Source organism: Hyperolius riggenbachi, chromosome 9, assembly GCF_040937935.1.
Source record: "Hyperolius riggenbachi isolate aHypRig1 chromosome 9, aHypRig1.pri, whole genome shotgun sequence".
Classification (NCBI taxonomy): Eukaryota; Metazoa; Chordata; class Amphibia; order Anura; family Hyperoliidae; genus Hyperolius; species Hyperolius riggenbachi.
The window spans coordinates 120,987,345-121,108,532 of record NC_090654.1 but is presented as its reverse complement, the minus strand read 5'-3'; the positions used below and the strand labels follow the sequence as shown (position 1 = coordinate 121,108,532).

Below are 121,188 nucleotides of genomic sequence, written 5' to 3'. Positions count from 1 at the left end.
CAGACCTTATTTGCAGTAATGCGGGTGGTGACCGCAGGGAGGATTAACCATTTCTCTCTTTTTTTTTTTAAAGCAGTAAATTAACATCCTTGCACTCTTAGTGCCCCGAGCTGCAGGAACATTAATGTACAGGCACTTATCTCCCTCGCCACAGCCACAGACCTCCACATTGTCCCGCTGGCTGCCGGTAAAGATCGCGACCCTTCCAGTGAGTGCCCGCATGTGCATGACATTTGGCGTGCACTGCGCCAGTGCAGCAGTTGTACGCAGGGACAGTATGTGCCAGATGACGTGGACGCGAGGGCACGAATGCCCGTTCAGGCACAGAAGAGCTGACCCGTCAGCAGGGTCACTATTTTTACCATTGCTCGGCGTGGAGAACCACCATGCACTTCTGCTGAATGTGCAAATCCTCTCTTTATGCCTCTGGAGCCATATCCATGAATAAGTGACGGTGCACAGCTGCTTTTGTCAGTCAGAGTAGAATAATGTGCTCATAACAAATGTGCACTATTAACCCTGTGCTTTCAGTTCCTCTTTAAAGGGAATCTGATGTGAAAAGTTTGATATAATGAATTATATGTGTAGTACAGCTAAAATAGAACATTAGCATAAAGATATGAGCCTCATATAGTTTCCAGTACAGGAAGAGTTAAGAAACTTCAATTATTTATGCAAAAGAGCTTCTGAGCTCTTCAACCCAACTTGAGTTGTAAACAGCACTGCTCTGAAGCAACACATCAAGTACACAGTGAAAGACAACTTCAGATAAGGTTTTACTACAGGGAAGGGTCATTATTACTAGAAGATTAGCAGCAAATAATATATTCTCATTTTTATTTCAGGTATCTAGTGTTTTTTCTAACATTGCATCATTCTCTAATACGTGCAGATTACACAACACTCAGCATTCAAAATGATTCTTTCAGAGCAGTCTGAACTAATGACCTCTCCTCTGGCAGAGAAAAAGAAAATTGTTCACTTACAGTTGAGATAAAAGTCAGAAGACAGCCCTCTCCACGACTTTGAAAGTCGTAGAGCTTAATGGCTTTCTTGCATGGAGATAACTGGAGTATAACTCTTCCTGTACTGGAAACAATTACACTGATGTATCTGATCTTAATGTTTTATTTCTTAGCTGTACTACACATACAAATCATAAAATCATAATTTTTTTTTTCACTTCAGTGTCTCGTTAAGTCCTTTGCCCACTTTGTCAGTTTCCTTGTTGCCAGTCACCAATTTGGTGCAGGTGTGAAAAATAATTAGAAATCCTGCTTTGTTCAGCTGTTTTTTTTTACTCATGCAGGAGAGGAAATAACTGAGTTGTCACACAATGGCCTCAATTCACTAAGCAGTTTTGACTAGTCTACTGATGGTTTTTAGTCTACATGGAGTGCAGAATTATTAGGCAAATGAGTATTTTGACCACATCATCCTCTTTATGCATGTTGTCTTACTCCAAGCTGTATAGGCTCGAAAGCCTACTACCAATTAAGCATATTAAGTGATGTGCATCTCTGCAATGAGAAGGGGTGTGGTCTAATGACATCAACACTGTAATATCAGGTGTGCATAATTTTTAGGCAACTTCCTTTCCTTTGGCAAAATGGGTCAAAAGAAGGACTTGACAGGCTCAGAAAAGTCAAAAATAGTGAGATATCTTGCAGAGGGATGCAGCACTCTTAAAATTGCAAAGCTTCTGAAGCGTGATCATCGAACAATCAAGCGTTTTATTCAAAATAGTCAACAGGGTCGCAAGAAGCGTGTGGAAAAACCAGGGTGCAAAACAACTGCCCATGAACTGAGAAAAGTCAAGTGTGCAGCTGCCAAGATGCCACTTGCCACCAGTTTGGCCATATTTCAGAGCTGCAACATCACTGGAGTGCCCAAAAGCACAAGGTGTGCAATACTCAGAGACATGGCCAAGGTAAGAAAGGCTGAAAGACTACCACCACTGAACAAGACACACAAGCTGAAACGTCAAGACTGGGCCAAGAAATATCTCAAGACTGATTTTTCTAAGGTTTTATGGACTGATGAAATGAGAGTGAGTCTTGATGGGCCAGATGGATGGGCCCGTGGCTGGATTGGTAAAGGGCAGAGAGCTCCAGTCCGACTTAGACGCCAGCAAGGTGGAGGTGGAGTACTAGTTTGGGCTGGTATCATCAAAGATGAGCTTGTGGGGCCTTTTCAGGTTGAGGATGGAGTCGAGCTCAACTCCCAGTTCTACTGCCAGTTTCTGGAAGACACCTTCTTTAACCTCCTGAGCGATAATCCCGAGCTGAGCTCGGGGTATATCGCGCAGGAGGATTTCTCAGGCCCTGGTGGGCCGATTTGCATAATTTTTTTGTTTTGTTACACGCAGCTAGCATTTTGCTAGCTGCGTGTAACTTCCGATCCGCCGCCGCCCCCCCCCCCCGACCCCTTGCGCAGCCTGGCCAATCAGGCCAGGCAGCGCTGAGGGGTGGATCGGGACTCCCTCTGACGTCACGACGTCGGTGACGGCATCCCGCCCCGTCGCCATGGCGACCGGGGAAGCCCAGCAGGAAATCCCGTTCTGAACGGGATTTCCTGCTTACTCTGATCGCCGAAGGCGATCGGAGTGGGTGGGGGGATGCAGCTGCGCTGCGGCTATCATGTAGCGAGCCCTGGGCTCGCTACATGATTTAAAAAAAGTGCTGCGCCACCTCCTGGGCGATATAATTGTATCGCCCAGAGGGTTAAGCAGTGGTACAGGAAGTCGTCTGCATCCTTCAAGAAAAACATGATTTTCATGCAGGACAATGCTCCATCACACGCGTCCAAGTACTCCACAGCGTGGCTGGCAAGAAAGGGTATAAAAGAAGAAAAACTAATGACATGGCCTCCTTGTTCACCAGATCTGAACCCCATTGAGAACCTGTGGTCCATCATAAAATGTGAGATTTACAAGGAGGGAAAACAGTACACCTCTCTGAACAGTGTCTGGGAGGCTGTGGTTGCTGCTGCACGCAATGTTGATGGTGAACAGATCAAAACACTGACAGAATCCATGGATGGCAGGCTTTTGAGTGTCCTTGCAAAGAAAGGTGGCTATATTGGTCACTGATTTGTTTTTTTAATGTCAGAAATGTATATTTGTGAATGTTGAGATGTTATATTGGTTTCACTGGTAAAAATAAATAATTGAAATGGGTATATATTTGTTTTTTTGTTAAGTTGCCTAATTATGCACAGTAATAGTCACCTGCACACACAGATATCCCTCTAAAATAGCTAAAACTAAAAACTACTTTCAAAAATATTCAGCTTTGATATTGAGTTTTTTGGGTTCATTGAGAACATTGTTGTTCAATAATAAAATTATTCCTCAAAAATACAACTTGCCTAATAATTCTACACTCCCTGTACTGATGGTTTGGTGTAGTGTTTTAGACCTGGTCTAAAACATTCGGTAATTAGGTCGGTAAAGCAGGGGAAATGATGAAAAGATGCAATTCAAAGGCATTGCCGATCTGACTTACGGTGCTGCTGCGCAGCAGCGCCGTATGATGTAAACAGCGGGGATTTCTTCCCCGCGTGTTTGTTACGTTTGCGAGCCGCGATTGGTGGCTCGCACACTGTTCACAGAGACACCCTCCGTGAACTGGCATGGAGGCTATACCACTAACGACCTGGCGCCGCCCATGGGCGTTAGCTGGTCGTTAAGTGGTTAGTGTAAACTGCTTAGTGAATTGAGGCCAATAAAGCAGAGTTAAGAATATTTCAGAATAGATGACAAGTGCATTTTGTGCTTAGCTGGTTTCACACATTTACCTCTGGCTGCAGATTTCATTGAGAACTTTTTTTTTTTTCCAAAAATATTTTATTTTAATTTTCAACATACAAAATTAGTGTGCACTGCAGTCAACAGAATTATGCATTTCACCAGTAAAGAAGCTATTTTTAATTAAGTTAGATTGCAAAAACATTTGTGCTGCATGAATCAATTATTGTAACCATTTTTTGCCAGAGCGGAATTTTAAGTGAGAGGAATACAGAAAGTCATTCCTTTCTTAGAAGGAAACCCGAAATGACGTGATTATAGAAGATAAATAACCTCTTTAGTTTATGCATTTAGTGACGCCCAGTGAACAAGATCATTCTGAACACCTGATCTGCATTTTTATTCTGGATGGGTATTTAGAGGGCATTATAGGCAAAGGATCTGCACAACAGCCGCAATCGTGGCTAGCAGGATGATCATGGAGCTCTGCCAAATTACAGCTCTAGGACGGCGTTAGGCGATCCTGGGGCTGCCACCTTGCGACCACCAATTGGCTTTAGGAGGTCGTAAGGTGGTTAAAGAGAACCTGTAACAAAAAAAACCCTCTGTGTCCCAATGAGGTTTTGCCAACCTCTGAAGCTTGGAGGAATCCAGCGCTGGCTCCCCCGAAACATCCCTTGACAAGCGATGATATATTTACTTCACAGCGATCCTGCACAGGCGCACTAGCGGCTCTTCGTTTGGGCTAGGCAGAAATAGCCGAGCACAATCGTATCCGCTCCACTGCGCAGGCACAAATGACTCGCGTCTGCGCAGTAGAGCGGATACGATCGGGTTCAGCTATTTCCACCTTACCTGAATTAAGAGCCGCTAGTGCGCCTGCGCAGGATTGCGGTAGGTAAATATTTACCTTGCTGCACTTCGGGGGTCCAGTCGCTTGAACGGAAGGATAGAGGAGGATGGGGGATGCCTCATTAGGATCCAGAGGCTTCCCCCTCCCATGGTAAGTATCCCCCACAGGTTTTTTTTTTTTTTTTTTTTTTACATTAGTGACTTTTTAAAGCTTTTATTTTCAAAATGTATACTAGACCTTTGCTTGACACATTTTGGTAACTTTAAGTTCATTTTCATAACCTTTTTTCCTGTAACACTTTTTGCACAGAAATGCAGGAAAAACTGAACTCCGAGGAGGTTAAAGTGAACCTGAGGTGAGAGGGATTTGGTCGCTACTATATAAATGGTTATAAATAAAATAAAACATGATTCTGATATTTCCTTTGAAGAAATACCAGTTGATTGGCTGTCTGCCTCTAATACTTTCAGCTATAGACACTGAATAAGCATGCAGCAGATGTTTCTGACAATATTGTCAGAACTGACAAGATTAGCTGCATGCTTGTTTTTGGTGTGATTCAGACACCAAATAGATCAGAAGGGCTACATGCTACTGGCATTGTTATAAAGGACATTAATATGGCAGCCTCCATATTACTTTCACCTGGGGTTTACTTAAAGAAGCCAGTTTTTGAGGCCACAGCTAAGATAAGGTGTTAGCATTTCCTGAGGGTAGAGTATTCCCAGTACATCTGTCCCTTAGGAATATAATTAAATTAATGAGCAAATAGCATCATTGTGAATGTAGACTGATTGTACCTAAATCTGACAGGAGTAAATATCCATTTGCACAACTGATTATGATGCATGGTTTAAGTGTCCAAAATTGGAAGCCTCTTTCTAAGTACTCAAAAGATTCGAGTCTATCTTTCAAAGATACGGATATCCTTAAAGGACTTACAAGCCCAAATAGGTAAAAAAAGAGAAGTACCTTGATCACTTTTAAATGCACGGAGGACGCCATCCGCACCCTCCGTGCAGTTCTGCCGGGTCCCCGCAGAGTGATAGCTCCCCCGTGCCGCTCCCGACCCCACAGACTGGGTTGGGCTCCCCTTCCTCTCCTAAGATGGCCGCCGGAGCTGGCCGCGGCTGCACAGTCTGCATACATGTTAGTGCGGCTGTGCAGCTCTAGGGCCCTCCCCCCGATCCACGCACAGTAGCGTGGATCAAGAGGGGAGGCCCTAGAGCTGCGCAGCCGCACTAACGTGTAAGCGGACTGCGCAGCCGCGGCCAGCTCCGGCGGCCATCTTAGGAGAGGAAGGGGAGCCTGACCCCGTCTGTGGGGTCGGGAGCGGCACGGGGGGCTATTACACCGCGGGGACCCGGCGGAACGGCGCGGATGGCGTCCTCCGTGCATTTAAAAGTGATCAAGGTACATCTCTTTTTTTTTTTCTTTTCTTTTACCTATTTGGGCTCGTAAGTCCTTTAAAGCTCTAATGGAAAAAAACGGTACAGGTATTATTGAAAAAGGCCTGGGGTTTGTTTTTTAGTGCCCCCTTTCACTATATTAGTTGCTGTCAGTTAAAACTGAAAGGACAACTGATGTGCAAAGTAATGTTCATGATTCCCGATGGCACAAGCGATATTACTGGTTAACGGAGTGCTGACCCGAAGCTGTTGCACGCGGTCATTGCCATTTTAAAAATGGAAGACAGAGAATGCCATTGATCCCAGTGGACAAACAGGACACGGGAGAGGAGAAAGATTGGTGAGTAGACTATGTGAGAAGTATGACGTGTGTATGTTTATTTCAATTTAGGTTTGCGTTCGTTTTTTTTTTGTAAAATTACCTGGTGCGGTGGCTCACAATTGCTGATCTCTCTGCTGACTTACATGCTGCACTGGACTTCTACCGCAGTTAGAATGACTGCCACACTCCTGTCACTTAGGAACTGCTGTAACCTAGCCATGTACTGGGTAGAAGGTGTGCACTACTACCGTGGTTAACCACACCTGCCCACTGACTGTATGTTATGGCAGTCAGTCTCTGATAGGGTGGCATTCCTGCAAAACCCACATCACCTAAGGGTGTGTGGTAAGGAGGCGCCAGTGAGCAGCAATTTACTAAATACTTTTATGGTTTAGGTTTTTTTTTAAACTTGCCTAAATGGAGATTATAAAATCTGCTTCATGCCTGGCTGCTGTGCTGCTCCTCTGCCCATTTACATTCTCAGTCACTAACCTCGAACAAGTTTGGAGATTGGACAATCTGATTGCACTGGATGTATACTTGTCCCAGATAAATGACTCAACCAAATGAAGCCAAAACATCAACATGACAACCAGGAAAATGCCATGTTTTAAAGCGATTAACCACCCTGGCGTTCTATTGAGATCGCCAGGGCGGCTGCGGGAGGTTTTTAATTAAAAAAAAAAAAAAAAAACTATTTCATGCAGCCAACAAAGTTGGCTGCATGAAAGCCCACTAGAGGGCGCTCCGGAGGAATTCTTCTGATCGCCTCCGGCAAGCATAAGTAACGAGGAAGGCTGCAATGAGCAGCCTTCCTTGTTTGGCTTTCCTCGTCGCCATGGCGACGAGCGGAGTGACGTCATGGATGTCAGCCAACATCCTGACGTCAGCTGCCTCCGATCCAGCCCTTAGCGCTGGCCGGAACTATTTGTTCCAGCTGCGCAGGGCTCGGGCGGCTGGGGGGACCCTCTTTCGCCGCTGCTCGCGGCGGATCGGCGATCAGGCAGCACACGCGGCTGGCAAAGTGCCGGCTGCGTGTGCTGCTTTTTATTTTATCAAAATCGGCCCAGCAGGGCCTGAGCGGCACCCTCTGGCGGTAATGGACGAGCTGAGCTCGTCCATACCGCTAAGGTGGTTAAAAAGGGCTACCTCCATATCTCTTTCACTTCAGGCTTCTAAGTAAAATGGCAGGAGTGTCAAAACTCATAAAATAGACTGGAAAATAAAAGCAGCCAACAATTGGGGTAAACCTCCTCACCAGGGTCACACAGACAGCAGTGAATCTAGGGGACCACTGTTTAACACTGTAAAGGCTAGCATATAGTGCCTGTCCTAAAGATGGTCCTCTCGCCAGTGGCGTAGCTAGAGATCACAGGGCCCAATAGCAAAACTTTCATGGGGACCTCAGATGTAGGCACTCATAAGCAATGCAACCTGCCCCTGCCCTGTGGAGAGGGGTTTATTGGGCAGTTAACATTATCATGCAATCAACCCTGCCATAGTTCATGGGCACTGAGAAAGTCAGAGGGTGAAGAAACTCAACAAAGTTAACCACTTCGGGACCAGCACCCTCTGCCCCCTTAAGGACCAGAGGGTGCTAGTTCAGTAAACCACCTCTTCCCGACGAATCGCAGCTAAAATCCGCCGGTCACGTCGCTCTGTCCCCGCCGCAGGCTGCTCTCTCTGCCGTCGCTATGACGGCAGAGCGCTGTGTGCCGGTCAGGAGCCGCTTTCATTGGCTCCTGACCCTGTCACTCCATGTAAGCCAATGGGAATGGCTTAAATGAATGACAGGGCCAGGAGCCAATGAAAACGGCTTCTGCCCGGCTCACAGTGCTCTGCCGTCATAGAGGCGGCGGCGACGACAGCGGCGGGGGCACGCGGTGAATGGGACGTAGAGTTTACGTCCGATCAGAACCGCAGCGCCCCCTGCCCGCCATAGATTTATACTGCGGCGGTCCGCAGGTAATTAATGGCGAATACATTAAGTATCCACTGGGCCCCCTCTGCTCCAGGGTCCCATAGCAGAAGCTATGGCTGCTATGGCTATTGCTACGCCTCTGCCTCTCACACATTGCCTGGCAGCACTTTATATGGAAGTATTGGCAGTCCATAATGGTTATTCTGTTCCTTACGTATTTGATCTTAGAAGAAAAGTCTGTACAGATGCTAGATTTAAATTTCTGGAGATGATCCTTCATACTTCATAGTAGTCCCGTACAAGTGTAGCTACTGTATAAAAGTCCCATACTCTATGATAGATCATGACAGATTGCTAAATGACAATACTGTGGTTTTAATTATTCTCCCTGCCACAATGCATTAATACAATGTTTGCCAATGAGGCCCCTTACACACTGAATGCGTCACGTTACAGTAGTGGTAAAAAAAAGTTGCATGCTGTACAACGCAAAGCTGATCAATTGTGGATGGCAACTGTGCGTTGGGAGGCAAAACGGCGTTTTGTTGCTGCTCCTGTGGCCTGAAATAATGGAGTGTCATTTTCATGACTCCTGGGTTACGACGTTTGAAGCGGTGCTCTGTGTGTCTCACACATAGCAGCGTGCAGGGAGGCGGGGAAGCCTTCCAGGAACACCCAAGTGGACATTTAGCAGGGAGTGCTTCCCCACCCCCTCCGGATGTCAACATGCTGTATTTTGGCAATTTCGGGGGGTGACAGCATGGTGGTGGGGTGTGGGGGCTGACGACACAGAACCAAGACATGCAGCAAGGGAACATGCCTCTGTGTCCCATCTGCCCCTCCAACGCTGCCCCGGGTACTCTTTAAGTGTCCATTGACACTGAACCAGTTGCTGTCAGTTATAACTGAACAGACAATTGAAGTGCAGTCCAGTGTCCATGTTTTCCCTATGGTCAGTTTACATTATATGCGTTTTAACTAAAAGCTTTTCGAAATGCACTGCTATGAAACAAATCAGTTAAAACACATCCATTTTTCAGCGTTCAGTGTGAATGAGGCCTTAGGGCCCTTCCACACTGAACATCATGATCGCAGTGTGCTGCAGTTGGCAGGTGCGATGGCATTTTCCAATGAGATAAGAAAAAGCAGGACTTTTTTTCCAAATGGGAGAATGCATAGCACCGCATTTTCTAGGCCGTTTGCATGCACACCAATTTAACCCAACTGCAAACGCACGCAAACTGTAGCATGCACTGCATTTGCAATTTGGTTAAAAAGGAATTGAGCCACTCTATACAGGGCAGCATGATTACTATGTTAATTATGGTGCCCTTGCGATATATAAATAGCATGACCTTTGAAAATCAGACGTAAGCGCATGCAGAGTGGAAGGGCCCTTAGGGCCACTGAAATTGAGCATCTGTATGGGACTGTAGAACCTCTTAGCAGATATTGCCAGAATAATTTGAATAGGTAAGATCTCAGGATCTGCACCGTCTAAAATTAATATTTATTTAAAGCTCTTTAAAATCCATAGCAAGCATCATTCAGGGTGGCCGGGTCACCATGACGCACGGCGTTTCAGAGATACAGCTCTTTCCTCAGATAGTACTGGCACACACTCTACCATTCATCCATTCAACTTGCTATTTAACATCAAACTGCAGACTTGATGGAAAACTGTTAATCCAAAGTGCATTAGCATGTATACATATTCATATTGGGAGTGATCTTTCATTGCTGCTCACATCTTATTACTATTCATATATAACATAATCACTGCGGAGTAGTGTCACAAAGAGCAGGCATAAAAATCATGTTTGCACTCAGACTCACCTCGCTATGAAACCACAGCGCTGTATCGTCTCTCACCGTGCAAATCATTTTACGGGGTCAGCCAATCAACAATATGCCGACAACTTGGTCATTTTACGGGGTCAGCCAATCAACAATATGCCGACAACTTGGTTGTCGGCATATTGTTGATTGGCTGACCCCGTAAAATGATTTGCACGGTGAGAGACGATACAGCGCTGTGGTTTCATAGCGAGGTGAGTCTGAGTGCAAACATGATTTTTATGCCTGCTCTTTGTGACACTACTCCGCAGTGATTATGTTATATATGAATAGTAATAAGATGTGAGCAGCAATGAAAGATCACCCCCAATATGAATATGTATACATGCTAATGCACTTTGGATTAACAGTTTTCCATCAAGTCCGCAGTTTGATGTTAAATAGCAAGTTGAATGGATGAATGGTAGAGTGTGTGCCAGTACTATCTGAGGAAAGAGCTGTATCTCTGAAACGCCGTGCGTCATGGTGACCCGGCCACCCTGAATGATGCTTGCTATGGATTTTAAAGAGCTTTAAATAAATATTGATTTTAGACGGTGCAGATCCTGAGATCTTATCTGATTTAGTTACCCTGTGCACTCCAGGGTCGATCATTGCACGTCTTATTCCACTGGTGCTGTTGCTTTTGGAGAATATACAGAATAATTTGAATATGCAATGTAACAAAACCTATTAAACCAAATGCCTGTGTGCACAAAGCCAATAAGGTGCAGTGTTGTGTCGCTGGCTCTAGTCTTCCCATAAATACTAATTGCTGCTCTAATAAGGTGCCTTCTCCACAATGCTGATTGTCCTACAGAAGAGTCTGATCAGCAAGCAGCGCCCTGCAGTCCCCATTTATTTCTTCTTCATTTGTGACCTGTTGGCTCTGCGCCTCCTGCGTTCCATTGCCGCTCTCAGTGCTGACGTCATCTTTTCTCTGTTGTTTAGCACATTGTGCCGATTCACTTCCAACAAGCGGTCAAAATCATAGGATTCATAAGTGAAGTTCTTTGTCCGGTAAGGAGAGTCTTTATCTGACAGCATAAAATCTCCAAATGCCTTCTCCTTTTCTGTTTCCCGTGTTACACCTGTGAAGTATGAAGACCCCATTGAGAGATGTAATATAACTGCAGTCTGTTCACAACCATTACAATCAACATACAAAAGGTCTGGCCTAGTTGAGTGGTGTTTCTTGTGTAGTGTCACAATGCAGTCATGTGCCAGAAAGCTTGGATGATCAATTTCTCTTTTGTTTTACCATAAACCTGAATGGAGAAGTGGTCTAAATGCTCAGCAAATGGTAATTTGGGGAGATTTATTCCCTATTCTATGTGCTTGAAAGAACAAGGCTGGATTTACACTACTCGCTGCATAATGCACTAGTTATGTGTGTGAGCTGCATACTGACTAGATATACATTGCATCGCAACAAAGGACCAAAAAGTTGCATGTGGTGTAAGAGTAGGTTCACGCTAGGTCTGGGAACGTATCCGTGGCTCTGTTTTTAAAACCTGATGAAAACCGGAGCCACCGATAGCAATGTTAAAAATAGAAGCCGTCTTGACCCAAACAAAAAAGGGATCTTTCTGCATTTGCAGGGACCCGGTTTCAAAACCTGAATGGAAGGTCCGGCTCTGCAGCATTTTCACGCAATACATATGGATCCTGATACACGCAGGGGTAGTGGCAGGCAATAGGAAAAAAGATCCCACTCTACACAGGCAGATTTGGACACAAGAGACGGATCCATTTCTGAGTCACAGCCTGGGGGGGGGGGGAAGAGAAGGGTCCGCCCTGCTGGAGGGGAAAGCAGCCAGGACGGGTGTGGCATCGGTCGGAGGGGAGTCGCCCCCCCCCCCCCCCCCCCACCTGGGTCCCCCTCCCTGCTACCCCTCGAGCTAATTGCGCAAATTATTAAAATATGTCCGCAGTGAGCGGGGAAGATTACCTTCTCTCTTCTTCCTCCGCTCGCCGCGTCACTTCCTGCAATGCCGCCCTCCGAAGTATAGTGGGGGGCGACATTGCAGGAAGTCTAGCGGCGACCGGGGGAAGTGGAGAGAAGTTAATCTTCCTCGCTCGCTGTGGACATTATAATTTAATAATTTGTGCAAATAGCTGGAGGGGTAGCGGGGACAGGGGAACGCCCCCCCCCCCCCCCCCCCCCGATGCAACCCCATGTCCTGGCTACTTCCCCCTTCACTTCAGCGCCACCACCCTCCCCCCGGGCATAGAATTTCACGGACTGGAAACGTATGCTCCAAATACATTGCTTATTAAAAATGGTAGGGGGAAATACCTAACCAGATCTGTTTCAAACGGATCCGATCTGTCACGGACCTAGTGTGGACCTAGTCTAACGCACAGCTGATCAATTTTGGGTGGCAAACAAAAGGCGTTGCAATTTGTTAACACTAGTGTGTCATAACACGCGTTGATGCAAAACGCACGGTAACTGTGAGTTGGGTCGCAATGCACAATTTTGTCACATCGCAACGCAGTAGGTGCGGGCTGTAAACAGTGAAAAAGTCACATTGCTATGGAAAAAAAGTTGCATTGTGGTAGGGCTTCAGTTTCAATGCGATTTAACTTTACTTGACACATTTGGGGTGTGTAAGGGCTCTAAAGGTGGAATTCCAGGTGAGAAAGCAGAAAATCCAGACACTGACTCAAGAAATCTTCCTCGTTGGACCCTGATTGTATTCTTTGATCAGCAGGTTTCTTCACCACCAACACCACAGTGAAAGTAGGGAAGCTTTTCCAGAACATTTAAGACTCTTTGTCACCTCCAGCCCCTTCAAGTAATATTACTATGGGAAAGAAAGAGAAGTGACTGACAGGGTCACTATCCTCTAACCCATGGCTTTTCAATCTTTTCACTAATTGTACCACTTTTATCACCTGAAAATGTTTAAGTACCACCAGTGTAGGGCTGCACGATTTTCCGTTTTTAAACCGAAACCGCGGTTCCTGAGAAGACGATCTTGGGATCGTGAGTATCCAGCGTTTTTTGATTTAGGGCCCCCTGTGCCCCTGCTTGGCCGCATGGTCCGCCTACTGCTATGGGCTGAGGGGAGGTGCCGTAGTACATATTCCATAGGTTAATAAGCCCGGGGGGGGGGGGGGTCCAGTCCAGAGCAGCACAGAGCTTCTCCAATCCCTGGAAAGCAATGGAATGACGGAGGCAGTAGGCGGAGCTGTACGCTCTGTACAGCTCTGCCTACCGCTGCCGTCATACCATCGCTATCCAGTGATTGGTGAAGCTGTGTGTGCCGCTCCGGACTGGACTCGCCCCCCCCCCGCCGCCCGGCTCATTAGCAACATGAATATGCACTGCTTCTGTCAGTGGATCCGCCCCCCCGCTGCCTGGCTCATAAGAGTCCCGTACGCCGCACAAAGTAGTACCGCACGCACATTGTTAAGCCGAGGGGTCATCATAGAGGGCTTCAGACTTTATAAATGTGCATTGCCTGAAATGCAATGCGAATGCACAGCAACATTTTCTGACACAGAGCCCGCCATAGCTAGGCTCCTGACCCTGCCCCGCTAAAGCTTGTTTTGAAAAAAAAAAAATAATCGTGAATAAATCGAAATCTCAATTTCGAACAGAAAAATCGCAATTTCCGATTTTTACCCAAAATCGTGCAGCCCTACACCAGTGTGCCTGTACAGTAGGAATGCTGACATGGGGATCTTTGGGGGTCCTATTGCTGGATCCCCTCAAAAAGGGGGAAGTCTCTAACATTCAGGGGCTCCCCCCCCCCCCACGTCCTCGCAGAATAGTTCAGAATCAGGCCTCAGATCAGCGGTAACACGACCGCAGTGAAGAGACAAAACAGGCGAAAGGTGCACAGTGACAGCACGTATACCTCAAATACAGGAAGTGAGCAGTGATGTCATTGTCACTGTGCACCGTTCGTCTGGTTGTCTCTTCACCACTAATCTAAGGTCTGAAGTATGCCGCAGGGCAGCACAGCGAGGAGCGAGTGAGGGGGAGCTAAACTTTGTGGACGCAAGATGGGACCAGGAAAAGTTCCAGGCAAACCTGGTGTGTACCACCTGGCCAACAGCAAAGTACCACTGGCGGTACGCGTACCACAGGTTAAAAAGCCCTGCTCTAACCTTTTTGTGCACATTGTAAGAGTGACTGAATCACTTCTGCTGACAACTCTTATAGCCACAAGCTCGTTTTTTAACTCTTTAATCCGGACTGCAGGACATTTTTTATTTCTGAAGAATTTGGATATGGCTTACAGTTTAAAAGACACAAAGTAAAATTGCAGATTGCGATGATAAAGAATAGGGGCCCATATGCAATTAACTTTTTCTTCTGCGCTATCTCCTAGGAAATAATTTTCATCTTCTATTTAACCCTCCTGGAGGTTTGCTAAAAATCCGCCAGGGAGCAGCAAATCTTTTTTTTTGTTTTTTCATGTAGCGAGACAAAGTCTCGCTACATGATAGCCGCTGCTCAGCAGCATGCATACCAGCCCCTCCGATCGCCGGAGTTAAAAGAACGGGATCTCCTGGAGGGCTTCCCCGGGATGACGTCATCGACGTCGAAGGGGATTCCGATCCACCTCATAGCGCTGCCTGGCACTGATTGGCCAGGCAGCGCACGGTGTCTGGGGGGGGGGGGGCGGCTGCGGCGCGACGTAGCGGCGGCAATCGGGCACTGCACGCAGCTAGCAAAGTACTAGCTGCGTGCAGCAAAAAAAAATTATGCAAATCGGCCCAGCGGGGCCTGAGCGGTGCCTTCCGGCGGCATAGCGGCTGAGCTCGGGCTTACCGCCAGGAAGGTTAAAATAACTTTCAGTATTTTACAACTGAAAATGTACTCAAAGTTCGTTAAAAAGTACTATTAAAATTATTTTGAGTATTTTCTTATTTGCTGGTGCCTTAAAAAGCATTTTATGGCAAGGTGTGCATATGGTTCCAATTAACTTTTTCTCCTAAGATTTCTCCTAGACCTAGAAGATTTTTCATCTTGTATTTAAATTAACCTTTCAGCATTTTGCAATTCAAAAAGAGTAGTTGAAATACTATCGAAATTATTTTGAGTATTTTCTTGCTTGCTGGTAATTTAAAATGCATTTTATTTAGAAGATGTGAAAATATTACCTAGTAGAAAACTTGGGGAAAATGGTGAATTGCCTATGGCCCCTGGGTCCATATGCAATTCACTTTTTCTCCTGACTTTTTATCTAAGTGATATTTTCACACCTTGTGATAAAATGCATTTTATCAAAGTAAGAAAATACTTAAAATAATTTTGTAGTACTTTTGGGTACATTTTTAATTGTAACATGCTGAAAAGTTATTTTAAAGAGAAGATGAAAATTATCTCCTAGGAGATAACTCAGGAGAAAAGGGTAATTGCATATGGGCCCTCCCAGCCACTAGAGAGAAAGACGGAGGAGCGCACTGCGCATGCGCAGACTTGCTGCGACTGACTGAAGTTACGGGACCCGGTACCGAAGAGAGAGAAGACTGAGGACGGCGGCGTAGGAGTGATCTGTGCCAATGGGACTGGAAGAAGCCCCAGGTATGTATAAAACTGGGGCAAATACTCAGCTCCTGCTGTGAGTGTGAGCATGTCACTGCAACGGCTATAATTCACCAACCTTTTAGCAATCCTTACTATGATATGATCTAGTTAGTATAAGGTTGCAAACTGTTTGCCACTAATAGAAGTGACTTTCTAAACCCTTCCCATATAATAGTAAACTGACTTTAAAATCCCTTTACCATTATATTCCTATAAAGTAGCAGAAGAAGTAGTGAGGCGTTACCTGGAGCTTTATGTGTGCGGAATGTGTTATTCACCAGAGGAAAGTGAATCACGATGGGACATCGCGGGTTATCATGGTCTATGAACACATAGCATTCCTTGGGGTGTAGCTCATCCTCTTCGCTCACAGTGGTGCAGGGGAATGGGATGCCTCTCTCCTTGCAGTATTTGGTGGTTAGCTCTAGAACCTAGAAATGGAAAACAACCATGTATCACTCAACCAAAGACCCTAAATGGAAACATGAGCCTGCCCACTACATGAAAACAATATTTGTATAAAGAAGTTCCAGGCATTTGGATTGGTTTCAGGGGTGTATTTGCGACCATAACCACTACTTGACAATACCATCTTCATCCACATTGCAGAAGAGGCTGATATATAGCTTGGGAAATAACTACGCCCTGGGAAACCACACCCTTTCCAGCTATTTGAATGCAAATGGATGATCAGATGGGTGGCCATAACTCCAGCACATCCACCTGACCATGTCAAGCTCTGCTGCAATGCAGAGGCTGGTGTATGGTCAGACAAGGGTGGAGGCTGTGCTTTGTGTCAATGAACCATGAAGTAGAACAACCAACAAGAAAAGTGACACCTTTTTACAGGCTCATTTTTTAAATATGTAAACTGTGGTAAAAATGGTGAGGCCGCATAAAGCTAAAGGGAACCCGAGGTGACAGCGATATGGAGGCTGCCATATTTATTTCCTTGTAAACAATGCCAGTTGCCTGGCAGCCCTGCTGATCTTCTGGCATAAGTAGTGTCTGAGTCAAAACCCTGGAACAAGCATATGGCTTATCCAGTAAAACCTGAGTCAGGGTCCATGGCTAAAAGTATTATAGACATAGGATCAGGAATTCTGCCAAGCAACTGGTATTGTTTAAAAGAAAATATATATGGCAGCCTCCATACCCCTCTCACCTCGGGATCCCTTTAAAGCCAAAATGGCTGACTGGATAGTGTACTGGTTAAGGTCTCTGACACTGAAGACCTAGGTACAAATCTCGGCTCTTCGTGTTCAGTAAGCCAGCACCTATTCAGTGAGGAGACCTTGGGCAAGACTCCTTAACACTGCTACTGACTATAGAGCGCACCCTGGTGGCTGCAGCTGTGGTGCTTTGAGTCCGCCAGGAGAAAAGTGCGATATAAATGTTCTGTGTCTTGTCAAAACAATATTTCCCCCAAGGCACGAGATTGGTTTTATCTTTTGCTTTGTAAGAAGCTCCACTTTCCAAATACATAGACATGGCAACAATTTCAGGTCTGTTGATGCAGCGGAGAACCACCTACAGCAGCATAACTATAGAGGAGCAGAGCTGTGGGGACCCCCCAACTACTTACCCTCTCTCCAATACAGGGGTCTGTTCTCCAGACAAGGTTATGTTGTGGCCACACTTGCTATGGGTTGGGGGGAATCACACTTATATGGTCACTGGCAGATGTGCCCCTGGGCTGTGAGGGTCATGGAAGGTAGATGGGGAAACATGCTTGAAGGCTGGGCAGGCCCATGATTTGTAGTTACATCCCTGCCAGCCAACCTTTCTTGGAGGGAAAGAAATTACCTGTTGTAACGACTATGGTTCCCTTCACAATTCAACTGGACTGGAAGCCAATGTTGCCCAGTTGCTGCTCCTGTCTCTTCCCTCTCCATACACATAAATACTGTGTTCAGCTAAGCACCATTATTTATGGTCCAGTCTGCCTTGAAAGCAGCAACAAAGGATAAAATAAGAAAAATGTAACTACACTGATGAAAGTTGGACTGTTTCATTCTGCATTCATCACTGAATACAATGGTGGAGTCACATATGAACGTGAAATATAGCATAAAAAAAAGCCCAGGCCAGCAATCATCTACTAGCTTTTGGCAGCTCATGCAAACTTGCCTGACTGAGCTGCATGTACTGCCCTATGGAGGGGGAAGAAGCAGGAGGCTGTGCAGGGACAAACCAATCTGCTATGACTGATGATCAATGAGATGCAAATATTTCCACATTCATACAAAATTATGCATGCAAATGTATGCAGCTTGAAAATGGACCAATAAAGTCCCACCTTGGTTTAAATTGATTGATCCGATTTCAAGCTGCATACATATGCATATACATTTACATAATCCTGCATGAACTGTGGAAAAGATGGGAATAACCGTTGGTAAACCAGATGTTTGGCCAAAACAATCATAAATAATGTTTCAGTATGAGACTGTACTCACCTCAAATGGAGCCTTCCAAGAGTAATTGAAGGACAAGATAACATCTACACCCCTCTCTGGCTGTAAAACCAATGGAAAGGGAGAATTGATTGAGAATCCTCCATCTACAAGGTACAGATTCTCCTCCATTGGAGTTAATTGATTAGGAAAGGCATCCAAATGATTCCCTGCAAGAGGGAGGATAAAATGTAAATAAAATGAAGCATTACTGCTAATCTCCATAGAATTCAGGAGTTTAATATGTTCTAGAGAAATTAAAATGAGAGACACAAAGATTTAGTTGTTAAGGCATTGCCAGAGCCAGTGTTTATAAGTTATCACAACCTGGATTAAAATAATGAAAAATTGTCTGCTGTTGTACAGAAAAATCACTTTTAGGGCTTTTGAGCTTTTTTTTAAAGGAATACTGTAGGGGGTCGGGGGAAAATGAGTTGAACTTACCCGGGGCTTCTAATGGTCCCCCGCAGACATCCTGTGCCTGCGCAGCCGCTCACTGATGCTCCGGCCCCGCCTCACTTCTGTAATTTCAGACTTTAAAGTCTGAAAACCACTGTGCCAGCGTTGCCGATGTTTTCGCTCCCGCTGATGTCACCAGGAGCATGCTACGCAGGCACAGACCATACTGGGCCTGCGCAGTATGCTCCTGGTGACAGCCTCGGACTGACCCACCGAACTGCCGACGTAAAATTCGGTGGGCCTCCTTTAAGAGTTGTGACGTCACAGTCACATGACCAAGAGGGCCCCCTCTCCACTGGCGCAGGCCCCTTCTGTGCGCGTGTGCCTGTGCATGGCAGCGGTGAGGCTGTCTCCCGTGCTGGGCCAGAGCTGAAAGTACTTTTTTTTTTTTTATTAATTCCCCGTGTGAGGCTGTCTCCCGTGCTGGTGGCCACTGGCCACTAAAATGTTCATATTTGCAGCCCCGCCCCTTCTCCCCCATGCTTCAGCTGCTAAACACACACCTCAGATCACGGCGAGCAGAAGCCAGTCCAGTGCATAGCAACCGCGCGGTGGACTTTAAATGCTGGATGTGACCGATGACGTCACTTCCTGCATTTGAATTCACCGCGCGGCTATGTGCCGGACTGGCTCCTGCTCGCCGTGATCTGAGCCTGAGGTGTGTGTTTAGCAGCTGAAGCATGGGGGAGAAGGAGGGGGGCTGCCTGCAAATATTAACATTTTAGTGGCCACCAGCACAGGAGACAGCCTCACACGGGGGATTAATAAAAAAAAAAAAAGTACTTTCAGCTCTGGCCCAGCACGGGAGACAGCCTCACCGCTGCCATGCACAGGCACACGCGCACAGAAGGGGCCTGCGCCAGTGGAGAGGGGGCCCTCTTGGTCATGTGACTGTGACGTCACAACTCTTAAAGGAGGCCCACCGAATTTTACGTCGGCAGTTCGGTGGTGACACGAGAGGATCCTTGGCCGTCTGACATATCTCCTTCCTCTGGAGTTCCTCTGTATAAACACGCTCAGCTTGTAGCAAACATCCCAGCACAAGACAAGAGAGGAGTCACTACTCCTGGCTGACCAGTCTCTGGATAATTAGTAGTTAGTGTATTTGGGAGAGGCAAAACATACCAAAAAAAAAAAAAAAATACAAAAAAATCCCTGCAGGTGCACCACAAACACAAAGCTCAAAGTCTAAATAATTAATCAGGGATATACCAAAGACACGGAAGATCAAAAATTGAAAAATACTTTCTTTTTTATTTGCAAAAAGGTGCAGAAATATGTACACAAAATCTTTAATCACGTAAAAAGTGCTTATAATTGATTGAAAAAAAGGCAACAACATCGATTTGTTTCGGATTAATAACCCTTCTTCAGGCCTTTAAATATAGTGAACTATAGAGATACGCCTGTCGATCACCCTATCTCTATACCCTATATAGCCTTCTGTATTGGGTATAGAGGTTACGGATTTCTGTCAGGATTAGGTCAGACGTATGTTAATAGATACTTTCCGCGCTGTTGCGGAGTTTACGCATGTCCAATGATGCATGTGTTGCAGCATTGACCTGTTTCTATAATACATGCTCATTGGATGGTGTGTTAGTTACATCATGTCCCCTTCTCTGCATTAGTTCAGATTAAGTTCAGGTGTGCTCTCTATGGAGCATGCCCAGTTCCAGCTTTGCAGGTATTTAAGCCCCATTCATTTGTTGAATAGTCACCACCCTGTTTGGATGTCCGGTCTCCATGCGGCTCTTTGTTTGATCTTGTGGTAATTATCAAATATCTATTTACTGGTGTCTTTTAAGGAGATAAATTGACTTTGACTGCTTAGGTTATTTAGTTAGCGTTTTGTTGTTAATGGATTTATTTTTGCTTATTTGGATCCTGCATTGATCTATAGGTGGTCTGCCCTGGCTTTATATTTGACCAGATGAGTTTCTACCTTGTATTCCAACTGTGCAGGTATAGGTTATTTCTTGTAATATTGTATTGTTCTTTACTTCATCTTCTTAAACAATTTTTTCTTGAAGTGCACTTTCATGTTCATCATGTTTCACTCCCTCACTTTTTCACGTCAATTGGTGTTCTTTTGTCCGCTGTATGCTACTATGAGTTACTCTATTTTTCACACTTGTTCTTAAAGGGGAAGTGTCCCCCTTTCTCTTACGGGGAATTGTCCTTTTAGATTGTACTACAGTTCTTTTGATTGTATTACAGGTTTTAATTGTGGTGTTTTTATATTTTGTAGATGTTCACTATATTTAAAGGCCTGAAGAAGGGTTATTAACCCGAAACAAATCGATGTTGTTGCCTTTTTTTTTAATCAATTATAAGCACTTTTTACGTGATTAAAGATTTTGTGTACATATTTCTACACCTTTTTGCAAATAAAAAAGAAAAAGTATTTTTCAATTTTTGATCTTCTGTGTCTTTGGTATATCCCTGATTAATTATTCAGTCTCTGGATAATGACACGGCTGCAGCTGCCTGCCTGGCTTTTGGGATAGAGTGTATGGAAAGCATAGCTCTGTCCAGGGGTTTGGAAAATAGCCGGGCAGAGCGTAAGGGAGACAAGTTCACAGGAGTTGTACTCTGATTTATTCACTGCAGATCTTATCAGCACCTGCAGCGAGAAGGAACTTTCTAACAGCAGAGACACAGAGCTTCTGCATGGCGATGTCTGGCTGACAGTGCACTGCAGTCTGCTCCTCACAGTCCTCAGTTCCACACCTGGAAGGAAGGTGGATTACTCTCCAAGAAAGTGAAAGGTGTCTACCTGAATGCAGACTTTTATGAACTCCTCGCTTTGATTACCCTTTCCATTGTTTGGCAAGCATCATGTGGCTACAGCACGTTATCACTTTAGCTTTTACCCTGCTCCAAGGATTCCCATATATCTCAGGTGAGAGGCAGTGACCATGTGATGTGCTGCTGACATTGCTTGTGGCTCTGAAAAGGTGTGGATTGCCTAGGTGCTTCTGTGTGATTGGCTAGTGTACATGACATGCACCAGCTGCTAATGTACCTTCTCAGACCAGCATGGTGTCATTTTGTCACCGTTTAGTGGATGTAATGCTGGGTACACATGTTGCGATTTGCGGGATCGATTGTATCTATTCGATTATTTCCAACATGTTCGATCGGATGCAGCTGTCGATTTTGCATATTAAGTGTGCAAAATCGACGGCTGTATCCATTGAAACCCGATCGAACATGTTGGAAATAATCGAATCGAGCGGGAAATCACAACGTGTGTACCCAGCATGCTTTACATCACATGAGGGAGCTTGGATGCACACCTGTCTATTAGCTCCTGACACTCTTCACATGCTTTGATTGCATTTTGTGGGGATATCTGCCGCCAATATATTTGAATTTTGTGGGGATATCTGCCACCAATCTGATTGTATTTTGTTGAGAAATCTGCCGCCAATCTAATTGCATTTTGTGGAGATATCTGCCGCCAATCTATTTGCATTTTGTGGGGATATCTGCCACCAATTTGATTGTATTTTGTTGAGAAATCCCGCCTCAATTTGATTGCATTTTGTGGAGATATCTGCCGCCAAGCTAATTGCATTTTGTGGGGATATCTGCCGCCAATCTAATTGCATTTTGTGGAGATATCTGCCGCCAATTTGATTGCATTTTGTTGGAAAATCTGCTGCCATTTGACTACTTGATGAATTATCATGAGGCATGTAACTACTTGATTATTATATCTAAAATGTATCTGGTCAGACCTAATCTCTGTGAATAACACCTCTACTTATTTTATTTTTTTAAAGTCTGCCCATGACTCATCTTGACCACGCCGATGTTCCAGTGCATGGTGACAATCGCTTATTTTTGCTGCGGCGTGCTGCGTGCGCCGCATGTGGACATATCCCTATTGGAGACTGTCCTCAGAAGTGCTCACAATCTATTCCCTACCATAAAATCATGCAAAATTTCTAGAGTACATGTGTATGTGAGGGGAGGGGGGGGGGGGGGGGGGCAGGCTGAAACTTCCTCGGTGGGCCCTTAGTGTCCCAGTCCGACCCTGCCTGGTGACATCAGCGGGAGCGAGGACACAGCAATGCAGGTGCAGTGGTTTTCTGACTTTAAAGTCTGAAATTCTAGAAGTGAACCGGAGGCGGGGCCGGAGCATCAGTGAGTGGCTACGTGGGCACAGGATGTCTGCGGGGGACCATTAGAAGCCCCGGGTAAGTTCAACTCACTTTCTACCGACCCCACTACAGTATTCCTTTAAGCATTGGCGATTTTAAAAAGTGCTTTAAAGGGGAATTTCAGCTTAAACAAACATACTGTCATTAAGTTACATTAGTTATGTTAATTAGAATAGATAGGTAATATAATCTCTTACCCACCCCGTTTTAAAAGAACAGGCAAATGTTTGTGATTCATGGGGGCTGCCATCTTTGTCATGGGGGCAGCCATCTTTTTGGTTGAAAGGAGGTGAAAGGGAGCATGAGACACAGTTCCAACTGTCCTGTGTCCTGATAACCCCTCCCAGCTACATGTGCTAGGCTTCAAATGTGAAATTCAAAATGTAAAAAAAAATAAATTGCACCAAAACAGCAGAACGAGAACAACAACATCAAAAATCCCATCATGCTTTGCACAGCATTAGGGGAAAAATGCCCGGGCAGTTTTTTTCTGTGCAGCTAAAAATGAGGCTTGTATAAGAGAAAAAAAAGTTCTGATGCCGTGAAACAGTTAAAGAAACACCAGGCCTTTCCAGTGCTGCTGAGTCAATTTTTAGTCTGGAGCTTCACTTTAAAAGCACTTGTGCAATGAATTTCAAAGTGAGTGTTCTCACGTGAGCGATGAGCTTTCGTTCCAATCGCGGGTCCTGCACCATTTTCAGAGCGTTTATGCTTCAATGAAAGGTATAGGAAAATCGCTAAGCGCTTTAAAAATCATTAACCCCAAGTATAATGCATAATATAGACAATAATATATCAGATAGATGTTACAGAAACTGCGGAGATAAAGGAGATCTACTCCATATTAGGTGGATGTGTCCAGTAGTGCAAGATATTGGAATACCATAATAAAAAAAAGTTAATAAAACATTAAAGACTTATATTATTATTATTTATTGTATTTATAAAGCGCCAACATATTACGCAGCGCTGAACATTAATTTAGGTTACAGACAATATTTAGGGGGTTATATAACTAAAGACCCTGTTGTATGTCTTTTAGGAGTCGGGGTCCCACGCCTTTCGAACGCTGAACAAAAATTAACACAACATATTTTTATGGCTACAAAAAAATGTATTGCCAGAAGATGGCTATCACCATCTCTTTTTGTTACAGAAACCTATACCATGATCTCTAACATCATAATTGGCGAAAAAAATTACTGCCACCCTTAATGATAATATGAGCGGCTTTCGGAAGGTCTGGACTCCCTGGATCGAAGAACTCTCAGCAACTGGTCTACACTACTCAATTACAAAACTATAACATATTAAGGATAAATGAACCAACCACTAATGTGAAAAGCATCTACATTATATAAATTACTATAGTATACCATGGAAAAACATGATATGACATGTCGATCACTGTTTAATATGGTTGTCTAGCTGTTACCGTATGTCAACCATAATATGTTTTGTATGAAACATTTTGCATACTATTATGCTTGTATTTTGCATATAATTTTGATATGTGCCAATAAAAATATTTGAAATTAAAAAGCATTAAAGTGATTCAGTTCCAGGTCAAAGAGTTCACTTCCTAATTGTCCGGAAAAAAAACCCAGCTAATCGTCAAACGAAAGCACTAACAAAAGTGCTTTGAAAAATCTCAAGTTTCTAAAACAAAAACAAACAAAAAAAAAACGCTCACAAAAGTGCTCAGCGCTTGCGGTTACGCTTGATAATGTGAACTAAGCCTTATTGAGGAAAAACTCAATGCTTTCAGCTCTATTCTGTATATAGCAAGTGTACAGGCTAGTTCACAGTGCTCAGTTGCGTTGCAGGATAGTTCTGCATTACAACTCACTGCCCACACAATTCTATGGGGCTGTTCACAGTACTGCATAACTAATCACCTTATTCTAACTCGCTGTATGCAGGCTGCGTATTAAAGTCTATGTCCAGTCTCCATTGCAGTTCACACTCATTATAAGGCCTGTATTATGCAACTGACCACTGTGGCCCCTGCCTTAAAGTGTAACTGTCAGGCATAAAATAAAAAATCGATTCTTTATTTGTATCTGGTAAACAAGTAATGCTAACCAGGCAATCCAAAAGTTAAAATCACTATTACTTTTCTTGTTGATAAATGATCATTCCCCAGTTTACCTGGCTCTTATGTGGTACACACAAAATTTGGTACACAAAAAGGAAGTTACAGGTCATGCTGGGTTGTCCTTTTTTGCTTCATCTACTTCCCCTCAGACTTAACTAATGAAGCCTGATTGGCTAAAGCGTCTTTCCCTCCTGTTTTCCCTCCCACACCTCTGTTCCTCTCTGATTGGCCAATATTTCTCATGCTGAGACAATGCATTTTCTATAGTGAAGGGCGGGCAAATCAGGCAGAGGCGAGTAATGCCTGGCATACATGGGTCGTTTTTTTTTATCAATCGAGCCGCTGATGGGCTGATTGATAATATCCGACAGGTCGGATGACCTGCCGGGTTAGATTCCCCGCTGGCAGACAATAGCGGTGAATAGAGCGGCTGATAAGGAGCGCTGGCGGGGACGAGCGGGAATCGATCTGCGCGGACGAGCGGGGACGCGGCGGGAGTCAATCCGGCGGCTAATCGGCCGCCGGATCGACCCGTGTATGCCGGGCATAAGAAAATCAGGATTGGCTTCAAAATAGTCACACTTAAAATGGGAAATGCTAAGAAGGATTTTCTCTTTTTTTTTTGTTTTTACTGCAGTAAAATCACTAAAATCAAAACTTGGACAGTGCAATACATATGTTATGCAAGTAGAGCAAGTATTTATCTACTTATTTTTGAGTTTTGTTTTTTTTCTGAGATAGTATGGCTGACAGCTCCTCTTTAATGTCAAACTTTTTGCCAAATGCAGCGATAATAGACAATGAAACATTAGGACTGCAAGGTGCAGGATTTGTATCAAATCCAGACCTTTTGTCCGAGATTAAAGGCAACAGACTGAGGATGAGGGCTGCTAGGAATTTTTTTTTTTTAAGAAAAACCAGGAGGATGACATTTGAGATGAAGGGAAAGGATATGGTGGTTTAGTGGTGTTGAGGAGGATCTGCAGTAGATGGGAGTTAGAAGATGGAAATATTAAGCAGTTGACAGAGAATTGTTCAGGAGGCCAAAGCCCTTCATGCAGAGGCGTATCTAGAGGGGTGCAGGCATGGCTCCTGCCATGGGCGTCACAGCACCATGGGCGCCATATCTGCCCCTGTGCTACGCCCCATGCCTTCCTGTCACTCAGAACTCACATCAATTCTGTTATCTGGAGAACATGGCTACTTCATTTATGTATGTAGGGCTCACTTGGCTTAGTGTAAAAAGGACAGAGAGGAAATAAGAGATTTCTAAAAAAGTAACTTCAGCAATATCCAGAGCCAAAAAACAGGCAACCATAACACATGGACACGAGAGAGGATGCAGTTTTTAGAGGGAAAAGGGGCTCCGACCAGGGGTGGGGGCGCAATTTCAGTGTTTGCCATAGGCTCTATATTACCCAGATACGCCCCTGCCTTCATGAGCTGCAGTGCCAAGGAGTAAGTATAACTATGAAGTGTCTCACTCCAAAATGTAGATGTCCAACAGAAGGGGAGAGTAACTCAAACAATACAGATCTTACATATATGTACACATTGCAGTTGCTCTGTCAGAGCCTTTTATTTCTGGAGCTTCTGGTATGACCCTTTCTGCTAAATTTTACTGCTCATATAATTCAGTACATCTATAAAAAGGCAGATGGCGGGGAGCAGCCTTGACAGTATATATGTTTACTATAGATACATACTGGGACTTTAGACTTTGATCCGATATGCTGTTATTTACTTTGCATGATCTTACTGAGTTGTGCTTTTTTGGCATACTGACTGAATGTGTACAAAAAACGTAAAGCTTCTCAGGGAAATACCTTTCCAAGCCAGGAATTCTCGTACGCCTTTATAGTCCTTGTAGAGATACAGGCCCCGGGTGAAGTTGTACCGTTCTCCTGCAGTAAAGCGAGACTTGAAGAAGTCTTGGAAGATGTTGGACACCATTCCTCCTGGCATCACCAAACGGGTCTGCAGGTGGGATTTGTCCCAGGTGTGCAATTTCCGGCAGTCGTCTGTAGAGATTTTTTTTAATGCATGTTAAAGTTAAACTCGCATCAAATTGAAGAATGCAGTTCAAATAAACAAAGCCAATCTGGCTCCAGGTAACGCAAATGCAATCAGTCCACACATATCTAATAATTTCAAGTGGAACTGTAGTCAAAATAACATAATGAATAAAATTGCTTTTACAATATTAATGTAGTATTTAGTCAGTGTTGTAAAATCTTTCCTCTCCCTGGTTTACTTTCTGAAATTTATCACAGGTGGCAACATCTTTAGCACTGGCAGGTGATCTCTACAGAATGCTCATTTATTGAGAGTTCAAAAGCCAATAGAAAACATCTCTGGTCTCCCAGAATGCACTGGGGGGGGGGGGGGGTAGAGGAGAATACCACATAATAAACAGCCTAGGCTAAGCCTCATTGGTAGGGCGGGCCACATACCAATATACTGCAATATATAGCTATAGGAAGAGTTCCTGATGCTAAAACCAGGATATTTAATGTAAACGTGGGTATCCTGAATTATTTCCTGCATTCTACTATATATAGATATGGTTCCTATTTAAGGTTTATGCATACCTTCAACTTAGGATGCCTGAACTGGTCATTTTGGGTGTCTTTCCAGATTGTGTAGAGGCATTCTTCAGTTTTCACAAACAGGTTGTTAGTGATCGGACAATTAAGAAGGACCATGCTTGACCACTATTGTTATCTCCCATTGGGGTTGATGCACTAGCAGTCAGTAGTATTGCCGTGTCCGGACATTAGTACAGTAATATGCATTATGCTACTTCCGTAACACGTGTTACTATAGTAACGCTCACAGTAATCATGTACCATGGGTTGTGCTAATTGAGTAATGTGCAGTACACTGCTGTTAGTAGTAATGGTAATATTGCCGTTTACTACTTGCGCTCTGCAATATTACCGACGGTTTGTGTATCAACCCAATGTATGAGGATCTGTCATCGGAAACCATCTTGAAGGATCATTTTGAGTGACCTTACATACAAGTGTGTTCAGGGACTTAGAAAAGAATATAAACAATAACCTTGGGTCTAGAGTGAGCTTATTCAGAGAAATGTGTAGCATTCAATAAGACATACGGCTTGAGTGAAATAAACAACTATTTTATTGATAAAGTTAGGATTAAAACAAGGCAAAGAAAACAGCAAATAGGCAATACATTTTAAATCTATCCAGCAAAGTCCCGCACCATGTACAGCTGTATGCATAGAGTATTTTAATCTATGATAATCTAGTTATAGCCAGTATGCTTGAATTTCTCCAATTCAAAATATGAAAAATATGGCTTGCAATCTAAAGTATATTCCTTAAAGAGACACTGAAGCGAGAAAAAAAAATTCTGATATAATGATTTGTATGTGTAGTACAGCTAAGAAATAAAACATTAGGAGCAGAGACATAAGTCTAATATTGTTTCCAGTACAGGAAGAGTTAAGAAACTCCAGTTATCTATGCAAAAAAGCCATTGAGCTCCACCACTTTCAAAGTTGCAGATACTCTGTCTTCTGAAGCTTGTTATCTCAACTGTCATTGTAATTTATTTTTCTCTGCAGAGAAGGGGTTCAAAAGTTCACTGCTGCTCTGCAACATCATTTAAAATGCTGAATAGGGTGTAAACTTCAAATATTAGAGAATTATGCAAAGTGATAAACACTATATAACTGAAAATAAAAATAGAAGAATATTTTCTTTGCTACTAATATTCTAGTAATTATCCATACTACACAACCAATTCATTATCATGAGTTTTTTTTTTCTGCTTAAGTGTCTCTTTAAACTAATCCTGTAGTGAGCAAAATCTGAAGGCTGCCATTTTTATTTTCTTTCATACAACACCAATTGCTTGACTTTTGCTCATCTTTTGGCTTCAATGGTAACTGTGGCATAGTGTGGTCAACTTTAGCCAGAGCATCTGATCTACACACTTGCCCTGGCTCAGTGGCTTAAAGTATTGGAGGCAGAGGATCAGCACGACAGCCAGGTAATATGCATTTCTTAAAAGAATATAATATGGCAGTCTCCATATTCCTCTACTCCAGCTACTGTGTTGTCTGATGGTTTTTTGTAACAAAGTTTTTCAAGCACATGCAGGGCTATCCAGTGTCATAATTCCTCTTACCGTAGGGTCACTTTAATGTAAACTATCAGTAGATTAATGATTGAAATAGTAATTTAACAGACAAAGGTAGATCAGGCAGCTAAAGGTCGAGCAGCTCCATTTAGGGCACAGTTGCATATTCCTACAATACTGTTGGAGAGTCAGTAAAGTGTGAGGACTGTACATATGACTGCAGAGCTGGTAACCTGGAGGCTTGCTCAGGTAGGTGCCAGGTATTAGCAGTCAAGCTTGGAGTCTCCCAACCAACCCACTACCTTAACTCTAATGCTGCCCCCTGTGCTTTTCATAACCCTTCATTCCTCATACTCATTCGAAGAAAACCTGAAATCCATGTGTTGGTCAATGAGCCAATAGAGAGTATTAACAGGGAGTATTTACCTCAGAAGAGAGGATTACTTATTCACAGTAAAATCTTACTTTTTCTTATACATGGGGAGATTTAGAAATGGTGTGTTCACTTCAAACATCCATTCATGCTGATTTTATAAAATAGTAATTTCTGTGCATTAGTGGATGTTAGAAGAAGACAAATTAATTTATCAAGTGAGAGTCTAGACTATTTATAGCTGTAAGGCCTGGTGCACACCAGAGGAGTTTTTCTGAGCGTTTTGAGTTTTTAAATCTGCTGCTAATGTTATCCTATGTGTCTGTGCACACTGGAGCAATGAGGTTTTGTAAAAAACCCCATAGCATTACATTGGGAAGAGCTTTTAGAGGTTTCAAAAACTCTTCCCAATGTAATGCTATGGGTTTTTTTTACAAAACCTCATTGCTCCAGTGTGCACAGACACATAGGATAACATTAGCAGCAGATTTAAAAACTCAAAACGCTCAGAAAAACTCCTCTGGTGTGCACCAGGCCTAAAAGACTGTATAGCTGCTACAGTTCTGAAGCATAGGGGCCAGCAGGAAGCAACAGGACAACAATGAATGAAGCTAAAAAGGAACATTATTACAAAAAAATTTAAATGTACATTTCTCACGGAGTAAATTGTACTATAAATTACTTTTCGTTTCACCTATGTTGCTGAAACTTACAACAGGTAATAAAAAACTGACAGATCTGACAGATTTTGGACTAGTCCATCTCGGGGATTCCCAGCATTAAGGATCTATATATAGATGCCAGCCTCCCTACTTATTTGCACACCATTTTGGCAGATTGTCACGCAAGTGACAGCTACATAGGAAAAATGTAATTTATAGTACATTACTCTGTGAGAAATGTACATTTATATCTATGTATTTTACATTTTACAATTTTTCGTGATAGATGTCCTTAACCACTTAAGGACTGCAGTCATAAAACCCCTTAAGGACCAGAGCCTTTTTTTCCATTCGGACCACTGCAGCTTTCACGGTTTATTGCTCAGTCATACAACCTACCACCTAAATGAATTTTACCTCCTTTTCTTGTCACTAATACAGCTTTCTTTCGGTGCTATTTGATTGCTGCTGCGAGTTTTACTTTTTATTATATTCATCAAAAAAGACATGAATTTTGTCAAAAAAATGACTTTTTTTAACTTTCTGTGCTGACATTTTTCAAATAAAGTAAAATTTCCTATACATTTGAGCGCGAAAGTTATTCTGCTACATGTCTTTGATAAAAAAAAACCATTCAGTGTATATTTATTGGATTGGGTAAAAGTTATAGCGTTTACAAACTATGGTGCCAAAAGTGAATTTTCCCATTTTCAAGCATCTCTGACTTTTCTGCGCACCTGTCAGGTTTCATGAGGGGCTAAAATTCCAGGATAGTACAAATCCCCCCCAAATGACCCCATTTTGGAAAGAAGACATCCCAAAGTATTCAGTGAGAGGCATGGTGAGTTCATAGAAGATTTTATTTTTTGTCACAAGTTAGCGGAAAATGACACTTTGTAACAAAAAAAAAAAAAAAGTTTCCATTTCTTCTAACTTGCGACAAAAAAAAAATGAAATCTGCCACGGACTCACTATGCTACTCTCTGAATACCTTGAAGTGTCTACTTTCCAAAATGGGGTCATTTGTGGGGTGTGTTCACTGTCCTGGCATTTTGGGGGGTGCCTAATTGTAAGCACCCCTGTAAAGCCTAAAGGTGCTCATTGGACTTTGGGCCCCTTAGCGCAGTTAGGCTGCAAAAAAGTGCCACACATGTGGTATTGCCGTACTCAGGAGAAGTAGTATAATGTGTTTTGGGGTGAATTTTTACACACACCCATGCTGGGTGGGAGAAATATCTCCGTAAATGACAATTGTTTTATTTTTTTTACACACAACTGTCAATTTATAGAGATATTTCTCCCACTCAGCATGGGTATGTGGAAAAATACACCCCAAAACACATTATACTACTTCTCCTGAGTACGGCGATACCACATGTGTGGCACTTTTTTGCACCCTAACTGCGCTAAGGGGCCCAAAGTCCAATGAGTACCTTTAGGATTTCACAGGTCATTTTGAGAAATTTTGTTTCAAGACTGCTCCTCACGGTTTAGGGCCCCTAAAATGCCAGGACAGTATAGGAATCCCACAAATTACCCCATTTTAGAAAGAAGACACCCCAAGGTATTCCATTAGGAGGATGGTGAGTTCATAGAATTTTTTTTTTTGTCACAAGTTAGCGGAAATTGATTTGAATTGTTTTTTTTTCACAAAGTGTCATTTTCTGCTAACTTGTGACAAAAATAAAATCTTCTATGAACTCACCATACTCCTAACGGAATACCTTGGGGTGTCTTCTTTCTAAAATGGGGTCATTTGTGGGGTTCCTATACTGCCCTGGCATTTTAGGGGCCCTAAACCGTGAGGAGTAGTCTTGAAACCAAATGTCGCAAAATGACCTGTGAAATCCTAAAGGTACTCATTGGACTTTGGGCCCCTTAGCGCACTTAGGGTGCAAAAAAGTGCCACACATGTGGTACCGCCGTACTCTGGAGAAGTAGTATAATGTGTTTTGGGGTGTATTTTTACACATACAGATGCTAGGTGGGAGAAATATCTCTGTAAATGACAATTATTTGATTTTTTTTACACACAATTGTCCATTTACAGAGAGATTTCTCCCACCCAGTATGGGTATGTATAAAAATACACCTCAAAACACATTATACTACTTCTTCTGAGTACGGCGATACCACATGTGTGACACTTTTTTGCAACCTAGGTGCGCTAAGGGGCCTAACGTCCTATTCACAGGTCATTTTGAGGCATTTGGATTCTAGACTACTCCTCACGGTTTAGGGCCCCTAAAATGCCAGGGCAGTATAGGAACCCCACAAGTGACCCCATTTTAGAAAGAAGACACCCCAAGGTATTCCGTTAGGGGTATGGTGAGTTCATAGAAGATTTTTTTTTTGTCACAAGTTAGCGGAAAATGACACTTTGTGAAAAAAAAAAAACAATACATATCAATTTCCGCTAACTTGTGACAAAAAATAAAATGTTCTATGAACTCACCATACTCCTAACGGAATACCTTGGGGTGTCTTCTTTCTAGAATGGGGTCATTTGTGGGGTTCCAATACTGCCCTGGCATTTTAGGGGCCCTAAACCGTGAGGAGTAGTCTTGAACCCAAATGTCTCAAAATGACCTGTGAAATCCTAAAGGTACTCATTGGACTTTGGGCCCTTAGCACAGTTAGGCTGCAAAAAAGTGTCACACATGTGGTATCGCCGTACTCAGAAGAAGTAGTATAATGTGTTTTGTGGTGTATTTTTACATATAACCATGCTGGGTGGGAGAAATATCTCTGTAAATGACACATTTTTGATTTTTTTTACACACAATTGTCCATTTACAGAGAGATTTCTCCCACCCAGCATGGGTATGTGTAAAAATACACCACAAAACACATTATACTACTTTTGAGTATGGCGATACTACATGTGTGACACTTTTTTGCAGCCTAGGTGCGCTAAGGGGCCCAACGTCCTATTCACAGGTCATTTTGAGGCATTTGTTTTCTAGACTACTCCCTACGGTTTAGGGCCCCTAAAATGCCAGGGCAGTATAGGAACCCCACAAGTGACCCCATTTTAGAAAGACTACACCCCAAGGTATTCCGTTAGGGGTATGGTGAGTTCATAGAAGATTTTATTTTTTGTCACAAGTTAGTGAAAAATGACACTTTGTGAAAAAAACAATAAAAATCCAATTTCCGCTAACTTTTGACAAAAAATAAAATCTTCTATGAACTCATCATACACCTAACAGAATACCTTGGGGTGTCTTCTTTCTAAAATGGGGTCACTTGTGGGGTTCCTATACTGCCCTGGCATTTTACGGGCCCAAAACTGTGAGTAGTCTGGAAACCAAATTTCTCAAAATGACTGTTCAGGGGTATAAGCATCTGCAAATTTTGATGACAGGTGGTCTATGAGGGGGCAAATTTTGTGGAAACGGTCATAAGCAGAGTGGCCTCTTAGATGACAGGATGTATTGGGCCTGATCTGATGGATAGGAGTGCTAGGGGGGTGACAGGAGGTGATTGATGGGTGTCTCAGGGGGCGGTTAGAGGGGAAAATAGATGCAATCAATGCACTGGGGAGGTGATCGGAAGGGGGTCTGAGGGGGATCTGAGGGTTTGGCCGAGTGATCAGGAGCCCACACGGGGCAAATTAGGGCCTGATCTGATGGGTAGGTGTGCTAGGGGGTGACAGGAGGTGATTTATGGGTGTCTCAAGGTGTGATTAGAGGGGGGAAATAGATGCAAGCAATGCACTAGCGAGGTGATCAGGGCTGGGGTCTGAGGGCGTTCTGAGGTGTGGGCGGGTGATTGGGTGCCCGCAAGGGGCAGATTAGGGTCTAATCTGATGGGTAACAGTGACAGGTGGTGATAGGGGGTGATTGATGGGTAATTAGTGGGTGTTTAGAGGAGAGAAGAGATGTAAACACTGCACTTGGGAGGTGATCTGATGTCGGATCTGCGGGCGATCTATTGGTGTGGGTGGGTGATCAGATTGCCCGCAAGGGGCAGGTTAGGGGCTGATTGATGGGTGGCAGTGACAGGGGGTGATTGATGGGTGGCAGTGACAGGGGGTGATTGACAGGTGATCAGTGGGTTATTACAGGGAAGAACGGATGTAAATAATGCACTGGCGAATCGATAAGGGGGGGGGGTTGAGGGCAATCTGAGCGTGTGGGCGGGCGATTGGGTGCCCGCAAGGGTCTAATCTGATGGGTAACAGTGACAGGTGGTGATAGGGGGTGATTGATGGGTGATTGATGGGTAATTAGTGGGTGTTTAGAGGAGAGAATAGATGTAAACGATGGATTTGGGAGGTGATCTGATGTCGGATCTGCGGGCGATCTATTGGTGTGGGTGGGTGATCAGATTGCCCGCAAGGGGCAGGTTAGGGGCTGATTGATGGGTGGCAGTGACAGGGGGTGATTGACGGGTGATTGACGGGTGATTGACAGGTGATCAGGGGGGATAGATGCATACAGTACACAGGGGGGGGGAGGGTCTGGGGGGGTCTGGGGAGAATCTTAGGGGTGGGGGGTGATCAGGAGGGAGCAGGGGGCAGTTTAGGGACTAAAAAAAAAAATAGCGTTGACAGATAGTGACAGGGAGTGATTGATGGGTGATTAGGGGGGTGATTGTGTGCAAATGGTGGTCTGGGGGGTGGGCAGGGGGGGGTCTGAGGGGTACTGTGGGCGATCAGGGGGCAGGGGGGGGCAGATCAGTGTGTTTGGGTGCAGACTAGGGTGGCTGCAGCCTGCCCTGGTGGTCCCTCGGACACTGGGACCACCAGGGCAGGAGGCAGCCTGTATAATACACTTTGTAAACATTACAAAGCGTATTATACGCTTCCTATCCGGGGATCGTCGGGTTAACAACCCGCCGGCGCTTCCGATTGGCCGGCGGGTTGACGTCGCGGGTGGGCGGAGCCTATTGCCGGTGGATGCGCGCGCATCCCAGCGCGCGATCCCCGGCTAGAGAGCGCCCCAGGACCTGACGCCAATCTGCGTTACATGGTCCTGGGGCTGCCACTTTGCCGCCGCCAATATGAAGTAGGCGGTCGGCAAGTGGTTAAAGTGACAGCACAATTTTTCTGAAGTGTGTGTTTAAAGACTGCGTTTCATTTTTGACTATTGGGGTGTATATTATGTGTCTGTAAACTCTTACCTATGACTTTGATGACATCAGTTAGAGAGTTAAGCCAAAGGATCCCAGTTCCTGCAGCATGAGCCCAGATTTCATCAAGATTTGCAGCAAAAGCACTACCCCAGACTCCTGCAAAGAGAATATGGAGATGAAAAGGATATAAAAAAAACAGCTGCATAATTGATGGTGCAGCAACAACAGTAATATTTACAGGTCTGGATTTCTGGAAAGACCACAAAAGCCCAAGCCTTGGGCTGCTGACAAGGAAGGAAGAGGGATTTCTGCATACAGAAGGGGAGGCTGAAAATGCAAGAGGAGAGCTGCAGCAGCCCAAGTAAGCTGTGCATGAAAGAGGGGCACTGCTGGACATGGGTGTTACACATGGAAGAGGAGGCTGCACACGGAATAAGAGAGGGGCTGATGGACACAAATGGGGAGCCAAAAGAAACACAGAAACAAGAAAGCTGGTCCAGGGGTGGAAAATGTAGCAAAATGCCCTTGGATATCATTTACCTGTAGAGTAGCACACATTAAAACAGATATCTTGAGCTGGAGGAAGACAAATCCCCTACTAAGATGTGGCTAGTTCTGTCCCACAAAGTAACTGGATGAACTCCCTAGGTTTTACCACACTGTCCTTCTGTGATTATAAATGTAGATATCAGTACTAAATTTTATATTAGGAAGTGTCTCTCAGTAGAACATTTCTTGTTCCTGTGTACTGTGCTGTTACTGGATCTGAAGGTATGCTACTGTACTGATCAGACACCCGCCCTCTCATCCCTGCTCACAACTGATAACCTTGCTGTGTGCTGGGATGACAGGACTGGTGCCCAATCGGGACTGTACTGCGGTGTCCCAACTTGCTGGCCACCTCTACCTCCTCTTAAACTTCCTCTAGGGCTTATTTTCGGGGTAGGGCTTATATTTCAAGCATGCACAAAATTCCAGCTAGGGCTTATTTTCAGGGTAGGTCTTATTCTCAAGGAAAGAGGGTAGATGTAAAACGAAAATATCCAGTTACATTTTTCATCATTTCTAGCTTGATATCACTATTTCCTGCGGGAAGTGCATTTCAGATACAGTTTCAGTGGGATTCTGGGATTTTGTCTGAAGATCTACAGGAATTTCTAGTAAACAATGGTTTTAGCCCACCGTCAGATACTTACTGGAGGCGTTCAAGATCAGCGGAGACATTTTTAGGTGTATGCATAGCTTCAAGGGTTTTTATACATGTCAGACCTTCCACCTACATAAGTTAAAAGCTCACATTTGCAGAAATAAATAATGGCCAGTTGATTTTCCACAGACCACATGGATCCTGGTCAAGTGGCCTGTGTGCTTGTTTGCAAATGCTTTCAGTTTATCCTTGTGGGTTGCTTTCTTTCCTTATCTATATGTATGCAACAGCAGTTAAATCCATTGCTCTTCTGAGAGGCCCATGCTATCCAGGTACAACAGAGAGCAGAAAGGTTTTCTGACCTGCTGTTTCAGCAATTGCGGAAGCTGTAGATTGGTGTCAGAGAGCCTAACTATGCAAACAGCTGCAGCATGAAAAGGATTTAATAAAAAAAAACAAAAAACAAAATGTAGTAAAGGGCTACTGGATGTCAGCCCATTCATATCAAGGCTGAACAGTCTTAATCCTACTGACCGAAGAAACATTACCCAGTCCAAATACAGAATTTCACACTACTGACCACTGGTCCATTTCTGGTACTCCTACACTGAAAGCAGTAATCTGTGTGAACAGATACTGTTGTGTAAACTAGCCCTAGCAGGGAGCTAAGACAGTACAACATACTTAAATACTAGCTAACTAACTTATTTCCAGATACTATCCTACACGCAATTTCCGCTCTACTAACAATATTCTCCAGTCTTCCTCTCTGGTCACGTCTTCTCACTCCCGCTTACAAGACTTCTCTCCTTCCTCCTCTGGAACACTCTCCCTCAACACATCTGCCACTCACCCACACTTACTCTTTTTAGGCACAATCTGAAAACTCAACTCTTCAGGCAAGTATACTCTCCTACCTAGGACACTTAGCCCACTGACCACCACTTCTACCACTCCATACACAGCTTCCCTTTACCTACTGTCCTATACCTTAAATCTTTAGACTGTAAGGCCTTTTGGCCAGGGCTCTCTTCCCCTTTTTGTCTCTCAATGCTGTGTAATGTGTGTGCAAACCTCCCTTCCCTGTGTAAAAATCTATAGTTGGTTTGTTCACTGCATCAGCGGTAATCCACCCTTGTCTTGTATTAACTGTTGTATTGTTTATTTTTTATTGTTATACCCTGTATGCTTTCGTACAGCACCATGAAAGATGCTGGCACTATATAAATCAGTAATAATAATTCTAGCAATGAGTTTCAACTGGAAGAATGGAAAAGGTCATGAATTGTGTCCAAGTATTAAACTTTCTCTAGACACAAGCATAAGGCTTTATACAGTCTGTGAAACAGAGTAATGCAGAGTATACACTCATAACACCCCATATGGGCAGGATAAGGGACCCAGAATCTCGCATTTTAGTCAGTTGCTGGCTACCAACCACAGAACTTTAGAACAAATCTGTGAAGCAGTACTGCTACATGCTCTATCTTTCCCACATATACAGTATGAATCCATGTAGATTTACAGTCCTTACCCTGCAGGAAAGAAATTTTAGGTTCTGTTCTCCTGGTAATTAAATGCCCCATAAAGAACTCACTGCCAAAATCTTCAGTGCGAATGAATGCTCCATATTTACGAATTCCAATTTCATGTGGTGTAAATTCACACCATTCTGGAAAAAAAAAACAACAGATCAAAATGACTAAAATATATCACCAGGCATAGGGTCTAACAATACCACCTAAAACAGCCTCTCCTTTTCACCCCAGAGGTGTCCCTATTTAATGTGGGGAGGATTACAACTGCTTTGAGAAGCTTAAAGAGGAACTTCAGCCTAAGCAAACAAAGTCATTAAGTTACATTACTTATGTTAATTAAAATAGATAGGTACCGGTAATATAATCTCTTACCCACCCTGTTTTAAAAGAACAGGCAAATGTTTGAATTCATGAGGGCAGCCATCTTTTTGGTTGAAAGGAGGGGACAGGGAGCATGAGACACAGTTCCAACTGTCCTGTGTGCTGATCACCCCTCCAAGTTGCTAGGCAACGTGAATAACATCATAGGAAATCCCATCATGCTTTGCACAGCATCAGGGGAAAAAAGCCCAGGCAGTTTTCTTTGATGGGTGGAGCTTAACTAAAAATGCAGCTAAAAATTATGCTTTGGTAAAAAAAACAAAGTTCTGATGCTCTGAAACTGTTAAAGAAACACCAAGCCCATTCAGTTCTGCTGAGTAGAGTTTTAGTCCGGAGGTTCACTTTAAGTGAGGAAACTAAAGTGAACACTAAAGTGGTTAATAAGCACTATTTGCACAGTTAGAAGTCACATCTGGACATGTATAAATGGCCATACCTGAATGACCTGCACCTAACCAACCACTGAACCAAGCAGTGAACAAGCAACATTTCACAGGTATTAACGTCTTGGTAGTAACATCTCAAGTTGTTTCTGTATTTTACCCCTAGTATTTCCTTGTCTCACCTGCAAAGTCTCCTCCACTGATGTTAAGTCGAACATTGACTCCTGCATAGATGGGATACGGATTCTGACCCCTTTCCACACACTCCTGCTGTTGTGAAAGTCTGGCTGGATTATCCTAGAATATGATGAAGAAATTAAATGCTTATTGCCATACCTTTCTCCACTGGGGAGAGTTCCTCTGGCTTCCTGTTTAGGTCACTAGGTTTATTTTGACAGAAAGTGAGTAAAAACATTGTCAATGAGCAGTTCCGCATGCCAAGAAAGTGAGAGCATAAATAGATTACTTCCATGGCCCTTCTTACTTTCTTTTACAATAGTTGTGATGAGTGCTGGAAAGGAGGACCTGTAATATTCTATATTAAAGCGAACCTTAGATGAAAATAAACTGATGCGATAAACAATTGTATTTATCCTCCTACTCCTAAAAATGCTATCCCATGGTTTTATTTTATATTTAAACATTAACAAAGTAGATTGAATGTTTTGTTGTCTCTGCTCAGTGGCAGCCTATTAAGTGTCTCTAGATGAAAATACATGAGCTATTGACCTTTTTCTATCTCCCTGTGCTCGCAGAAGTTGTATTCTGCCAGGAAAACTTTTGTGGCTGTAATTTGCGTAACAGAGATGTTTACTATATTTCCAACAAGCTACCGAGAAGACAGAAGCTGTCACTTCCATTCCTAAAAATTAACTCTTTCAGGCAGCAAAATAAAACAAATAAGGGCTGGTTTACATTTGAAGCACAAACCGGGAATTTAAACTTAGCATTTTTACCATGATTTGCGATTCCCGTTCAATAGAACGAGAATCACAATGCAATCGCCCCCAAAGAGCTGCATGCAGCGCATTTGCAGTGAGAATGCATCAGTAGGGATACATTAGCAGCAGCGTTTTGCTGATCATCAGCCATCAGCAAAATGCTACCAAAACGCCCAGGGTGAACCAGCCTTAAAATAGCCTGGTTATAAACCATATTTACAGCTTTAGCTACCTCCTCCATTAATACAGCTACCAAAGAGAGAGGTTACAGGATTACTAATGACTAGTTTAGGACTCCTATGCGGTTGTTCAGTTGTGGCCTTGTGTCCTCTGGCCTTTGTTTTCATGGATGAGGTGCCCCAGCTGACCAGCTACACTGTTGGTGGAGCTGCCCTGTTGTCTCTGATTTTTGGTCCCTCTCCGTTACTCTTGCCTCAGATGTGTTAGGGATACATGTTCCACCAGATCCCTGGGCTGCATTATTCCATAGACCCCTTCCTAATCTGACTAAGTATCAGAAGAAGTTACTGGCAGATTTCCATAAGTAACTGGAGGCATGTTCAGCAGAGCCATTTTTTACCATAACTTGTGCCAATGAAGACCAAGCATAGAGCAGGTGTGTACAAGCTGGAGTATATTGCTAAACACCTGTTATTTGGAATGCATGATTAACTAGAGACATCTAGTAAAATAACTGGCCAAATTCTGTGAAGTACTGCCAATTTATAACACAATCCAGGAGCTTGCCAGCAGGGGAATTCACCACTCCCTATGGCATAGGCAATCCAACAGATGGAAGCTAAACCAGATTTTGCCTAATTATAATAGCTTTATTGCATACATAGGTTAAACAAAGAATGACATTTCAGGCCCTCAGCCATTCCTCAAATGCATGAAACACAACAATTAGGCACACAAAAAATGCACACCCTACAAAGTAGGAAACGTTCCACACTTGATTTGCATACATAGTAAGAGCAGCAATTAATACTCCATTGTTCAAAACACAGCACATCAAAATCAATCTTTCTATGTAAAATATAGAAAGATTTATCAATCTTTCTTTGTAAAATATAGACTTTTTTGGGCCCTATGCAATTGAAAAACCATGGCAAGTTCTAAAACCAGATGCAATTCTCCGTTACCACTCTACACAATTGCAGGTCTCACCAGTTGTTTCAGCTTTGCCAAGTGTATCATTATTGGGCATGCCTAGGCCCACTTCCGCCTGACATATCTCTCACTTATTTCAAGCGGTGGTGTAAGGATTCATCATTGCAGGAAGGTATAATCTCATTTTAAATGGCCTTATTGTGGCTTGTCCTTAGCAAAACATGAACCTAATCTTGGAAAAATGGAACGGTGCACAACTCGGCTCGCATCTACCTGGATTCCAAGTGAAAAGACTCAAAGTTAGAGCTTGCACCCAAACTTGCACGTGTTCACTGTTTCATGATATATAAGCTCTTACTAGCTATGGTAGAGGATCATAAGCCTCAATTTACCAGAAAAAAAACAAACAAAAAAAAACACACATATCCAGGCACAACGCCTCTATTTAGGACATTAAATAAGTTATTAAGGAAAGGGAGGTGCTGAAGGGGGTGTGGCCAGAAAATTAGCAAAAATCAGTAATCCTTCACACACTCGTGTGCAAATCTTCAAACACATGCATTCACAGATTCACTCATCCAGGCACCACTGTTATCCCTACAGCTAAGTTAAAAGTCGGAGTCTTAATTTACCAGAACTTGAACCCCCTAGGTTGAACTTGCAGGGCTTATTCTACCCTATGTTTTTGTACATTTTTGAAAGGTTATTTCTTATGATGCCAAGTCCTTTTGTACTTCTTACTCTGCTACATAGAATATCTGTTGGGTGCTATTCTTTGAGATGTGTACTTGTCCTGTGATGGTTATTTTCGCTTGTATGTGAATTTTAATGTGCCTTGTGTTCTGAACTCAAATTCAGCCCCCTGCGTGGGAATTCTAGTTGCACATTTTGTGTTGTGCATTTTTATGTGTTATCAATAATAATCTTTTGAAACTAAAATTAGATGCAATAAAGTTTTCACTTGGCAGGATGGAACAAACTTGCTTGGAGATAAAATCGTTCTCTCACTATGCAACTGCAGTTTACATGCCTCTGAGGAGCATTCTCATTTTCTAGTTTTGAGGATTAAGTGGGGAGCCCTAGCAGGAAGATTGAAGTTGCTTTTTGCCTCGGTTCCTGTTTCATACTGTAGTGAAAGTGGCAGGCTGAGGCAGGCAATAACGACGATACAATGGCCCCCAACTGGCAAGTGATCCGTCAGATGGTTCAACTTGATTAAGCGAAGGCCGATACCTGTGTGCATACCACGTGCCCCTTGCGCCACATGATGTCACGTCTGCACCACTCCACCTACCCGTATAGCAATAGAACCCATTGTCATCTGTACAGCTGACTGTGTTTGTATAGCCCCGGCTCAGCAATGTCACACAAGGGGTCAGATCCCGTTCCCCTGTGGGTGACACCAGTCACGCATGTGTATGGCCTTTAGAGTGATCCAAAGACCTCCTGGAATACATTCTACTTTTAAATATCTAGTAGGCAGGGCTAACTACTGTATATTCCTGCGTATAAGACTACTTTTTAACCCTTGAAAATCTTCTGAAAAGTTGGGGGTCGTCTTATACGCTGGGTGTCATTGATGCCGGGTGGTACGCCCTATCCTGTTCCCGCCTCTCAGATCTCGCTGCTGAGGGAGCGCAATCTATTCTTCCATACCGCTCTTAAGGAGAGTTGACCAAAGCAACAAGTCAATTGACTATATACTGTTATATACTGGGTAACCCATACAGTACAGCACCAGTATCTGTTCATACACAGCACCAGTACATGATTTTTGTATTTTTATTTTAATTTGGTGTGCGTTGGAAGAGGGATAGTCTTATACGGCGAGTATATCCTAAACTCTATATTTTAACTGGAAAAGTTGGGGGGTCATCTTATACGCCCAGTCGTCTTATACGCCGGAATATACGGTATCTATCCATGAAGGGCTGTTTCTGGCCATTCAGGCCAGAAACCTATTCGGGCAAGGCACTTGTGAATAGGCAGATTGAAGCCTACAATACAGTAATTCGTTTTGTAGGCCCCAATAACAAATTGTTACGGTATGTTATATGTTATAAGCAGAAATTATGTGTTCCGTTTCCCAAAAAGTAGTCTATAAAGGATGCGCAAATTATCACCAAGTTAGATGCACCTCACCAGGGCCGGATTACCGACCAGGCAACAAAAGCAGTTGCTTGGGGCCCCATTCAGAGTCAAAGGGGCCCCATCAGCACATAAACCAGCCCTCGCCATCCTGTCAGCGGTGGCTGGATGGTATAATGGTTAAAGGGACTCTGAGCAGTGCAGTAACTATGGAAACATGCATATCATTTGAAAGCTCTCTTTCTCCTCTTTCCAATGATATATAAACGGCTGCCCTATGCCTTTTAGTTTTTGCTATTTTCGCGATCGAAATCGCGGCCACAGGACGACTTTTCTCCAAAGTCGGCAGCTCGATTCAGCACAATGCAACGAAATATAAGGAACCCAGGGGGATATAATTACAAACATCATGCTGGTAGGTGTGAGGATGTAATTAATTAGTTGTGGGTATGCTTAAAGGCATACCCACAGACACTGCTCGGAGTCCCTTTAAGGGCTCTGCCTCTGACACAGGAGACCAGGGTTCGAATCTCGGCTCTGCCTGTTCAGTAAGCCAGCACCTATTCAGTAGGAGACCTTAGGCAAGTCTCTCTAACACTGCTACTGCCTATAGGGCGCGTCCTAATGGCTGCAGCTCTGGCGCTTTGAGTCCGCCAGGAGAAAAGCGGGATATAATGTTATTTGTCTTGTCTAATGATGCTGTGCGCTGCTGATTGTCTTCAGATCCAGACTCTCCTCCTAGGTCCCCCTCCTGCTACTGTGCGCTCTGCCGCTGCCCACTCCACCCTCCCTTCCCACAGAGAACCACAGCTGCAGCAAGAATGATAGCAGCAGATGGCAAACGCTCACTCACCTATCCATGATCCAAGCGATAGAGATCCCGTCTCATCTGTCTCTCCTACAGTGCAGCCGCTCACGATGAACTTCCTGATTCTCAGATCAGACAGGAAGTAGGAAGTAGTAATAGTAGTAGTAACAGAGCGGCAGCACTCTAGAGTAGACAGATGGGCCCCGGATGACGGGACCTCTATTGCTTGGATCGCAATAGGTGAATGTGAGTCATCTGGTGCGGTCATTCTCCCCTGCTGCGGCTGCCTTCTCTGCTGGACTATCATATTCACTGGGATGGAGGCTGCATGGTGGCTGTCTAGTTTGGGAGGAAATCGGTTGTTCAGTGGTGGGGGTGGTTATGTAATTCTGTCTGGGGAACGGCTTCCGGTTTGGCGGTGTCCAGAGCTTTCTGCTAGTGCCAGGCTGGAGATGCAGGAGGAAAGTGCTGCTGCTGTGATATCTGGCGCCCTCTTCACAAGGGTGCCCCAGCCCCTGAGTGCAAATGTCCCAGCCATTCATCTCTCACTCTGCAGTTTGCCGCTGCTATTCCCTGCATTGTGCACCCACAGAGGAAAGCGGGCTGTTGCCCATTGCAACCAGTAGCTCGGCTGCCCCGGTGTGTGCGGCATGTTGCTGTGCAGCTGCATCTTCTGATTCTATTAAGACATGATGGGGGGCCCAAATCAGTTACTTTGCTTAGGGCCCCATTTAGCCTTAATCCGGCTCTGCACCTCACCAGCCCAAACTTACTGTACCCACATAACAAATCCTCCCTATAAAAGATAATTACACTGGCTTTGTACCGCCTGGATCTTTAGAAGAAAGAGTTGCAACTATTAGTACAGACCAAATCAAAACAATTTTTAACTAGCATAAGAATTGCATAATACTATCACAGATAAAAACATTTTATTTCGTAAGCTGGAAAGAGGATGATCTTTACTCAAAATAAAGTGTTTTGCAATACTATGCGGATCTGCAGAAATTATTTTAAACATAGGACCTTTTCAAAGGGGATTTCTATTCCATTCTGTCACTATAACAAAAAAAGAGCTGTGACCTAAATACCTTTGCTCCAATCCGATGATGATCATTACTGGTCCAATCAGTCTTGTGATAAAACTACTCATTTCTACAGATCAGTTAAGAGAATATCACATTTCATACCTTTTGATGAAGAAAATATTCTAAAACAAGACCCCACAAATCGCTGAAGTTGACTTTATGTCCATCCTTCTCCATGGCCACCAATTCCTTTGTGCAGTGCTTGATACGCTCAGCTGAAAATGCTCCAGATTTGCTTGTTGTAACACACCCTCTTGCCTTGCTAACTGGACGTCGGAGATCCGTCTGCGACCAATCAGGATTTTCATAAAGTGTGGACATGCACCTGGAGAAACATATGATCTACTTAGAACTGTACTACATGTGAAAAACTATTTCACAAGCTTGAGGCAGCCTTCCACACACAAGGCAACACAATGTTTATAAGATCATACCACGTTGATCCAGACACTCCAGAAAGGTAAGTGATGCAGTCCAGAAGTTTCAGATCTTGTAGACCTAACAGACTACCATAGAATGAGACCATTGCTCGAGTTCCACCCCCAGAGCCCAGGACTGCAACTACGGGGACCTAGGAATCAAAATGTTTTGTTAGCACAATAAGATTGAGTATATAACATTATATGGAATAAAATCTTGACAATGTATCTACAGCACTTGGGTCAGTCATTAAGCTGGCTGCAATATCAAAACAGGAAGCCAGCTAGTGCAGGGGTCTTGCATCTGCATGTATAGGTGTATTGTATTGTATTGTTGTAGGCGTATTGTATTATATTGTTGTAGGCATATTGAATTGTATTGTTGCAGACAAATACAGCTATAAAACGTTTAAAATGCAGCACCAAAATGAACACTTATAATTTACACTAAAATACATATATAAACCCCCCAAACTTCAAGCTGTTTCATGAATGACTGAATTTGTGCCATCTTTTTGACGTTGTGCATGGTCCGATGGTAACGTATTGCTAGATAGAGGGTGTGCGCAAATGGACCGATTTGCTGGACGTGTGATGGAAGCAGGCACTTGCCAATCCAGGCTAGGTAAAAGGGCCCACCTCAAACAATGTGGCTAGTTTTCTCCATGTTCTGGAGCCCTGTAAACAGCCTCAAATGATGTGATAACTAGCACAAAACAATCTTGTTGCCGGCAGATGTCTTGCCCCTGTCAACGGGTGGTGAAATAATGTACAGCAAGCTCAATTAAATGTCATGTGAAATCGTTCACTTGTGCCCACGACTATTTTTTTTTTGCAATTGATTGTTGAACTTTGAATACGTGGCGGCACAGTGTTATGGCTGCAGCTGATGGTACTCAATACATGCTTCCCTTGCAGTGTGTGCTGGGACTTATCTATCTTATCTAAATCTGTTTAACCACTTCAAATCCAAACTTATGGAAAGGCGCACTTTTGATGCTTTAGATATCAGCCATAACTTTATCCCTACTCACAACACTTGAATGATTTAGATATCGGTTTTTCAAGACAAACTGGGCTTTCATTGGGGGTATTTTGTCCCAAGAATAAATGTTTGAGGACGCCATCAAGCCAGGACCCAGATTTTCGGCATAGCAGGGCTGTCTGCAGAGTGGTAATTGGAGGCTCGGGCTGCAGGAAGGTCGCAGGAACCAGGCGAGGTGAGACAGGCTGCTCTTTTTGCCAGCAATCTGGCCACGGAGGGGGAGAGATGAAGGATCGCTGCAGATAGATACTGCAGTGATCGTTCATCCGAGAGAGGCTAATTTGGCTGAAAGGGAACATGTTCCCTTTTACCAATTAGTACTACAGCTGAATGTGCCGGTGGGCGCGCACAGGAGTGCGCCTGATCGTGCACAGCTGTGAAAAAGCACAAAATTGTATATCTACGTCCTACTGAATAGGTCCTGGCTTACTGAATAGGAAGAGCCGAGCCTGGAACCCTGGTCTTGTATGTAGAAGTTTCTATGTCTATGTTCCTCACACTTGTCCCCGCAACTCCCCACGGTGCATGTTTTGCAGGCAACCTCACCAATGCCCAAGTGTGGTAATTAGTGTCTAATGTCTCATCTAGGTGGATTCCAAGTAGCTGAGATACTAATTACCCCACCTCTACATAGGTGAGGTTGCCTGCAAAACATGCAACGTGGGGAGTCACAGGGACAGGTTTGAGAAATACTGCCTTAACCATTACACTATCCAGCCACATAGTTAAGCTGAATTGACATGTAAAAAAAAATGATTATTTCACTCAACCTCCTGAACACTGGGGTCTTCATTGAGCTTCAGGACTTCTTTAAGGGACTTTAACACAACTTTCTTCCTTTTCTCTAGAAAACTTCTTTCTCCATTTGAAAGGTCAAAGCCAAGACGGATGTCAAGTTCCTCTGGATTGCTAGAAGATATGAGGCAAATTATGCTTCAGTTGCACATAATGAGATGGTAACAAATATAACTATATTATTATAACTACTATTTTATATTAACAGGTGCTCATAATAATGTGAATCTGAAGTGTTTGAGGCCATTTGCTTGAAAGCAGGACACAGCAGGCTGTTACTTACACAGCTACTTTGTATGTTTTCTATTGATTAATAAACTTTGGACAGTAAAACCTTGGATTGAGAGTAACTTTATTTAAGAGCGCTTTGCAAGAGAAGAAAAATGTTACCACAATTTAGACTCAATAAGCAAGCAACATTTTGCCCAGAAAGTAAATATGCGTCACTTCATCACAACTGAGCCAATGGTTCTTATCCTTTTAAAGCTGCAGGATTGTACCTAATCTGAGTGTATGGACTATATAATGTCACATTTCCGTGAAAAAAATCTTCGAAAGTGAGCAAACGCAAACTACACAAGAAAAGGTCAGGGTGAGCCAACAGATAGCAATGATTCTGTTAGTTATAGTGAAAGTATTTTTTACTTTATACAATACAGTACTTTGTTTTTTCTATAAAGGTTTTTTAGACTGTATCATCTGTGTTTCCATTAACCACCCTGGCGTTCTATTAAGATCGCCAGGGCGGCTGCATGAGGGTTTTTTTTAAATAAAAAAAAAACTATTTCATGCAGCCAACTGAAAGTTGGCTGCATGAAAGCCCACTAGATAGCGCTCCGGAGGCGTTCTTCTGATCGCCTCCAGCGGCCAAAAGTAACACGGAAGGCCGCAATGAGCAGCCTTCCGTGTTTGGCTTCTCCTGTCGCCATGGCGACGAGCGGAGTGACGTCATGGACGTCAGCCGACGTCCTGACGTCAGCCGCCTCCGATCCAGTAGAGATGGGAAGTTCGGATCTTTTCAATGATCCGGATGATTCGAATCGGATCATTGAAGAGATCCGGATCTTTGATCCGAATCTCGGATCATTTTACTACCGGGGGTGAAATGAACAGCAGGACAGGTCTTTCCCTGCTGTGGACAGGAGAAGGGGAGGTGGGTGGACACACAGAGAAGGGGAGAAGATGGACAGAGGGCAGGGAGTGGACAGAGGAGGGACGAGCAGAGAGCAGAAATGTTTGTTTGCACACAATACCCACATGCTGCAATCATGCTTTACATGTATTTCACCTATATGTTCATCTGTGTACTTTGAAAGCAAACGTCGCAGTGAAAGAAAGCATTCCCAGAAGTGAAGTGCAGCTGTTTAGTGCCGAGTGCAGGAGGATCATATTGCCTTTCAATCACAGTGCCTGCAAAGTTACTGAGCTGTGCTGAGCTGAGCCAAAAGCTTCCAATGTGTTCACTGTGCACAACTACGGAACAGACAGCCTGTAATGAGCAGCACGTTATGGCCAGTATGTGTGCTCTACACATATCTGGCTGTGGCACCCATGTCCCCTCTCTCTCCTCTACCTGTGGCTGCAAAGCTGGCTCCCCTCCAACTCAGCGATCCATCCCTGCTCTGCTTCCAGGACCCCGCTGCCCGCTGAGAGGGGGCGTGTCGCTCCTTGCCCCGCCCCTTTTTCGATCCGAATCACTCATTTTGATGATTCGGATGATTCGACTCACAAAATAGATTCGGATCAAAGATCCGAATCGTTCATGATCCGGACAACACTACGATCCAGCCCTTAGCGCTGGCCTGCGCAGGGCTCAGGCGGCTGGGGGGACCTCGGCGATCGGGCAGCACACGCGGCTGGCAAAGTGCCGGCTGCGTGTGCTGCTCTTTATTTCATCAAAATCGGCCCAGCAGGGCCTGAGCGGCACCCTCTGGCGGTAATGGACGAGCTGAGCTCGTCCATACCGCTAAGGTGGTTAATCCTTATGGGGACATTTGCTTTGATATAAGAGTGCTTTGGATTACAAGCCACTGTACTTGATAAGTGTGGCGCCGACCATCTGAAACTGCTCCATATTCATGTGAATCAACTGTGCAATGTACCCACTGCACACTGGGACCAGTTTTGAGGGATGACAATATCCTTCCAGTGTGTTTTGTTTTTTTTGAAGGAACTGTAACATTTTGAGGAAACCAAGACAAACAAGGGGAAATACAGAATGGTGACAGTGTCCTTAATGGAAACTGAATCCAGGATTCTTGATTTGCAAAGCAAGAGCGCTAACCACCTAGCCACACCACGCTGTCCTTACGACAATACAATAAACAACAGATAAATGTATCTCCTTTCACCAATTTATGTTCAACTTACAGATCCCTCTTGGGGAGGCCTTTCACTATTGCCAAATTCAACCTTTTTTTGTGTCTCAATTTGCCTCCCCACCAACTAGTGATCCTACCGACTATGAAAATGTATATTTTGGTTTTACTAGAAGAAAGATAATCATCTCTGTTTAATATCATTTGCTGGTGAATATACATTGTGAGGAGAAGTTGCCTTAAATAAGAGCCTGGGAACAGGAGTTTGGCCTGCAACTTGCTATAAAGTAGTGTAGTCCTGTTGGAAGTCTGCTGCAGGGGTTGTTAAATGTAATATTCTTAAATACTCCCCTGTCAAATTACTGTTCTGTTGGTACTATACCCCAGCTAGACTGCACAAATTTTACCCTGCAGTTTCTCCAAATTGCTATAGGGGTTGTGGCGACATGGGTTCCCTTGTCCATATATTCTGGGAATGTCCAGTGACGTCAACATTCTGGGCCTCTTGGTGTGCTTTGTTTGAAGAAGTTTTTAAAGGGATACTTAAGTCAAAAATAATGATTTTTACTCACCTGGGGCATCCCTCAGCCCCCTGAAGCTGTATGGTGCCCTCGCAGCCTCGCTCTGATCCCCCTGTCCCCCCCCGGCGGCTACTTCCGGGTTCAGCGACAGCCGCTGACAGGCTGGGAACGCGAGTGGTTCTCCGTGTTCCCAGCCACTATATCACCCTCTATGCTGCTATAGCGTATAACATATACGCTATAGTAGCATAGACGGTGATATAGTGGCTGGGAACGCGGAGAATCACTCGCGTTCCCAGCCTGTCAGCGGCTGTCGCCGAACCCGGAAGTAGCCGCCGGCAGGGAGAGGAGGATCGAGTCGAGGCTGCGAGGGCACCATACAGCTTCAGGGGGCTGAGGGATGCCCCAGTTGAGTAAAAATCATTTTTTATTTTTGACTTAATTATCCAGTTAAGGTCCCAATTCCTTTAACTGCCTCCCAGGCCCTCCTTTACCTCCCTAATGATGCTGTGCCAGGTGTTTTCCAAATTATGTATAAGTACTTACTGTTACTGGTGTATTGCCTTTGAATGGAAAGCGGCTAACCAATATATCTGTCTTATTAAGAACATGAAGGATCTAATTATGTTACCCCTATTCAATTCACTTTTTCTCCATATTTTCTCCTAAGTGATATTTTCACACTTTACCAATAAAATGCCTTTCAAGCCACCAGAAAGCAAGAAAATAATTATTAATAATAATAATAATGTTGTCAGCACTAGGAGAAAATGTGACTGGCATATGGGTTATATATGCTATAATTGAAAACCTTGGTGCATATGCAATTACATTTTTCTCCTAAGTTAACTCCTAGGTGATATTTTCACACCTTAATAATAAAATGCCAAAAATAATTTTGGCAATGCCTTTTCACCTACTTTTTGTTACTTTTTCAATTGCAGAGTACTGTAAAATTATTTTAAATAAAAGAGGAAAAATGAATTAAGGATCTTGGCTCCTTATTTGATTAACTTTTTCTCCTGAGTTTTGTGCTATGATATCATTTTTCATCTTTTGTTTACAATTACTCTTCAACACTTTGCATTGGAAAAAGTACTATCGAAATTATTTTGAGAATCTTCTTGCTTGCTGGTGGCTTAAAAAGCATTTTACTGACAATGTGTAAAAATATCACCTAGGAGAAAACTCAGGAGGAAAAGTGAATTGAATAAATTCCCTGGACCGTCATAATGCTATCTGGGAAGAGTGGATTGCCCATAAGGGTTTGTGACCCTTCCGTGTTGAGTTTCTCTTGCCTGGATCACGAACTACGTACTGAGTACTGTTCAACACTACGCAATCTTGTTTCATATGTGGATTATGTGTTATGTATATGATGACATGGCTGCATGCTTTGTTCTTATGCTGTATGTTTTTGAGTTGTATTTTAATTTCTTGTGAAAGCAAGGGGAATTCCGCTTCTACCTCGGCCGATAGGACAGTGCTAGAATCAGTCGACTGGAACCCAGGAAGACAGAAAAAAAAAGAAATAAGTTCAACACAATGTCTTTAGCAACAATGAATTCCAACGTAACCACTTGAGGACTGTAGGCTTACACCCCCTAGTGACCAGGCTATTTTTTACAATTTAGGCCACTGCAGCTTTAAGGGCTCGCTGCAGGGCCGTACAACTCAGCACACAAGCAATCCCCCCCCCCCCCCCCCTTTTCTGCCTACCAACAGAGCTTTCTGTTGGTCAGCTCTGATCGCTGCAGGGATGTTTATTTGTATTTATTTGGGTTTTTTTTAACAATAAATGTATGTTTTTTTTTACATTTCCAGCCCTCCCTCCCTCTGCCAGCCAATTACCGTGATTGGCTGTCACAGGCATCATATGGCCAGGTAGCTGACATGATTCGGACACAAAGGTCCTTAATCGTAGGACCTGTGTTTTCTAAACATGTCAGCTACCTGGCTGTACGGCTTTTACCTGATTTATTAAAGTTGCAATTGATCATTGCTACAGACATTGTGCTGAACTTCATTCTTTCTTCTTTTATTTTCTTGTTGGCTCTGTGCTGTAATGTTGTAATATTTGTATATACCATTAGTTTTGACTCAATAAACTTTTGGCTAATAAAAAAAACACAATAGGTAAGCTGACAGACCAAATATTCAGTGCTAGTAGTGGTGCTGAGTGCATGTGCAGTGCATTTAGCCAAACAAATATATGTGGTGTCTTTATTAAAACGTTATCACATATCACAACACATAATTTCCATCGCTACACAGGTTGCACTTGCTTTCTCATGGAGAACATTCTTGGAGCTTAAAGTGGATCCGAGATAAACTTTTACTCATTGCATCATTGTGTTCCTTTCCTATTGTTTATAGGGCATTTCTCAAGCCAAATACTTTTTGTTTTAATACTCTAATTCCCTATAAACTAAACAAGCCACGCCCACAGGTTTTCAGAGAGCCAAGGCATTTTCAGACAGTAGCAAGGGCTCATGGGAGCTCAGTCTGGGCAGGAGGAGGGGGAGGTATTACTAGTCAGAGATTTCAGAGGCAAAGGGGAGGAGGGATTAGGTTTTTTCACAGGCCGAGTGCTCAAGATGCAGATAAGCCTGCCTCTGTGTAATGTTTACAAACAACATGGCTGCTGTCGTATCACAGGAAGAAATAATCATATTCTATTAAAGCTGTTTGCAGCTAGATTTGCTGTGTAAACTATCTAAACTTTAGATAAGATATATAGACAAGTTACTTGTTATAGTTAGTTTTTCATCTGGGGTCCGCTTTAAACTCCGCACAACACAATTTCACTGTTACTTTCTCAGTGATACAGTGGGTCTGCTTCTTGTATTTAGCAGATTACCTGTTATTTGTTAATAAAGTTTTTAAATAATTGCAAAAATTAAACTAACCTTACTTCTTTTCTCATGCTCACATGAACAACTTGATCCTAGAAAAACAAAATGTACATATTTATACGTGTTAAATGGAATCTGAAGTGAAAATAAACTTATGATATAATGATTTGTGTGTGTAGTACAGCTAAGTAATCAAACATTAGGAGCAGAGACAAAAGTCTAATATTGTTTCCAGTACAGGAACAGTTAAAGAGAACCCAAGGTGGGTTCTGACAATGCTATGCGCATACAGAGGCTGGGTCTGCTTATATTGCCCAGCCTCTGTTGCTATCTCAATCCCCCCTAAGTTCCCCCTGCACTCTGCTATGCCCTCATAAATCACAGTCGCGCTGCCGACACGCAGCGTGTCGCAGCGGGCTGTGTTTACCTATGTAGTGTCACTCTCGCCGCTCCCCCCGCCTTCTGCATAGCTCCGGTCCCCGCCCGCGTCCCTTTCCTCCCCGCTGATTGGAAGGCAGGACGCAGGCGGGGACCGGAGCTATGCAGGAGGCGGGGGGAGCGGCGAGAGTGACACTACATAGGTAAACACAGCCCGCTGCGTGTCGACGACGCAGCTGTGATTTATAAGGGCATAGCAGAGCGCAGGGGGAACTTAGGGGGGATTGAGATAGCAACAGAGGCTGGGCAATATAAGCAGACCCAGCCTCTGTATGCGGATATCATTCTTAGAAACCACCCCGGGTTCTCTTTAAGAAACACCAGTTGTTATCTATGCAAAAGAGCCACTGATCTCTACGACTTTCAAAGTCGCAGAGAGATCTGTCTTCTGAAACTTGTTATCTCAACTGTCAGTCATTGTATTTTCTTTTTCTCTCCAGAGCACAGTTCAAAAGTTCACTAGCCTGCTCTGTGAAATCATTTAGAATAGAGTAGTGTGTAAATTGCAAATATTAGAGAATGATGCAATGTTATAAAAAACACTATATAACTGAAAATAAAAATATGAGAATATTTTCTTTGCTACTAATGTTCTAGTAATTATCCGTACTACACAACCAATTCATTATATCATATTTTTTTTTTTTTTGCTTCAGTGTCTCTTTAAGGCTGAAGCCAAATACAGTACGTAATACCACTCAGAGACCCCAAATTGATAGCAATGCTCTCTCACCTTAGACAGAGGGACATCAAGATTTACTACTTCTTCATCTGGAAGTGGTGGAATAGCTACAGACCCCTTACCCATGAATATTGTTTTCTTGTCAAGTTCAGGAGCCAGATCATTCTAAAAAGAGATAAACAAAGAAAAAGATATACAATGGCCCTCAGGCATAAAAATGTTTCTTCAGTAATTTTCTAAAAGGGTGCAACACCAAGTAAAAGAAAAAAAACACCCGTTAACCTTCCTTGTAGGATAAGTGCAGCTACCCACGGGTAAATGGCAATGAATGAAACAGTACACAGCAAAACAACATGCGTTTGACACATCCTATTATGTGTTGTGAGGTTCCTCCACCCCCTCCCTGACCACATTGCATACTTAAGCCATTCAGAGGAAAGAGAAAACATTGGGTTTAGTTCTGAAACATTATCCCGTCTTTCCAAATACTAGTATGCTAATAGACATCCCAGAATCCATTGCAGCCATCAAATGACTTGCTTTCCCCTTTAATATCTTAAATTTAGCCCTTACAATAAACCCATTTAGAATATATGTTAAAGTGCTAGTGTACCTAAGTGTGCTTACAATAGGATCCAAGTGAAGAAAGCAATATGCTTGGATTATTGGTTTTACTCCTTTTTAAAAAGGTAAATTTTTAAAAAGTGTATTTTTTTTGCAGAGAGATAATTGCAAACAATTTGCAAACATGATTCCAAGCAAGGAAATATCATTGTAGAACAGTAATCAAACAGCATCACAACATAATGTAAAAATTGGAAGATTCCTCAATAAGGACAGGTAAAAGATTAGTGGCTGGATAGTGTAATGGTTAAAGGCAGGGCTGCCATCAGAATTTCCTGGGCCCCATACTTGGCAAATCTACAGGCCCCCCCTCATTCCAAATAACAATCTGATAGGTAGATTATTACTTGCAGATGAAGTGATAGGCAGATTGTGTGGGGGTGGAGCCACTGTATGTGGGGTAAAGTCAAAGTAGCTTGCCTGTCGCCCATAAATCCCTCCCCCCTGCATTGATTATTGTTCACCAATCACGCAGCAGGGAAGAGGGAGATGACCACACAACTCCTGTTATGCCACGGTAGAATAATTACCAGCAGAGACTCGAGTGGCACTGCCACTAGAGATGGCCCGAACCTCCGATTTTCGGTTCGCGAACCTATCGCGAAAGTTTGGTTCGCGCAAACTTTCGCGAACCACAACAGACTTCAATGGGGAGGCGAACTTTGAAAACTAGAAACATTTATGCTGGCCACAAAAGTGATGGAAAAGATGTTTCAAGGGGTCTAACACCTGGAGGGGGGCATGGCGGAGTGGGATAGACGCCAAAAGTCCCCACGAAAAATCCAGATTGGATGCAAAGCAGCGTTTTAAGGGCAGAAATCACATTGAATGCTAAATTGCAGGCTTAAAGTGCTTTAAAACATCTTGCATGTGTATACATCAATCAGGGAGTGTAATTGGAGTACTGCTTCACACTGACACACCAAACTCACTGTGTAACGCACCGCAAACAGCTGTTTGCGTAGTGACGGCCGTGCTGGACTGGTGCACACCATGGCCAGATTGCTCTTCCTCACTCAGTGAGGTCAGGTAATGTCTGGCTGCCTTATCAACTTTCAATGGTTCTTTCTCTAACATAGTTAAAGCTTACATCTATTTTTTTTAAATTACTTTTTCTGCTGGCTGTTCACTGCCTGTAACGAGAATCTGTTATGGAGGGCAAGTCTGCCATTGGGAGTGACCACGGGTAATTGCCAGGGAATCCTGGTTCGATTCCGGTCCGGAGTGGGAGCCTAAGAAAACGGCTACCACCACCACACATCTAAGGAAGGCAGCAGGCACGCTGTGGGCAAAGGAGCAGGAACGGCTAACACACACATCCAAGGAAGGCAGCAGGCATGGCATGCACGTCCCGACTCAGGGAGGTAGTGACCAAAAAAAACAATACAGGAGGACTTTCGAGGCCCTGCTGTATATGAGATGAATCAACTTGAAATCCTTTAACGAGAATGTGTTATGGAGGGCAAGTCTGCCATCCATTCAAGTGAAAAGGTATGCAGTGACTGTCAGGTATAATACAATGTGCAAAGATGCAGTGAAAGGTATGCAGTGACTGCAAACAGCTGTTTGTGTAATTGACGGTCGTGCTGGACTGGTGCGCACCATGACAGAGAGTGCAGGTGATGGTGGCTTTCCAGCCCATATGGTCGCCGGGCTGAGGTAGCTGAATGACAGAACAGTGACTGTCCAGTTGACCAAGTTTGGTCTGTCCACAATGAAGCAACGACCTTATTACCTTCGGTGTGCCACCCTCCGAGACACTCATATAGCCGGCAGTCATTGCTTCATTGTGATATGCAAGCCCCTTCACCGCACCGTGACACTGCGTGCGCTCACGTAGGTGGGTGGGTGCACAGTGAACAACAGGTAGGTATATGCAGTGGGTATTATGTACAATGTGCACCTGTCACACACAGACAGGTAGCGGACAGGCACAGTGACACTGCGTGCGCTCATGTAGGTAGGTGGGTGCACAGTGAACAACAGGTAGGTAGGTAGGTAGGTAGGAAGGTAGGTAGGTATATGCAGTACTGGGTATTACAATGTGCACCTGTCACACACAGACAGGTAGCGGACAGGCACAGTGACACTGCGTGCGCTCACGTAGGTGGGTGGGTGCAAAGTGAACAACAGGTAGGTATATACAGTGGTGGGTAATGTGCACCTGTCACACACACAGGTAGTCACTGAATGTGCTTGGCCTGGCAGTGGCACTGGCACACACACAGTATGAATTATCAAGGGTGTCTATGCAACACAAGTGTCAGTGGGACACACACAGAAAAAAAAATAGATCACAAGAACAAGATTAGCTCTTAAAAGAGCTGTTGTGGGGTGCTATTTTAGCAATAAGAATCAGCAAGGAGCAAGCTAACAAGCCTACAAGAGCCTAACTAATCTTTCCTTATGAGAGAGTCTACAGCAGCTGTCCCTTCTCTATTTACTGCAGGCACACGAGTGAGTATAACGGCCAGCATTGGCTGCCTTTTATAAGGGGGGGGGGGGGGGAGTGGCTCCAGAATCAGAATCATTTATTTCGCCAAGTACAACGGGTGTTGTACCCGGAATTATTTTTGGCACATACAGGGTCAGTGATGGTACGGTAACAGCAGAATCATAGAAATACAAAAGGTAGTTTCAGAGATATAAAAGCAGACATGTTAAAAAATTTACACATTGCACATTACACAAAACTTAAGCTAGAGTGCTATGTCGAGCGGAGCTGCCTACTACACTCTGTGCGGCGCTCACTGCTCTGCAGCAATAACAGACACCCCACCGCATGTCTTGGAAAATACAGGTGGTGAGAGAGAAGGAGAAAAAGAAAAAAAAGGAGCGATAGTAGACAGTGAGAAAGAAAGCAGTAGAAAGCAGGACCCCCCCCCAAGATAGCAGCGCAACCCAGTCCATTCAAATGTCATACCTGGGAGGCCGCGACGGATCTGCAGCTGCTGCTCAGGCACTGTGCGGCAAGGTGCCAGTAGGTGCCAGTTCGGTGGGCCCCTGCCAGATGCTGGATTACTTAAGCCTGGCAGACCCCGTGGGGGAAGGTGGCAGCACTCGGTTGTTGGAGCAGGGCCCGGTAGCCAGGATGGCCTCAGCAATGTTCCTCTGTGGAGGGCCAGGATGCTTCCTGTGGAGGGCCCACAGAGCAGTGCCTGCATCAGGTGAAGCAGCTCCTGGGCCCATGGTCGCAGCTCCTGGGCCCATGGTCGCAGCTCCTGGGCCCATGGTCGCAGCTCCTGGGCCCATGGTCGCAGCTCCTGAGCCCATGGTCGCAGCTCCTGAGCCCATGGTCGCAGCTCCTGAGCCCATGGTCGCAGCTCCTGGGCCTATGGTCGCAGATCCTGGGCCTATGGTCGCAGCTCCTGGGCCTATGTTGTGCCTGTGGAGGCTCTGGCAGCGGTGGAGGCGAGACCCAGATGGAGAAGCTCTGGCAGCAGTGGGGGAGAGCACAATTGCCGGCGGCCATGCTAGGCTGCTTAAAGTTTTGGGGACCAGGGCTGTGCGTGGATCAGCAGCCTACCGTGCCTATTGCTAGGGCAGATGCCGATCCTGGTCTCGGCAGCGGTGGTGAAGAGCTCCCCATGTGCTGGTCCCAGACTTGGTCGTAGGCAGTACACTGGAGCAGCGGCTCGGCTGAGGGCCGGTGTGGTTGCTGCAGGGGCCGGGGACACCTTCCCACGTGGTGTGATGTGCGTCGGAGTCCAGGGAGCCGGAGTGGTGCAGATGTCTCCAGGCTGTGCGGTGGCTCAGGCAGCGGAGGAGACTCGGACAGTGGCGGTGGAGAGGCAGCGGTGGGGAGCCACGGAGGGCAGTGCTGCGCAGTGGTGGCAGATGAGATGCTGCCGGTTAGCAGATGCGGTCCAGTTCCTGGAGGAAACCGACATCCAGGTCCTCAGCAGCTGGGGAGCTTGGGATCCCAGCGGAGAGCAGGCACAGCGAAGTCCAGATCCACCATGGGGGCCGGCGTCACATGGGCCATCAGCTGCGACGTCCCACGTGATGAGCCGGTCCTCACAACGAGCGCTGGGGAGTAGGAGCCCGGAGAGCCAGGGCACCGGTCGCCGATCCGATGGTGTGGGGAGGCTGGCAGGAGCTCCTGCAGCGATCCATGGCCCGGGGCCCCACGGAGAAAAGCCAAAAAAGAGAAGTTACAGCCGGAGCCCTGTGGCCGTGGCTACCCACTCAGGCGCCATCTTGTTTCAAGGAGGGAGTGTAGCCTGATTGGTTACAATGTGCCTGCTGACTGTGTTGTAGAGGGTCAAAGTTGACCCTAATGGTGCATTATGGGGGCGAACTGAACTTCCGAAAAAGTTTGCGGTTCTCTGCAATCGCGAACCACGGAAGTTCGCTGGGAACCGTTCGCTGGCGAACCGTTCGGCCATCTCTAACTGCCACTGTTTGGGCCCCAGACCATTTCTGGGCCCCATACTACTGTCCCTCTTGTACCCCCCTGATGGCTGCCCTGGTTAAAGGTAACCTGAACTGAAAATAAAAAAAGTCGTCTACTCCTCAGTCTCTTTCTCCTCTCCTGTGTCCCATTTGTCTACTGTGATCGATGGAATTCTCTGTCCTCCATTTAAAAAAAAGGCCATTACCCCATAACAGCTTTCTGGTCAGCACACTGTTAAACTGTAATATCACCCATTTGAGCCAAAGGGAAACATGGACATTACCTTGCACATTCAGTTGTAACTCACAGTTGCTGATATATAACTGACAGCAACTGGTATATTTCAGTTCTGAGAAAATATCGTCGCTTCAGGTTCCCTTTAAGGAGACCAGGGTTCGAAACCTGGCTAGGGGCAGTACCTATTCAGGAAGAAGTCCTATGGCATGACTACGTAACACTGTAAGGTGGCCTCTTGAGTGCTTCCTTAGTGGTTGCAGCTATTGAGCGCTTTAGGTCCGACAGGAGAAAAGCGCTATACAAATGTTTGGATTATTATTATCATCATTATAATACATAAACCTGCAAATATATCAGCACTCTGTGCTTTACATGTAAAGATGAACGGGATGGATGGAGGACATTTTAGAAAGTATGGAGGGCAAAGTTTGTGCCATTATTTTCAAGCCATAAGATCCGAGGAATTCCAAGTATTGAAAAAGCCCTGAAGGTTATCCTGAAGTTTAGTGGTCAGATGGTCTGCTAGCATGATATCCATTTATAAGTTAAGAACTTGTTTAGAGAGAGAAGGTTTGGGGTATGCCAGTTTCTTGCCAGAACACGTTTAGCAGTAGAAGCAACATGCTGGATAAACTTGAGGATAGGATATTTAGCCTTTTTAGGGTTATTAACAAGTAAAAAGACACAAGTGAAATGGGAATGTGAATGTTGTGACCAAGCTGACCTTGGACCAAATGCTGCACCAATATGATTGGCTCTAGGGCGCGACCACCATATGTGCCATAAAGAGCCGCTGCTGACACCTCTAAAACAAGTGGACAAAATTTTGATTTATTCATTTTACTAATTCTTGCAGGAGTGAAATAGGTTTGATGAAGCAGTTTGATAGATGACAGAAGGATGGAATAATAAATGTTATTTTTTGTTACCGTCTTGCATCAGTGGGACCAATGCTTGTCTGAAAGAGGCCAACATCCAGTTCCCAAATCTGTATAAAAACAGGTTTTTGATTCAAAAGGGCTTCATGGATCATAGTGTATAACTCAGAGATAAACCCACTATCAAGGGGGCAGTCTTTGCTTCTTTCCTCAAGATGTGTATACAAAATGACATCTTGGTTTACCTTAAAGGTTTTCAGGAAGTGAAATACTTGTTGAATTCTGAAGACTTCTGAGGGTGGAGGTTGGAAATTCTGGACAAATTGTGTCTTAGATATGAATTTGTGGTGTCTAATAAAGTTGCCTACTTTAAGAAGGCATTTATTTAGCCACCAGGAGAAGATGTGCAGGTCACATTCAGAAGGGAAATTTGGGTTCCCTAACAGCTCAGTCAATTTTAGATTGTAGGGAGTGTTTAAAGTGATGCAAATTGTCTGACTGTCCTGCTAATCCTCTGCCTCTAATACTTTTAGGGCCCTTTTACATCGAGGCGGTGCAGTGTGGTACTTTTACTGCACCCCACCGCTGTGCAATGAAAGTCTATGGAGACTTTCATACTTCTGCGGTATGGTGTGACGGAAGTGACTTTTCGCTGCATCCCCAACGCAGGTCCAAAACTCGTTAATGCTGCGTTGACTTGTGGCGATTTGTGTCGTCCCGGAAGTCATGTTAATCTATGGTGATGCGTGAATTAAAAAAAAATTACTGTTGCGGCGCACATGCGCAAAAGCGTATTTTACCAATACGCTTCTGCATAACCAAAGCAGGAATGACGGCAAGTGCATGTCACTTCCTGCTTGGCTGGTGGCCAGAACACCTTGTTCCCTGAAGGCCTTTTTTGACAGTGCGATGCGGTGCGTTGGGCGCGACGAACCGCATTGCTAACGCTGGTTTTCAGTCTGAAACCAGCCTACACCAAAGACCCTGAACAAGCATGCAGATCAGATGTCTATGACAAATCTGACAAGATTAGCTGCATTCTTGTTTCAGATGTGTGATTTAGACCCCACTGACCAGAAAGAGCAGCAGCTTCCATGGGTCTCACCCCTCAGGTTCATTTTAAAAGTATGAGCAGTTAATAGCAGTAAAATTTTTCAGTCTTGAAAGCATAAATTCAACTTTGTCAGCAAGGTAACGTTTCAAGATCTGAACTAGAAGTTACATGACAGGTTACAGTTCTGAGGTTATGTCATCTTTGAAGCTATACTATGTGCACAGACCATGAGGATAACAAATATCTTGGAAGTTTATGTACAATCACTGACCTGTGTCACTCGCAGGGTTTTTAGTAGGCAAACATTTAGGTTTGGGCTTACGTCTTGGTCCACATGAAACATAAACGGAATCTCTTCTAATGCTTGGGACCGTGACTGTTTTAATGTTGAGCATATCTCCTTCTCATAGGATCCTGGTACTGATACCTTTAAAATTTGGTTCCCTGAAAAGGTTAAAAGAAATAGACCACATAGATAATACACATAAAGAGCACTTTACTCATACATGACAGTAATGAGGCATTACTAAAACTAATCACCTTTAAAAGAGTTCCATCAACCTCTTTAACAAGGCAATTACATTTAAAATCATCCAGAATTCCTTCCCAGTGAATTGGTACAGACAAGATGAAGAATATGAAATTGTTGAGGTATTTTTATGAAACATGTTTAGTCATTAAACCCAACAGCATTTCAGGTAAACTCCAGGATTGTCTGAGAAGTTTAATAAAATGCTAGCCATAGAATCCTGGACAATTTATCAATAGTACAAAATTATGGAAATGCTACATGATAACGCTTAAAGTACACCTGCCATGTCTTACTACTTTAATCACAATTTACTTTAGTCAGAGAAAGTTTTTCAAGGAGGTCTCTTTCACTGTAGTCTGAGGCTGCATTATTTTCCTTTGTAGTCAAAGCACAGTAGACTAAAACTCATCAGGTGACACTACAGAAGATGTGGGGCAATATGCTTTCAGTCCACAGCCGAGGTCAAGTATGTGGCCTGAGATTGACTAGAAAAATAGTTTGTTGAAAAGCTCTACAGTTATCTATGGGCCAGGACCCAGGAGCTGTGTCAGCTGCTGATTCCAAAAGTGCTAGGCTAATGGAAGTTAATGGAGGTGATTCCACAGGAGCAACTACGATCTCCCTAAATTGCAATTGTGGGTCCTGCAGCATTTTTTAAATGATTGCACTCCAATAAAAATTATCGGAGTGCTGCAAAATTGCTTTTCAGTTGCTCATATAAAGCTATTTTGCTAAAAAGCTGCACGTGCATATTACAACTGCCTTTCATGAGAGAGCACGTGTGTGTGTGCGCATGCGTTATTGTGGCAGGGGCAGTTGCGGTGGATTCTTTACAGATTCGGGGTATTACTGTTTTTTTTTTTTCTATTATATGACTTAGCTGTCAAGGATGGGGCACCACTACCAACATTTTCCTTTGAGCACAAAACTGACGCTGTCCACTTCCTTCCTGTATTCCACAGGCGACAGCAGAGAGAGGTGGGTGTGGTCAGGTTAATACTCTGTGCAGAGGAATAAACTCTCCTGGTGGCAGCTGTATACCTTGCGCACAGATCTCCAATCATGTGACTGACTTTTCACCAGGGGATTTCTCTAGAAAAAGCAATTAATATAAAAAGTCCCAAGTTCATTTTTCATTTAATTAATCCCTTCACAAGGTTTTATACTTTTAAAAGTTTTTCTTTGTACTGAGTTCCTCTGCTAGTACTTCATATCCTGGTCCTAGTTTATATACTGTACAAGAAAGTATCCTAAAAAAACTTTTTATTAAAGAACAACAAAAGGAACCTGCACAATTAATCATGAGGGACTCCTACAAGTGAACGCTTACTGCTGACTTTTACTTGCTATATAAACTGTAAATATTTTGCAATGATGAGACTACAGCATAATCTCATAAACTATCACGTAGTAAAAGACAAAGACAAACACTTATATTGCGCTTTTCTCCTGGCGGACTCAAAGCGCCAGAGCTGCAACCACTAGGACACACTCTCTACAGGCAGTAGCAGTGTTAGGGAGACTTGCCTAAGGTCTCCTACTGAATATGTGCTGGCTTACTGAACAGGCAGAGCCGAGAATCGAACCCAGGTCTCCTGTGTCAGAGGCAGAGCCCTTAACCATTACACTATCCAGCCATCCAGTAGTACTAAATGTCCAGGTCCAAGCGTCATAAGTAGTTGGGAGTGACGCCTAGTATAGTAAATCCAGATATAATAGAACTTCGGTTATAGGGAACCTGTTTTTTTGGTCTCTGTGGTATACTGTGTCTGGCTGTAGTGGAAAGTGGGAGGGCGCATGCGTCATACATCAGTTGAAGACCCATGAGCCGTGGGCGGTGGGCGGGCTGGCAGCCACTTGTGGCCTGCTCTCTCTCTGCATGCTACTCTGGGCACATGTGGATTTCCTCAAAGCTCCAGCCGAGGCATGGGCTAAGGACTGAAAGCTGCATCTACTGGTGAGACATGTTTCTAGTGTAAACTGCTGCCTGATTACTGAGGGAATTGCCTATAATCTGTGACTTGTTTGTGCATGGCTGCAATGCTACAGTATCATCCAGGCAGCACAGAAATGTGTACAGAGGAGCACACTATCAATACTGTACTTGCATTAACTGGTGAGACCTATGCTTCCTGTGCAAGCTGTTGCATAGTTATTGCATGCAAATCCTTGCTTACTGAGCACTGCGCACTTTGATCTAGCTTAGATCCTGTCTGTGCTCGCTTGCTGAAGCACTGAAAAAATAAAATTACTCCCAATTATTGAATGAATTAAGATACAGTACTACAGTATACTTTGTGCTTCATTATGACAAAATCTGATATAGTAAACTTTTGCTATAGTAAACTACTTGGCCAGGCCTTTTTAGTTTACTATAAAGGGATTCTACTGTATTAAACTTCTTTCCATATATGCATTGTGCTGAAACTACAGTGGCCATTGTTCTTGCATAAACAAGGTGCAAGATCTGCCACAGTCAGGCCCATATGCAATTAAAAGTTTCTCCTGAGTTTTCTCTTAGTAGATACAGTTGAAACTCTAAAAAGTTTAATATTGTGCAAAAGCCCATTTATTTCAGTAATTCAACTTAAAAAGGTGAAACTAATATATGAAATAGACTCATTACATGCAAAGCGAGATATTTCAAGATTTCAAGCCTTTATTTGTTATAAATTTAACAGCTTATGAAATCCCCAAAATCAAAATCTCAGACCATTAGAATATTGTGAAAATGTTCAGTATTCTAAACTCAAAGGGCTGGTGCACACCAAGAGAGTTCTGAGCGTTTTAAAAAATACTTGCTGGGGGAAAAAACGATTTGCTAATGTATTGCAATGGGATGGTACACACCAGAGCAGTTCGTTTATTTTCCCCCCAAACGCAAACTCGGGTCCTCCAGCATTTTTGTGGATTTCTGAGGCGTTTCTAACTCAATGTTAAGTATAGGAAAGTGGAAAGCCGCTCGGCAACACACTAGATCAGAGCGATTTTCCAAGTGTTTTTGTTACAGAAGCTGTTCAGTTACAGCTTTACTGTAATAAAATTTAAAAATGCTACACCAAAACGCTCCCAAAAAACGCTAGGCATGTTTAGAAAATCGCTCCAAACATGCCTAGAATCGCTCTGAAAAACCGCTTCAAAAACCGCATTTACGGATACACTAGCGGTTTTTGGTGTGCACTAGCCCAAAGTGTTAGACATCTAATCAGCTAATTAATCCAAAACACCTGCAAAGGGTTCCTACTTTCTATATTAGTTTCACCTTTTAAATTGAATTACTTAACCTTCTCGCCGGTTATCCCGAGCTCAGCTCGGGGTAACCTGCGCAGAAGGATTTCTCTGGCCCCGCTGGGCCGATTTTCACATTTTTTTTTTTACTGCACGCAGCTAGCACTTTGCTAGCTGCGTGCATATTCCGCTCGCCGCCGATTTGCCGCTACCCGCTGCGCCACCCCCCCTCCAGACCCCTTGCGCAGCCTGGCCAATCAGTGCCAGGCAGCGCTGAGGGGTGGATCGGGATTTCCTCTGACGTCCCGACGTCCATGACTTCGGTGACGTCATCCCGCCCGGTCGCTATGGCCGGGGAAGCCCAACAGGAAATCCCGTTCTGAACGGGATTTCTTGCTTACTCTGATCGCCGAAGGCGATCGGAGTGGGTAGGGGGATGCCGCTTGTCAGCGGCTATTATGTAGCGAGCCCTGGGCTCGCTACATGATCTTTAAAAAAAAATAAAAAAATTTTTTAAAAGTGCTGCGCTGCCCCCTTGCCGTCAGAATTGGAACGGCAAGGGGGTTAAATAAATGGACTTAGTCATTTTTCAACTTCTTTTTAAAATAATTTTTCAGCACTGTGTAGTTGAATAAGTACCAAAAAGTAGGTGAAAAAGTACTGTCAAAATTATTTTGATTATTTTCTTGCTTTCACAAGGTGTGAAAATATCAATTAAGGAGAAGACAAAGGAGAAAAGGTGAATTGCATATGCACCACAGTTATTTTGATATAGTTACATTCAAGTCCACAATTATACAAATTGTATCGTTAAAAGTTAAGGTAACAGATTGCAACACATATTTAAGATAAAAATTTGGAGACATATGCCATTGTCTGACAAGTTAGATTGGAAATAATCGTTCTGACAGTAAATCTGCCAGAAAATCTCATAATGTGTACCTAGCATTAGTTAAAGAGTGTTATTTCTTGTCCAAACAATTTTCTGCTCCTTAATAGCTGTTCTTATAGTGCATTCTAAGTTTGTTTACTAAATTAACTTGTGAATGTGGTCATAATAGGTAGCAATCGATGGGGAGGAGGATACAGAATCCTGCAGCTCCGCAGAATAGTGAGGACCCCTTAAAGGGACTCCGAGCAGTGCAGAAACTATGGAAAAATGCATATCATTTTAAAGCTCTCTTTCTCCTCTTTCCAATGATATTGAAATTGCTGCGGCCGCGATTTCAATCGCGAAAATAGAGAAAACTAAAAGGCGACGATTTAGGTGTCGCCAGAAAGAGGAGAAAGAGAGCTTTAAAATGATATCCATCTTTCCATAGTTACATTGTATTACAAAGGGCGACTTTTTCCTAAAGTCAGCAGCTCCATTCTGCTGAATGGAGCTGCTGACACTGGGGAAAGTGTCGTCCTGTGTAATACAAGTAACTATGGAAAGATGCATATCATTTTAAAGCTCTCTTTCTCCTCTTTCCAATGATATATAAACCGCCGCCCTACGCCTTTTAGTTTTCTCTATTTTCGCGATTGAAATCGCGGCCACGGCAATTTCAGTCGTGAAAATAGCGAAAACTAAAAGGCGTAGGGCGGTGGTTTATATATCATTGGAAAGAGGAGAAAGGGAGCTTTAAAATGATATGCATCTTTCCATAGTTTTTGCACTGCTCGGAGTCCCTTTAAACAAATGTATTGTCAATCTAATGTAATGGTAATACTTTGCCACAGAACATTGTATTTACTTTTTTTTTCTTTTTAATTACAAATATGCTCTATTTATCGTTGGAAAACGGCGAGGAGTGGTACAACACTGTACTGTAAACACCAATTAGTGTATGAGAACATGCCGTTTGTGCCTTACCGTTAGTCTCTTTTTCACCACTGTTCATCCTTCCTTCAACACAAACACAGGGATGAGCCTAAAATTATAAAAGGTGTATCTTCTTGTAAAATGACAAAGTACATAACACACTGATTGTATTTAAAGATCTGAAAACAGAGCAATGTACAGCTTTACAGTTCTTCAGGTAATCTTACAAAGTACAGCAAAGACAAAGACATCATGGTGGACATCATAGTTTACTTAAATAATTTATTTACAATTTACAACACAACTGCAAGGAACTGTCATTCTGCCTGCTTGACGAGATTATATTGACGGGCACATGAGCAGAAACGGTTTGCTTATCCCTATTGCTAACATTGTCCCACAATTATTGCTAACATTGTCCCACAATTGCTCAGTTAAAGGATACCAGATGTGAAATAACCTAGAGAAACGAGGCTAACAGGCATATACTGTCACCTGTCCTAATGCCTACTGCTCCCCCCATTCTCCTTTCTGCCACCGCATCCTACCTAAATGCCCCTCTGGCAGCCTCTTGCTGGAGTCGGGCACTACTGCATAGGCACTGCCCGGGCTGTGTGCATCCTACAGCGTGCCTGTGGCCGGGAGCTAACTGCGCATACCTATGATGTCATGCGCAAGATGTAGTGACGTCACACGCATGCGCAGAGTGCTCCCGGCCAGCACCTGCACTGTAATGCCTGACTCCAGTGACCCAGAATAGGCTGCCGGAGGGGCATTTAGGTAGAATGCGGGGGCGGAGAGGTGGACAGGGGGAGCGGTAGGTATCAGGACAGGCAACAGTATATGCCTGCTCCCCCCGTTTCTCTAGGTTATTTTACATCTGGTATCCTTCAATTGAAACATTTTTAGAGTAGAAAGGTTGAGAGTGTGCGCTCAAATTATCCATAAACAAAAAAATTATTAAACAACTCATAAGTATATTCTTCTTCTTATTATTATACTCTTATGATTGATTTTTCCAAAAATAAAAAAACAATCAAACAAAGCATTTACAATGTATAATTTTTTTATCTGATTTTTCCAACATATCCAATAAGGTTTTTATAGAAAAATGGAAAATGTATTGTTTTTTTCTTGATCTGAAAAAATAATAATTTTATACTTCTAATACAATTATTAATTGAAAAAAATAGGAAATTTGATTGATTTGATTGTGTTGTGTATGGCCACATTTGGATTGATGCACTTCGGAAACAAAAACAAAAGACCGAGAGCCCAAATGGTGCAGTATGTCAAAGAAACAGGACAAAATGAAATAAAACGAGTTTATACTCACAAACGTGGGTTGCCCCTAGGCAACCACTCCATATGCCGGTGGGGAGAATTAGAACCTGACCCCACTCAGGTATAAGATGTCGCTCTCTGTAGAAAGAAATTTTAGGAAGAATCCTTGCCACCATAGGTGGATCGCAATGTGTTAAGGATAAGTACCAGAGGCGCCAAAAAGAGTAAAAACAATTATAAGAATTAAAATGGGGGGAGACGTACTCACCACCCTTCCAACAGACCAAAACCAATAAAAACCACAAAGTTTGGTCAAAGATTCAGCAATTTAATGGTACTCCCGGGTGCTACGCGTTTCACGGGATTATCCCGCTTCCTCAGGCAATCGAACAGGAGCACAAGCAATTGGGGGTCTGAACACACGCTAAGCTGTGTTCAGACCCCCAATTGCTTGTGCTCCTGTTCGATTGCCTGAGGAAGCGGGATAATCCCGTGAAACGCGTAGCACCCGGGAGTACCATTAAATTGCTGAATCTTTGACCAAACTTTGTGGTTTTTATTGGTTTTGGTCTGTTGGAAGGGTGGTGAGTACGTCTCCCCCCATTTTAATTCTTATAATTGTTTTTACTCTTTTTGGCGCCTCTGGTACTTATCCTTAACACATTTGGATTGATGCTTGCAGACAGCCTAAGTTTCTGGACACAACTGGAGTCAATCCATTCAGGATATCAGAGTGGAAAATCAACAACTATGTGTTTATTTTTTTGAACAACATTTAGGGCCCGTTTCCACTAGAGCGAATCCGCATGCGTTGTCTGCATGCGGATTCGCATAACCAATACAAGTGGATGAGACGGTTTCCACTTGTCAGTTTTTTTGTGCGTTTTTCTGTGCAGGATTTTTCTGCACGGTAGGGCCTGCAGAATTCGCCTGCGTGTGGAATGCAGGCGATTCACAGGCAATGTATTTAATAGGGGAAATCGCACATGCGGTTTTTGCACTAAAACTAATGTACATTGAGCCAGGCAGTGACATGGTTAAAATCGCTGATAGCCTGCCTATGCGAAATCGCATGCGAAATCGCGGCAAAAATCGCATGCGGAATCGCATCCGCATGCGATTTTGTCAGCGGTGGAATCCCAGCGATTCGCACCGCACTAGTGGTAACGGGCCCTTAAAGAGGAACTCCAGTGAAAATAATGTAATAAAAAAGTGCTTAATTTTTACAATAATTATGTATAAATGATTTAATCAGTGTTTGCTCATTGTAAAATATTTCCTCTCCCTGATTTACATTCTGACATTTATCGCATGGTGAAATTTTACTGCTGGCAGGTGAGGTCACTGGAAGGAGATGCTGCTTGCTGTTTTTGGCAGTTGTAAACAGCTGTTATTTCCCACAATGCAACAAGGCTCCCACAGTGTGATGTCAGGACCTCAGAGCTGTGAGGCGCTGACATCACACTGTGGGAAGGGTTTCACCACAAAATCAGCCATACAGAGCCCCCTAATGATCCGTTTGAGAAAATAAATAGATTTCTCATGGGAAAGGGGGTATCAGCAACTGATTATTCAAATTCTACTGAAGCTACTGCTACTGAAGTTCAATTCTTGGTTACGGTTTCTCCTTATGTGTGTAAGAAATTGCAGAAAGCAAACTTCTTCATGTGCCCGGATTTTTATTTTATGTTAGGTACACATGATGCAATTTTCTGACAGATTTACTGCCCGATTGACTATTTCAAACATGTGCGATCTGATTTCTGATTGATTTTCCTTTCACTTCTATTGTAAATTGATAAAAAAAAAATCGATCCAGATTGAATATGTTGGAAATAGTCGATTTGACAGTAAATCTGTCAGAAAATTGCATTGTGTGTACCGAGAATAAGGATTATAGTACTTTTATTTCCACTTGATACACAATATTCTGTTACCCGCAAGTTTGCACAGCTACAGGGCTCAGATCTTTACTAACACAGACCATTCAACAGCATGCTATTTCAGAACAAGTTCAATAATGATTACAGTATATGACCCTGACGCTGAATTTTATATATGGGGTGTATTTCGATGCTTGCATTGCAGGAATTTCTGGGTTGGGTACACAAGTGATTCACCTGGAATTATACAAAACACACCCAGCACGGCTCACTATTTAGAAAAGTAAGTAAGGTAGCAACATTTTTTGGTGCACAGTAACCTGCTGGCAATGTCTTTATATCTTGTCCTTGCAGAATGTTTTCATTCTAAGAGTGAGGCCAGGTTCACAGTGGTTAGTTGCATAATGCACACGTTAAAATAAGTGTACTGCAATGGAGACTACTTTAATACAAATTAATTAAATTATTAACAACTTGATCATTCGCCAGTTGATTTTTAGTAGCTTTTGGTACATTTTGTAATAATAAAATACATTTTTAGGCTTGCTGTATATCAAATATAGTAAAAATGGGGTGGTTGAAAATATTAGCCCAATGTGAATTTTTTTGCTTTCAACACACAATTACAGTAATTAACCAATCAGTTTTGAAACCACCTCTGTGCAGTCAATTGGCTTCCTAACAACACCTGCAGTTAATCGGCAAAAGACTGCAGGCAACAGGGCACCTGAATACATGACAGGGACTACTGTTACTCACCATGCCAAAGACAAAGAGAATCAGTCTGTAACTACACTGCCATTTCCAAGTGATGTACAGTGTATAGAACTGCTGAACCTTACATCATTGCCAAGTACAAGGAGACAACTTCTGTAAGAAACAAACCTGGCCGTAAGCGCAAGATCTCTATTTTAAGGAACATAGTTGTGATGGCTCTTCATCATGCTCAGCTTCAGGGCCATCGTCCCAGAAGAACCCCTTTACTCAAAGAGCAGCAAATCACAGCCTAACTAAGGTTTGCCCATTAACATTTGAAAGGTAAAGCCGAGTTTTGGAAGTCTTTGGTTTGGTCTAATGAGACAAACTGGAAATATTTGGGCACAATGTTGCTAATGTTTGGCAAAGGATGATAGAGGCCTTCAAACCTAGGAACGCAGTTCCCACAATTAAATATGGTGGAGCGTCATGCTGTGGGGCTGTTTTTTGGTTTTTTTTGCAGCCTCGGGCACAGGGAGCCTTGTTCAGGTGCATACAAGTATGGGTCACCTTATAAAAAGAACAGAGACAACGGGAGCCCAAATAGTGCAATATGTAATGATGAGGTAAAGGATGAAAAGTATTATATAAAAGACTACTCACAAATGTGGGTTGCATGAGGGGCAACCAACCACTTAATGACTTAAAGCAAGTGGGGGTATTAACCTGGCTTCAATCGGGGTGTCTACTGGACTAGGTGTGGTTGCTCTCTTGGAAAAGAAAATCTTTGTTTACCTTCACAATGGTAAACACCATGTGGGGCTAGGAGGTGCCCCTCCAGACTAGAAGGTTGTGGGGTGTAAACAGCACAACTGGGGAGTCACATGTCAGTAACATTTATTAGCACAAGCAATGCATTTTGTGGGTCTAAGCCCACTTCCTCTGGCCAATACGGTGCCTAAAAACATAAAAAATAGAGTGCTCGGTAGTATATTCATGTACTGACATATGTGACTGTTGTTATTGAGGTAAGCAGCCTCCCCCTTCTCAATTTTAGTGTTTTTAACCTAGTTTTACATATTCCATGGTGACTCTTTCCCCATTTGTGTTGTTTTGGAGCATGACATCATGAAAAAAGAAAATTATGTTGAGGTAGAATATGCAGAAATCGGCTTGTAGTCTAGGCTTAGGTCGTTGCTGGGTCTTCCAAAAAAACAATGACCCAAAGCAAAAATTAGTCCAACAGTTCTTCGAGGATACCAAAACCAAGATCCTGGAGAGGCCCACACAGAGCCCAGACCTCCATCCTATTGAGAATCTGATCTCCGCCTCTCCCCATCCCTCTCAGTTTTCTTTCACTGAGAGGGGCAGGGAAGAGGGGCAAGGAGAGATGGAGATTGACTGGACTGGAGGCAGAGCTACAGCGCAAAGCTCTGCCTGCCCGGGCAGCAAAATCTACGACCTGGAAAATCGTGGAATTTTGCCCCTGGATTTTAGGGGGACAAGAACCTTGTTCTGCCATGGGGATGCGGCGAATCAGCTTTGATCTTAATGCTTAACATAACTGTGCAATAAAAAGAGGTAAATTATTTGGCTTCAGACGCTCTTTAAAAAAACATTTTAGGAGGTAGCAGTGGACTTACCTCCAAAGAAGGACATAAATAGTCTCAATGAAAGAATATATACTTTATTCGGACAAAACACCACTATGCAACACATTTTGCCAGAGACAACCTGCTTCCTCAGGCAAACTAAGTTGTGTTGTATGAGAGTTTGATGCCTCTGTGTGCCTTAGTGTTTGCAGTTCATGTAGTTTAATATGTGGCCAGGTGGACTAAAGCAGCGATAGGGAACCTTGGCTCTCCATCTGTGATAAAACTACAAATCCCATGATGCATTTGCCTTTATTAATCATGACTGTAGCTATCAGACTCTTGTAATGCATTGTGGGACTTGTAGTTACTTAACAGGTGGAGAGCCAAGGTTCCCTACCCCTGGACTAAAGTATAGCAGAGGCTTCAAACTAGAAGAGCAAATATGTGCAGGTGATAGTTTTGGCAGTATGTGCTTAAAGAGGATTTTTATTGAATATAATGTAATGAATACAATTGTTTATTTTTTAAAACATTCATTTATACATTCATTAGTCAATATTTGCCCATTATAAAATCTAAAAATATTACCTCATCCTGGTTTACATTCTTAAATTTATCAATGATGCCGACATCTTTACTGCTGGCTAGGTGAGTCACTGTGGGACGTTCCCCCCTCTATATAGTGAGCAGGAATGTCGGGTGCTTTGGGTCAGAAAGCTGCATGAACTCAGAGTCTAGGCTAATCATCACTGGGGGGCTTACATAACAATATACAGCAATATATTGCAAGGAGAACAGAGGTGCCCACAGAATAAAATATATCTAAAAATTTTAAAATTCCTCGAGAGGCGGAGGTGGACTCATTTCCCCGAAGCAGACATGATACTGTCGGTTTTAGTACAAACAAATTTATTTATATACTCCAACATACAGTGCAACGCGTTTCGTGGGTATATTCCCACTTCTTCAGGCAATAACGAACAGGAGTACAAACAGTGCAGTGTTAAAGGACTTACGAGCCCAAATAGGTAAAAAAAGAGAAGTACCTTAATCACTTTTAAATGCACGGAGGACGCCATCCGCGCCCTCCGTGCAGTTCCGTCGGGTCCCCGCAGTGTGATAGCCCCCCGTGCCGCTCCCGACCCCACGGACGGGGTTGGGCTCCCTTCCTCTCCTAAGATGGCCGCCGGAGCTGGCTGCGGCGGCGCAGTCCGCATACACGTTAGTGCGGCTGCACAGCTCTAGGGCCCTCCCCCCCAATCCACGCACAGACACGGATGGTGTCCTCCGTGCATTTAAAAGTGATTAAGGTACTTCTCTTTTTTTACCTATTTGGGCTCGTAAGTCCTTTAAGGTCACGATAAGCGCCTCTGATTGTGCTGTATGTTGGAGTATATAAATACATTTGTTTGTACTAAAACCGACAGTATTATGTCTGCTTCGGGGAGATGAGTCCACCACCGCCTCCCGAGGAATTTTAAAGTTTTTAGATATATTTTATTCTGTTGGCGCCTCTGTTCTCCTTACAATATCAGCAACTACCCCTGGTGGAGGGGTTGAATTCCCTTTCTTCTCCTAATCTACAGAGAGCGACATCTTAATCCTGAGTGAGGACAGGCCTAATCTCCTCACCTGCCTATACAGTGGTTGCCTAATTGGTAACCCTGACTTGTGAGTATATCTATCATATACGTTCCATTTACCCATCACCCAACTTACTACACTATATTGGGCTCTTGGTGTCCCTTCTTTTTCTTATACAGCAATATATAGTTATAAAAGCATTTCTGATGCTAAAACCAGGATAATGAATGTAAAAATGGGTATCCTGTATACTTTGTATGTTCCGCTACAAGGTGTTACATATTATCTTTAAAGAGTAACAAAAGGCTAGAATCCTGTGCACAGTCACTCTTTTCTCAAAGGAAACCTAAAACCAATGTGTTCCAGTGAATTTATTTCAATACATTTCATTTATAAGTATAGCAGAGACTTACTGTAGTGTCTGCGCTTTCAGATTTTGCCCCCTTCCTAGGTTTCTCCCTCCATGGCACCACCTAGGCACTCCTTATCAACTGGCCAGTCGATGAGCCTGTCACTGTCTGAAGTCGAGACCCTCCTGTGTCTGTGCGCCAATGCTTCTTCTCCTTCTCCTCCTCCTCTTTGCCGGCACACGCGCGGCTTGTTTACTAACGCACTCGTCACCTTTCACGTCACATGCGCGTGTGCTCACGTGATAAACTAGCGGTGACAGTCCATTACAGACTAAACTGGGCCGGCCCCTTCTCAATTTTAGGCATGTGCACGCTGTTACAACGGCCCGCTACGCGCCCTTCATCAGGACGCTCGTGTACTGAAGTTGAACAGTGCACAAGCAGGGAAAAGCTCTGCCAACGGCTCTGCAAAGCAGAGCGGCACCATATTGACAGAGCCATGGGGGGAAAAAATCAGCCATACAGCCGCAAGAGACATTTAGGAGCGGCGAAAACATGCCAAATAGGATTAGAAAATTAATTGCAAATTGAAAAGGTAATTAGTTCAATTAGGTAATTTTGGTTTAGGTTTCCTTTAAGGATGACCCTTCAATGTTCACTAAAGTTTCTAACTGGAAATACAAACAATCTGCTTTATGTAGGTAGGAACAACTTGAAACCATAACCCCATAAAGTAGACAATGGTCTAGAGGTTAGTTTGTGAATCCAAACTGGCAACAGCATGCTGTGCTGAAATCCCCATTTTGAACAAGTTTCCTCTATTTGATAAATCTCCAACTATAGCCATCACCCATGCAATACCAGTAGAGATTTCCAGGCTTCATCTTCCATATACCACCACAGACCCTTATGCATATTTGTACAATTTTAATTAGGGCCGGGCCGAGGCATAGGCTGGAGAGGCTCCAGCCTCAGGGTGCAGTGTAGGAGGGGGCGCAGAATTCATTCAGCTGTCATTCCTAATTGTGTTTGAAGCAGAAAGAAATAAGAAAAGGGGATACATGGCAGTGACTGCAAACCAGATAACTAGATATTAAGGTGTTGGGGAGGTTGTGGGCCCATGGGGGCCTGTTAGTCTAATAGCAATCAGTGTATGACAGCTGGGGTGGCAGGGATGGAGGGACGCACTTTGGTGTCTCAGCCTTGGGTGCTGGAGGACCTTGTCCCAGCTCTGATTTTAATACAAACATTTAGCAGAGCCAACAAACTGGATGCAACTTGAATATGATATTCAGGTAGCCTCTTACACTACGTACATTCAATAAGATTGGATTCAAGATTACACCAGTGATTCTTAAACTTTTTGGGGTGAGGGCACCTTGATGACTTTGAAACTGTTTCAGGGCTCCCCTGGGCAAAAAAACTGCTGAAATGCTGTTACCACTTTTATTAGGCAGCATCTCCCCCGCCCAGTGGCTAGTGATACTAATTAGTCATCACCCCCCCCCCCCCCTCAGTAGTCAGTGCAATTGCAGTATCTTATGGCAATGCACAATGGATGGGGATGAATGCCGAGGCACCCCTGGGAGGTGCTCAAGGCGCACCAGGGCACCTAGTTTGAGAATCACACACAATCAAATTGTATAATTAGAGATGGCCTGAATGGTTCGCACGCGAACTTATTCGTTCGAACTTCGGTGGTTCGCGTTCGCAAACGAACGCGAACTATATGTGGGTTCGACCCAGCCCCTATACTACATCATTAGGGTCAACTTTGACCCTCCACATCACAGTCAGCAGGCACAGGGTAGCCAATCAGGCTACACTCCCTCCTGGAGCCCCTACCTTATAAAACGCAGGCAGCGTCAGCCATTTCACTCACTCGTGTGGCTGCAGTAATTAGAGGAGGGGGAGAACCTTGCTGCTGACATAGGGAAAGCTTAGTTAGGCTCTTGTGTTAGGCTTGTTAGGTTGCTCCTTCTTGCTGATCTTATTGCATAAAAGCACTCCTCATCCTCAACAGCTCTTATGAGAGCTAATGTTGTTCTTGTGATCTATTTTTTTGTGTGTGTGTGCGTGTGTGTAGCACAGACAATTGTGTTGCATATACAGCCCTGTCAGTCAGTCGCAGCTGCTGCTGGGACCTTGGCCCCTTGGTAATTCCCACTGTGCTATTGCCAGGCCCAGCACATTCAGTGACTACCTGTGTGTGTGACAGCTGCACATTTGTAATACCAATCATTGCATACCCACCTGTTCAGTGCACCTACATACCTACGTGAGCGCACGTAGTGTTATATACCAGTCAGTTGCTGCACCTGTTCACGGTACCTGTGTGTGTGACAGCTGCACTTTGTATTGATACCAGTCACTGTGTACCTGTTCACTGCACCTGTGTGACTGCACATTGTATTAGTCAAGTCAGTGCATACCTTTCCCTTCACCCCCCCCCCCCCAATAGGGGCAAAACAAGCAGAGGCAGGCCACCCGGCAGGTCTGTTCGAGGTTGTGCTGTCGTGATTTCGAGCGGCCTTGGACCAAAGTACAGTGTTTAGAAGGCGGGTGCCATCAACCCCCAAGATTGTCAGGACGTAGTTGACTATTTAACACAGAACACCTCAGCTTCCGCATGGAACCGTGACACATCTTCAGCCTCCTGCTGTGACTCTGGCACCCCACTTAACACTCAAGTGCCATCACCCCAGGGCTCAGCGGTGTGGAAATTTTTTTGTGTGTCTGCTGAGAGCAATGCCATCTGTACTCTCTGCCACCAAAAATTGAGCCGTGGAAAGACCAAGACCCGCGTAGGGACAACTTCCTTACAAAGGCACATGATGACAAAACACAAACTGCAATGGGATGACCACCTGAGGAAAAGCAGCACACAAAAGCAAAGCCACACACCGCAGTGGAAGATACCAGGCCGCAATTATTTCTCAAAAAAGGTGATACCCAAACTGTACTGTGATGTTGAAAGGCAAGTGGTGTCATCTCTGGCACACAGCATTGGGTCAAGGGTCCAGCTGACCACGTGGTCTGCAAAGCACAGTCAGGCCTGCCCGAAGTCAGTCCTCACACACAGCATCTCTGCCTGCAGGCCGCTTGACTGCCTTCTCCGCCACCAGAAACAGGGTCCAGGACACCAGGCAAATTCCTGAATTTTTAAGGCCGCTATAATAATTTTTCTGGTGCGTGTACATGCCTGCCTAATTTTTCTGGTCGCACTGCAGCTGCAACAACAAAACAAAAAGGCATGTACATGTGTCAATTCCCCTTCGTGATCATTACCTTGAAGGGGCTTGCCTATCACAATGAAGCAATGACCAACAGCTATATGAGTGTCTTGGGGGGGGGGAGGGGGCAAACCCAAGATAATAAGGTTGTTGCTTCATTGTGGATAGACCAAATTCGATCAGCTGGACAGTCACTGTTCTGTCATTGAACTACCTCAGCCCGGCGACCATATAGGCTGGAAAGCCACCATCACCTGCACTCATGACGGTGCGCACCAGTCCAGCACGGCCGTGTTGTTTTCTCGGAATTGCTTTACCTTTTACTCCCTACATGTTCCTAACTGCTTCATCTCATAAATAGATGCTAAAGTGGGGGACATCTAGTGGCCAAATAGTGAAATTACACCTATATACATAAAAATAAATACAATTCCCCATTAATTAATCCCATACCTCCTCCCATAGTTATGAAAATAAAACACTTAAAATAAGAAAAAAAAGTGACATTTAAAAAAAAAAAATCATTAATAGTTACCTTAGGGACTCAACTTTTTTTTTAATATGTATGTCATATGGATATATTACTGTTATTTTTGCAAATACAGGCTTGTAATTAGGGATATATATTAAATGGATGCAAAACTGAAAAAATGCACCTTTATATAAATAAAATATTGTCGCCATACATTGTACTAGGCCTAGGGACATAATATAAAAGTTTTAATAACCGGGACAAATGGGCAAATAAAATGTGTGGGTCTTTTTTTTTTATTATTCCCGTTAAAGTGCATTCAGATTAAATAATTATTTGCAAAAAGAACCACCCAAAGAAAGCCTAATTGGTGGTGAAAAAAAAAACAAGATATAGATAATTTTGGTGTGGTAAGTAGTGATAAAGTTATTGGTGAATGAATAGGAGGAGCGCTGAAGGGTGAAATTTACTCTCTACTACAGGGAAACACCACTTGTAGTGGTCAAGTGGTTAAGAAGGCAAATTATACTGAACATTGCTTTTTGACAGGAGGGCTTTTTGGTCTCCTTTAGTCTCCTATACTTTCCTAGTGGTTCTAGCTCACCCTGAGCTGCTTGGGTATTCTATTGTACTGGTCCAAGCCCTATCCTACAGAGCCATATAATACTTACTTAGTTAAATAGTTATTTGGGTTGAAAAAAAGACATGCATCCATCGAGTTCAACCAGAAAACAAAGTACAACACCAGCCCGCCCCCTCACATATCCCTGTTGATCCAGAGGAAGGCAAAAAACCCTTATAAGGCATGGTCCAATTAGCCCTAAAAGGGAAGAAAATTTCCTTCCCGACTCCAGATGGCAATCAGATAAAATCCCTGGATCAACATCACTGGGATTTGCCTATGGATGTCTTTCAATGCAAAGAAAGCATCTAAGCCCCTTTAAATGCAGATATAGAATTTGCCATAACTACTTCCTGTTGCAATGCATTCCACATCTTAACCACCTTAGCGGTATGGACGAGCTCAGCTCGTCCATTACCGCCAGAGGGTGCCGCTCAGGCCCTGCTGGGCCGATTTTGATCAAATAAAGAGCAGCACACGCAGCCGGCACTTTGCCAGCCGCGTGTGCTGCCCGATCGCCGCCGCTCTGCGGCGATCCGCCGCGAGCAGCGGCGAAAGAGGGTCCCCCCAGCCGCCTGAGCCCTGCGCAGCCGGAACAAATAGTTCCGGCCAGCGCTAAGGGCTGGATCGGAGGCGGCAGACGTCAGGACGTCGGCTGACGTCCATGACGTCACTCCGCTCGTCGCCATGGCGACGAAGTAAACAAAACACGGAAGGCCGCTCATTGCGGCCTTCCGTGTTACTTTTGGCCGCCGGAGGCGATCAGAAGAACGCCTCCGGAGCGCCATCTAGTGGGCTTTCATGCAGCCAACTTTCAGTTGGCTGCATGAAATAGTTTTTTTTTTATTTAAAAAAAACCCTCATGCAGCTGCCCTGGCGATCTTAATAGAACGCCAGGGTGGTTAATCAGTCTTACTGTAAAGTACCCTTTCCTAAATAAATGGCTGAAACGATTTTTCTTCCATGCGCAGATCATGTCCTCTAGTCCTTTGTGAAGGCCATGGAAAAAAAAGCTCATCCGCCAAGCTTTTATATTGCCCTTTGATGTATTTATACATGTTAATTAGATCCCCTCTAAGGCGTCTTTTCTCTAAATAAACCCAGTTTATCTAACCTTTCTTGGTAAGTGAGACCTTCCATCCCTCGTATCAATTTTGTTGCCCGTCTCTGCACCTCAATCCCTGCTTTGCACTGATAAAGACCAACAGTCCAAAACAGGCTGTCTGCATGTTGTGTAAATGTGACACCAGTGGTTCTGGATGTAAACCTGGCTTCAGTGGTAAAAAGAGATTTGCATGTTTGGGAATGATGCATCATTAAAAAAACCTCAGTTGCCCAATTAAAGCTGAATTATCGCAAATACCTCCTGTTTTAAGGCAAATTACATTAAAATGATGAAATGCGACCTATTCATAGACTTTGAACAGCACTGTGTTACAGTGCACAAAACAGTGTCTGGTACAATGTAACACAATGTGTCAGTGTGAAAGTACACAAAAAGGAAGTGAGAAAACAAAGATGTTGGTTCACTAAGCTGTGCTACTCAGCAGTCTGTGGTAATCTCCAGCGTACTATATGCAGCCTTAATGTGCGCTGCTAAATTACGCTATGCTCCTATAGTTTAACAAGCGCTTCGTTAAACTTAACGAGCACTCCACTGAACTCACTCTGAGCCCCAGCGGGTCCAGTGGCTTCAAAGGATGAAATTCCTGCACTTTGATTGGCCCAGTAGACTGTCAATTTACAGTCAGCCTAATGGACCAATCAAAGTGCAGGAATATCGTCCTTTAAAGCCACTGGACCCGCCGGGGCTCAGGCAGGGTTCAGTGGACCGCTCGTTAAGTTTAATGAAGCGCTCGTTAACCACTTGCCGACCGCGCACTCATACTGCGCGTCGGCAAAGTGGCAGCTGCAGGACCAGCGACGCAGTTCTGCGTCGCCGGCTGCAGGCTAATTAATCAGGCAGCAGCCGCTCGCTCGCGCGAGCGGCTGCTTCCTGTCAATGCACGGCGGGGGGCTCCGTGAATAGCCTGCGGGCCGCCGATCGCGGCTCGCAGGCTAAATGTAAACACAAGCGGAAATAATCCGCTTTGTTTACATTGTACAGCGCTGCTGCGCAGCAGCGCCGTAAGGCAGATCGGCGATCCTCGGCCGGGGATCGCCGCCATGTGACAGGGGACGTCCTGTCACAGGCTGCACAGGACGGATAGATTCCCGTGCAGCCCCGATCACCAGGGGGCCAGGTAGGAGAGGGGGAAGCGGAATTTCGCCGCGGAGGGGGGCTTTGAGGTGCCCCCCCGCCAGCCACACGCAGGCAGGAGAGATCGGACCCCCCCCAGCACATCATCCCCCTAGTGGGGAAAAAAGGAGGGTGATCTGATCTCTCTGCCTGGTGTTTGATCTGTGCTGGGGGCTGTAGAGCCCACCCAGCACAGATCACAGAATTCAACGCTGGTCCTTAAGGGGGGGTAAAGGGTGGGTCCTCAAGTGGTTAAACTATAGGAGCATAACATGATTTAGCAGTGCATGTTATGGCCACAAAGCGTGTGCTGGAGATTATTACCACGCGCTGCTGTCATTCAGCTGCGCTGCTAGTGAATCAACCCCAAAATAATCAGAATCAGAATCAGAATCATATTGATTTCGCCAAGTACAACGGGGGTTGTACCCGGAATTATTTTTGGCTCATACAGGGTCGGAGATGGTACAAACACATGCATGCAATTCAACACATACAATCGGTACAGTAGTAAAAGTAAGCATATGCCTAAATATACATATCGCCCATAACTGTAGTGGAGGACGCGTGGGGAGGTCTGGAGTGCTATGTGAGGGGAGCAGCCTGCCAACTATCGACGGCGCTCGCTCGCTCCGCAGCAGCTCCAGATGCCCCGCAGTGTCCTGGAAAAGAGTGGATAGAGAAAGAGAGAGAGAAAGAGAGTAGGGATAGCTAAGAGAGACAAAGAGAAGAACCAAGGCAGGAAGAGAGAGACAGAGGCAAAGTCCTTTTGGGGCTGCAGATAATAACCACCCCTGGGTCCGACAATCAGTCCAATTGCTGTGCAAGGATCTCCCAAGGCAGTGGCAGGGATCCCTCGATCGAGAATGGGCGAAAAATCTGTTTGGATGGTGGTTGCAGGCAGAGGGGGCCCCGTACGCCTGGCAGCTGAAACACCCAGAGCCATTACTGTGGACAAAGGATCCTCCGGCCTTGGTGGATGAGGCCTGTCATGGCGTGTCCCACGTGCAGTGAGAGGCTGAGGATCAGCTGTGACCCTCCTGTGTAGCGACCTGTAACCACTAGTAGCGCCTGCTGGGCTGTGAGCAGTGGGGGAACAGCTGTGGTGTTCCTTCTCCGGGTCTCCATGGCGGCGGCTACAGGCTGCTGTGAGCAGTGGCAGGGGGACAGCGGTGGACTCCTCCGTGCAAGGTCCTGGTGCGGCAGCCTCCAACAACACGTCCTGCATGACGAGCTGCGGTACCGTGGAAGAGATCGGTGCAGGTGGTGACGCTGAAGAACAGCCGGCGCACAGCAAATGGGCCCTGAAACAGCTGATCCTCACGCCGTCCTGGTCTCCCGGCAGCGGCGATGCAGTGGCCTCCCTCAACAGCCCCCTTGGAATGCGGAGGCCGGCCGGTGGTGACAGCACGCGTCCCTCCTCTCACGAGCGGACCAGCGGATGGTCCGCGTGCCTGCAAGGTGGTGTGCTCCTGTGGTTGGTCCCCCGCAGCGGAGCGGCAGAGCAGCCCTGTGGTCGGTCCCTCGCAGTGGAGCGGCAGAGCAGCCCGGGCAGCCGATGGCAGCCTGCTGTGCCCTCATGTGGCCCCCGCATCTCACCCAGGCAGATGGAGGTTGCTGGTGAGTGCGGTAGGGCAGAATTAAAGAAAAAGATAGAAAGAAGGCCGGAGCCCTGTGGCCGTGGCGTCCGCATCCGGCGCCATCTTGGATAAAATAAGCTACAAGCAATAAGGAATTCGTATTTTACATATATATTTCAAATACATTGACTTACCACTAAAACACCATTGGTGATAATTTCAGCTGGTGGCTCTTTGCTGTTAATATAAAATGCAGAACAAAAATTATAGCTGTGACAATAATTTCACAATATTTAAACAATTATGTTTAAGGTTTGGAAAGGTTTTTTAAAAAAAGACTGATTTTAATTTTTTCTTTACCTTTCTTCAAGGTGGAATTCCACTTCTAATTCACCCTTGTCCTATGATAGCAAAAACAGTTGTTCAATGATGGAAGATTCTCTGAGGATATGAATATGTTGTTTTTTCTTACAACAAAATAATTTAATCCAATACTTTTTATGTAACTGAAAAGCATAAAAAATGTTCTGCCCATAGTACAGTGTTATGAGACTGACAACATAAGCTTTGGCCTAAAGTAGAAAGATTTAAATGGGTTGAAGGAATGCTCTATTTTTACTTCATATGTCTATTTCACATAAGCTGTAAGGTATAAAAATGAAATAGAAGATTGAATAAAAACAATTAAATAGCCGTGTTCTACTTTTTTGGCTGTGTCAGAACAGCTATGACAGCGCCCACAGCTTAACTTGCAAATATAGAGATGCCTAAAAACAGTGAACTTCTCAATATACATTTTCACAGAGTTATGGAAATGTATTACCGGTATATAGGATTAGTTTCATAAACAGAGGTTACTAAAGGTACAGTAAAGATCATTTTTATAGTTAGGAAGATATGGTCTCATACTAAAATATATTCTATTTCTGTAAAAATTATAGAGGAAAAATTGTAGAATTCCTAACTACTGTTTCACTAGAACTTTAACTGTACTGTCTTTGAAATCTGTCCATCTTTAAAATCTATTATAAGACAAACTTTGTAACTAGGCCCTGATCAGCAAATAAACATTAATGATTGGTGTTGCCCTAAAGGAGGAGTAATGCTGGGGTGGCATACTCTGAGTCAGCGTGTGTGCTCCAGACTATGTAGCTGGGTAATGGAAGAGGCTCCACTGATGGACACAGGAGTAATGAACAAGGGAGCAAGATTGCCCAGAGCAACTGCAGCTCAGGGCCGCCTATCAGGCTAGATGCTATGTGATACAATACACAACAGACGTAGTCGGTAACAGGCTTGGGGGTCATACACGATAGATCAGATGGCAGTAATACTGAATGGCTAGGCACATTCGTAGTCAACAGGCAGGCAAGGGTCGGAACACAAAACAATATACAATATTACAATATTACAAAACTGACTGACTAGAGTACATACAGTGTGTTGCAAAAGTATTCGGCCCCCTTGAAGTTTTCCACATTTTGTCATATTACTGCCACAAACATGAATCAATTTTATTGGAATTCCACATGAAAGACCAACACAAAGTGGTGTACACATGAGAAGTGGAATGAAAATCATACAGGATTCCAAACATTTTTTACAAATAAATAACTGCAAAGTGGTGTGTGCATAATTATTCGGCCCCCTTTGATCTGAGTGCAGTCAGTTGCCTATAGACATTGCTTGATGAGTGCTAATGACAAAATAGAGTGCACCTGTGTGTAATCTAATGTCAGTACAAATACAGCTGCTCTGTGAGGGCCTCAGAGGTTGTCTAAGAGAATATTGGGAGCAACAACACCGTGAAGTCCAAAGAACACACAAGACGGGTCAGGGTTTAAGTTATTGAGAAATTTAAAGCAGGCTTAGGCTACAAAAAGATTTCCAAAGCCTTGAACATCCCACGGAGCACTGTTCAAGCGATCATTCAGAAATGGAAGGAGTATGGCACAACTGTAAACCTACCAAGACAAGGCCATTCACCTAAACTCACAGGCCGAACAAGGAGAGCGCTGATCAGAAATGCAGTCAAGAGGCCCATGGTGACTCTGGACGAGCTGCAGAGATCTACAGCTCAGATGGGAGACTCTGTCCATAGGACAACTATTAGTCATGAACTGTACAAAGTTGGCCTTTATGGAAGAGTGGCAAGAAGAAAGGCATTGTTAACAGAAAGCATAAGAAGTCCCGTTTGCAGTTTGTCACAAGCCATATGGGGGACACAGCAACCATGTGGAAGAAGGTGCTCTGGTCAGATGAGACCAAAATGGAACTTTTTGGCCAAAATGCAAAACGCTATGTGTGGCGGAAAACTAACACTGCACATCACTCTGAACACACCATCCCCACTGTCAAATATGGTGGTGGCAGCATCATGCTCGGGGGGTGCATCTCTTCAGCAGGGACAGGGAAGCTGGTCAGAGTTAATGGGAAGATCAGTGTTCTCCCCAGAAATTTTTTCTAGCCGGGTGGTATGAAAAAGTAGCCGGGTGGCATGATAAAGTAGCCGGGTGGCATGATAAAGTAGCCGGGTGGCATGATAAAGTAGCCGCATGAAAAAGTAGCCGGGTGGCATGAAAAAGTAGCCGGGTGGTATGAAAAAGTAGCCGGGTGGTATGAAAAAGTAGCCGGGTGGCATGAAAAAGTAGCCGGGTGGCATGAAAAAGTAGCCGGGTGGTATGAAAAAGTAGCCGGGCGGCATGAAAAAGTAGCCGGGTGGTATGAAAAAGTAGCCGGGTGGCATGAAAAAGTAGCCGGGTGGTATGAAAAAGTAGCCGGGTGGTATGAAAAAGTAGCCGGGTGGTATGAAAAAGTAGCCGGGTGGCATGAAAAAGTAGCCGGGTGGCATGAAAAAGTAGCCGGGTGGTATGAAAAAGTAACCGGGTGGGGCAAGATGAGAGAATGCCGGGCAGGTGCTTCTATGCACAACTCTGCTTACAGAATAGCAGGTGGTGAGCTGATAACAGCCGAGTGGTCACCAAAACTAGCCGGGTGGAACACCCGGCTAAAACAGCCTGGGGAGAACACTGAAGATGGATGGAGCCAAATACAGGGCAAACTTGGAAGAAAACCTCTTGGAGACTGCAAAAGACTTGAGACTGGGGCGGAGGTTCACCTTCCAGCAGGACAACAGCCCTAAACATAAAGCCAGGGCAACAATGGAATGGTTTAAAACAAAACATATCTATGTGTTAGAATGGCCCAGTCAAAGTCCAGATCTAAATCCAATCGAGAATCTGTGGCCAGATCTGAAAACTGCTGTTCACAAACGCTGTCCATCTAATCTGACTGAGCTGGAGCTGTTTTGCAAAGAAGAATGGGCAAGGATTTCAGTCTCTAGATGTGCAAAGCTGGTAGAGACATACCCTAAAAGACTGGCAGCTGTAATTGCAGCAAAAGGTGGTTCTACAAAGTATTGACTCAGGGGGCTGAATAATTACGCACACCCCACTTTGCAGTTATTTATTTGTAAAAAATGTTTGAAATGATGTATGATTTTCGATCCACTTCTCACATTTACACCACTTTGTATTGGTCTTTCACGTGGAATTCCAATAAAACTGATGCATGTTTGTGGCAGTAATGTGACAAAATGTGGAAAACTTCATGGGGGCCGAATACTTTTGCAACACACTGTATATATCGGGCTGATGTGCAATATATGAAATGTAGCTCTCAAATAACTCACTAGCTAAAGCACAAGTAATGACAATTAACAAGACAGACAACAGACAGACAGACGGAATGCTCAGCCAATCTAGTCGATGTTTCAGCGACGGCAACATTCACACTGAGATAGACAAGACTAACAGGTAGGAGCGTAACTAATGGCAACTGCTGCTATAGTTCGTCCTCAAAAACAAGGCAAGAACAAGGCTAGAAGGAATACTACCAACGTGGTGCTGGCAGAATCCAAACTATCAGTATCAGAAGGAATTTACTGACCCCCGCAGGTCAGCAAATGTCCAGCGGACATGAAAATACAGAGTAAGACATTATACATTTTTACAATAACAACTTTCACAGCATAGACCCAACGAAAACTCAGAGAGCTGAACGCTATGTCGGGCGGGGTCTGAAATGGGAGACAGACTTTTATGTCGGCATCAGCCAATGGATGCAGGTGCAAATAATTATGCAATCTTGAGCCAGCTTCATAACAAACTGCCAGCTGAAAGACTCTCATAACAGATACATGCAATACTATGCAACCACATGCATGTAGGAAATCCAGGGATATCTGGCTGCAGTTCAACTGCAGCAAGCAAAGGGAAGAGTTATGACAGCATCCTGAGCTGCTCTGAACTGCAGAGTGACTGCAATTGACAATGAGACTTATTGAGAATGCGCAACTGAATGCAAGCAGATAAGTCAGAATTGCCCGGTTGCAGTCTCACTGCAACCGACAGAACATGCTACAGGAGAGATCGTGACAGGAGGAAATCCTATATAATAAAACCCTACATGTCCCTGCATCATCCTCCTGTCCCTGTGTCCCATGTGTTTTGGCTACTGCACATGTGTAGTCGTTGGGACCGACCTTGAGCCCGTTTTTAAACGGGCTTAGGTCTACTAGTAGTAAAATAATAAAGCATAATCAAGTAACCTGTTTATAAGTTGCTGCAGGACAAAACTTATCTATATGGCCACATATGCTGCTAACCACACTATAGAGTCCATCCCCCCAACCACACTATAGAGTCCACTGCGGCCTGGAGGGTGAATAATAACTGTGCTGGGACTTTTGTCGGAGTAGGGCAAGCCGTTTTCCGGCTTTGCCCATGCACCCATATTTCCAGGTGCCTTAAATACATGCTTGCCTACTTGGCGGATCTTTTGGTGAGGACGTCTGATCCATAGGCTTAAAGTGGGATGGACTTTGAGTGCTGCAAGATTGTTCTGTAGTATGCAGGGGGCAGATGGTATTAAATGCAGAGCTAGAAGAGGGATCCTGACTCAGTGGACCTGTTTGCTCTATACGCAAACTAGAATGGGTCCAGAAGAAACCACCAGATTTGTATTTTCCCAACTGAGTTCAATGATGTTCAGATTTAGGACATACTGAACCCATGAATTTTGAGACCAGCTCTGTAGAAGCAGACTCAAACCAAACTGAGACTAATTCCAGCACCAAAACATAGCAATTTTCTACTTTTTTTTTTTTTTATTACTACTAGTTTTTATTTGTATACTTCTGACATCTTCTGTAGTGCTTTACAGTTTGTGTAAGTCAAGTCATAATTAAATAACGTGCATGGCATTAAGATTATAAAATAATTCTTATATGTCTTATATGGTAGCTATATATTGTATAAATCTGAATTTAGTTTCAAATGTTTACAAATGTCATCATTTGGGGAACTATGATTTTTGAAATACGATTTCTGGTAAAAAAAAAAAAAGAAACCTTTTTGGAACAAACCTTTTTAAGTTGCATACTACATCAAAGTTTATTAAACAGCTTTAAAGTGAGACCTACATCACCACTCTCTCAAGTGGGAGCAGAAGCAATATTAAATACTGGTAAACTAGTTTATGTAATTTTAGGGCAATTGTGGACATTTCCAAAAACCTATAGCTCAAAATACCACTAAACTGACAAGCTAACATTTGGTTAGGTTTCATTTGTGTATACTACCAATAAAAAAACCAAAAAACCCTACAAAATCAAAGGAAGTCAATTAGAAGCATAGCAGAGTTTTCTGAAGTGTGGAAGTAGCAGGCTGAAAGCATTAAAGAACACAAACACTGACATCCATTTCTCCCTGGCTTGCAATGGAAACACATCTTATTGAGCAAGTAATAAAATGATCTGCTATATTAGTTATATGTAATTAGTGGTAATAGGGTGAAGCAAGGGGCTACAGGACAAAAATCAAGAAGGGAATTGTAAAGAACACACCTTCCGTACACTCCCACAGCGGGTCCTGTCTCTCCTGAGAGCTGGCTTAGGCGGCTAACTTCCACTGTGAGTCAGAGCAGCATCTGTAGGAGCTCCTATAGAGGGGTGCGCGGCTTGCACCTCGTCTTATTCTGTCAGACTGCACCCCTAGTGGTGGAAAGTGGGTACTGTAGGCTTGGCTGCAGAATCATAGGAATAGCCAATGTCAGGATTTAGGTTCCATCATGCTCTGTTCCTATTCAAGCCTGCTCTGATCATTGTACCCTTGCCTGTAATAGCAAAATCTGCCTTGTGCGACTCTGCTGGGTGTGATTAATATTGTGGATTTCCATATACGATCTTGCTTTGCCTCTTGACCCCGTTATTGGTAGCTGTCTGGACCAACCTTGTCTGTGTATGACCCCGATATGGTTATTGGATTGGCTTGGTTTTAAGATTCTCTACAATGCTATTCTGATCGCTTGTTGCTAACTTGGCCTGTCCGATTTTCCCGCCTGTTCTTGGTCTAGTGTGGTTCTGCTGGTATCCTATACCTTGCACACATGAAGGCCTGGTGTAACCAGGTGTTTGGGACGACGCACTTGTTATCCCTTGGCTGACCGCGTATGCTCCACACAAGGTGAAGACTGTGGAGGAGATTGGGGCATAGGAACATTTTAAAAGTAACCCCAGGTCATCAATAGATGTGCATTCATGACCTGGGGTTACTTTTAAAATGTTTTGTGAAGGTCATTTTAAAATTGCAGTTAGCCTTTAACCTTCCCGGCGGGTAAGCCCGAGCTGAGCTCAGGCTATGCCGCGCAGGAGGATATCTCAGCCCCTGGTGGGTCGATTCGCCCATTCAAAGTGCTGTACGCGCAGCTAGCACTTTGCACGCATGCCAGTGGCGGAAGAGGCCCCCCCCCCCCCCCCCCCCGCGCCAGAGCCCTGCGCTGCCCGGACCAATGAGTTTCAGGCAGCGCTATGGGCTGGATCGGAGGCGTCTGACGTCAGGACGTCGGCTGACGTCCATGACATCATTCCGATCATCGCCATGGCGACAGGAGAAGCCAAACAGGGGAACGCGTTATATACAGGTTCCCCTGTTTGCTATTGATGCCGGAGACGATCGCACTAGAGGGACACATGCGCCCTCTAGTGGTGTTTCATGCAGCTACCACTCTGGTAGCTTTACATGAAACAAATTTTTTTTTTATTTTTTTTTAAATGGATTTCTGCCTAATTGGCAGAAAAAATTAACCGCCAGGAGGGTTAAACACTATATTTTTGGACTATAAGACTCCCTTTCTCCCGCAAAAGTGGGGGAAAAAAGTCACTGCGTCTTATAGTCCAAATGCAGGGAGTTCCTGACTTGTGAATGCCTGCCAATATGAACCTCCAACCCGCCACAATGTTGGGGACTCCTTGTACTGTGGTCATGCAGATGAGGACGCAGGGGGGCAAACGGAGGACACAAAGGGGCATAAAGGAGGACACAAAGAGGACAGAGGCTGACACATGGGGACAAAATGGGGACAGAGAAGGACACAGGGAGACACAAGAGGTACAAGGGGGCATGAGGTACAAAGGGGGCATAATCCACAAGATGACCCTTCACCATGGATGCACCAGGTTTAGTATATATATTTTCCCCCTGGTTTTTGTCCTCTAAACCTAGGTGTGTCTTATGGTCAGGAGCATCTTATAGTCTGAAAAATACAGTAATTTTTTAATGCATAGAATGGTGAAGATGCAAGTTCTCACTGTACACACCTTAGAACTCAATTTGAAAACTTGTCTCTTGGTTTGTCCAGGCTTAATGCTTCCCACATCAAACACAATGGAAGAGAGCTTATCATCCAACACAACATCCCGATCATAAAGACTGAGCTCCAATGTGTTCTGTAAGGAAAGCATAAGACACACTAGAAATGACAACAATCATTTATTGCTGTCTGTGCTGAGAACAGTAATAGTAATGCATAATAAAAAGAGTCTGAGAAATAGTGTATTGAGGTTGTGTGGTGTTGGTCTACACATTTCACTGCAGCATACGGATGCTTTGTATGTTTCATTGCATAAAATGAAAGACCCTTCAGCTATTTTGCAACATTGCAACTAAATACTTGAAGCGAATCTGAGCCGAAGCTTGGGTTCAAAATCTGCTACTTACCATTTAGAGAGAGATCCTAATGAGGCTTCCCTCGGTTGTTACAAGCCCCCACGCAGATACTCTTCCTGGTTTAAGTGTGGGTAATGGCTGCGTGTGCCCGCCCATGCATACCGCAGTAGCACGGAGCTACTGCACATGCGTGGGCGGGCTCAGTCGGCTATTGTGCACACTTCGATCAGGAAGAGGAGCTTTGTGAAGACCTGGAGGCCCAGCAGGCAGAGGCGGCTCCACAGATTTCCAATAGATTTAGTGCTAAAAACGTTTGGAAATCTGTTTGCAGTTTGTGGCAGGTAACAGATCTCTCTCTAATCAGATTCATTTAGAGACACATTTATCAAATGGTCGAATCTGTTGTTCATCTGACAAAGTATGGCCACCGTTAGTTTAACACTAACCTTTATTGCTCCATGAATACGATACTGGAAGGTTTTCATTCCACTCAGGGTCACTAGAGTTATACACAACCTTTGTCCGGGAAGGAAGAGGAGATGCAGTGGGAAGCTCTAACTGAACATAGCAATCAGCCTCGGACACTGCAGACAGAAGATAAGGAAAAGCATTCAGCAACAGATCTGTATCAAATATACCTGTAGCTTATTAAGGTAACCATGCATCTAGTGATGATAGGCAGATTTGACCAAGAGACACATCTCTCTAATCGAATCTGATTAGAGAGAGATCTGTTGGCTGCCCATACACCGCATGCACCACCTCGTCAACCTGGCGCTGTCCCGACTAAAGTGAAATGTGTCCCCCCAGTGAACCATACATTACCTGTCCATGTCCACCGCTGGCTCTGGGCTCCGTCCGCAATCTACATACACATGGCCCATGTGATTGCCGCCCTATACATGGGTGTGTGACGTACACATGTTGGGCATGTGTATGCGGATTTCGGATGGAGCCATCGGTGGACACAGAAAGGTAAAGTATAATGCACCGGGCACCGGGGGATGCACATTTGACATTGGGGGGAGAGCCCCGGGGGTTTTGTTGCGTTTGCCACTTGTCATGATACTGCTTGCTGTTACTACCACACAACCAATCGACCAAGACAACCCGACATTTTGAAGCATGTCCAATACATGTGGCCAATTTCGTCACAAAATCGGTTGCTTCATCAATCAGGCATGCTCTTGGCAGCACCGATTTTTATCCAATTTGATAATTATCGAATCAGATAGCCCAGGATGTACTCCTGGTTTGCGGCTTATCTTCTGATTGGAAGAAGCTAGCAGAGGCAGGGAGCGGCGGAAGAGCGGCATGTAAAGGGGAGGTGGAGGAGGACACTGATTGACATTTGCAGGTAAACAGAAGGCTAACGACAAGCAGATTGTCGCTAGCCTGGTGTTAGTGATCAGGGGGGACAGCAGAGCCCGGGGGAGAATGGCGGCAGCAGCAGCAGGAAACGTGGGCATGTCATTGTGCAGAGAACATGCCTCTTTGTCCTATTAAGATTTAGAACACCGGCCTCTGGTTCTCTAAAATACCACACTTTTTACTGTATGTTTTACCGCATGTTTGGAAATGTGGAAAACTCTTTCAGAATTGCTAAACTCAGGTGGGCTTAATAAAATAAACCTGCTGTTGAACAACTTATGTTGTAATTAATTACTGTAAATTAACCTTGCTGTTATCAATATATGATGAGTACAGTACACTTAATATAATTATAGCTGACATACATACATGGTGTTGAAATTCCAGGAATATGTAAGTGCAATAAATGTGATGAATGCAATAAAAAATGTAAGAGGATATGATTCCATGACGTAAAGTGTGCCCGAGCTAAAAACTGCACGAAAACCTAGGTATTGTCCTCCTGGCCCCACACTTTTGCTGCATGCGGACCCCCAAAGTAATCCAACAAGAGCTTGTTGGCTTTCTGATCATGGCCACACTTCTCTTCATGCACGAGTGCGGCTTTACTGGGTCTGCACAAGTACAGTGGCGCCTGCGCAATAAACCAGAGCCACTCCTGCAGGGAAGAAAAAGACTTGCTAGAGCGGCTTTGTTCTACTGCACAGGCGCAAACCTTACTGGCGCCTGCACAGTACAGCCACTCCTGCACACAGACAGGAACACGGCCATGACCAACATACTCCCCAATGATGTCAAATATGTTTTAGAGGGAGCTGGCACTGCAATGGAGGGGTGTAAGGAGATTGTCCCTCTAATGAGGCAAGTATTTCGGGTTTTGGTTCTTTTTTTAGTTCAGGTACACTTCAATATTTAGAGTGCTCATATTCAGAATGCCTTTTTGTGTGAAATTAAACATCTGCAGATAAAAATCCAAATGCAGTAATGGATTTTTATCATCGTGCTGTTGAAACTGTAAGGCTCTGTTCCTCCTTGAGCAGAGAATGGACCTTTTTTGTTCATTCTCTGCTCATTGGTAAACTTTTACCAGGCCGTTCACAACTGCAAAGGACTAATGGGAGTCCTCAGCACCAGGCAGTATTCTCATTGGTTCACGGGGGACCAATGAACATTTCCCTGTTGCTAGGGATAATTGGTCTAATTCAGCCTATGGAGAGTCCCATGCTCCTGCTGGCCTCCGGGCTGAGTACAGAAGGAGCAAGCTGCAGTGAGAGACAATCGCTTCAGTTGGGTGGACATGGAGCAGACGGCGCAGAGGATGCAAAAAGGACAGAGCAATTGTTGCATCTGCTCAAGTGGGAATCGAGTCTAAAGGGGAAGCACAAACTGAATCGATCTGAGAAGACTGCAGCCTATAGCAATGACAAATTGTGATGCAAGGAATGGCCAATTTCATAGGCTTCTAACCAGGTACTATAAAAGTGATCTATCTGACATAAGTTGTTAAAAAATCTGCTACACAGAGAAACGCGAACTCTGAAACTCTGAGGCCTAAAGAAATCTGAAAAAAAAAAAAAAAAAAGAATTATTGGAGAGGGGCTTTCAAATACTTTAAAATGATAGAGATCTGGCATATATTTTTGTTGATAGAAAATGGAGCAATACTTTAAATGTACTTTGAGGGTGTTTTCAGCTTCCCACTGTGCTAATAATGAGAAGCATTTCCTTCCAGGGAGAACCCAGATAGGCTTCTATCTTTACAGATAACTATTATCTCCATCTCTTTCACTTATTCCACAGACCTATTCAAACAGCATGATAATTAAAGCCTGGGAGAAATACATATTTTTGAGATGATAACGTCTGAAGCACAATTTTATTTAAAAATACTATACATTATTATGGTGGCCATACACTCATCAATTTTATCATTTGGTTCCTATCAGATTCTGTTCATCAGCTGGGAATCGATTCCACCAAATGTCAGATCGATTATTGATCAATTTTGACTACGAACTGATTGAAAATATTGATTGGACAGGATGGAAACAACTATTTGGGGTGGCTCAAGAGCATTGGAAGATCGATAGCCTATAGCTTTGCACTGCACGAACAGTGCAACTCTGCAGTTCGATCGATTTTCAATAGATTCCCTGAATACTTATCCCAGATTTTAGCTGGTTATTGTATATCCCCGGCTGCGTGATTTATGCATTGAATGGCCAGGGACATACAAATAACCAGCTGTGCAGCAGGGGAGAAAGAGGATGGAGGCTGCTATATGGGCAAGGGGGTTACAGAACAGCATAAAATACTGCTCAGATCCCTTTATGGGTTAAGGATTAGTATGACATCCAGCAATTAACAGTCTGTTTGAAACTTACCTGGAAAGATGATGCTCCTAAGGCCTTGTACACATTATACCCGGTTCTCAGCCAAAGCAACCAATCTGAGCCAGCTCGGCAGAGAATCTAGCGTGAGTACAGGGACCGGGGCCTTGGCAAAGATCAGTCTGGCAGACCGTCTCAGCTGAAGACACTTTTCTGTCAATTCACCTGCCTGCTCTGTGCTGCTCCGTCAATCCCACTCCTACTTGCACAGCAAAAGAACATGTTGCTAACCTAAAGGCTATCAATGCTTCTGTACAGCTTTATTCCCGCCGCCCGAGGGATCAAGTCCCGATACCTCCAGGGAAACTGTCCTCATAAATGTGTCCAAGGCTTAAAGGGAACCTAAACTGAGAAAGATGTGTATTTTTCCTTTTAAGATAATACCAGTTGCCTGACTCTCCTGCTGATCCTGTGTCTCTAACACTTTTAGCCACAACCCCTCAACAAGCATGCAGATCAGGTGCTCTGACTGAAGTCAGACTGGATTAGCTGCATGCTTGTTTCAGGTGTGTGATTCAGCCACTACTGCAGCTAAAGAGATCAGCAGGGCTGCCAAGCAACTGGTATTGTTTAACTGCTTGCCGACTGCGTCACACTGATGGGCGTGGCCGTGGTGGCAGCCCCAGGACCACCTAACGCCTATCAGCGTAAAGTCCTGGGGCAGCAGTTTGCAGGAGATTGCGTGCATCTCCTGCTTGAGGGGCGGAGCTGAGCTCCGCCTTCAGTCTCAGAGCGGCGATTGCCATTCAGGAGACTGTTACACGGCGAAACCGCCGTGTTTACATCAGTACAGCGCTGCAATCAGCAGCATCGCTGTACTGGGGACAGCTGTGTGACACGGCTATCCCCCTGGGGGACTTAGAAGCGATCGGCGGTAATAGGCTGAAGCCTATCACAGCCTATCGCTGTGATAGGCTGGCGGGGGGAGGCAGGGGGGGAAATCTTAAAGAAATAGGGTTTTTTTTTATAAAAAAAAACAAAAATATTTGTAAAAAAATAAAATAAAAATAAACATGGGGGAGCAATCAGACCCCACCAACAGAAAGCTCTGTTGGTGGGGAGAAAGGGGGGGAATCACTTGTGTGCTGTGCTGTTCTGTCCTGCAGCTTGGCCTTAAAGCTGCAGTGGCCAATTTTACATAAAATGGCCTAGTAACTAGGGGGGTTTTACACTGCAGTCCTCAAGAGGTTAAAAGGAAAAATCCATGGCCTCGATTCATCAAGACTTATCGAATTGGTTAACGACAGTTCGGTAAAATACCGAATTCGTTAAGTTGATTTCAGGATTCATCAAATTTATCTACAGCTGTTAGCGAGCATTCGGTAATAATTTGGTAATCATTCGTTAGTGATGCGTTAAAACGGAAGAAAGTGCAATGCATGAAAATGAAAGTGGGCGTGGTTTAGCGTTACATTTAGGATTAGTTATCTCCTTCACTGCTCTGTCGTTATTCCTGTCAGATCATTGCTGACAGAGAAGATCGAGCCATGTGAAGTGGTTATGTATCAGCTGAGAGTGATTCAAAGGCGCAGAAGGGCAAGAATAAGGTCTAGAACCATATCAATTTGCAAGAGAATAGATTTATTTGCTATAACAGGACATCTGCATTTCTCTTGAATCATCTTGTAAGAGAACACAGGCAGTGCCAGGGTTAACTAATTTGCTAGCTGCACTACATTTTTTCAGAAAAGGCTCCTATCAAGCCGTAGCTGCCGAAATTGTGGGATTGTCCCAAACCACTTCCAGAATCCTGGTCCAGGTGTTAAGCCCTATTCAGAATGTTGCTACGTAGTGTTCAAAGAACTGCTTTTTACCCACAATTCCATGGGAATCTTATGGCCTTGTGTTAAATTACCGCTGTAAAATGGAAATATCAACACGTTACCGAATGGTTACCGAATTGTTATCGATATTTTATCAAATTCACACCGAATGCGGAAAAACCTTAATGAATACAACTAGAAATCGATAAACTTCAAATTCAGTAATTTAACAAACTAGAAAAAGTTATCTCAAAGACAATGATGAATCGAGGGCCATATCCTTCTCAGTTTAGGTTCCCTTTAAAAGGGGGAGGTTTATGACAACTGCTCCAGATGCGAAACTGTTAACTCTGCAACTGAGCTTTCTTGTCAGGCGTTTGCGTACACTACAAAGGCAAAATCAACCTCTTATTAGAAAATAACAGAGTCAAGTGAAAAAATATTAATATCTTCTAAAAGGAGTGCAATTAAAAGAGATACAGTATGTGGCATTGTCTTTGTGAAGAAAACTCACCCATAGCTTTCTTTTCCAAAAGAGTTAGCGATAATTTCCGACATGTCCCATCAGCTCCCGAACGATAACAGTATTGATTTTCTGATCAGTACTGCACAAAAATCGATCCTGTAATCAATCGGGAGCTGATCAGACATGTTGGAAAGTAACGATTCGACCCATGAATCTGACAGGAAAGTGCATAGTGTGTACCAGGTCAAAAAAATAAATCAGTGTAGTCATTCTGGGGGTTACCAGCTGTCACACAAAGCAGAGAAATGTTACTTACGTAAATCTGTTCCACTAATGTTCCGGCCTCTGAGCACCGTCACACTCAGATTGTAGTATGGATGGACTTCTTTCTGCAAAGATAGACATTTCTTATTGGACAAAACATACTTTCCAACAATTGTGCATCTGATTTACAAGTAAGTCATATAACTGTAGATAATGCCATTGTTTGCTAAAGGCTGTGACCCACTACAAATCGCAAAACGCAATCACTAAGCGCTCTTTGGAGCAATTTTAGCAGTGTTTTCTAGAATGATTTCTGGCAATTTAAAGCCTTGTTTTAAATCAGCACATTGGCATAGTGGTTAGCTCTCGCCTTGCAGCGATGGGTCCCCGGTTTGAATCCCAGGCCACTATCTGCATGGAGTTTTTATGTTCTCCCCATGTCTGCATGGGTTTCCTCTGGGCACTCCGGTTTCCTCCCACATACCAAAAACATACAGATAAGTTAATTGGTTTCCCCCTAAATTGGCCCTAGACTACGATATATACACTACGTGATACATACATAGACATATGACTATGGTAGGGATTAAATTATGAGCCCCTCTGAGGCTCAGCTAAGGGACAATACACTCTGTACAGCACTTCGGAAGATGATGGCTCAATATAGATACTAAATAATAATAATATAATAGTTTTTGAAATTAATGCCAGCGATTTGTACACCAATTGCAATTTATGATGTCCTTTTTTTCTGGGTAGTAAAATCACTGCAAAATTGCTTTGTACAGCAATTGAAAAGGGATTTTGCTGGGATCCTATACCTTGTATTAAAGCACAAACGCTACAAAAATGCTGTCGCGATTTAGGGAAATTGTAATTGCTCCTGTGGAATCACCTCCATTGACCTCCATCTCCATTGACTTTCATTAGCCTTGCACTTTTGGAATCACCGGCAACTACACAGCGTGGCTGAAACAGCTCTTTTGTGTCCCGGCCCTATATTCTGCTTTGCTTTTGCCTTATTACATCTTGGTCAACAATATGCAATTAACTTTTTCATCTTTTCTTTAAATTAGCTTTTCAGCATTTACAATTGAAAAGTTCCCAAAAGGTAATGAAAAAGTATAATCAAAATTATTTTGAGTATTTTCTTGTTTGCTGGTGGTTGAAAGGGAATCAGAGATGAACTATATATGAAAAAATGAAAAAGAAGTTATACATACCTGGGGCTTCTTCCAGCCCCATATGCACGGATCGATCCCACGCCGCCGTCCACCGGTGCCCGCATCTACGAGAACGGGCTCTCGTCGCTGACATCATCGGAGCCGGCTACGCAGGAGAAGTGCGCCCTCTACGTATCTCTCCATACACTCCTGCAGAGATACGCAAAAAGCGCACCTCTGCTACGCTTAGACTGGCGGTTCAGCGTGGAGCCGGTTCTCGTAGCTGCGGGCAGAGGAGGATGGCGGCGTGGGATCGATCAGCTCGTATGGGGCTGGAGGAAGCCCCAGGTATGTATAAACTTCTTTATTGTTTTCAGCTCTGGTTCCCTTTAAGGGCTCTTTCACACTAAGACGTTGCGTTTGATGCGACGTTAAGGTCGCATAACGTGCCCCTAACGCAACGCATGTTAGTTTTGGTTGGACGTTATATTGAACTGCGTTATGCGTCTCTTGATGCGTACTTTTTGACGCATACTGATAGAACGAAAACGGCGCACGCGTCACATTTAAAAAAAAAAAAACTAAAACATTACTGAGCATGTGCAAACATTGTAACGCTGCTAAATACGACTATAACGCACAGCATGCTGCACTTTCATTTAACGTGCAGCGTTATACTCCAACGCAACGTGGGCACTGTGAACAGCCCATTGATTTTTCATTACTGTGAGTTGTTCTGCATTAGGGGCTGCTGTAACGTGCGACTTTACCGCCCTGATGTGAAAGCAGCCTAAAAGTCATTTTATGACGAAGTGTAAAAATATCAGGAGAGAAATGACTCCTAGGAGATAATTTTTTCACCTTCGAGTTAAAATAACTTTTCAGCACTTTATAATTGAAAAAGTACCAAAGTAGGTGAAAATGTGCTATTAAAACAATTGAGAATTTTCTTTCTTGCTGTTGGTTTTAAAATCATTTTATTGATAAGTTTGACAATATATCCTAGGAGAAAAGTCAGGAGAATAAGTGAATTGCATATGGACCCCTGTCTCTGAAACAACTGAAAATGTACTTATGCAATTTTACTGCTGGTAACCTCTGATTCAGTCACTCAGCTTATTTCTATTATTATGGTTTCCATTCACACTGAATGCTGTCAGTTATAAGTGAACAAACAATTAATGTGCAACCTTATGTCTGTTTCCCCATGGGCCAGTTTACTTTATATGTGTTTTAAATGAGTACTGTAGGTGGAAGGGGGAAAGAGTTAAACTTACTTGGGGCTCCTAATCGTCTCTCGCAGACGCCCTTTGCCCGCGCAGCTCCGGTCCCCACCTCCGGTTCACTCATGGAATTTCCGACTGTAAAGTCGGAAAACCACTGCGCCAGCGCGGCTGCACCCTTGCTCCCGCTGATGTCACCAGGAGTGTATTGTGCAGGCCCAGTACAGGCGCAGTGGTTTTCCGACTTTACAGTCGAAAATTCCAGACGTGAACCCCCTGATGTCCTCCGTCCTCCTTGGTGTCCTTCTGTGTACTTTTGTGTTCTCTGTTTGTGTCCCACATGTCCTCTGTTTGTGTCCTACATTTGTCTCCCTCTGTGTCCTACATTTGTGTCCCGTGTGTTCACCCCGTCCTCCTATGCTCTCCCCATGCATTGTAATTAGCAACGGCAACATAATGACGAGATCATCAGAAGCTGGTACTAGAGGAAGAAGAGGAAGAGTGAGGAAGAGGAAAGCAGCTGATTGCTGTGGGCTCCCTCAGATCAGGTGAGAGATACTTGTGGCTGCTGCTGCAAATTACATTGCACAGGGGGAGCAGAAGAGGACAGGGGGACAATGCAGGGAGTCCATACATCAAGGACTCCCTGTATTTGGACTATACGAAGCAGGGACTTTTTTTCCGCACTTTTGGGGGAGGAAAAGTGCGTCTCATATTCTGAACAATAGAATACATCACAAGCCCAAGAAAATCTATTTTAGACTATGAGCTAGCTCACAGTGCATCAGTTACGCTGCAGAATATTCCTGCATGTCAACTCACTGCTCATACAATTCTATGGGGCTGTTTACAGAACTACATTGTAACGAATCGCATTATTCTAACTTGCTGCCTGCAGGCCCTGAATTATTATCTATGTCCACAGGGCCGGATTTACCATAAGACACTTTAGGCATGTGCCTACAGGTGCCTGGTGATGGAAAGGCGGCTCCCTCCCCTCCCCAAGTGTCTCCCTTTCGCCTCACCTATGCAGTATCCCGAGCAGAGTGTAAATGAGAGGTTACTCACCAATGTCTCGGCATTCCACTGAAGAGATCTCCCTTCAGTCAGTGGCACCTCTAGACACTTAATACTGAGGGAAACTCTAGCTACTTAAAGAGGAACTGTCGCGAAAATCTTAAAATTTAAAACTCATACAAATAAGAAGTTTGTTTCTTCCTGAGTAAAATGAGCCATAAATGACTTCTCTCCTATGTAGCTGTCACTTACAGTAGCTAGTATAAGTCTGACATTACCGACAGGTTTTGGGCTAGTCCATCAGCAAAGTGCTAGCTGCGTGTAGGGAAAAAAATTCGAAAAATCGGCCCAGGAGGGCCAGAGCAATCCTCCTGCGCGAGTTACCCCGAGCTTGGCTCGGGATAACCGCCAAGGAGGTTAATACTGAGGGTAGCTTTGGCTACCTGGTGCTAAGGGGCACCTGTAGCTACCTATGACAGGCAAGGGAAGTAAGACAGAAGTGACATCTTGGCCAGCTAACACACTTGTGGTGCAGTTGGTGGGGGGGTTGTACGTTCATGGAGGGCGGTTCCAGGACATCTGTGCCTATAGGTTCCTGTGAGGTAAATCCAGGCCTGTACGTCCCGTCTCCATTGCAGTTCACACACATTTTAATGTGTGCATTATGCAACTGACTACTGTGAACTGTGGTGGCCACATGCGATTCAATAAAATTGATTGTATACAAAATTTAAGAAAAAAAACAAAATTTTTTATGTTTTTTTTTTTTTCCCCCAACAATCAGTTTTATTAAAAGTAAAGCTTCAAAATACAAATGTCAACAATTTGCAGATAAAATTGCATAATACAGGTTATCTTGTATGCAACATATTGCCACTGTCATCATTTAACATTTTTATTTTAAATGAAGGGGGGGGGGGGGGAGTGGTAGGGGTAAGGGAGAAAGGAGGAAGGGGAGGGGGGAGAGGGAGGGACAGAGAGGGAAAACGGGAAGGGGAGGAAAAACAGGATCATCTCAGGAAACAGTTGGGTGAATGATGTTCATAGCATAACACATTAAAATGAGGCCTAGGGTACTGCTATAAGAGAAGATTTAGTGGATTGTACAGAGGAAAAATGTGCTTTAATGCAGAGAGTGCGAGGAGATTTGTCTGTATGGCAGTTAGCGATAGGGAGACCAGCATGGGTAAGTGCCTATGCCAGGAAAGTGGAGAGGGCATCTGTGTCACAGAAGTCCATCCACACTGACCACCTTAGGGTAAACACATTATATTTATCTTGGGCAGACAGGAGGAGGTCGTCCATTCTCTTTATGTGGTTCATCTGGTTGATCAAATCTGGGATCGAGGGGGCAGATTGACATTTCCAATTTCTGGCAATGAGCAGCCGAGCACATATCAAGAGATATCTAAAGATTGATTTTTTAGCTACTGCCAATGAGCCTGGGATAATGGAGAGTAAACCAATCTCAGGGGTACAGGGCATAGGTTGCAAATATAGGATTTCGTGCAGGTCGAATACTTTCTGCCAGAAAGGGCGTATGGAAGGACACTGCCACCATATGTGGAAATAAGTGCCTATCTCTGTCCCACATCTCCAACACGTGTCAGGGGTATTGGTGTCAAATTTAGCTAGTCTGGCTGGGTCTCTAGACCATCTAGTATATAGTTTAAAATTCCTTTCATGGGCTAATACCGAGGGAGACATTTTGTGAGATAAGACATAAACCTTGTCCCAGTCATCTTGATCTATTTCCCTACCCAAATCCCTCTGCCAAGATTCCTGTAGTTTTTGAAGAGCCAGGTCCCCACAGTCAGCAATTAGGCTTTTATAAGTTTGGGAGAGCATGTGAAGAGGCTAGGAGGCCCTAGAACAAAGCTCTTCAAACGGGGATAAGCGCCTGTGTACATTTCCTTGGGAGCATAAGGAGTTGTAGAAGTGGCGGAGCTGAATAACAAGGAACCAGTTTGGGGGTGAAGTCTCTTCAGAGCCTCTCCACTTCTCTGGTGGCTGTAGGGAGGTGGATTCAATATAGTGTCTGATTTGCGGCCAGTTAACTCTTCCCCTGCCCAAGAAATCCTTCCTAAGCACCCCAGGTCCAAAATCTGCGTTATCTAAGATGGGTGTAAGGGGGCTGGGGATAGGTGAGAGGTTGTACTTTCTGGACAGACTGTCCCATCTGCTCAAGACCACACCGGACCAAAATTGAAGGGTATTAGGGGCAGGCCTCCTAGCCTTGGAGGTCCATAGGAGAGCACGTTGGTCAAATGAGTCTAAGCTGGATTCTAAGCTAACCCACTGCTTTTGGTCCCTGCCATAGAACCAGTCAAGGACCAGAGTTAGGACTGCAGCGTCGTGATATGTGGCAAAGTTGGGCAAACCCACCCCTCCATCCTCCTTAGCCCTAAAGAGAAGATTAATATTGGTCCTGGGCCTCTTACCCTGCCAGAGAAAAGAGCTAATTTTTTGTTTGAGGCCTTTGGAAAAGGATCTTGGGATCTCCACCGGAATGGCTTGGAAAACATATAGCAACCTTGGCAAGATATCCATTTTAATCACGTTAACCCTGCCTAGCCAAGAAAGGTTAAGTTTAGTTCAGGTCATTAGATCCTTATTTATTTTATCCACTAGAGGAGGGAGGTTTAGCTCAAAAATGGTTGTAAGGTCAGATGGAAGAAGGATCCCCAGGTATTTCAGAGCCCCTGAAACCCATCTAAAAGGAAAGGAGGTTTGGATATGCTGCAGTATGTCAGGGGGCAATGAGATGTTTAGAGTGTTGTGAAATACCACAAATCGATGTCTTGAAAGTAAAGTATTGGTTTATTTACTGTACAGGAGACATGCACTGAATCATAGCAAAGCAATGTCTAACTTGCAAAGCTCATAGCTGAAGTCATATACCCCAAATTACACATTACAATCATTTCTCCTACCAATAACCTGATTGGATCCTCACACAATCTCTAAGTTAACTATTGGAATACAGAATACAGCATAAATGAATACATGAATACATATTAATATTTAAGTGGATGAGATCAGTCAGTCAATTATTATTAGAGGTATATGTTTCATCCGTAGCTTGTTTAATTTAAGGCTAGTTTGACTGGTGAGATTCACACAGCGCCATCCTTATCTACAAGACAGACAAATCATCCCTAGTAGCTAGAGATGTTGCGAACTGTTCGCTCGGCGAACATCTCTGGGGCTTTTACTACTTCCGGGTCGCTCTGACCCGGAGTAGTACGCCTGCGCTGCCCGGCGAAGCGCGTCCTAGATCGCGCTCCTGTTGCCGGGCACTCTCTGCGCATGTGCGTGACGTCCGGGTCAGAGCGACCCGGAAGTAGTAAAAGCCCCATGTATTCAGAGATGTTCGCCGGCGAACGGTTCGGGAACCGTTCGCCACATCTCTACTAGTAGCACATTCCAAGCCCATGAAAACATGTGAAAGAAGAGAACTAGTCTTATGCTGTATAGAACAAAGGAAGTACGGCAAAATGGCTTACAGGTGGCCATTTTATTTATCAATTTTACTTCAAGAGCCTCCGTTTTGGATATGTTCATCTTAAAATTGCTGAGGGCCCCAAATTCTCCTACCCCCTTAAAGTGAACCGAGCACCTTTTTAGCACTCAGGACATTTCTATAGCACATGAAAAATGCATGCCAACAATCTGTTTCATTATTAAAATAAACTTTCATTTACCTTTGTATTTTACAATCAAAGTAGTATTTTCAGCCTGTTTCAGCAGACCTGACCGTCCGCAGAGCTCTCAGGACGCTAATTATTTTATTGAGCTAATTACCCAGAAGGACTGTTTCTTCAAAGACAGTGTGTGTCAAACAGTCCTAAATACCCACCCCCTTTGTTGAGAGAAAAGCTATTGTTTATTTATGGGTAATTAGCTCAATAAAAGAATTAGCGTCCTGAGAGCTCTGCGGACGGTCAGGTCTGCTGAAACAGGCTAATACTGCTACTTTGATTGTAAAATACAAAGGTAAATGAAAGTTTATTTTAATAATGAAACAGATTGTTGGCATGCATTTTTCATGTGCTATAGAAATGTCCTGAGTGCTAAAAAGGTGCTCGGTTCACTTTAAGGAAACAAGGCAACGTGGTAAGGGGTTCTGATATGTAGAGAAGCAGGTCATCTGCGTATAAGGAAAGTTTGGTTTCATGGTCTCCGTAGTGTAGACCCTTAATATCAGGATTGGCTCGCAGGGCATTAGTAAAGTGTTCCATACACAGTATGTATAACAAGGGGGATAAGGGGCATCTTGTGTATTGTCCCGTTGCCAATGTGGAAGGAGTTCGACAGGATTCCGTTTACTCCAACTCTGGCAGAGGGGGAGCTGTAGAGTCCCAGAATTTTATGAAGGAGGGAAGGGCCTAGGCCTATTTGTATAAGAGTCTCTTTCAGAAATCCCCAGTGAATCCCGTCGAATGCCTTCTCTGCGTCGACTGAAAGGGCACACAGGGGGATTTTGTCTCTCTGAGCTCTGTGAATTATTGAGATAGATTTATGAGTATTGTCTCTTGCTTCACGGAAGGATGTGAAACCCACCTGGTCCGTGTGTATGAGGTATGGTAAACTGGGTTTCAGCCTTTCTGCTATTATCTCAGAGAATACCTTAATATCTAAATTAATCAGGGAAATGGGACAGTAGCTACTGCAGGAGCTGGGATCCTTGCCCTCTTTGGGAATGACCACGATGTGTGCTTGTAGAGCTTGATATGGGAAGGGATTATGTTCAGATATAGCGTTGAACGCCTTAGTCATCAGGGGGGCCAGGTCAGAAGCGAAGCGCTTGTAGAAGACAGCAGAGTAGCCGTCTGGTCCTGGGCACTTCCCGGGTTTGAGCATAGCTATGCCAGAAAGGGTCTCTGCTTCTGAGAGTGGCTCCTCCAAGGTTTTAATTGTGGCCTCATCCAAAGTTGGAAGTGCAGTTTTCTGTATGTATGCTATCAGTTTTTGGGACAGCTCTTGTGGACTCATGTCACAGAACTTTCCTTTGATATTGTATAGCTCTTCATAATAGGCTTTGAACGTGTCTGCAATTTGGTTGGCCCTGTGTACCTGGGGACCTCGCTTTGTGGCAATGGAAGGAATGTAGGTAGCACCTTTTCTGGGATGGAGATATCTTGCCAAGATTGTACCACACTTATCAGCCTTCTCGTATAGGACCCCCTTGAACCTCTCCCTTTGAGCCAATGTATGCTCATCCAAGATAGATAGGACTGATTGTCTACAGGTATTAAGGTGTAGAGTCAATTGTTGAGAATTGGTGGGGTCCCTCTTAAGTTTCTCCTCCAATTCTGCAATTTCAGCAAACAGTTGAGACAACCTAGCCCCCTTTACCTTCTTTAGTCGGGCCCCATGAGAAATAAGAACCCCCCTAATGGTGCACTTCAGTGCCTCCCATTTAAAGGTATCCAAAGTGTCATCAGGTTCATGAACTCTGATGAAATCTTTTATTGCTTTACTCACATCATCTAGGCATTCCTGATCTTTCAAAAGATTGAGGTTTAATTTCCATGAATATGAGCTCCTAGATCCTCCCAATATATCTAGCCCACATGAGACCGGAGCGTGGTCAGACCATAGTCTAACCCCAATGTGGGATGAGACAGCCTTATCCAGTAGACTGTGGGAGAGAAGGACAACATCAATCCTGCTAAAAGACCCGTGAGGGGCTGAGAAAAATGTGTAGTCTTTGTCCCTGGGATGAAGTACTCTCCAACAGTCCACTAGCCTGAGCGCCAATAGTTTGTTTTTAATTTTTATGCGTATGTGTGAAGGTATACTCGAGTGTCCCCCAGAGGAATCAATGTCAGGGTTTAAGCATAAGTTCAGGTCTGCTCCCAAGATCACTTGACTCTTGGCGAATTTTTCTAATTTGGAAAGGTATCTTAGGAGGGTCTGGCCCTGGTTCTGATTAGGCAAGTAAAGGGAGGCAATTGTATACTGTTTACTGCATATTTTCAAGTGAACAAAAATGTATCTACCCAAGGGGTCTACTAGAGTTTCTACTTCTGAAAAGGGGAGAGACCTGTGGAGGCCAATAGAGACACCCTTTGATTTGGAGTCTGGAAAGGTGCTGTGGAACCATGTGGTATAGTTCCGGTCCTTAATCATAGGGAAGTTATCGGACCTGAAGTGAGTTTCCTGTAACATTAAGATTTTAAATTTGGCTTTATGTATGCTATGTAAGATCTGGGATCTTTTGGTAGGGTTGTTAAAACCTTTCACATTAAAGGAGGCACATCCACACATCTCCCCCCCTGAACCCCTTCTCACGTCAGCTGCCATATCTGAGATAGGTGAAGCTTAAGGTAGCGCTCATTGACCCCTCTGTACCAATTGGCCATGTGGAGTCTAAGAACCGGCCATGCAAAGAACATAATTAATGTAAGCAAAGGATTTCCTGAGAGAAAGTGGGATATATAAAAAGCAAGAGGAACATAAAACATCAAAATGCACAACTTAATAAACATATTAAAGTTAGTAATCACGATTAGTGGAAAGTCTAGAAACACTAGACTATGATGGGTGGGAGCGAGGAGACCGATAACACACTAGGTTACGACACCTGGGCTCCCAGGCAAGTGAGGTAATGGTAAATATCGCACAGCTCAAACAGTGAGTCTATTTAAGGTGGAGGCCCTGGCTAGGAGTCTATAACATCAGACCCGGTAGTGTATGTGGCCGTAAAAGTAAAAAGGAGGGTATGGGAGAAACGGAAAAACCCGAACAGTATGTAACCTTCTAGTATATACTTGAAAAGAGTATGAACAGGAGGACCCATATTGAATAACCCTTTAAGAGGATGAGTCCGCATAATGAAGCCTGGTGGGCGGACAAGTGAAGACTGTTTATTGGAGCCTGTGGCCTATGAGTCCGTCCTCCTGTAAAGTACATCGAAGACACAGTACGGGCCCGGTCCAGTGGACCATCGGGTTTTTGTGGAGGAGAGACAAAAAAAAAAAGGGAAGGCCAATTAGAACAGACAAACGCACGTAATGTGCAAAAGTACTTATCCTGTCCCCGGGGTTCCGTGGTAGCGGCAGCTCGGACAGCTAGGCCCTTATGGCGTCCCCTGACGCGGTGAGGGAGGGAGGCTTGATCTGGATTCTCTATCTGATGATCTGCGTCTCCTCCTGTTGTTGCGGCCAGCAGTCTGCCATCTGCTTCTCTGCTGTAGAGCCTCCGGGGGCGTCTCAGGAGACGGGGGGTCCAGAGGCCAGGCGGGTAGCTTTACCGATGGTAGGCCAAGAATCTCCCGGAACTTCGTTAGGTCATCTGGCGAGGAGAAGGCAGCCGATTTCCCATCGTGGTGTACTAGGAGCTGAAAAGGGTATCCCCAGCGGTAAGGAATATGCTTTGCTCTTATGGCCTCCAAGAGCGGGCGAACCGCCCTGCGTAGTTGCAAAGTGAGACGGGATAGGTCTGCCAAGATGGTGATTTTGGCGCCATCGAAATCAACGTGGCCCTTGTCCCGTGCAGCTAACGAGATAGCTTCCTTTACCGTATAGTAATGCAAGCGGCACACTACGTCTCTCGGGCGGTCTGGGTTTGTGCTCACGGGGCCCAGGGTACGGTGAGCTCTGTCCATTTCAATGGGGGAGTCACTGGGGATTCCGAGGAACATATTAAAGATGCCCGTTAATGTGGGAATTAAGTCCTGTACCTTGGTGGATTCCGGAATCCCTCTGACCCGGAGGTTATTGCGGCGTTGCCTATTCTCCTGGTCGTCGATCTTCCTGTATATATCCTTAATTTGGTTGGTATGTCTCTCCAAGATTGCATCGTGGTCTTTCTGTTTCTTTTCCAGCTTCTCTATCTCCTTCTCTGATTCTTCTACTCAGTGGCCAATATGGCGGATTTCTGTTTTGACCTCCTCCAGTTCTGCGTCAACATAGGAGTCCGAGCCTTCAGACCGTGGAGGGGAGGGATAGAAACGTCTGCCTCCGGAATCTGTTCAGCGTTAGGCCTGACTGCGGCCTTGTCCTGTACGGGAGGCCCCTCCGCCATCTTGGCACCTTCAGCGGCGCTCAGCGAGCGGGTGGTCGGACTAAAATAACTATGGATTTTGGGAGAACGAGAGTGTCCAGAGTGTCTCCGCTCCTTCCTGCTTCTCCTACCGCCCATGTGGGACCGAAACGGTGAGCTGAAACGTGCTTGTTCATAGCCTGGGAGCGGCGGTGAAGCGGAGCTCAACTCAAGAGCGTCCTGCTTGCGCTATCAGCAAGCCACGCCCCCTTGTTATGTTTTTTTTTTTATAAAAGTCAAATAGATGTGTTGTATTCAATTATTTTATATTTTTGGAAAATTCAATCATAAGTTTATGGTATATTGGTTCGATTTTTTTTGACTATTCGATCAAATGGAAAAAAATAAGTTTTTTCAGCAGACAGATGATTCGATAGATAATTTCCGACATGTCCGATCTTATTTTCGATCTTTTTCTGATTGATTTCTCATAGAAGTGAATGGAAATTGATAAGAAAATCAATCTGAAAGTCGATTGAAAATAAGATAGGACAGTAAATCTACTGAAAAATCTCATTGTGTATTCCCAGCATTAGATTACAATACAATAGGGCAAACAGATCAATCTTTCTTATCTGAATCTGATCAGAGAGGGATCACATCTCCTCATACACATACAATCATGGTTGTGTGGAGTGACCAGCTTTACAAGTAATGGTATCTCTTATAATCATACAGGAGGACAAGCTTGCCTCTGAGTGGTGACTGCCTCTGTCCACTATAGGAACACAAACAGAATAAAGTTAGAAGTCCCAATCACATGGCTGCCCTTCAGTCATTCCGTGGTTGTCACAAGGATTTCTTCGAAGGACAGGGTAGGTTGTCCTCTCACTTCCTCATTGGTTATCCAGGTCATATGATGTGTCAAACACTGTGTGACCTGATTCAGCTCATTGGTTTGACAACAACCAGAAGAGGAACATTACTGTGCATCACAGCAGTATTCTTTAGGAAAAAAGACACTTCTTATAAATAGGCCAATGTGTCTTTTTACAAATCAAAGGGAGTGTGCAGAAATAAGGAGGAATGGTGTAAAATGCAAAGCAGGTTATTTCTGTGAGCGGTGCTGAGTGGCGTGCGCCTAAGCTGGGCGCCATCATAGCAGTAATGGTATGATGCGCACCCTGCGTAGTGGCATAGCCGGCCTTTGACCTGTGCGACCAGAGCGGTCGCTCAGGGCGCCGGCTTCCAAGGGGGCTCCTAATAGCTGGTTACCTATACTGAGAGCACCTACACCTGATTTCCTATACTGGGGGCACCTATAGCGCTGGCTACCTTTACTGAGGGCACAACACATGGCTACCTATACTAGAGGCACCTATGCCTTGCTACCTATGGGGGCGATGGAGACCTTCAACTGACTATACTGGGGGCACCTATGCTTGGCAACCTATATTAGAGCACCTACACATGAGATCAGGGGGTGTTTTTTTGGGGGAGGGCGCACTGCGGCTATAATGTGTAGTGCAAATTGTTGGTGATGTGCTATCATTCTAAATGGCGGGGGGGGGGGGGGGGGGGGGGGGTTGGGGGGATAACTGTCCCACTGATTATTTTTATTAATATTCCTGAAAGGTTCAAGCCTTCATTTTTAAGTGTATTCAGGATAATGCACTCTTTCCATCCATTCGTGGTTATTAATAGTATTTTTCCTATTATACATATGTGATGTGTCACAGAGATCTGAGCATTTGGCATGATGTGTCACAATGTCAAAAAGGTTGCTAACCACTGTCCTAGGAGTACGATCCTTCATTATTGATTGGGAACACTAAAGGTGCGTACACACATGCGACTATAGTCGTTTGAAACGATCGTTCCCCGATCGTTTCAAACGACGATCGTTTAAAAAAAAGCAGCCAACGACTATTAAGTCTAACGACGGACGAGCTAGATCGTTAAAAACTAACGATCTAGCTTGGCGGATTTTTTCCAACGACAATCGTTTGCAAAAGTAGTACATCGTTGGAAACGGTCATTCGTACTAGACTTGACATGCGCATTTCACTATTTCTTCATGGAACTTTTCATTTTTATGTGCAGGCGCAATAGTTGCTTTTACGTGATGTAACGTTCGTTCTAACGTTCTGATCGTTACACACCTTTTAAAACGAACTTTACTTAGGTCGTTCTTTCATCAATTAAAAGTTTGTTCGGCGTTGACAACGAACGATCGTTGTCGCATGTGTGTACGTAGCATAACAGTAGTTGATCTGATCAATCGTACAGTCAATCGTTTGTGAGATTGCACTATTAATAGGCACCTTCACACATGCAGATATATATTAGCATGATTTGAGAAAAAGTTACCTGTAAAAAAAAAATTACCTGGGAGAAATCGTTTTTTTTTTTCTTTTTAATCATCCAGATGTTCTTTTCTTTTAATTAAATTGGTATTTTTACAAGAGGCATTCTTTAACAGCAAAAATGAGGCAGGATAAGCATTAAAGAGGAATTTTAAGGATTGAACTTCATCCCAATCAGTAGCTGATACCCCCTTTCCCACGAGAAATCTTTACCTTGTCTGGAGGGTCTGTATGGCTGATATTGTGGTGAAACCCCTCCCACAATATGACCATGGTCCTGACAGTTTGCTATCTGCGAACCTTGTTGCACTGTAGAAAATAACAGCTGTTTTCAACTTGCCGAGCAAGCATTATTTCCCTCTATGCTGTATATATTTAAAAAAACAACAACCATTTAGCCTATTATAGTTTTAGTGGGTGTGGTTATAGATATTGGTAGTTGGTGCTGTTTTTCCCCCTTATCTACCAGCAGTAAAGATGATGCCCTGCAGGGTCACAACAACATTAATTAATTAGATGGCGAATATCAATCATTTCTTGATCCGTCTATTTTTTTAAAGTCTCACTTTGCAATGTATTGATTTCTTTTTTTCCCTCTACTACTATCATTCAGTAAAGTTCCTTAGCTTTTGAGAAAACATAAGACACAGTGCAGAGGTTGTAATGATGCCCCTTTTTTTACCACCAAAGTGTATTTAGCATTCTTTTTTTTTTTTTTTTTTTTGTATAACAAAAAAACAAAACCGTTTTAATGCCTAGCCACAAGAGCAGGCTGGCACTGATAGAAAATGCCAACCAGCATGATGCCTGAATATACCAGCCCACATATTCCTTGGAATGGAGGTGTCCCATAAGAAGGGATGGGAACCCTTCCCCCACCCCTTGCAAAATATCCTTGCCCATGTCAAGGAAAAGGGGCTCATCCTGATATCCGGTGGTCAGAAGTAGGTGGGGTATGTATTGGGAGGTGACATGATGGACTCCGGAAGCCCCATTTAATAGGATACAGGCTGACAATTTTACTTGTAACCTTTTTCCCAATGGGCACAAGGAGAATTAAGTATTACCCACTGAACTTTTTTTTAAACTGTTATGTCATAATTTCTCTGCATGCTGAGTCATGCTGTTTCCTAAACATAGCTCTACATGGCCAGAGCAGGCACAGCCCTAACAAGCGCTGGCATATATGACTTTGCCCTATGGAGGTCATGTGACTGTTAAGGTTTGGCTGCTGGTGTATTGATGTTGGCAGTAGCACTGTGTGTAATACTAATAACTCTCTTGGCAGCACAACTGGATGATGGTCAGCAAATAAAATAACACTACACTGCGATTATAATATGCTTTATGTTCAACATTAAATAAATGCTGTGAAACCTACAAATGTAATGAGAAGCGTAAAGGTGATGAGAACTGCTACAGGGCGGAACGGAACTGGGGGCACATCTGGCTACCTAAACTGGGGGCCTACCCAATAGTGTGGGCATGTCTGGATTACTATACTGGAAGGGGGGTGGGGTTGGGTCTGCCTAATACTGGACGGCCCTCTGGCTTCCTATATTCAGAAGCTGACTCTGGGGGGAAGGGGGAACATGTGGCTACTAATACTGGGGGGCTCTCTCTGGATAACTATACTCAAGGACTTCTCTAGCTACCCAATACTTGGGGGCACTCCTGGATACCTAATAACGGGGGTGTGCATCTGGCTAATACTTGGGGGCACTTCTAACTACCTAATACTTGGGGGAACCCTGGATACCTAATACTGGGGGTGTACATCTGGCTAATATTTGGGGGCACTTCTAGCTACCTAATACTTAGAGGCACCTCTAGCTACTTAAAGCAACCTAAATCAAAAATTGATCATGTGTTGCACAATAATTAACATTCAATATTAATGTGACATCCTGAATTTATTTTAATCTTTTTTATAAGTACAACCATTAATTTAACTAACTGAAGGTTGAAGCCCCAAACCCCCCTCCCTCCCCCGGACATTCTGCCAAGGCAGTGATCGTGTTCCATGCTGGGACAACTACTACACAGGTTCCCACACTCACAAGTGGCTGGATAGTGTAATGGGCGCTGCCTCTGACATAGGAGACCTGGGTTCAAATCTCATTAAGCCAGCACCTATTCAGTAGGAGTTCTTGGGCAAGACTTCCTAACACTGCTTCTGAGCACACTCTAAGGGCTGGTGCACACCGAGCGGGTTTTTTGTCGTTTTTGCAGCCGCTTGTGGCTACGGATAAGCTTGGTCAATGTATCTCAATGGGGTGGTTCACACCAGAGCAGGAGGCGTTTTGCTGAAACGCATACTCCCGGGGTGAGGCATTTTTTGGATTGCGGAGGCGTTTCAGCCTCCAATGTAAAGTATAGGAAAAAACGCAAACCGCTCTGAAAATTGGTAGTTCAGAGTGGTTTTGCAGGCGTTTTTGTTACAAAAGCTGTTCAGTAACAGGTTTACTGTAACAATATATGAAATCTACTACCCCAAAAACGCTTCCCAAAACCGCAAAATGCTAGGTGAAACGCTACAGAAAAATAAGAAAAAGCGTTTTAAAATCTGCTAGCATTTTGCGGATCTGCTAGCGGGTTTTGGTGTGCCCCAGGCCTAATAGCTACCTCGCAAACGATTTGAATCCAACAGGAGAAAAGTGCTGTACAAATATTGGAATTATTCCAAGTGCAGACAAAATTGCAGAAAAATCACATGCGTTTGCATTTTTCAAGCGTTTGCATTTTTAAGGATAGTGGTAGCTTGAATTTCATGCAGCAACCCACTAATGAAACATATTAAACAATGGTGGAGGAGCAGCTGGTAGTATTGTTGTATTTTCTATTTATAATATGGGTGTAATATGGTCAAAACTTCTTTTTGGTTTGGTTTCTCTTCAGTACTAAGGTTACCTCTGGTTACCTACGCTGTGTAGGGGAAGCAGGAGATGTGACAGACAGCACACTTACAGTGTTTGGCGGGCCCTTGTGGGAGGGAGTAGCCTTGGGTGCCAGATCACCACAAGTGTGCTGACTGTCACATCTCCCCTGCTTGTAACAGGCCTGACCATAAGCAACTGTTTGTGGCAACCAGTCTACTGCGTGCACATAGCTATTTAGTTAGTGCCTCATTGCTTCTCTCATACTAAATTTTGCATTGTATAACATAAATCATACAAAATCAAATCTGACTAAGGGCTGGAACCCACTACAAAACGCTATCGCTAATCACAATCGCTAGCGTTGTGTATGAGCGGTTTGTAAGCGATTTCATGAGTTTTTTCGGTAGCAATTTTAAAAAGTGTAATCAATTTGGCAGCGGTTGTGTAGCGATTAGCATTTTTAATTCTGATTGATCCTTTTAATTAATTTTAATTTCTTACAGTGTGCAGTAATATAAAAAACGCTAGCAAAATTGCTCTGTGTAGGTTTTGACGAGCGATTATGCCAGCGTTTATATACTTTACCTTGCAGAAACGCTAACACTAATTGCTAACACTCATAAATGCTGCATGTTCTGCGTTTGTGATTTTGGTAATCGCAACCGGTCCAGTGGAATTTGGCCCATCAATTAACATTAGCTGAGCGTTTAGGGAAATTGCTAGCGGTTTGAATCACTCCCTAAATGCTCACAAAATCGCTCTAGTGGGTTCCAGCCCTAAGATGGAATTTATAGTAGTTATTTAAACCAATAAAGTCTGGAGAGTGTTGATCTGCATGCACAGCTAATAAACATTTAGGGCTGGGACCCACTTGCTGATCGCCAGTGATTACCAAAGTGCTATGACAGTGGAATCCTACGAGGGTGATTCTAATACAGTGCTAGCGATTTGTATGAAATCGCAAACACACTGCCTGTAGCATTTTCAAAGCGATTGCAATGCAAGGAATGCAGAAAAATAAATTGCGTTCCTTCAAATCGCTATGAAAATCAGGGCTCTTTTACACCACAGGCTATTCTGATTTAAATGCGATTTTACATGCGATGCATGCTGTAATTTTTTTCTTGTGTTGCTAGCATCTAGTGAAGATTACAAAATGGAAACGCAAATTGGAATTTCAATTTGCAGTGTAAAAGAAGCCTCATGTTTAAAGGTAGCCATACACTGGTCGATTTGCCATCAGATTCGACCAACAGATAGATCCCTCTCTGATCGAATCTGATCAGAGAGGAATCGGATGGCTGCCTTTACTGCAAACAGATTGTGAACTGATTTCAGCATGAAACCGATCACAATCTGTGGAGCTGCCGCCTGCCCGCCAGCTATACATTACCTGTTCCGGCTGGCACGACTCCCCCGGTCTCCGCTATCTTCTTCTCCGCGCTGGTCTCCGGTCCGGCTGGCTTGTTTCACTGAACTTCCTGTCCAGGGGAAGTTTAAACAGTAGAGGGCGCTCTACTGTTTAAACTTCCTGCCGGGACAGGAAGTTCAGTGAAGCTGCAGCCCTGGAAGACAGTGGAGACCGGGGGAGTCGTGCCAGCCGGAACAGGTAATGTATCTCCGCTGTATTGCGTCGGTCGTCGGGCATTCGAACGCCGCTATCGACGCACTCCCGACCCGTCGGCGATCGAGAAAAATCTTCCGCACGGATGGATCGACAGGAATCGATGGGAACGATTGATTTCGGACAGAAATCGATCGTTCTGTCAGCGTTTGCGCGACGATTTCACAGCAGATTCGATCACAGTGATCGAATCTGCAATCGGAAACCCTGTCAATTGCTAGTGGGTCCCGGCCCTTAGGTGTCAGCTTGACCCACATAAGGAGGTTGTCTTTTACACTGAAGTACTTTTCATAGTTCAGCTCAAGCACACATGAGGTTTCATATGATAAATCTAGATACTTAACTCGGGAGGGGGAAGCCTCTGGATCCTCCAAAGGTTTCTCGGTCTTCCTCCTTAAAGAGACTCTGAAGCGAGAATAAATCTCGCTTCAGAGCTTATATATAGCAGGGGCATGTGTGCCCCTGCTAAAACGCCGATATCCCGCGGCTAAACGGGGGTCCCTTCACCCCCAAACCCACCCCCGCAAAACTTGGTCGTAAAATTTTCTCTTCCTGGAAGCAGGGCTAACGGCTGCAGCCCTGCCTCTCAGCAAGTCTATCAGACGCGCATCGCCGCCTCTCCCCCGCCCCTCTCAGTGAAGGAAAACTGAGAGGGGCGGGGGAGAGGTGGAGGTACGCGTCTGATAGACGCGCATGAGGCAGGGCTGCGGCGGTTAGCCCTGCCCCAATGCGGAAGCACTCCCCGGCTATACGGAGGGGATTTGGGGGTGAAGGGACCCCCGTTAAGCCGCGGGATATCGGCGTTTTAGCAGGGGCACACATGCCCCTGCTATCTATGAGGTCTGAAGCGAGATTTATTCTCGCTTCAGACTCTCTTTAAGGCTTTGTTCACAATACAAATCGCTAAACACAAACGCTGAGCGTTTTTCTGTTGTTTTCCTCAATAGTATTTTGAGCGTTTTTTAACTGTATGGGATCGCGTTTTTCTGCGTTTTGCAGCGTTTTACTGCACGTGTGTCGCTCTCCCATACAGGAAATGGCCACTTCACAGGAAACAGGTGTTTTATGGGTAAACTGCTGTGTTTTATGGGTAATCTGCAATATTTACTGAGTAAAAGCGCAGGAAAAACGCTGATTATTGTGAACAGCCCAGCGCTTCTGGGGCGATTTTGAAGCGCTTCTATCTTTATCATTGAAGCGCTAATCGCTCAAAAATGGTGCAGGCTATGCGTTTCAGCTAATCGCTGAAAAACGCAAAACGCTTAAATGAGAACAGCCACATATACCTAACATTGACCAAACGCTTTTCAAAACGCTAGCCATGCAGAAATCGCCTGAAAAGTGCTGTAGTGTGAATGGGCCCTTAGGCTGATCCAGCGCTCAGACCCCCAAAGTATGACTGCACAGTAGCACAGACTCACTTGGGCTTCAGCAGAAATAGGCAAGCCTGATCGGGTTCATGCTACTCTGCAGGCGGCTCAGGCATGGGCAGTGGCACGGACCCAGACTGAGTTACTGTGCATGTGCTAGCCGTTGACAAGCGCTTGGCAACGTTTTTTGACTGGTCCTGGTGGAGTAACGGTCGGGGAAACCTCTGGATTATCCAGGGGCTTCCCTCTACCTAGGCAGGGTGCCTAAATTGAACACTTTTTTCTGTAAAGGTTTGCTGAAAAAAAAAACGTTAATGAAAATTGATCTGTAAGTTTTCCACAATGTCAAGTCAGCTTGTTTGAAAGATCCTTTTCAGCACTTCAGCACTGTACACATGTGCAACTTTTCCACCCAACTATCGTCCAGACTTGGTCTGTTGGACGATAGTTGGGCGTGTGTACATGTGACAAATGACTAGATGAGCTACTGATAGACAGTTTGCCCAATCCAACCTGCAGATCAACTCACACCACTGTTGGGCCGATATCGTGCAGTTGGTTGCTTGAGTACCAGTCGTTTGAACAACGTGTACTTGTTTTGAATGCGGTCATATCAGCAGTCCGTCTTCCAGCTTGTGTGCGCAGTATGTAAATGAGTTGGTCGCTCAGGTGGTTGGTGCGAGGAAACTACAGGTTGTGCAGTCGCTTGGTCGGTCATGTTGTCAGGTTGGTTGAACTTGTTTATAGTTAACAAGGTTACTAGAGGATCAGTTGCCAAACTGTGTCCTTCAAAATAATTTAGCTGTCAGTATTTTGGGCAGCCTCTCTAGGGAGCACTCTGTGAAAGATGCATTTCTAATCCTTTACAATACTCTGCTCAGAGCAAGAATGAATTGAGCCATGACCTCCTATGCTGTATTCTGAAACTGCTGTGATTTCTACACGAGTGCAGCAATGTCACGGCATAGAAAGCAATAATTAACAGCCTGCCCAGCGCCCTTCCCTGTAAGGATCCTTCCTCGGTGATCTACAGGTCGAGCCGTGACCCTCCTTGCTGGCAATGGCTGGACACTCACCCTCCAGCCTTTCGGCCTCGGTCCCTGTCGCTCTCTCGTCTTCTTGTCTTTCTTCCATAGAAATGTAGCAGCCAGCACCGGCAGAGCCCGGGCAGGTAAACTGCTGACAGCTGCATGAAACATCGCGTTCCCTCTGCGGGGAGCTTCGGGAAGAAGAGTAGATCTCCCCTGAGGGGGCGGGGCCGCAGCAAAGAGAAACTACATTAAATGAAGAGGCTGGTCTTGTAAGTGATTGCCACTTGTAAGTGCACAGGTAAAGCAGGATTCGGGCTTTTAGCGTGGGTGGCTTGTTGCTATTTTCAGCCTGACTCAGGCTTTGTAATGTGATGACAAGCAGTCTGTGTTCAGAAACAGAACTGGATGTGATTTCCAAAATAGACACCATCGATAAAGGAACAGCAGTGCTAATAATGTGAAGCACCATAGTGGGGGGGGGGGGGGGGGGGCTTATCACATTGATCTATATCTTGATTATTCTGCCACCAATTAGGCTTTCTTTGGGTGGTACATTTTTCTAAATGCACTTTAACTGGAATGTTAAGAAAAAAAATGGAAAAAATCATTATCAGTTTTCGACCATTATAGCTTTCAAAAATACATACTGCTATAATTAAACCCATGGTTATTACACCATTTAAATTATGTCCCTATCACAATGTATTGCGCCAATATTTTATTTGGAAATAAAGGTGCATTTTTCCAGTTTTGCATCACTTTTTACAAGCTTATAATTTAAAAAAAATAATAGTAATATACCCTCTTGACATGCATATTAGTTCAGACCCTTAGGTAACTATTTATGGTTTGTTTTGTAATTGTAATTTTTTTTAATTAAACATTTTATTTGGGTACTTTTTGGAGAGTGTGGGAGGTAAACAGTTAATTTTAAATGAAATAGTGCATCTGTTTATTAATTAAAAGTATGCAGATGTAGTTTTACTATTTGGCCACAAGATGGCTTGTCTTTTTTTAATACGTCCGTGGCTTCTCATAGGAGCCGTCGGTCTTTCTAACGGGGACTTAGATCAATGAATGAGAACTGCGTTCTCATTCAGTGATCTCCGGACTAACGGGCGGTGATGCGGGAGCATGCAGGAGCACACGCGATCAGCCGCAGGTGCGCGCAGCAGCAGCCTTTTGGACGTAGCAGCTACATCCAAAAGGCTTAAATGGTTAATGTGTTCACCATTAACTTTCTTATCTTTCTCCCTCTGATTTTGTCTCAGCGTCCATGAACTATGTGTAGTGTTGATTGTATGAGAATGTAAATTGCCCAATTTATATCCATGGGGGCAGGTGGCATTGCTTAAAGGACACATCCGAGCTCAATGAAAATAAAAAAAATTCACTTACCTGGGGCTTCCTCCAGCCCCTGCCAGCCGTCCTGTGTCCTCGCCGCAGCTTTGCTCACCGCTGGTGGCCTGGGGTCCCCTCCGGCGCAGGAAGTCCACTGCGCCTGTGCAATCTCAGAGTCGCACTGACATCATGCAGACTGTACTGCGCAGGTGCAGTAGTTCTGCACCTGCGCAGTAGTGCTCGGACCTTAACTTTAAGAGTGCCTACATTTGGGGGCCCCATGAAAGTTTTGCAATGGAGTTCCATGTTCTCTAGCTATGCCACTGTATGGACCAGAGCAATTTTGGTGTAACCATCATCTCATGGATCGTAAAATACATTTGCATAGCCCCGCCTTCTTACTTGGCTGCGTGCAAGTTCTGTGAGCTATATCCATATCCATTTCAATACCTTGTTATGCACTTCACATGGGCAGGTATTGACATTGCAGAGACTCTGTATCAGCTACATTATAGTGTTGAGCTGGCCACCCCATTAATTAGTAACTAAAATGATCATAAGAAAACAAATAGGTGAGGGTTTAACCACTTCACTACTGAGAGGTTTTTCCCCTTCTGTACCAGAGCAATTTTCACATTTCATCCCTCCTAACTTTAATTCACCAATAACTTTATCTGCATCTTGGTTTTTATTTTGCCACCAATTAGACAGGTACATGGGGGATTACAGGTAGGTGGTACATTTTGCTATGAATTATTTTATTCTAACTGCATTTTAACCCTCCTGGGTGTTTCATTTCTGCTGAATTTCTGTGCAAAAAGTGATCCAATTAATTTGTGATCCATAACTTTTTTCCTGTAACTTACCAAAATGTCTAGTATACATTTTGAGTATATCTCATCATTTATACTTCCAAGCTGCAGATGCTCAACCTGCACTAAGCAATGTAAAGGGAGCCACCAGGAGACAAATATCTCTCTGATGTAATCTGATTACAGAAAGATGTGTCGGCTGCCCATACACCGCAGGCTGGTTCCCAATCGATTTCAGCATGAAATCTCTTGGGAATCAGCTGTGTCCACTGTCTCGCTGGTGCCCCCTAGTGTATAAATGTACCCGTGTGTGCTTTATACATTACCTGTCCTGTGTTGCCCACAGCGTGGTGCCCATCTATCTTTGGAATCTACCGCATGTTATTGTATTAAATTCAGTACAAAAGAATTTCAATAAATCAGTTTGCTGCCATATGATGATGATGCTGCATGACCCTGGCATCATCAACACCGATCTTCGGGGAACATGCCACTATCGAAGGTACAGGACGAGGAATCAGCACTCCAATGGTGAGTATAAGCCAACCCGAGTTTAAGGCATCCCGCCCCCATATCTCCCCTATGTGTGTGATGCAGAGTGCGCATTGGAAGCTAAGCTTTAGTTTCCAATCAGGGCAGTTTCTAGGCTCCCAGGGCGACTTTAAGAGTGCCTACATTTGGGGGCCCCATGAAAAATTGTGCCCCCCACCCTCCTGTGGGCTCCAGATGTCCCCTAGTATAGGTTACCCAGGTACAGGTGTCCCCCAGTATAGGTTAGCCAGTTACAGGTGTCCCCCATCCATCACTAATTACAAGCCCTTATTTGCAGAAATAACAGTGATATACCCTCATGACATACATATTAAAAAAGTTGAGTCCCTAAGGTAACTATTTATGTATTTTTTATGTCCCTTTTTTACATACAAGTGTTTTATTTTGGTAACTCTGGGAGAGTGGTGGAGGTAAGAGGTTAATTTAATGGGGAATTTTATGTATTTTAAGTACATAGGTGTAATTTTACTATTTGGCCACTAGATGTCCCCCCACTTTATTCCTGTGTGCTGTGGACACCTTGTTATCTATTGTACAGTGCCACGGAAGATGCTAGCGCTTATAGGAAACGACAGCTGTAAATATAAGAAGATCGAATAACTACCCTGCAGCAGAAACACGTCCCTTGCCATCCTACCACGGTCTGCCATTCAGCCCTGGTAATTTGCTCAAACGGGGGTCCTACATCGCGTGTCAGTGGCCAGGATTGCTCTGTGCATGACGCAGTAAAGCCCAACCAGGCCAACCCAGAAGAGGCTGTCGGGGAGGGGGGGGGACTTACCGGTAGGTGGGAGGGGACAGAAGAGAACAGGTGGAGCAGTGGTCATCAGAACAGCTTCCAGAACATCCCCAATTTTTCCTACTTAGTTCAGCTTGGATATCCTTTAAATCATTAATAATACCGGTAATCTAATTGAAACTTACATGAAAAGCTTGGCAGGTTGGTGAGTGATAAAGAAATGCACACGAATTTTCTGCTAAGGACCCTTTTCCATTAGGCTGTGATCTGATTCAAAAAGTAGATTGCGGGGCCTTTTGCCGATTGCAAAAGCATTGCATGCACATCGTAGGGCTGTTTTTCCAGTAGCACAATTCGTTTTTCCCAAATCGCAATTGTAGTTGCGCTCATATACCTGACGAACTGTGGGGAAAACTCAGCAAAATCATGGTAGTGGAATTTGAAGGTGCTGCAATTGTAATGCAGCGTGATTGTGCTTGTAAGCACGTTACCTAGTGGAAAAGTGCCCTTACAATAGGACCCTGCAATGCAATACCTGTGAGCCAGGTCAGATCCAGTGGCATACCTACCATAGGGCTGCAGGTGCTCACAGCACCAGGTGTGGCCATGGGTTGGCTAGGGGTGCCGCTGTGGTGCTCGGCCACTGTATTCTTCCACCTGGGACCTTTTCTGGGCAACATTCTGGTAAACAGCAGCAGGCAGTGCAGGAGACTGTACTACTTCCAGCACTAGATGTAGCACCCCTACCGCTTCCTGTCCCATGGACAATGTGTCTCCTTGCTTGCTACACACAGCCTGCAATGAGTGAATGTGCGGAGCAGCAGGGTGAGTTGAGAGAATGATTGCTGTGCTGCAGCTGGTTCATTGACAGAGAGAGGTGGCAGGATGTGTTCAGTGCTTCAGAAATTGTCTGTCAGTAGCC

At 44.2% G+C, this 121,188-nt stretch overlaps 1 protein-coding gene across 1 annotated transcript; it reads right to left on the bottom strand.

Moving 5' to 3' along the window:
• Nucleotides 1–10,914: 10,914 nt before the first annotated feature.
• LOC137531726 (cytosolic phospholipase A2 zeta-like) lies at nt 10,915–117,020 on the bottom strand. The gene is given in 21 exon segments (XM_068251684.1): nt 10,915–11,180; nt 15,882–16,068; nt 18,097–18,263; nt 26,649–26,843; nt 35,095–35,202; nt 37,728–37,865; nt 38,678–38,792; nt 44,636–44,858; nt 44,968–45,104; nt 46,768–46,906; nt 52,541–52,578; nt 53,658–53,771; nt 61,067–61,239; nt 66,414–66,471; nt 82,095–82,137; nt 82,261–82,301; nt 89,558–89,686; nt 90,353–90,385; nt 90,387–90,490; nt 96,213–96,285; nt 116,868–117,020. Coding segments are annotated over 21 exon segments (2,571 nt in total). The 5' UTR covers nt 116,991–117,020; the 3' UTR covers nt 10,915–10,947.
• Nucleotides 117,021–121,188: the final 4,168 nt, after the last annotated feature.